The sequence below is a fragment of the Siphateles boraxobius genome, unplaced genomic scaffold (genome assembly GCF_051911475.1).
Source record: "Siphateles boraxobius isolate OS27281-9 unplaced genomic scaffold, OSU_SipBor_1 29, whole genome shotgun sequence".
In the NCBI taxonomy this organism is placed as follows: Eukaryota; Metazoa; Chordata; class Actinopteri; order Cypriniformes; family Leuciscidae; genus Siphateles; species Siphateles boraxobius.
The window spans coordinates 10,426,586-10,530,709 of NW_027508908.1; the positions used below are offsets into that span (position 1 = coordinate 10,426,586).

General features: G+C 38.4%; 9 protein-coding genes across 24 annotated transcripts; 6 read left to right on the forward strand and 3 right to left on the reverse strand.

Moving 5' to 3' along the window:
- Nucleotides 1-1,159: 1,159 nt before the first annotated feature.
- On the forward strand, nt 1,160-3,766 carry LOC143753783 (galactose-specific lectin nattectin-like). Its single transcript, XM_077246501.1, has 5 exons — nt 1,160-1,230; nt 2,691-2,833; nt 2,991-3,131; nt 3,304-3,418; nt 3,595-3,766. Exons 1-5 carry the CDS (start codon nt 1,185-1,187, stop codon nt 3,687-3,689), a joined length of 540 nt encoding a protein of 179 aa, XP_077102616.1. The 5' UTR covers nt 1,160-1,184; the 3' UTR covers nt 3,690-3,766.
- Nucleotides 3,767-3,818: 52 nt separating this feature from the next.
- LOC143753780 (uncharacterized) lies at nt 3,819-12,051 on the reverse strand. Its single transcript, XM_077246498.1, has 6 exons — nt 11,865-12,051; nt 10,636-11,631; nt 9,572-9,648; nt 4,987-5,443; nt 4,763-4,844; nt 3,819-4,652 (listed from the first exon to the last, which is right to left on the reverse strand). The coding sequence occupies exons 1-6, from the start codon at nt 11,883-11,885 to the stop codon at nt 4,594-4,596; spliced, it is 1,692 nt and encodes a 563-aa protein (XP_077102613.1). The 5' UTR covers nt 11,886-12,051; the 3' UTR covers nt 3,819-4,593.
- A 5,580-nt stretch (nt 12,052-17,631) lies between these two features.
- Nucleotides 17,632-18,713, forward strand: tmem187 (transmembrane protein 187). The gene has a single exon (XM_077246499.1). The coding sequence runs from the start codon at nt 17,734-17,736 to the stop codon at nt 18,502-18,504; it is 771 nt and encodes a 256-aa protein (XP_077102614.1). The 5' UTR covers nt 17,632-17,733; the 3' UTR covers nt 18,505-18,713.
- A 181-nt stretch (nt 18,714-18,894) lies between these two features.
- On the reverse strand, nt 18,895-22,773 carry LOC143753784 (galanin receptor 2b). Its single transcript, XM_077246503.1, has 7 exons — nt 22,468-22,773; nt 21,038-21,177; nt 20,725-20,914; nt 19,984-20,122; nt 19,730-19,898; nt 19,575-19,646; nt 18,895-19,451 (listed from the first exon to the last, which is right to left on the reverse strand). Coding segments are annotated over exons 1-7 (924 nt in total). The 5' UTR covers nt 22,469-22,773; the 3' UTR covers nt 18,895-19,238.
- A 326-nt stretch (nt 22,774-23,099) lies between these two features.
- ndufs8a (NADH:ubiquinone oxidoreductase core subunit S8a) lies at nt 23,100-26,965 on the forward strand. The gene is made up of 7 exons (XM_077246500.1): nt 23,100-23,186; nt 23,907-23,963; nt 24,081-24,146; nt 24,361-24,450; nt 24,552-24,724; nt 24,880-25,008; nt 26,126-26,965. The coding sequence occupies exons 2-7, from the start codon at nt 23,921-23,923 to the stop codon at nt 26,255-26,257; spliced, it is 633 nt and encodes a 210-aa protein (XP_077102615.1). The 5' UTR covers nt 23,100-23,186; nt 23,907-23,920; the 3' UTR covers nt 26,258-26,965.
- Nucleotides 26,966-28,529: 1,564 nt separating this feature from the next.
- On the forward strand, nt 28,530-32,551 carry stx3a (syntaxin 3a). Its single transcript, XM_077246522.1, has 11 exons — nt 28,530-28,703; nt 29,315-29,389; nt 29,474-29,573; nt 29,679-29,753; nt 29,844-29,914; nt 30,002-30,110; nt 30,224-30,297; nt 31,504-31,638; nt 31,780-31,890; nt 32,255-32,340; nt 32,413-32,551. Exons 1-10 carry the CDS (start codon nt 28,674-28,676, stop codon nt 32,330-32,332), a joined length of 858 nt encoding a protein of 285 aa, XP_077102637.1. The 5' UTR covers nt 28,530-28,673; the 3' UTR covers nt 32,333-32,340; nt 32,413-32,551.
- A 1,000-nt stretch (nt 32,552-33,551) lies between these two features.
- kdm2aa (lysine (K)-specific demethylase 2Aa) lies at nt 33,552-60,888 on the forward strand. 15 transcript variants are annotated; one of them, XM_077246504.1, is made up of 23 exons: nt 33,565-33,842; nt 43,480-43,618; nt 43,717-43,795; nt 43,983-44,029; nt 44,138-44,316; nt 44,403-44,509; nt 47,190-47,283; nt 48,375-48,528; nt 49,948-50,063; nt 50,414-50,437; nt 50,553-50,679; nt 50,775-51,007; nt 51,833-51,910; nt 52,773-53,024; nt 53,119-53,235; nt 53,438-53,524; nt 53,723-53,881; nt 54,208-54,234; nt 56,476-57,611; nt 57,954-58,117; nt 58,203-58,349; nt 58,448-58,663; nt 59,704-60,888. In XM_077246504.1, the coding sequence occupies exons 1-23, from the start codon at nt 33,792-33,794 to the stop codon at nt 59,883-59,885; spliced, it is 3,915 nt and encodes a 1,304-aa protein (XP_077102619.1). In that variant the 5' UTR covers nt 33,565-33,791; the 3' UTR covers nt 59,886-60,888. The 15 variants fall into 15 exon arrangements, with proteins under 15 accessions (XP_077102628.1, XP_077102624.1, XP_077102633.1 ...); XM_077246505.1 differs by having other exon boundaries at nt 33,648-33,830; XM_077246506.1 differs by lacking the exon at nt 33,565-33,842 and adding an exon at nt 34,864-35,045.
- Nucleotides 60,889-60,891: 3 nt separating this feature from the next.
- Nucleotides 60,892-77,156, reverse strand: tcirg1a (T cell immune regulator 1, ATPase H+ transporting V0 subunit a3a). Of its 2 annotated transcripts, none has more exons than XM_077246521.1 (21): nt 76,942-77,156; nt 75,816-75,938; nt 75,420-75,498; nt 75,126-75,274; nt 74,929-75,024; nt 74,781-74,842; nt 74,396-74,522; nt 74,220-74,302; nt 73,969-74,062; nt 72,593-72,805; nt 72,267-72,417; nt 71,833-71,972; nt 71,032-71,189; nt 69,473-69,563; nt 69,269-69,387; nt 68,919-69,132; nt 68,704-68,811; nt 66,444-66,536; nt 66,142-66,262; nt 65,887-66,058; nt 60,892-62,162 (listed from the first exon to the last, which is right to left on the reverse strand). In XM_077246521.1, exons 2-21 carry the CDS (start codon nt 75,930-75,932, stop codon nt 62,072-62,074), a joined length of 2,478 nt encoding a protein of 825 aa, XP_077102636.1. In that variant the 5' UTR covers nt 75,933-75,938; nt 76,942-77,156; the 3' UTR covers nt 60,892-62,071. The 2 variants fall into 2 exon arrangements, with proteins under 2 accessions (XP_077102636.1, XP_077102635.1); XM_077246520.1 differs by having other exon boundaries at nt 66,444-66,542.
- A 4,909-nt stretch (nt 77,157-82,065) lies between these two features.
- On the forward strand, nt 82,066-85,614 carry LOC143754022 (lectin-like). Its single transcript, XM_077246954.1, has 6 exons — nt 82,066-83,992; nt 84,060-84,138; nt 84,520-84,662; nt 84,816-84,956; nt 85,136-85,250; nt 85,395-85,614. Exons 1-6 carry the CDS (start codon nt 83,990-83,992, stop codon nt 85,487-85,489), a joined length of 576 nt encoding a protein of 191 aa, XP_077103069.1. The 5' UTR covers nt 82,066-83,989; the 3' UTR covers nt 85,490-85,614.
- Nucleotides 85,615-104,124: the final 18,510 nt, after the last annotated feature.

A 104,124-nucleotide genomic window follows, 5' to 3' on the forward strand; every position in this document is an offset into this window, starting at 1 on the left:
TATCTTCAGTCATTGCATTATTTTTTTATCCATTGAAATTTGAATGCACAGGTTGATCTGTTAGGTTTACAGACATTTTAATTTAACCATAAACACAACGCATATCAAAATACAGGTAAGCTGTGAAAAATCAGTATGGAAAACGCCCTATTAACAGCTTTTTAGTTCTGCATCTCTTGATTTCACTAGTTTTAAGTGAATTATTATAATTTAAATAATAGACAATACTATTATCAAGATTAACATTTAGATATAATGGAAGTATGGATGTTACCTTTTGTAGCAATGCACCTGTAAATTGATTAGTAATTCAGGCACTATAGATGTGTGAAACGCTTTCTTGTGTGATGAAGAATAAAAAAAACTGAAGGTATTAAGATTGAAAAGGGGAGGAGTTGTGAAAATGAATGGAATAACATGAGACAACGATTACTGTGAGGACAGAAGACAAAAGTGCAAGGACAGCAATGGTAAGTAATGACCTTAAATTAACAATATATATATATATATATATATATATATATATATATATATATATATATATATATATATATATATACATATATATATATATATATATATATACACACACGATAACATGGTGTAAGATAACCCCCTCCCACCACCTTATTTTTTCTCCTGACCATCATCTCAACATATTTGAAGCATGGCTACGCTATTTTTTTAATTTATCTGAATATCGACATTTGTGAGATTTAGTCAGCCGAAATAGTTTTGAAGTTAATTGATCTAATTTTGTGTCCCTGGAAAAGTTACCTATAACATTTGTATTTTGTTGAATATCAACGGTTTTCTGTCTATTTGTTAATGAGGGATTTGTAGACACAACAATGTTTTTTGGATTTTTGTAGTAAAAGTGATATTATTTATTAAATTTTAATTTTGAAATAAAAATATAAAATGATAGACCCTTGGGGTAAAAAAAAAAAAAAATATATATATATATATATATATATATATATATATATATATATATATATATATACATATATATATATATATATATACATATATATATATATATATATATATATATATATATATATATATATATATATATATATATATATATACATATATCAAAAAAGTTATTATTGTTATGCTCATTTCCCTTATGTTTTTTTTTTTTGCAGTGGAAATCAGGATTTATTCGCATTCTGTTGATGACTCTTCTTTTGGGGGGTGGTAACTTCTCAACGATGGAGAGAGGTAATGTTTAATTCAATAATATATTTTTGTTAAAATGTCCAAATACCTATTACTTAAAACCCATTCCTAATGCAGTTGTTCCAACAAGTGTTCTGCCGGTCCCCCCATAAAAATATTTTCAAACCCTCCACCTTCATGCACCCACGTTAAGACAGTCTCATATGGAATACATTTAGTTAAAAATTATTAACATATGCATGCACAATTATCCATGAACTTTATTATTAATGAAGATTTAAACGAATTTGCAATTTGTACAAATAGAGACATTTTTGTGAATGCAAATGTTTTCTTATCATAATTCATGCATGCAACAAAGACGCGCATTCATTGACGTCATTTCTGAGTTGATCTCATTTGATTCATTTGGATTTTGAGACTTTCTTTTTGCAGTTTTCAAGCATTTCACAACCCACACACAAACAATTATAAATGAATAGGCCTGGGGCTAGTTCCCAATTGAAAGGGAAACACATTTTGGAAGAAGGATTGATGATGGATTGACATTTATTTAAATTGTGTTAATCAAAAAAGGTAGGCTACATAATGTATACATTTTTAACTTTAATTTTATTGTGCTTTATAGGCTACAATAGAAATAGCTTCAAATTAGATTCACAATAATAAACAGACTTAATGATGCAAACATGATCAAATATGAGACCATTTCAAATTCAGCTGTAGTAATTAAGTTTTATAATTCATCTAAATTCAGTTTTGACAATTCAGTTCAGTTAAATAACTGAACGAATACTTTAACAACTCAATGACTGTATTCATTGTGTGCTTTACATTTACTTAGCACTGGCAATACTTTAGCAGTCTTGTCCATGCTTAGTGCACTGCAGAACCAAGCATTCATTTATAATTTTACACAGCTCCTACTCAATTCTGATTCTTAAATCACACAATCTGGTGGTATGTTATTCCATGATTACAACCTCTGCAACTGATAACAGACCGCTCAAGCAGGTATTGTGAGTCATCTTGAGGTAATAAAATATGTTAAATTACTATTTTGTTTTCAATTATTTACCTCTGTGGAAAGATATGCTACATAATAAGCTGGATACTTTTGCAATGGTGTCTTGTGGGGTCAGTGAGGTTTTGCATTAAAATCTGCTGACTGTAGCTATACACTAACCCTCATAGCCTTGCCGCGACCCCCGTTTTAATAACTAACTTTTATCACAGTCAATAATTGACTGTAAGGCAGATATTGTTTAACAAAAACATGTGACCACTACATATTTTTCTGTATGTTGTTTATAAAAAAATGTTATGCTCATTGATATGACCCGTTTTGAGTATCGACAGCATTAGTATATTAACAGATATATAAACAGTGATATATTACAAGTTAACCCATCAAACTGACAAAGAAAAACTTCCAACCTATCATGTTTTTAAAATGCCACAGCCCTCAAAGTAATAGTCATGTGTGTGACACTGTCATTTAGGTTTTGATGTTGACCATAATAATGCCACTTCGTGGTGCAGTATGCCTAAAGCCTGTGATGTGTATGGCTTCACTGATTGGTTCAAAGTGGGCCGCTACTGTGTCAAATACTTCTATAGCCGTGCTAACTTCACTGACGCCGAGGTAGGTTATAGCACTGTTGGTTTAAAAAAAAAGATTATATTATTGCATTACAAAATTATATTGTATTATATTGTATTAATCTCCACATTATTACCTGCCTCGTTAAAAAAAAAAAAAAATGTTTTGTAGTCATTAAATGTTCTTGTTTCATACCCAGTTCAAGTGTAGGTCCAAAGCCCCTGGTGGACATCTGGTGTCAGTGCATAGTAAAGAGGATAATAATTACTTGCTCTGCCTTGTGAAAAAATGTAGCCCAAGAAACCTGCGCTTCTGGCTCGGAGGCTTTGAATTCTTCAAGGTAAAAAGACAGAAGTCTGAAGAAGTTCACAAACGGGGAGAGCAAAGACAAATGATTGAGTTGTTATTTTCTGTTTTTCATTGACATGCATCCACAAGTTTCTTACTACTACCCAAACAAACACCTTCTGACTTCAGTTTTTTTTTTTTTTACTTCCTTCTCACTTTTTCAGTCTGGTAAATTTTTTTGGCTTGATGGTTCCTTCTGGAATTATCAAATTTGGACACGTGGTGAACCCAATCACGTGTACACCAGCACGGAGGAATGCTTGGAGATGAACTGGAAAGGTAATGATGGAAAGACAGAGGAATCCTATAATGGGTTATAGGATAATCACATTAAATTTTAACTTGATGTTTGGCTGTTATTTATTATAGTGATATTGATGCTGTGAGGACAATAGGATGTTTGGTAAAACACAATGATAGACGAAGGTACATTTCACTTTCCCTCACATTTTCAGAGGTTGGCAAGTGGAACGACGACTCTTGTAATGTCAAGAAAAACTACATCTGCGCCTTCAAACGAAGTGACATGCTGAAAGTAGACCAGGAGTAGATGGAGCAGTTTTATCTGAGTATCATCCCATAAAAATTTCTGAATAAAATTATTTTCTCTGCATCAACAAAAAAAACGTAAAAAAATAAATAAATAAAACAATTCTTCCTTACAATTATAATAAAGAACTTTTGCAATCAAAACAAGCACTTGATTTTATTTAGTGTTTGTCTGATTATAATTACTAATACTTGAATACTTAAGTCATCACCTTTAGCCAGGTTTTAAATACTGCAGGATTTCATTAGGTTTCTCACAGAATTCCCATGTTAAACACAAAACTGAATTCAGGAAGTAGTATAAAAGGGAAATGGGTGGAAGGGAAATAAACAATCAAACTAGTTGATTTACAGTTCATGAGCGAAATCGGCAAAACAAGCAAAGCACACACAAAATCTAAAATCACATATTTCACATAATAAATCACATTATAATATTGTTATATAATGTTAGTGTGAAGAAAAAAGGATAGTTATTTAGCAAATAGTAAAATGGGACGTGATCACCATTCTCCACTGTGATATCTTAAATCAGTGCAAACCAAACTCACTGTAATTTCAGTAGTTTTTTAGTAAAACACTTTTTCTAACAATAAATGTCCTTTAACTTCAGTTTTGAGTTTTCCAGTCTTTACAGTCAAGGTGTTCTTTAATCGGCTGAGAAAGTAGAAAATCAGACATGACATTAATACAATGATCATATTACTTGATTAAATAATACAAAATGGTCTTTCTCTATTTGTGCCTTGCTGTGGTTTAATATGATTTCATTGACCTGATTATGGCAGATGATAGAGCAGTCATGGAGTGACTGGTCAGGTGTGATCTAGAATCAGTGGTGAATGATGAGGAAGAGACTTGGAAAGGGGGATGCTGTTAAATGGTAGAGATGCACTGACAGTGGATTAATTCAGGATGACTCCGGGAATCTCGTAGAATTTGGCGTTTGACTTTTCTTCTTTTACTGAGAGAGGGAAAAAAAGCAACAAATCTGTCAAACAAATCAATTCGCACATGTTCATTTCTCTTATTTAGTGCATTCACTTCACCCAACCCTCCAAAGCGTTTTCTCACCTTTTTTGGGTGGTTTTTGGGGTCTCCTATTGCTGAGACGAATTCGACTTTTGAGAGCAGAGTTGTTCAGCAATTCAAATGACTGAGAGAGAAAAAATCGTATTTGTCATTTATTCCACTTTTTATCAAGTTACAGTTAAAACCAAGGTAACATAATTATCAGTCTCTCACATATTAACATAAACTAGTTACTTTAACAACAGAAATACATAAGTTTTCCCCACCTTGACTGCTGAAAAGTCCACCGGTGGAGCATCCGATGACTTTCTTTTCATCAATGGTAAATCATTTTTGGGTATAATATACATGCCCAAACAGTCATAAATGTCACCTGATTTCTTTGTTAGCAGTGCCTTAGGAATGGCAAAAGTATTTGCATCCTGTCTTAAATGCAAGTCACTGTTTACTTTTGCTACATTGTCCTGTTGAGCATCACTAACATCATCTTGACTGTTCTTTATGTCCTCTGATTGGTCCTGCTGTGGTGTCAACAGAGGAATATTGAGCTGAGTATCTTTCTCTGTTTGGAGAACATCACTGGTCACTGGTTGATCACTAGTGTCTTTCTCTGCTGGACTGGTTTTGCTGGGCAGGTACCTGAGCCATTCGTTTCCTGTGAATATCTCCTCCATTAAGTTGATCGGTTCAAGATCGAGTTTGAAGTCCTTTAAGGTAAATGTTCTGCTCAGAAAGACAAGATATATTAGATTGTATTTTTATTAACTAAAGTTAACAAAGATTAATGCAACAAATATACTGTTTATTGCATGTTAGTTAATGCATTAACTATAACATTAACAAATGGGACCTCATTGTAAAGTGTTACCATAGATTCAAACCTTTGTTTACGTTATTTTGATAGTCCACTTTAGACATTCTGCTCATTCATTTGCTCTCCATGTCAATTCTCATTAGTATTTGTAGACTTTTACATAAGGGTTAGGGTTAAGGTTAGTAGAATAAGTTGAGATATACTTGCAAAGTATATAGTCAGTTACAAAATATACAGTCAGCAGATATTAAGCATGCAGTATACTCTAATGACCTCCAGTTGCCATGTAGTTGCAGTGTTTCCCAACCCTTTTCCTGGAGGAACGCCTACAGTACACATTTTGGATCTCCCTTAGGTCTCCCTTATCTGACCCATTTATTTCAGGTCTTGGAGTCTCTTCTAATGAGCTGATGAGTTGAATCAGGCGTGTTTGTTTAGGAAGAGTTTGAAAATGTGTAGTGTTGGGATGCGTCTCAATCAGCGCCCTAGCCTCGTAGTTCATGAATCAGTATCGTGAACATGAATTCGGGCACTGGTAAGGAAAGTAGGGGACCCTGCACTCACGACACATTGGGACACTGATGGCATGACAACGTCTTCATTGTACAACAACACTACTGGTATTTATGAACAACTGCAGAACTGATATCTTTATGAAATTATTTTTTAATGTAAAGTGCAATATTATAAATATTCTGCTTGTTAAGTATAAGTGCTATTATAGCTATTATGGTCATTACCTGTCTAGTGATGTATGTTTATGTTGATGTTTATGCTGAAATATAATAAAATAATGGTTCTTAAAAAAACATCTATCGTGTGTAGTGAGTTGGCTCACCCGTGTGATGTATGTTTTGTGCTTCAGAACTTCCGTTAAGGGAACATAGTGAGCATCGATGCTCCCTGGTTTTCACTGTGCATTTTGGGACTTTTTGAGGGAGCAAACATTTCGGTGCACTGGAAGAAATTTGTGATTGAGACAGACAGCACTTAAAATGGCAGACTCCCTGAACAGTACCTTGACTACAAGGCAGCTGATTGAGATGAACCATTGGTGTGCCTTCAGGAACAGGGTTGGGAAACACTGGTCTAAAGTGAACTACCGAAATAAAGTGTTACCATTTGTTGTTCCCTCAAAGTATGATACAGTGATTTTACCTAACAGTGGACTTAGTGTGCAACTTGAGATATTACCAGAGGCTATGTATTTCCACCATTTATCCTTTAACAGATTTTTTTCCTGTACACTTTAAAAGTTTTTTCATGTTTAGGAGGTTGTGTTTATGTGGACTTAGTCATTCAGCGGTTTTTAAGGGGCAGCCGTAGCAGAGATATAGTACAACATACATGTTTGTGTTTGATTTGTACCATCATCTCACATGAAAGGAATGTCACAGAACTAGAAATGAGTTATAAATAGGTGCACTTGATAATGCTTCAAATAAGGAAGTGCTTTAAAAAGAAAAACAAAGTTTCAATTGAAAAAAAAAAGGAATGTGCACATAACATTTAAACAAGTGGCGTTCTCAACTCTGGCCCTAGAGGTCCACTTTCCTGCAGAGTTTATGCAACATTCACTCCATGTCGTAATTACCGTCTCAAGATGACAACATGCGGTGTTATATTCTGGACTGGGAATTATGAGTTTCTATGGCACCACTATCAATGCCTAAATTAATATGCAGGGGTCACGTGGTATTCGTAGGAGCTCTCGAACTATTCCCATCTTACAAGCAGTAATAATGATGAGCTCTACGAGGATGTGAACGCTTTTTACAAGTTGAAATCATGTAATTTAAGTAATTACGACATGGCGTGAAATCACCTTTAGTTAAACTGTCGTCAAAAACACCTGAACAAACTAATTAAGGTGTAAGGCCGTCTAACTCGATCCAATCGATACCAAGCGGTATTCAAATTAGCGGTGAAGGTCTTTCCGTGTTACTGTCTTTCCTCGCGGCAAAGTATTTTTGGTTAAATGCAATACATTTTCTCATGTATTAACTCGTTATTTCATCTGACTCCATAAATGGAAAAAGGCTTTAATGATATCTGTGCATCATTAAATGTGAGCGAATGTTTTACTATTCTTTTAAACTCTTGAATGAAAATAATGTCAAAGTCAATTAGAATAATCAAATATCACAATTTAATGTGTCAGGTAAATGTATCATTACAATTCCATAATCAATTCCAAGGTAATCAATGCAAAACATCAAATGCTCTAGAACAAAGAGGAAAATACCCGACAAGAAATACGTGAGGCAGAGAGACTCGGCTCTCGACCTCACGGGCTGATCTGAGATACAGAAAGGCCCCAAGCTCTCGCTGCGTTTCATTCTATACCCAGACCTCATTTCAAATCTAAACATCATCCACAGTGGAAGTTTACCTGTAAGTCACCATTTGCTAGCAGTGGAAAATTAGCATTCAGTCAAATGGTCAGAAGGTGTTAACTGAAAGACACACCCTGCAGTGTGGAAGATATTTATAAACTTCCTAAGAACTTTATTACCTTTTGGTTTAATTCTTTGGGAATGAGACATTTGTACCAGTCGCACCGAGACATTTCAAATAATACCAAACATGTATAAAACTCGATGATAATCATTCATATTAAATCATTTCGATTCTTGTGTGAGTTTGGGAGATCTCTGCCAGGATGAAGAATGGGGGAGAGAAATGTAGATTAGGATGAGGGAGGTGAGACCTTCGTCTCAATAGTGCATGAGGGGACTTCAAATGTTAATTTCCTTTGTTTTCTCAGAGAGTGGCCCTCTCTTAAAGTCCTTCCAGTTTTTCCAGTCTTACAAAGGTTTTCAGGATTACTAGAGAGATACAGGCAGGTAAGTTTGATCAAGGTTGGAGCTAAACTCTGCAGGAAGGTGGACCTCGAGGGCCAGAGTTGAGAACCCCTGGTCTATATCACATGTGTCACACTCAGCTCCTGGAGGGCCACTGTCATGCAGAGTTCAGCTCCAAAATACCTGGACGTCTCTGGTAATCCTGAAGTCCTTGATTAACCGGTTCAGGTGTGTTTAATAAGGGTTAGAGCTCAACTCTGCTGGACAGTGGCCCGAACTGAGGTTGAGACCCTTGCACTGAAAAAAGGTGTGTTGGATATACACGATTTAATCATGTACATCGGTCCCATATGAATCATTTAAAGGGTTCACCCAAAAATGAAAATTCTGTCATTAATTACCCTTATGTCGTTCCAAACCCATAGCACTTTCATTCATCTTCGGAACACAAATGAAGATCTTTTTGATGAAATCTGAGAGATTTATGTCCCTCCGTTGACAGCCTATACGCAACTGACACTTTAACGCTTCAAAACGTTCATAAGGAGGTCGTAAAACTAATCCATTTGAATTGAGGGGTTTAGTCCAAATTTTTTTGACTATTACTTCAAATGATGGACAGATTGAATTTAGGCTTTTATTCGCATATGAACATTTATCAACTCACACATCAGATCTGGCAACGGAGGCACGTTTGAACTTCTGCAAGAACCAATGAGGTTCATTTTCGTGTTACGCAGCACATTTGAGCTTCTGCAAAAACCAATGAGGTTAATTCTCGTGTTACGCAGCACATTTGAGCTTCAGCAAGAACCAATGAGGTTTGTTCTCGCATGTCAAGCAGTTTCAGTTGAGCTTCTGTTCATGGTCACTAATCAATATTTATTGAAAGAAAAGTGAAGAAAAGCCTAAATTAAATCTGTTCTTCATATAAAGTTATGTAGTCTCGTCAAAGTGGTTGTTGCGTAGGCGGTAAATAAAGAGTACAGAAATCTCTCAGATTTAATCAAAAAGATCTTCATTTGTGTTCCAAAGATGAACAAAGTCTTACGGGTTTGGAAAGAGTAATTAATAACAGAATTTTCACTTTTGGGTAAACTATCCTTTTAAGATAAAAAAAATGAAGATTCAAATTAAAACTTAAATATCAATAAAAGTGAATTCACAAAATATGAATAATAGTATATAAACAATATAAAAATAACACTGGTAAATATGTTTAGCATATCTCACCTGTTTAAGAAAACATATTTCCCCTTTTTTGGTGGAAGTGGTGGTGGAACCTCAACCTCCATCTCCATGGAATTTAGCTGCATGGTGATTCATTGCAATTTAAGTTTGAAAAAAGAGGACAGGGAAAAGTTAAATAGTTAAAACGCAGCTGACAAAAAAGTTAATTATCAGTTCCAACATTCATTGAAATTAAAGATCTGTCATTCTTTAAAGCTGCAGTCCATAGTTTTTCCTCTTTATCGCCATCTCTGTTCGAAATCTGCAATGGCAGTTATTCGCGGAATTATCAATTTTACGTGGGTTGTGCCCAGCGCGGATGAATAATGTTTTGAGGAGAATGTGTGGCTGTCAGTCACCGCGCGGTTGGATAATGTCATTCAGAATCGCAGATTCTACTTTTTGGAAGTATGACCAACATAAGAATTTTCACCGGAAAACAAGTAACATCCACTTTTGTTCTGACCAACTAAGCAGAAAAAAGCATTGCAGTAAATCGCACTGATTAAATCTAACAATCTCTTATCATATCACATCAAACCGTGCAAATAATACTTTGTTCTCAAATTGTTAATGTTAACAACATCAGCATTGTGTGACTACATTTAATGCCATACAGATATTTATCCTTATTTTCGCATGGGCGCGGGCTCTTTTTTTTGTAGCCACTCCGAAGTTTTACAATAGATGAATCTCCATTGTCACTGGTGATTGTCGTTTGAACCTTTCTGGATCAGATTTTTTTGTGCTGTGAGAAAAGGCTATAAATCTCCACCTTCAACATCCTCAAACGCAACATAGCCTACTAGCTGAGACAACTTCTTTATGTGTACAGATGTGATGTAATGATGCGATCACATGCTTGAATTTCCTGTGGAAATCCACCAGTACCACTGGAATTAAAAACATTATTACAGTCTTACCATTTTGAATCGAGCTATGGGAAGCAGATAGTTTTGAACACTAGCTGGTTATGTACTTGCTCAAAAAATTATTTTTAACCCAAAAAAGTTACAGACTAGAGCTTTAAGATGTGTGAGAATAGAAGTATGATAAAGTAAACATACACATTGTGCTTCTTCCCCACTGTCTTGGATGCTCTTGCTGTCGGCGTGCTCTCGTTTTTCTTTCAACTTTTCCATCAATTTATGAGTAAGATTCTTCATCTTGTTTTTCACTCCTTTCTTTTGCACTGTGACAAGAGAGTTCTCCTGTTCATTCCCCCTGAAACTCACATCTGAATCCTCCCATCCCAAAATCGTAGCAGCTTTGCTGGACCTTTTTATTGTATCTGCAATGTTTTCATATTCCTGGAGGTTTGACATACTTGGAGCTGAGAGGGTTCTCTCCTCCCTACGCTTCTGGGCTACTGGATCTGAAGCGGATCTTGCTGTCCTGCTTGTAACGTTCACAGCAGTTTGATAGGTTAGAACACTGCTTGTGTCCATACCAACTGCTTTAGAGGGACCACCACAAGCCTCATCTAGTTGTTCAAGCTTAAACTCCACCTGTGCAGTGTCACATCTCTCTGAGGACATCGAGAGGAGAGACGTGTATTCAGATGATTGTTGAGACGGATTGTTAAGCAGTGATGCAGCTCCAGCCATGTGCTCCTCCACGCTTGGCTCTTTGTTGTTGTTGTCCCCCAACAATTCACCTTCTTTTGGCCCCTGACTTGATTCTGCTGCCTGTGTTTGTGTGGATAAAGAGATAGGAGGAAAACTCTTTCTCTCACATTCATGAAACTCATCTGGAGGCCCTCTGAACTCTTCAACCCCTTCATTTCCATCTTCTGTTTTAGAACTCCTTGTTGGTTGTTTCTCATCACCATCAGATCTGACTGTGGTATCCAAATCGTTCCTGTCTTCATTTGCTGTACATTCTACAGACTCCAGAGATAGGTAAACCAGACTTCGGGAGGTTGTAACTGGAGATGAATCTGATTTTGTATCTGATGAAGTACTTTTATTTGGACGGTCAACGCGATCTTTTGGACTCATAAGTTTCAGCAGCATAGACTGCAGCAATGGGATGTCATTCATATGTCCATCCCTCACATCACTCTGCATGAAAAAAGAAAATTTATGATTTTATGTGACTATTTACCTTTTGAAGCACTATTTTTTTTAAACTTAGTACTAGTACTATACTTTATAAGATTGTACAATATAGCGACAGAGCATATTTACTCTAATATATTATACAAACCTTATATCATATTTGATCTTTTTGCGCTATTTAAGAACTTAAATGCGTTTTTGCAAATCTTATCTGGTCTTTAACATACTTTTCATACCTTTTCTGTTTGTTCCTCCATAGTCTCTCATTTTCGGTTATCCTTTACATATCCTGCATTGCATAATCATTCTGAAGTGTGTTAAAACTTATTTTCTCTTTTCTTTAAACCAGAATCTATAGCTTTTGCAAAACAGTTGTGCAACCCGTGTGGAGCACCTTGTTTCTGTGCTTCCCTCTTAGTCACTGCCTTCTCTCTGTCTTTGAACTTCCTTTTATAGGCTAGCATTTCTATACCGCCAAAACTTGTTTTCTAAATTTTATCTCACAATCCATTTCTTCCTCTCCCTACCTCCCATCCATTGCAATGTTATTCATGAATGTATTTTTTCATTAAATGTTAGGTTAAATGTTTTTATTTTGATGGTAGATCATTTATATTTCAAAATGTGCAGTTTACAATATTATTAAGACTAAATTGTTACGTTTTTTTTTTATTTTCACTATGCTATAACATATCATTTATATTTCAAAATGTGCAAATGTAACACATTGGGGAAGGAAACCGTAAAATGTTAAGATTAACTTCCCAGAATGTGTCAGAATGTATTTTTTCATAATTAAACATATCTCTAATCTTTACTGGGCTGCATGTAAACAGGAAACATTTGAAGATTTTTTCAAGAAAAATATCCTGACTGGAAATGTTAAATAATCTTTCTGTTTTGGAGGAGGATCTTGCCAGCTAGAAGGAAGCACATTGGTCAGACAAACTTGACAAACAGGAAAGTCTAGTGATCTGAGAAATTCCTTCAAGGACTTTCCACTTTGTATTTAGTATCCACAGTATTCCTACGCCCCATGACGCTTTGCGTGAATTATTGGTGTAACTTCCGTTAAGCTGTAACCAATCAGTGAAAGGCTCGCTCTATGAACGCAATAGGTTAAAAAATGTCACAATGAGATGACATTAATCTACTCACCCTTCACACATCAAACATGGAAACCTCCTCCACGAAGGTGAGCCGTCCTCTTCCCGACACCTCTACTAAAGTACCTCTCGTTTATGAAATCTAAAAACAAAGCAGAGGTATCCAATGCTACAATACTCGCAGCTGTTAACAACCTCTCCGCCATGTTAAGCCGCGTTTCCACCGCAATTACCAGGAACTATTTGTCCCAGGAACGTTTTTCATAGGAACTTTTTTTGCCCCAGACCGGTTGCTTACTGCGTTTACACAGCGGACTAAAGTACCGGGAAGATTAGTCTGGTGACGTTGAACTGCGTGCGACTGCTCTTCCCAGTCTGCGAGTTTGTTTTGAGTTTTGAGTGCGTTTTGCTCTGGTCGTATTTTTTTTGTAAACTCCATATTAATTTCCAGACAACTCTTTACTGCATGAAGCCAGGAAGTGCGATTTTTAAAAATGGCGGCTAAAATAAAATGCTGCGTGGAGTCAACGAATCAAATGTGACGTGAGCTCAACCAATCAGCATGTTCAGCGAACAAGTCCCGCCCCGAAAGTTCAGGAACGCTGAAAAAGTACTACCTCGCCAGCAGGGACTTTCTGGGGGGGAAATTTTTACCCGGAACTTCATTTAGACCCTGGTTCCTGCGGTGTAAACACACCGAGTACCACCCCAAAGTTCCTAGTTCCTAGGCTTTACAAGAACTCAATGTGCAAATGAAAAACAACAGTGTCATGATTGCATAAGTGGCCAAAAGCATGGAATTTAATGCCAAAGAAATAAAAGACTGTTGTAATAATAGTAAATAAAAGGCCAATCCAAAACTCAAACTTTGGAACAGGATATGAAATGGATCGGGACAGAGAACGTCGATTTCAAGAAAGAGTCCTTGAACTAAGGCATTACAAACGGCGCTGGAATTTGAAACTGCGAGGGATGAAAGAGCAAGAAAATGAAAACACAAGAGAGAGGGTGTTACAGATCCTACTCAAAATCGCTCTGCATTGGGCTGACAAGATGGACAGTGGCAAAAGAGAGGAGGCTAAACATTGGCAAGTGATAATGCAGTTCACCATGAGGCACAACCGAGATGAGCTCTGCCGCCTGACCAAGAGATCTGCAGTGTGCAAGGAGCTGAATGTAAATTTCACCGAGCACATCCTACCAGCCGACCGGGAGGTGAGAGCAGCAGTGTGGCCTCAGATTAAGCAGGCCAGAGAAGCAGGTCAGCGGGCCTACTTCAGGGGCCCAACTGGATACATAAATGGGAAAAGAATTGTGGTTCCTTAACCTCACTCTCACATCGATTCACTAACATCTCACTGTCTAACGTGATGAAATTTGTTTAAATTTCTATGAAGGACATCCAAGTTGACTGCTTTTAAGAGGACGTTACCTTATGTTCGCATTCCACAGCAGTTTTCAACGAAGTTGAATGAAGTTTCATTTCATTCAATGCAAGGGGCCTTAGAGACGGCATCAATCTAAAGGCGGTGAAGAACTAACGGCGGTGAAGACCCTTCGGGCGGCCATGGCGGAGAAAACTTTTCAGGCGGCCATGGCTGGGATGGGTAGCCCCCCCATCCCCCCCCCATTTTCTTGGAAGGAATGACCGGCTTTGGGACCGAAGGCTCTGCGTCAGAGGGCTCTTGAGACACAAGGCTCTGGGACACAAGGCTCTGGGACACAAGGCTCTGGGACACAAGGCTCTGGGACACAAGGCTCTGGGACACAAGCCTCTGGGACACAAGGCTCTGGGACACAAGGCTTTTGGCTGGACGGGACCAGCGGTGAAGGCTCTGGGCTGGACGGGGCTGGACGGGAACAGCGGTGAAGGCTCTGGGCTGGATGGGACCCTAGGCGGTCTCTGTGGGACGGGACTCTGGGCGTCCTCGGCGGGACCAGACTCTGGACCCTGGGCGGTTTCGGCGGGATGAGACTCTGGACCCTGGGTGGTCTCGAAGGGACGAGACTCTGGACTCTGAGCGGTCTCGGCGGGACGAGACTCTGGACTCTGAGCGGTCTCTGCGGGACGAGACTCTGGACCCTGGGCGGTTTCGGCGGGACGAGACTCTGGACCCTGGGTGGCTTTGGCGGGCCGAGACTCTGGACCCTGGGCGGTTTCGGCGGGACTGAGACTCTGGACACTGGGCGGTCTCGGCGGGACGAGACTCTGGCTGGGCGGGCTTCTTGACGGCTCGTGCGGCCTTTAGCGGTGGATCTGCCTGGCTGGACATCAGCCCTTGACGCCTATAGAGTGACCTGATAGCAGGCTTGATGGCTGGCTTGACTTGAAGATCTGGTTGGGATACGCATGCCAAGGGATGAAGCTTTCGAGACAGGTGGAGAGTGCCTCTCTCGAGTCCCAGACCGGAAAAATCTGGAAGTTCCCTCAGATCGTGGCTGCCCAGCGCCGTCGCCGCGATCTGTACAATGAATTTTAAACTCATTTTCCGGTCCGTTCTTCTGTCAGGGTACGGGTAGTGGCAGGAAGCACACAGAGATGAGGAATCACAGGAAACGGGAATTTTAATGTTAAGACTCTGGGACACAAGGCTCTGGGACACAAGCCTCTGGGACACAAGGCTCTGGGACACAAGGCTTTTGGCTGGACGGGACCAGCGGTGAAGGCTATGGGCTGGACGGGGCTGGACGGGAACAGCGGTGAAGGCTCTGGGCTGGACGGGACCCTAGGCGGTCTTGGTGGGACGGGACTCTGGGCGGTCTCGGCGGGACGAGACTCTGGACCCTGGGCGGTTTCGGCGGGACGAGACTCTGGACCCTGGGTGGTCTCGAAGGGACGAGACTCTGGACTCTGAGCGGTGTCGGCGGGACGCGACTCTGGACTCTGAGCGGTCTCGGCGGGACGAGACTCTGGACCCTGGGCGGTTTCGGCGGGACGAGACTCTGGACCCTGGGTGGTTTCGGCGGGCCGAGACTCTGGACCCTGGGCGGTTTCGGCGGGACTGAGACTCTGGACACTGGGCGGTCTCGGCGGGACGAGACTCTGGGCGGTCTCGGCGGGACGAGACTCTGGCTGGGCGGGCTTCTTAACGGCTCGTGCGGCCTTTAGCGGTGGATCTGCCTGGCTGGACATCAGCCCTTGACGCCTATAGAGTGACCTGATAGCAGGCTTGATGGCTGGCTTGACTTGAAGATCTGGTTGGGATACGGCGTGCCAAGGGATGAAGCTTTCGAGACAGGTGGAGAGTGCCTCTCTCCAGTCCCAGACCGGAAAAATCTGGAAGTTCCCTCAGATCGTGGCTGCCCAGCGCCGTCGCCGCGATCTGTACAATGAATTTTAAACTCATTTTCCGGTCCGTTCTTCTGTCAGGGTACGGGTAGTGGCAGGAAGCACACAGAGATGAGGTATCACAGGAAACAGGAATTTTAATGTTGTAAACTCAGGAACCACATCACACGTAATACAACGATGAGAACGGACACTGAATCAGGGAGAAGGGTCATTGGAACAAGGGTTATTGGAATGGTAGCTCAATGCCAGTCTGTTAAAATCCGAAACATAGCCAAGAGGTTAAAGACATCATTTATGAAATTACTCAAGACTCCAACCTTCTGTCTTATAGCTCCAAATGGGAATTTTTAAAATTCAGAATAATAATTTTTCAATCTCTTTCAGTAAACAATTGCAACAATCTGCCCTTTTAGAGGAGACCAATTTGACAAGAGAGATAAGTCTCTGTTGTAATAAACCCACGCTTACGGATACGGATACTGACAAAAAAAAATACTTGCACTACAAACCAAATTAGATAATATTTATACTAGAAAAGCAAATGGAGCCTTCATCAGATCCAGAGCAAAATGGATCGAGGAAGGAGAAAGAAACTCTTCTTATCCACAAAAGAAATAACATAGGAACACTGGTCATTAATGAAAATGAATGCTCTGATCTTAAAACTATATCCAATGAAGTTTATTTGCACGGTTTGATGTGATATGATAAGAGATTGTTAGATTTAATCAGTGCGATTTACTGCAATGCTTTTTTCTGCTTAGTTGGTCAGAACAAAAGTGGATGTTACTTGTTTTCCGGTGAAAATTCTTATGTTGGTCATACTTCCAAAAAGTAGAATCTACGATTCTGAATGACAGTATCCAACCGCGCGGTGACTGACAGCCACAAATTTCACCTTTATCACCAAAATCTAAAGACCTTCACTTCAAGGTATTGAATGACATATATCCTTCAAGAGACCTCCTCTCACTTAGATTTAACTTTGATATAACTAACTGTATATTCTGTGATGAGGGCATAGAGACCACAGATAATTTGTTTTTCTTCTTCCCTTACAGTAATACATTCTGGTGTGACATGATCTGCAGTCTCCCTCAAGTTTCACTAGAGATAACATCACATTTGGAATTTTAATGAAGTTCAAAAAATATGAACTGCTTTTAAACACTTTATTTATCTCAGGTAAATTTTTCATCCACAAGTGTAAATGTATAAAAAAACAGCCTCTTTTTTCTGTCTTCAAGAAAGAATTTGCATTGCACTACAAGTCCCTGTTGTTCATGAAGAAGAAAACAGCAAAAACACTTCTTGCCTGATAACTGAAGCCCCTTAACTATTGTTTTATTACTTTTCTCTATCCTTTATGTTATTTATTGTTTTGTTTTTTACTTTATTTATTTTTACTTTCTAAATTTGTGTGTTATTTCACGTGCTCCGTTTCCTGTTAGCACTGATATTGTGGTGAATTCTGACTAAACCAGATATTGTTGTAAATTTTACACCTCAATAAAAAAAAGTAGAATGGTAGTATGCTAATTCAGAGAGTTCCAAGGTCACTGTGGCATCCAATGAAAGCCTACAGTGGTCGTCACGTGATCTAGATTGTGGAAAACAACCACTGTTTTGTTTGTACTTTGTACACAGTATCCCACATGTTTTCTTGCCGTCGCTTTGAAGGGAATCGTAGCCTATTCATTTTCAAAAATGACGATGTCAGCGGTCGCCCACGTTCTCGTGCCCTTCCTGGTTTGCATAGCGCTTGCAAACACTCACATTTTCGACAAAGTTTTGGTGGATGTCACTTATTATCACTATGCGGAAAAGAAAGTAGACAATCTCCCTGCCTTCTTGGCCATGCCATTTAACTGTCTGATAAATTTAGGATACATACTATTGGGAATCTATTGGATCTTGCAACGGATGTCAGACAGTAAAAACAGGAGTGGAGCCGCTTACACCAAAGACGTGTTTGCGCTCATGGCAGTCGCATATGGACCGGTGCAGTGGGTCCGCTTGGCCACTTTGAGGCGCGCGCCCTCTGTTTTGGACCAGTGGTTCACTTTACCTATTTTTGCGTGGGTGCTGGTGTGGTGTAATGTCATTGACCAAGGCTGGTCATCTCGTTACGCTTTAATGGTCGAATCGTGCTCTATCCTCAGCTATGGCCTGGCGCTCTTTCACGACCGAGGGTTTGAGGTAGCTCTGGGTTTTCACGTCTCCTGCGCCGTGTTCAAAGGTGTCCGAGCGCAGATGAGCCACGGAGATACGCAGTCCATGCGCTACCTGTGGTTGGCGGTGCTGTCCTGCGCTGGTTTCGTGGTTCTGAAGCTTCTGGACCATTCTCTTGCAGAGTACTGGGTGTTTCAAAATCTCACGGGACATTTCTGGTCCAAAGTTTGCGACATTCTGCAGTTTCATTTCAGTTTTTGTTTTCTCACTCGCCTTAGTGAGAATGCACAAAAACGCTCTTCATAAATGCTCATACATGTCATTTAATAAGTAGGCCTACGTAGGCCTACTGTGAATACAATACAACCGAATAATAAGACAATGAACATAGTTTGTATTATTTGTCAGTAACATCATGTCACACTGACAGGTTACAGATTGTACAAATGTCTAATGATTTTAATGCGATCAACCAGTTTGTAAATACACACTGATCTGATGATCTTCTTTGAGCAGTTTCATCCTCCTGATTCATTTTAGCAATCCTTTTTTTTAAGGGGGCATATTATTCCTAACATATAAAAACATGAGCAGTGTATATAGTACACTATAGTATAGGCAGTATTTTATTACCAAATCTCTCTCTCTCTCTCTCTCTCTCTCTCTCTCTCTCTCTCTCTCTCTCTCAATTTCTCAATTTTAAGTAACTCTCTCTCTCTTTAAATATATATAAACAGTACGTCTTACTGCTAAAAGTGTATGCAAGTTCCTAAAATCTCTAAGTCTCATTTTCCAGTTTTAAAGTTGAAGACTAAAAATGAATGTAAATGCACAATATACAAATGAACAGCCTAGTATTATTCTTGCCTTAACTTGACTCATTAAAACAACGAGCAAAAACACACAGCAATATTGGTATATCAGCACATGTAGTCAAAGAAAAGTGTGTAATTTGTTACAATTAAAAATCATAATATGATGCATTACAAAGTGATGCAAGATAAAACAAACTTTCTTATCTTTTTGCTTGTAAATAATCTTCATATTTCAAGCCTTGTAATCCCAGTCAGCACTGGCTCTGGAAAAGGTGATGTCCTTTTTTTCCAAAACAGTATGAATATTGCTTCTCGGAAGTCTTTATTTGTGCAGTAGATGACTGGGTTTAAACAACAGTCCAGATACGCCATTACTGATGATAGTGATCTCAGCCATTCAGGAGAAGGGGACAGATCAAGCCTTCCAAGGAGAACCAACTAGGACAACAAGAATGAGCAGATTTTTTATCATGGACAAACGCATTCAAATGCGATCCTTCCTTTGACAGAGGGGCCAATGAAAAACATACAGAACAGAAGATTTTTCCATTCTTTTCTCACCTCAGATGCAGCAAATGGTGCATAGCAGAACAGATACAAGATCACCAGTAGTGGCGTGACAGAGGACAGATCCTGGCTTTACAAACAGATAAAACGCGCAAACTGATATCACATATCCATATGAAAACCTCTGTGTTCACCACTTCCAACTCTACAAACCTGGAACACTCTTTCCCAAAGCCTACATAAGTCAGGATGGAGCAGCAGAGTATGAGGAGGAACGGGATGAAGATGGAGATAGAGAAGGCACAGAGGATGTAAACCAGCATGTCAGAGTAACTGCTCTCCCAGAACACCGCACACAGCATTTCAGCTGGATCATACCTGAACATGGGACGCAGAGTTTGCAGTGAGAAGTTATGTAGATGCATATACAGTATTTGGAGTATCTCTGAGCATCTTTACCCACTTTATCCAGTCATAGACTACTGGCACTGCTCCAAATATAGCTCCAATGCACCATGATGCCACACATGCAACTGCCATGACAATAGACAGTCTTTTACCTTTGGAAGGAATGCCCATAAATCTCTGAACACAGAGAATAGCTGAGGACAAAGAAGAAAAGAATGCTATAATTGTGACATAAAATGTTTTTTTTTTTCAACTTTGAAATTTAAAGTTAAAAGACTTGCTTCAATCATATTAAGAATTGTACCCCTTTTAAATAACTGAATATTTAAATAATAATAAAATATTTTAATATTAATTATAACGAATGAAAAAAATCCCAAGCTAAGGACAAAGAACTGTTATAATTGTGACTAATTTATAGATTATTTAGATTTTTTAAGGCTAAAACGATAAATAAAATATTATTAATTATAATGAAAGAAGAAAAATCTCAAACACCGGTATTGCTTGTAAGAAGTATTAATTAAAACAGCAACTTTTCCGAATATCTGAAGAAGGTCACATTACTTTTGTTAGATAAGTACTTGGTTTCATAAAAGCTATGGTTGTGTGCAAGACTATTTCTTCTTTCTTCATAATATATCCTGTGTTCAACGCACCTATCTCCACCCATTCAGATGTACAAAGGGCTGTTTATATATTGTCCTTGATTACTAATGACAATGAAAGCAGTATTTTGTAAAGATATCCCATAGAGCTATAATTAACTCCATAAATTGTTCAATGTCAGCCATACCTACACTTCCAATGGAAGAGGTGATGAAGGTGAACTTTAGCAGGCTCACCACCTCACACCAAGGTGAAATCTGACCATCACCCAGTACAGCTAAGAGGGAGCCACAGATTATGAAGATCGAGCAGAAGAAATCTGAGAGCGTGAGACTGAAAAGTGGCAGCCAGTAAAGACACTGATAATGGTCTTTACACTGTGAGAAAGCAGAAAATAAAATAAATAAAGGCATGAGATAGGTCATTGTATTTTAAAACATTCTCTAAGGGGGAAAAAAAGCATTAAAAAGAAAAACCATAAAATTATACATTATTCTTACCACTATTTTAACTATCAAAACCAGTCCGTTTCCCAAAACACCCAGTACCATCTCAGTTGTGAGAATGGGAGCGAGAACAGACTTCTCAATTCTGGACCAATAATTCTCCTCTGAATCCGTTATATTATTTGAAGTGTTCACTAAAAGGAATAAGATACATAATTTCACAGATTCTAGGAATCAAGAATTTAGCAATGAAAATTACATACTTATAGCCAGGGCTTGACATTAACTTTTTTGCTCATCAGCGACTGTGGCTATAGCCGTTTTCCAAAGTTATTATATATTCACAATTTTGACATTGATACAATGTGGGGAAACTGAGGGAATTTGGCAGCAGGTATATTAAGCTGCTGTCACTTTAAGACCTGATGGACCCATTATACTGTTACACATGGCATTTTGTTGTTCTTTTGTGAGTATTGACTGTTTAAACGCAATAAGCAGCAAAAACCTCCCTCAATTTATTACTGAGAGGCGCCTTTATGTGCGCACACAAAATCAGTGGGAATTATTAAAATTATGTACAATCCCACGCAGAAATTCAAGCCATGTGGCCTAACACCAGCAATATTCATCCAGAGCAAATTAAAAGAGTGAGTAAAGGGACACGGGTTTGTGTGTCAACTCGTTGTCGGAGAGATGAGAGAGTATCTATTCTGTTGAAAACTAGTATTGGAAGTGTTTCAGATATTTCAGTATAGATATTTATATACCTAACATTTTTGACAACACCACATTGCACTTAGTTTATTATTTCAGATGCCTTTTTAAAAGACTACAATTGAAAAATGTATATTATATATAAAATTCAACCCGCCAAAGAGGCTAAAGGAGTGACTGCTGTCCCACTTTGGCTGAGTGTGGTGTAGGTATGATGCGAAGATGAAGATAAAAGTGAACAGACTTTATTAAACAAAAGAGAACTACACCAAACTAAACATAAGCATTAACGAGAACCGACAAATGAGAACTAAAACACAGGGACACTGAAGGATACAAACTAAATGTTCATGAGGGTGAAACTAAGAATAATCATGACAACTGTGTTACACATCCACCCTCATTTGGCAAGTGTTGTTGTTAAAGTCAAGCCCTGCTTAGAGTCTACATCGACCATAGACTAAATAAAAATAAAAGTTTCAAAAGGAGACTTTCACAGTGATTTTGAGTTTGTCAAAGCAACTTAAAACTTCTTTAAAAAAAATCTTACTGTGAAAAACATTTTATAATCTAAAGAAACTTCCATGATAAATAAGTGTTTGTGCAATAGGTTCCATGGATGTTAAAGGTTCTTTAAAGAACTATCAATGCTAATAAAAAAAAACTTTATTTTTATGTGTATAAAACAGCATATAACGTTTAATTTTTATTTAACTTTCACAGAACATTAGGGTACAGAGAATTTTGTTTAAAGGTGGTTGACTTACTTTGTCACCGAAGCAGAGACCTACAGATAAACCCAACAATTAGCCTAAAAAAAGGAGAGCTTCACAGTCGGCTGTTTTCTGGATGTGTGTGATACGAGAGCACTGAACACCGTGATTACATGAGGACAGACGTCACAGCTTTCTTTAATTAAACTTAACCTGCTTCATTAAGCTTTAGCCATTGAACACGTATTCAGCCGTTTTCACAGTGTCAGCACTAATGGTTGTGTGCAACAGAGCATTATATGAGAAATCGTTTAATCCTTACACAGAAATCTTCATTTTTGGACTTATAAACACCTGCAGAACCCACTCGTGTCTGTCTGAACTCTGAACATATTTTCAAAACTAAGTCATTATCATTGTGCAATGCTGAAACAATGTTGGCCAAATAAAATACAATGTTTGAGTGAAGGATCTGTTAAGACATTTTAATAAAATGTCAAATTATACAATTTCTCAAAAAATATGACAAATCCTGAACTACATTATTGGATACTTTTATGATAGTGGAACAATTAAATTCTGATTATAAAGGCAGTTTTATTTATTATATTATTTTTCATTTTATATTTAATATAATATTTTAATTTTGTATCCTTATTTGTAATTCGGTTCTGTCTTATATTATGTAAGAAAATCTAACTTCCGGCATACTCCGTGTGCATTTCCTCAATCGTCCGCTGTTCTGGTTGAGAAGGCCAAATAGCGACTGTCCGGTGAGTACGAACTGATTTTTAATTTTAACTGTATTTTATGTCTTTTTTTGAGTGAGCACGCAACGCATTTTGTGCAGCCGATATAATGAATTAAATATTAAGAAGTCAAATATTGGTTTAAAGGTTATACGAATAATAGAAGTATAGTCATTGAAAGTCCTTGAGAAATCAGCCAGTGGTTAAGCAACTGACGTTACAAACACTAACGTTACACGGGCAACATTTGCCTTCGAATAAATAACACTGAGTTACATATAATTATGCAAATATTAAATACGTTAATACACATTGATGTCTTAATGAAACTGTGTACCAAATGTGTCGAAAGCTAGTCTGCTTGACATGTTTGAGTTCGTGTCCTAAGCCACTTGCTGCAGTCCTACAGTCTAAAGAGTGCTTCATGCATTAATGTGGACGTGTTACATGCTGTCTAAAGATTAATTGGTGATAATTTATGTATTTTTCTTAAATTAACCACATTTATGTAACTTATCTGCTGCCGCGCGATATGAGCGGAACCAAAGGTTTTGGGTTTTTGTTTACGTTCTGTAAGGGGAAGTAAATCATAGCACACTATTTTGTGTAACTTCCAAATTGTTATATTTAAAAAAATTTAGATGTTTAAAAAATTGTCAGTAGATGTCCACAAGAATGTTTAGTGTTGTAACCTGAGCAAATACACATGACATTCTACCTCATTTTTGTCCCTATTACCCACAGTGCACTTCACTGAGATGTCTGCTGCGTTACGTGTGGTCTACACCGTATCAAGGCCAGGTGGGGTTGTGAAATAGAAGCATACGAATACAGTGGCATTTTTGTATATCTTAATCTGTGGTGATCAAAATAAAGTCTTGGCTCACAGATGTGTGATGTTATGTATTTACTCCTTAGGGTCATTTCTGGCCAGTCAATGTCTCGCACGTCCTCTCAGCCTATCCGCACACAGAGCAGGGATAAGTAAGTATCTCATAGTACAAAAACAGGAGCCACTCTATATGTTCTTAATAATAATAATAATAATAAAAAATCCTATAGCATCATCTTTTAAGGAAATATGTTTCTGCATAAAGTGAAAAAGATAATAGTGGCTTTTTATTTCACAATTTTTTCTCACAGTTGCGAGTTTATATCTCATAATTTGAATTTTATAACTCACATTTTCTATATGCAGAGTATGTCAATAATCAGGAAGATGCCACAGATATGAAGTCCATCACGGACCGTGCAGCACAGACTCTTCTGTGGACAGAGCTGTTCAGAGGTCAGTAACAACATAAGCCTTTTATCTTCCATAAATTCTTCATACAAATGATCCCGATAACTCGAAAAAGTAGAAACCACCTGATATTTGTGTTGATGCAGGTTTGGGAATGACAATGAGCTATCTTTTCCGTGAACCTGCCACAATCAACTACCCATTTGAGAAGGGCCCTCTGTCTCCCCGTTTCCGTGGCGAACATGCTCTGCGCAGGTACCCCTCTGGAGAGGAGCGATGCATTGCATGTAAACTTTGTGAGGCCATTTGCCCAGCCCAGGTACACTCTCTTTCTAACTGCCATATATCATGACACCGTAATGACAAGCAGTAATTGCATGTATGTTTATTTAATTAGCACATGTGAATAGGAAGAGTAATTACAATAAAATAAAAGTAATGCATGCAAGGGGACACCCTAACTCTCTCACTCAGGCTATTACAATTGAGGCAGAACCTCGTGCTGACGGCAGCAGGAGAACAACTCGCTATGACATAGACATGACCAAATGCATCTACTGTGGCTTTTGCCAGGAGGCCTGTCCTGTGGATGCTATTGTAGAGGTGAGCATCTAGCAGCACACATTTCAACTGCTCATCCCGTCACTTAGTAGGTTGTTTAATGGGTTTTCAGACAACATGCCTTAAGGCAGAGGTGTTCGAATTGGTTTTTAGGAGATCTGTCAAAGTTTTTACAAAATGTATTTTTAGAGCTGTCAGAGAGATACTACAGCACAGCTCAATATTAAAAAAGAAAAAGAAAAAACGAATAGGATATACATTACCATTCAAAAGTTTAGGGTCAGTCAGATTTTTGTAATGTGATCTCTTATGTTCACCAACATGTATTTTATTTGATCAAAAATACAGTGAAAACATAATTGTGAACTACTATTACAATTTTAAGTAACTTTATATTTGAATAAAATGTAGTTTATTCCTGTGATGTTACAGCTGAATTTTCAGCATCATTTCTCCAGTCTTCAGTGTCACATGATCCTTCAGAAATCAGTCTAATATGCTAATTTGTTGCTCAAGAAACATTTCTTATTATTATCGAAGATGAAAACAGTTGTGCTGCTTAATATTTTTGTGGAAACAGTGATACTTTTTTTTTTTAGGATTCATTGATGGATAGACAGTTAAAAAAAACAGTATTTATTTTGACACTTTTATTTTCTGTATCTTTACTGATCAATTTAATGAATCCTTGCTTAAAGCTGCAGTCCGTCACTTTGTGTGTGTTCAAAATTTATAAGCGAGTCCATTTTCCAAACTGTGTTTTTTGTCTTATCCTGAATCACTACGGAACACCTAAAATAAACGTTTATATTCTGACTATTTTAGACTGCGGAGTAGCTCAGTGCCTGCGTGACTCGTCATAGACATAAACAGAGAGAAGTTGCTCCGGCTACAATGTTCTTCTGCAAGACGCATGCAGTTCTGCGTCCAGTTATGGATAAAAGCATTAATTTGTTGTAAACAATCTTACTGACCCCAAACTTTTGAACATTAGTATATATGTTATACAATGTGCATTCAATTAAAGTATTGTTATGTTGTACATGTGCAGATATTGCAGAAAATAAGCAGTGTACGTGCTTAGGATGAAGCATGATTTAATTTGCCATGACCAGATTCCCTGAAGCTAATGTTTACCTCTACTCCTCTGTCTTTTCAGGGCCCCAACTTTGAGTTCTCCACAGAGACTCATGAGGAACTGCTTTATAATAAGGAGAAGCTCCTCAACAATGGAGATAAGTGGGAGGCTGAGATCGCTGCCAACATTCAAGCTGACTATCTGTACAGATAAACATGCTTCATGGACTGTCTCATCTCAACACAGTGACAATATAGTCTTCAACATGCTCTCTTACCAATAATCACAGTTTCAGTTGCATAAGGAAGAATTGGTTTTAGACAGTTACAGTTGTGCTGCGTGCACTTTTTCAATGCCCAGGGACTGAATTCTTTTTTGAAGATGCACATACTTTTTCGATTTTTTTCAACTTGGGCATACATATAGATGCTCAGTTCTGATATTAAGGTCACACACAAAAAAATAAATAAAAAAATACAGCAGCCTTGAAGTGGTGCCTCACATTAAAACGTTTCTCTGTACATCTACAGCTGTCATTTTGACTGAACATGTGCCCGTGTGCACAACCTCACACAGAAAACTGAGGTCAGTTGTGTAATAAAAAGTGTCTAATGGCAGGAGAACCAAGTTGTTCTCGAAAACTACAAAGGATGACGCACTACTTTGAGGCCAATGTTATAATTCTCATTTTGCAGCAGTCGATCCATCCACCCCATTTTCTTCCTTCTTCCTTTCATATTTTGACCATCCAGTGGGTTTAAATAAAGAAAGAGTTGTAACAAACAAAAGCACTTCAGCAAGGGTTGAGTTTCTCACATTGCATCCTTACAGGTAAAACATTTTATTTGTCCTTGTGAGAACTGTACAAAGACTAAATAATTGTGTACCGTATATAATAAATGAATGCTCTGTCCAAATCTTTCACAATCTCCTGCCTCTTCTTAGATTGCAATATTTTGGACATGTTCATAAAAATTATGCATATTTAAGATGAAGTTTTCATATATCTTTATTTTGCTTCTTTGAATCTCTTTTTAAGGGATATGAAATATTTTTTGTTTACTTATGAAACCATTTTTAAAAAATGGTTATTTACACGTAGTACCAGTTCTATTTAGAGCCATGTCTTCTTGAATAACCATTTTATAATAAATAGAGTTTAGGGTTCTTTATTTCCGCCTTTTTGTTTACAAATCTGTAACTGTCAAAGTTCATTACTGGTTTTCTGGAGCTCTACCATCCAACTACACATATTGTCAACACACTCTCAACAGGTAAATGATTTCTTTCATTAAATGTCTATAGATTTTAACTTTCAAATTGTAACTTGTTTCCTTCCAATAATGACTTTTTCTTAGTTTAACAGAAAATGTGGCCAGCTCTGTTTAGTTAGTGGAGGGAAATGTCATTAAGTAACATAGATATTGAATTTATCATCCATATTGTTGGATTTTGGGTTTATGCATAAACACATTAAATTAAGCTATCCCAAGACTTTGTCATTTTTTCCCTTTTATTGTGAAGGACTCATACTGTCCATTAGTGCCACTTTTGTCCTTCATGGACATAATTATTTTTACATAAACAAATGAATGGGACACACTGCAATGAAAGACATAGAGGACTGAAGATTCTTTACTGGAACTTGGTCTTCATTACATCTATATTGTGTTTCTAGTTTGTGTTTTACTTTATGTGTTTCTGTCATGGCAACTCTGAGTGTTTGGCATAGTAATGGACAATGTTATGGAATTATATTTCGTATTGGAAGAATAAATCTCCCACGCTGTTATTGCTGCTGCAAAAACATGCACACACAGTGTTGGGGGGTAACGCATTACAAGTAATGTGAATTATGTAAGTAACTAGAGAGTAACGCATTACTTTTACATTTGCAACTAAATATCTGAGTTACTTTTTCAAGTAACACAAGTTACTTTGATTTCCCATTTATTGACTGACAGCTCTTCTGTGCCCATGTTGAGAGAAATAAAACTGTTGTTGTTTGCCCCACTTGTATATTGACTAAATAGTTTTATTTAGTTAATATGTTAAGTTTTTGTTCAATTAAAACAAATATTTTGATTTATTTAACTACATTTTACAACATGAATTAAACAGTTTATGTATATTAATTTGTTTAAAAAAGTATTAATTTATTTCCATTTTTATGTTTGAATTTATAACTCCATTTTATTTTTATTTTTTATTTAATTTTCACTCCTAGTCCTCCAGTCTGCGTGAGATCTGAGTGGCAAGCGCTGTTTGCATCGTTCTGTGTTAATGGAGAAACTGAAGCACCTCAGTAGAGGCAGATTAGCTACCCGGCATACAACTGTTGCTCTAATCCGCTTTGAGAGGATAGACTTAGGACAACTACAAGACAGAAGCTATACTGCCATATTGTTTGTTTTTTTGCAATAAAAAAAATATTTTTGAGTTAAAATAGGATATTTTTGTCTAAATCAATAATCCTTAAAGATTCTATTGGAACTCTTAACTGGGAGTATTCATGCTGTAGGTAACATGTTTACTAGTTGTCCAGTCTGAAAACAGCGTCGCTGGAATCTTTTTGCTTCTATATTGACCATTACAGCTATTTGAAGTCGCATATTACATTGAACTGAAGATGAAGGATCGACTGGAACAACTAAAAGCGGTAAGAGGATTTTTCTTATGAGTTATGATTTCAAACGGCGGTGTGGGGACTGAATCGCTACTGTTTGACCTACCTGGGAGGTCCTGAGCTCAATATTGACTAACTGGGTCTTTGTAGTTATGGTTAATTACGCGTAGATTATCTAGCCAGTAATTGCACTCATGATGATACTAATAGGTTAAAAAGGTAAACAACATATTAACTGCCATAACGATTCATTTAAAACGCGTCTGACATTGATAGTTGAGATTCGCTAGCATCCACATCATCCTGACTTGTCAAAGGTGCCAAATCTGTTTAAGATATCTGTTGTTGATATGTCAAATTTTGTAATGTTCCATTTCTGTTGAAATTTTGAAGATAAGCTGCAATAAATTCAATCTATAAGTTTACTGACAAAAGCAAGTAAAGGTCACTGAGAAAAAAACCTTAAACCAGACTAATGTAGTTTGCTAATCTTAGTCAGCCTCCCATCTGACTTGACCAGCCTGGAAGACCAGCTTAAACCAGTTAAGACTGTCTTAAACTGGTTTAATATATTTTTACACAGAGAAAGCACTGTTTCTGCCAAGTTAATAAATGTTCTGCTTTGTTCCTGTATGTCAAAATAGAGGTCGGACCAAGCTCCTGATGATGTGGAAATTCCAATGGAAAATAAAGAATTTATGGATGAGTTCTTCACTCAGGTATATGTGAATTAACTACATTGTAAGAAAGTGAAAGTGGACATTTGAATGTCACAATTGGGTCATTTCTGTATGTGTTTACAGATTGAGGAAATCCGCAGCAGTATAGACAAGATTGATGAAAATATAGGCGAAATAAAGCGACTGTATTCTGTCATCCTCTCTGCACCTACATCAGACCAGAGTTAGTCTAATCCTTTTTACCTTTATTTTTAATTATTTTTATTTTCTCTGTCGTCTCCCCACCATGTTCAGGTTTTAAATATCTCTCATCTCATTTCTCATCTAGAGACACAGGACGAATTGGAGGCAATTACTAATGAGATAAAGAAACTGGCCAACAATGCTCGCAACAAACTCAAAAGTCAGTTTTCAGCTCTTGCATTGCTTGTTCATGACAATATATCAATCATTGCTACAGCACTCTTGTCTATAAATTTTGATTTTTTGACAGGCATTGAGCAGAACTTGGCATCTAACACCGAGGAGAGGGTTTCAGCAGATATACGGATAAAGAAATCTCAGGTAACCACCACTAGCTCTACCACAAGCCCACAAAGATTTCAACTAGTTAATTTTTTATTCATACAGTGCTTATCTCCTACATTTTAGCATGCCATTCTTGCTAAGAAGTTTGTAGAGGTGATGACCAAATACAATGAAGCCCAAATGGAGTTCAAAGAGAAGAGCAAAGGGCGCATCCAAAGACAGCTGGAGATCAGTGAGTGACAAGCAGATACACAAATCTTCTTTAGGGTTTGATTTAAAAAAAAAAGATCAGTTTTTTCAATGTTATATCCATGTTTAAGGCTAATGTTGGCCTCTGTCTTACAGCTGGCAAAGTCACTACTGATGAGGAACTGGAAGAAATGCTGGAAGGAGGTAACGCTGCAGTATTCACAGCAGGAGTGAGTACTATTCTATATACGTAGAACATAACTTGTCGGTATGTTGTTGAGCTAAAAGATACTTTTCTTACACTGCCATTTAAAACGTTGGGGTCAGTATGATTTTTTTTTTCTTCTAAGAAATTAATACTTTAATTCAGCAAGAATGCATTAAATGGTTGGTATAATGCCCTTTTCACAAGATGTAAAATAAATATCTGATGTCCCCAGAGTGTGTATGTGAAGTTTTAGCTCAAAATACCCCAAAGATATTTGTATATAGCATGTTAAAATTGTCACTTTTTGAGGGTAAGCAAAAACGCACCGTTTTTGTGTCTGTCCCTTTAAATGCAAATGAGCTGCTTCTCATGGCACAGAGGGCGGAGCTTCAGCAGCTTGTGTCCTTTTACCTCACACAGACATGCACTGAAAATATCAAAAACTTTTAGCCTTTTATGTTCAAACCGAAGTCAGACAAAGATGGAGAGAATCAAGAGGAAGTGGTAACATGTAGACAACATTTCTGAATGGTTAGTTGATGAATTTATGTAGCTTATGAGTAGTTATCATTGATTAGCATATTCTGTCTTGATAATCTATAAATCATGTTCCCGGGGGTGGGTTTTATGTAAATTTTAGGGTTTGTGATGTCAATCACCTGGGAGGAAGCTCTAGTTTAAAAAAAGTGATTTCTGTAAAACAAACAGCAACATTACACACTAACTAAAGTTAGAAAAGTGAAATCATAAACAACCACCCCTTTAAATTGATCAAAAGTGGCAGTAAAGACTATTTCAAATAAATGTTGTTCTTTTGAACTTTCATTCATAAAAGAATCCTGAAAAACTATATTACGATTTCCAAAAAAAAATTTAACCAGCACAACTGTTTTCAAAATTTAAAATAATGAGAAATGTTTCTTGAGCACCAAATCAGCATATTAGAATGATTTCTGAAGGATCATGTGACACTGAAGACTGGAGTAATGATGCTGAAAATTCAACTTTGCAATTACAGGAATAAATTACATTTTAAAATATAGAAAACAGTAATTTAAATAGTAATGATATTTCACAATATTATTTTTTTTTTTACTGTATTCTGTTCAAATAAATGCTGCCTTGATGAGCATAAGAGACAAAAAAAAAAAACATAAATCGTACCGATCCTAAACTTTTGAACAGTAGTGTGTGTTTATTATTTAAACAACTTTCTCCTTTTCTATAGATTATGGACTCTGGAATATCAAAACAGGCACTAAGTGAGATTGAGGCGCGACACAAAGATATTATGCGACTGGAGAGCAGCATAAAAGAGTTGCATGACATGTTCGTGGACATTGCAATGCTGGTGGAAAATCAGGTAAATGTGTTTGTCTTTTCTGGAGAATAAAGCAGAGATATAGCCCCATTTCGGAGGCATTATGATTACAGCTGCTGTTTGATTCAGGTTGAACACCAGTCTATTATATATCCCCAGCATTTTATTCTAATCTGTCAACAGGGAAGTATGATTGACAGAATTGAGAGCAACATGGATCAGTCCGTGGGTTTTGTGGAAAGAGCTGTGGCTGACACTAAAAAAGCTGCCAAGTTCCAACAGGAAGCACGCAGGGTGAGCTTGGAAATTATGAGGAGTAAAACAATTGTGTCATATAATAAACAACACTTTCACTTATAGTGTATTTTCAGATATAAAAGATTCTCAAAGATTCGCAGACTACCATTTATATGATTCTCAAATAGTGTTTCATGTTTCTTGCAGCAATTTTTTTATTTTCAGCATGTTTTATTTTTCATCATCCTTTGAGTTTCTTCTGTTTTCCTTCTCTCTAAGTTTCTCCCTCATACCCATCTCTATATGTCTGTTCTCTACACCTTCTAAATCTCTCCTTCCCAATCATCCTTTCCCCTGCTTTCCTCTGCTATTATTATATCATTATCATGCTGTCACTGTCCACTCACTTCCAACTTTGTAGAAGAAGATGATGATCATGCTGTGTTGTACAATTCTTGCGGTCATCGGTGGTTCTCTGGTGTATAGCTGGCTGACATAGACTTCAAGGTAAGCGTTCATAAAGCTAAATTCATAATGTTCTATGTTGGCTATTTGTGAGTGACATCCTGTCTTTTTCAGGGGAAGACGTTGTCTAATCTACCGAGTCCAGAGTCTCTTTCAAGAAACAAAAGAAGCATCTTAGTGCCGGTGAACCATAAGCATCCCTACTGACACATAACATGTTTTCGTGTGCTGGTTTATCTTATTTGGTCTTTTACATTCTTCCTGTCTTATCAGTTGGCCTTGCATTGTTAGAGGCATCATAGTATAATGTGATGTAAAAGCTAGCTGTCAATTTTAGGGCTGTGGTATGAAAAATAGCTTTAAGGGAGTGTACACCCAAAAATGTTGTCATCATTTACTCACCCTCATGTTGTTCCAAACCTGTATGAATATCTTCTTCTGTTGAAAACAAAAGAAGAAGATATTTTGAAGAATGTTGGTAACAAGACAGTTGAATGTAGCCATTGACTTCCATAGTATTTTTCCTACTATGGAAGAAAAACTGTCTAGTTACCAACATTCTTCAAAATATCTTCTTCTTTTGTGTTCAAAGAAATTCATACAGGTTTGGAACAACACAAGGGTGAGTAAATGACAAATTTTTCATTTTTGGGCAAACCATCTCTTTAATTTATTTAATTGTTTTATGTGAATTTATGATAAAGCCTGTGTATGATGATAAAAGATAAATAAGAGGTTACGTTTTGTTTTGTTTTTGAGGCCTCAATTTTTTAACTGACAGGTGAAACATTTTACACTACCAATGTCAAATATTTTGTGCCCACTTAGTCCTTACTGGAAAAAAAACCTTAAACATTTAAATCATGTTTTTAATTTAGTATTTGTCAAAATATTTGTGAGATTTTCAAAGAGAGTGGTTCTGTTGTTACTGACCATTTACTTATTTAATGCAGATGAGTAGCCCTTAGTTTATTTCTTCAGTTTAGTTAATATTTTTCTCTTATAGTAGTATTGAATATTTTGGAGACACTGGAGTTTAATTATACAGTAATCTGTCTTGAGTTATTGTCTAGACTGAGTAGTCGTGATTAAAAATCTGTGTTATTCGTTCTTTTATCAAGGCTTAGAAACAATAAATGATTATTAATGTTTATTTATGCGATAAACTTTTCTGGAGTTGATTGTGACGTAGTGGTTATCGACAGATGTTTAGTCCAATGAGTCGCTAAGCGTTAGATGACTGCTGACCAATCAGCAACTACTTCCTGATCGGTTGGGTAAACGAAAAGTTTTACCATGCGGAGTTACCTGGGTTCGATTACGGATGAAAACTCAATGTGTACAATTATTCAGAGTATTTCAAAACGGTTTTTTGGACTCAAAGGAATGTCGAGGACTTCATTATGACCTTATTTGAAGTTACACTGGGCTAATTCGAAAGAAAATGTAGATTTATTTTCACCAGACGCCACAAGCCAGAGCTATATGCAGTCATGGACTGGACGTCCGCCGGCGATGGGACGCCAAGCCACGTAAGAGCTAAGGTACTTAAAAGCTATTTTTTAACTATCACAATACGCATATGAAATAAAAAAAAATGAAAAATTGTTTGCGGACATTTTGCTAAAACCGAATTAGTGTGTTGATATTTTCTATTTGATTGGTTGGAAACGCGAAGCTTACAGCACATGTAAGCCAATCTTTCTGTGTGCTGTTTTGATCGGCGTGCAACTCCAGCCAATGAGAGCATGGGTCGTCTAGTTTCTTATACTATTATTTGTCTCTTAGTAACGCCTCCCTGTGAAGTGACAGCGGCATTAACCAATGGGAGCCAAATCGATGGCGTCGCATGTGTCTGTGATTGGATGCCAGGTCTGTAGTGGGCGGGGCTTACTTCGTGGTGTTTTTGTGACGATGTGAAAATGGCGGCGAATGATCTATTCTACTACATTAACTTTGTCGTGAATTCACACAGTGGAGCTGTCTGAATAAGGCTTACTTTCACTTAACGTTAGAATATAAAAGTTACTAGACGAGTCTAGTCGGAGTGCACATTTTATTAGTAAACAATACACGAGGACTATTTTGACCGCTGGATTTTCCCCACTGTGAGCCTGAGTTTAAGTCTTGTGGAAATGTGTTTGTATTTTAAACTTGAACCGAGATTAGTGTATGTTACTCGATAAATATACGCTCTTCATTTCTCGCCTCACTCTTCACGGGTGACTGCAACATTAGACATTGTACATATACGCCGTATGTATAAGCAAAACCCCATATCTCTTTGTATTTTATTTTTTTTACCACTCGCGTAATATTTGTAGGCTGGTTAGCTGGTGCTGATGCTCGTTCACTCTCCCCTCAACAGCGCTTAGCTTGACAACCTAGCTTTGATTTTATTATGACCTGCTGTTTTATTCTTTTTGGTGTGAAATATAATACAATAATTTTGTAGCGTGATGGTCCGTTTTTATGTGAAAAAAGCTGCGGACGAGTTTTCAACTATTTGAAAAAAGGGATTATTTTATTTAGGCAGTATCCATGTAAGGTGTCGTTATTTCGATTAGACGGACACTAATAAAGTGTCCATCGAGAACAGTTGAACTTGGGGCGGTTCATTCATTCTAACGGGATAAACTGACAGAAGCGCGTTCGCTGGCTCGCGACTTGCCCGTTCACTGGCGGGCTGCGCGTTCATCTTTTTTCTGACAATGGACGACCCCAAACCGCGTTACAGCAAGCGACTGGTAAGTACAGCACAGTAGACACTTGGAAAATAAAATGTTTTGCTCTGGATGGTAGTCTACAATGGAGTTTCTGAATTGGGAGCAGTTCGCTGATAAATTCCATTGCTGTTGAAATGTTTGCAGCAGTGTTCACTAGTGCTGTCATTTGAGTGGGAAAAAGAACCTGCAAGGTGTGACAGAAGAAGACTTTTAATTCTATGTTCTCCCTTCTCCGTATCCATGTAATGCGTCAAGATGTTTGAAATTGGACAGCAGATGTCATAAAGTCATTTAAAGATTTCTTAAAAGCTTTGACAAGTTTGCACTTTCATGTAAAGGATAAATACAGTTACAGTTAGATGTTGAATTCTAGGCTTGCTTCTGACAGAAGATCCACGTGACCAGCAATTATGCAAGCAACCACTGACCATTACAGGTGCATGATCTGAAAACATTTCCATTTTCACATAACAAAATCTGTAAAATTATCAGAATAATCTGAGTAAATTCACAAAGCCTACTTGAAATATATTATGGTGATTAAAAATACCTATTTTACTAATTGATAATTTACTGATTGAGATTTACTAATTGACACGGCTATTTCGTTGAAGATCTTGCAGATATCTAAATTTACTTTACCTCATCAAAAAGTTAAATATATTTATTTCTATAGACTATATTCTCATGCATTAAAGTCCTTATGGAGTTTACTTGCGATGAAACCTGCCAGTTATGAATGCCAGCAGCTTGTAGTGCATCGTCACGATTGTGTAAAACTTGATTTTTTTTCTCTTCTACACCACAACATTCAATAAATATTTTATTAATTCTATGTTCTTATAGGTTGTTTTTTTTACCCATCTTATTTTTGATTATAGTGTATTATTTCTCTTGATCCAACCTGTCATGTCGCTTTAGCTCCATTCACTTTAATATTCATTTATGTTTTGGATTACCCCAACAATACCTCAGTTGTAAAGATTCTGAATGTTAGTTGTTGACACAATGGCTGTGTCCAAATCACATACTCTCTTGTAGGTAGGGCTGGGTATCGTAACAAAATTTTCGATACCGATACTGACTTCGATACCGGTTCCTGATCGATACTTGTTTCGATACCCATTTTATGAAACCAGTTTTAACAATATAACATTACCTAAAAAAAAAAAACTTTTATTTTTTCAGTCAGTTTGTTGACTTTTTTACACATATTTTGAGTATGTAAAAAAGCACCAATGCTAAAGTTTTCTGTTTCCTAATCATTTTAAAACATGTATTCTTTACTTCAATTAGCTCATTTTTCTTAACGCAGTGTTTAACAATGAAACTGAATGAAAATGAATTGAAATGCATTACACTCATTCACCTCTGATAACAGATCACTCTAAATTGTAATTTAGACACATGCATTTTCTGTAAAGCTAATTTGAAACGATATGTATTGTGAAGAATGCTATAATAAATGTGAATTGAATTAAATATAGGCTACTGGGTGGCGAGATATACAGGTCCTTCTAAAAAAATTTGCATATTGTGATAAAGTTCATTATTTTCCATAATGTAATGATAAAAATTAAACTTTCATATATTTTAGATTCATTGCACACCAACTGAAATATTTCAGGTCTTTTATTGTTTTAATACTGATGATTTTGGCATACAGCTCATGAAAACCCAAAATTCCTAGCTCAAAAAAATTAGCATATTTCATCCGACCAATAAAATAAGTGTTTTTAATACAAAAAAGTCAACCTTCAAATAATTATGTTCAGTTATGCACTCAATACTTGGTCGGGAATCCTTTTGCAGAAATGACTGCTTCAATGCGGCGTGGCATGTCACAGATCGCTTGAATAATAGCTTGCCTCCAGCGCATGTAAGGCAGTTATAGCATTGTGAAATGCAGAATTTACTTGCACTAACGTAACTGGTAGTCCAGGCTGTTGTATGTTTTCTTCCATTGTATGACATCCAATCAGAGAGCCGAGCGTGAGGCTCTGCGTCATCGTTTCTAAAGTCCTCTGTTTTGACCCGTCTACACTAAAACGCCCTCCGGAGATTCAAAACGCATGACGGGGTCGGCAGTGTTTCTAAACTTCTCCGTTTTAGGTCTTCGTTTTTGCCGTTTTAGTGTGGACGGGAGGTGCAAACTAGAGGCTGACATTTTTTCTGGAATCCCACGGGTCACGGGATTCCAGCGGATTCCTGCAGGATGGGAGTCATCTTTGCTATTAATCACGGGATTTGGACGGTACAGGATAAATGGTTAACGGGAGCAGACGGGTGTGGGAATCAACCAATAGCAAAGACGACAAAAAAAGAAAAAAGTAAATGCACCATTTTGTAGTTTCCTTTTAATACGCCTACAATGTAACGCAATTAAAAAATAACTACACAACCCAACCGTCCCAGAAGCCATCAGTGCTTTTTGTCACGACTTACCGCCGGAATTCAAAGAGCAGTGATGGAGGGAGCTAACAGCCGCGGAAAAGTCGATGTGGCAAAAAATGATATACAGCTCAAAGTCAGGAGTAATGGAACTCATTATGCAAAGCATAATTGATGAAAATTGTTAACATGTAATTAAAAAAAAAGATAAATGTAAACTATAAATGTATTGTTTACTCAACAAGAAATGAGTAAAATGCAGCTTTATGTGCTGTTTGGGTTTATTAAATTATTGTAGACATGGTGTGAACTATGTACTGTTTTTCTTTTATTTGCTGTCTTCCATTTTCTGGAGAAAATCTAGAAACAGGGGCTCAGCAGCTGGTCTAAAACAGGATGGAGAGCAGATTAAATCAAATTCTATGTATTAACTAAACACTACTTGAAGAAAAAAATATATGGGAGCGGTACAGGAGCGGGAGTAAGTTTAAACAGGAGTGGGATGGGAGTGGGAGTCAATTTACCAGGAGCGGGATGGGATGGGATTATTTTTTAAACTTTGGTCTGGGAGTGGGAAGGGACAAGATTTCTTTCTATTGGAGTGGGACGGGACAGGAGTGAAAATCCACTCCCGTGTCATCCTCTAGTGCAAACGTAGCAAAAGGTCTGCGTTTCTAAACTAAAACGTAGTAGTGTGGATGGGGCCTGATACGGCAGTAGGCTATTGACACTATTTACATTTGACCAGAGCACATGCAGCTTTCGCCCGTAAAGGTAATTGGCGTGAAGTTTCCACGCAGTTTAGCCAATTACAACACACCGGCCCAACTAACCAATCTGAGCCCATAGCCTGTTTCTGAGGGAGTGGTTTCATAGAATCATCTCCTCGTTCAAATGACAGAGGAGAAAGCGGCTTACAATAAAGGTGAAATTTATGAAAAATAAGGCTTTTTAAAAAAAATTATAAAGTTATATTGCACCCTATAAACACAATCATGCAAAGAAAAAAAGCGGTAACCCACCCCTTTAAATAGTAAAAATATGCTTTTTTACTATTTTGTCTTGCTTTTCAGAGAAAAAAATCAAATTGCAAAAATACAATTTATTTAACACTGATTTTTTTTTTTACATTCCAGCAGATATTATTTAAACAAAGCACAATATAACTTAAAATAAAAAAAATAGTAAAATAAAAAATACATTTTTATTTGGCCATCTTTGAAGCCCCCCTTTTTGAATAGCCTATGTTAGGCCTATAACTGACTGCTGAAAGAATGTAACTAAAAAAGTGCATTGAAAAGTGCCCCAAAAAAAATTTGACCCACAACAAATGAATAACTGTCCTAGACCTAAGCCTACTTTTGCGGTTTACATACACTTTATCGTGGGCGTTGACAGGTTTGCATGAATTGCCTCAGATCATTTGGGTTTCAATGTAGCGCGCGCTCTCCGTGGCCTTTAGCAGATAATGAGTTGCCATGAGAACGATTGACATCTCTCTCTTTTCATACAGATTACATAAACAGAGAATATGTGTTTTCCTTCTGAATTAGATCATTTAAAAGTAGACAATTAAATGATTATAAAGATATATTGCCTTTGCCTTTGTGACTAGTATTGGCTGAGTTTTGTTTAAGTTTAGAGACGTGCTCTAGAAAAAAAGTTATCGGAGACGGAGAGGCAGAAAGCACACCCTGTTAATTTTCTTTATTTTACAAAAGCACAGTTTTGTTTCGATTGTAAGTGGACACAAGTAGACATTTAACCGTTTTATTCAGATTTCTTAAGTCTGCATTTAAGTGACCTTAAATGACGAAGTATTTAAGTCTATTTTGCTGCTATGTGAAAAAAATCCACCAAAACGTGGCGGCGCGTTTGTCTACTACAGAGGGTTAAAAGACGCTTTAGTGCTGCAAGTAAGGGTACAACGTCTGCCACAGACGCATCAGATGAGCTTCTCCTTTGTTATCTGCTCAAAGGGGGCATGTTGGCTGCATTTATAAAGCGCGCGCCTCTCACTCTATGCTGGTTACTATTTGATCGCATCATCAAAAACGTCATTGTTCGGTCAAATTTATTCGGTCTTTTTCCGATCACCTACTGTGATTCTCATGTGACCTACCAACGCTTCACTGCCATTCACAAATCCTCTCCCGTGGCCTCGTGGGATAGTAAAGTCTTCATTGTATACATGCACACTTCAGATTCTAGCCGAAAGAAGTAGGTCATCTAGGTATTTTTCGCCTACTCTTTTGAGTACTGTGAATTCGGACATACTTATTTTGTCACATACTGTTTTTTGCCTACAATATAGTGGGGAAGGATGAGATTTTGGATGCAGCCAGACACTTGTGCATGCAGAAAATTATTAATGTGCAGTTGGTGCTATTGTTTAAGGTTGGTTTTTAGAGAATTTGTAGCACATAAATTAAAAGATCTCAATCAATGCGTAAGTATGTATTTCTATAAGATTAAAATGGTCTGGAATCATATTGGTGATTTGGTTGTTACATTTGTCCACGATAGTTTTCTGAAGAGCAGGATGGGGAAGTGAGCAGGATTTGAGAGATTGTTGTGTGCAGACTGTTTTTATAGAGAATGGTGAAGTGGAGGATGAATGATTAGATTGGTTTAGCAGACCATGTGATCAGACATGCGGAAACGGGGGGAGGAGTGGGGGGGGGAGTGGGCGGGGGTACTGCAGAGGCGAAAGGATGACAGAGGAGAACAGACAGCAGATTTTCTCATTTTGAAAGAAGGGAAAAAATGCAGGGATGGAGAACGGACAGGATATCCTTACGCTTGTTGACGGGGGGATGTTGTTGATGAGACGGAGAGGCAGGAAAAGGAAAAGCCAGCAGGAAGATGTGTCACTGAAGGTGCGAGGTGTGTAGTGTCTCATTGCCCTCCACAAGGGCTTCCTCCTAGCGCACTGCGGTCTAGGGCTTCGCTTGGAGAGAGGGTGATCGAAAGCTGCATGTTGAAGGGCATAGAAAAGGTTTTAATCCTGCCATCAGTTGGAAATTCTTTTTCTTTTATACTCCACTTCCTCTTGATTTCATCTCCCTCCAGTGTGGGGACACGTTGCTGTACAGGTTGTACTGTTTCACCGTGAATTCATATTTACTGCTTTCGTCACTGACAGTTTCTAGATCTTATTTGTGAATGGAAGAGATTGAAAGATGCAATGATACAGCATGAGAGAGTGACAGATTGGCAGGGTTTGCCCTCAGGCCCAGAAAACTGGGAAGACTGCAGCATCATTGACAAGGGATGGGCACAAGTGCCTATGTACTCGGAAATTACAGCATTGATTGATCTTGATAACAATTGCATCTTTAAAAATGTCTGTCCTTAATAATTTAATCGTTTACAATTGCATTTTAAAGAAGAATCACACCATCTGATTGGTTAGAATAGGAACACTGTGTACATGGCGACATTGTTTGTGACAGCCATTTTCAAAAGCAACTAGACAGGACATAATTGATGTATTGGAACAGAACACAGGTCCTGAGGCACGGTTTTAAAAGTTGAACTGTTATTAACTTGATACAGTGCCTTAAAGTACAGTTATGAGACCAAAAATTGGCTGGTGTGTTTGGACTTTTGTGTGCTAATATAAAGGGTTTTGATTGCATGTTCATAGAGGTGCTGTGCACATGGTTCAATCAGGATATGTGAATGGTTTGGAGAAAATTTCCTAAGATATTGCACAGTCATGCCCAATTAATTTCATTGATTTTTTTCCCCCCTCTTTTTTTCCTTTGTCGTTGAGAGGGTGTGATGACAGGGCTTTAGGAAGCGTGTGATTGGCTAGTGGTTCCACATCACCATAGAGACATTGAGGGCAGAGGCAAGGGCGAGCAGATGAGGGTCTTATTGTTTTGTTCATTGTGTGCCTCCTGTATGTGTTACTTACCTACTCTTGGTGAGCAGTCGTGCATCACAGCATCATTAAAACTGCAAACTAATATTCAAAAGTTTTGGGTTATTAAGATTTAAAAAAAAGAAATTAATATCATATATATAATATTAATATTATAAATATAATAATATTATAGTAAGGATGCATTAAATGTATCCAAAATGAACGTAAAGGATTCTATTTAGAATAGATATAAATATTTATGTTAGGTGTGTGCAAAATTGACAAATATAATATCTCTCTTTTCTGGGATTTTGTCAATCACGATAATCAGATGATATTTTGCTGCGTGTGTTTATTGTGCTGGTACTTTGGCAGGTTTAGGACTGCCGTGGACAGCTGACTCCTAAAGTTTTTGTTATTCTTCATATTCTGTGCGGTGGTTAGTTTGCATCAGTGACAAGAAAAATTTAATTTCTAAGAAATCTTCTTTTTGAATGTAACCTATGCATTTATTATGTCAAATTATTTACATTTAATCAATAAATTCAGTTAGAACAATAAGATACATAGGGCTATTACCAATCAAAGGAAATTCGTATCAACTAAATCCGTCTTTGAAATGCAGAGGAAACAGAAGCTGCATCTGAACTGGCTGTTTAATGCAGCTCAGGTGTGACATAAATAATGTTTTCATGTTTTAAAAATAAAATGTTGATATATGAAGTGATTTTAAAAACGAAAAGATACTTTAAAAGGTACATAACATACAATTTTTTGCCAATCTCATGTTAATCTTTAGTACCTATAGAGTAGTATTGCATCTTTTATATCTCAGTCTTTAGTTCTATAGTTTTAGTTTTCAGATTTATGAAAGACCGATACAGCTGTACCGATTCACTCCGAAAACAGTCAAGCTCCTGGAAGGCTTACCGTGGGCGGAGCTAAAGAGTCACAAGCACGGAGTGGTTTTAGAATAAACAAATGGACACTTGTGGTGGTCAGCTAAACAAATGTATTTAAACACACACAATACATCATAGCCTTATTACTGGATAACTTTTGATTCACTACACGTTTGTGTTTAAATTATATGCACTTGCACACCAATTGCCAACAAAACTCAGACATTTGCTGCAGCTTTACTTACCGCCTGCGGTTCTTTTATCACTGGAACCCCTCCATCTTTTAGTTTCAATTGATCTGTAAAGCCAGTGTCGAACTGGGCCGAAAACATTTGTCACCAAAATGCCTTGAACAAACAAACACACTTGCACAACTCTGTTGATACCCCGGAAAAACAGTTACCAAATCAGCTCATTAGAATGATTTCTGAAGGATCGTGTGAGACTGATTCACTATTTTACTATTTTTTGGGATCAAGTAAATGCAGTCTTGGATGGCATTAACATCAAAAACAAAACTGCACCAAATCACTGACATTTATTTGTGCTGCAGTGCCATTTTTGAAAACATCATATCTTATTTTAAATACAATCCTAAATGCAACTTCCTTCACTGTGAAGGATACATTTTTGAACAGAGCTTGTTAAAAAAAATTCCTGAACTGTACTGCAACTCACCTGTACTCTAAAGCCGGGGACACACTAACAAACTGCTGAAACATCCTAAGACTGTACTGAACACACTTACAGATTGTTTCCAACGCCTAGTGCAGATTTCAAACACCAACTGAACGCAACTGTCTCTGACTCAGCGCGTTTGGGCACGATCAGTCGTAAATATCAAATTACATTCATAATCGGCCTTACAGTTGTTAAGTGTGTCTCCGGCTTAATGATGTAAACATGGTATATTATATAGAGAAGAGAATGTGGCCAAACTGGCCGTTAGATGTTTTCTGCTGAAACCACACCAGCAGATCTGCTCCAAGAGTCTCAACTGTGAATCCTTGTGTATCATCATTATTTATGATATTGTATTAATAGTTGCTGCTGTGTGTGGGCTAGTGCTCATGATGGAAGTGAGTTATTTAGTGTAGTATATGTATGTGTGAGATTGTGGGCAAGTGCATCTCTCAGCCCAGTGTAGGCTTGTGCTCAAATAGCCCAACAATTTGATGCTGTGTTGATTTATACAATATTTCAACTGTTGGAGGGAAATGATTAATGTATGCAGAGAAATAGTGTTGTACTGGCAACGGTTTTTATATTGTTTTATTCTCTTGTCTTACAGCGGTCTGGCACGCGGCGGCGTTACCAAGACGATGGCATTTCCGACGACGAGATCGATGGAAAGAGGACTTTCGATCTGGAGGAGAAGCTGCACAGCAGCCGCTTCAGCTCTGACCGAGTCAAACGCATGGAGGGCAAAGGTGATAAAGAGTTGTAGTTCTTACTGAACTCATCAAAGATATACATATGTGTGGAGTGTGTAATTTAACTTTGCCTGGTTTTTATTTTTATTTTTTAGACCTCTCATATGAGTACGTGCAGAGATGTGGGCTTAGGGACCCCATCATCTTTGAGAGACCTGATGGACTTGGCATCAAGTAAGAGATTGTCCTTTTTTAATGTAATTTTTCATGTAATTTGCTTTACTCTCTTATTGAAAAACCTCCCTTTTGAGTTTCAGATATGACTGTTTGTTTTTACTGTTGCTGTTTTGTGTCTTTTTCCTTCTCATATTTCTGGATCTTTATTTGAATCTAATCTACATTTGCTGTGTTTCCTTTTTAGAATGCCGGATTCAGATTTCAGTGTGAATGATGTGAAGTTGTTTGTAGGTAAGTGTTTTTGTGGTGGAAATGCTGAATTTGGTCATAGGGTGAATGAATCAGTGGTGCTGCTTTGGGATGCTTCAGCCTCTCCTCCCTGCTCATCTTTGTTTACAGGAAGTCGGCGGATGATTGACGTGATGGATGTGTCTACTCAAAAGGGCACAGAGATGTCAATGGCCCAATGGAGGCGCTACTATGAGACTCCTCCCTCTCAGAGAGAGAAGCTTTATAATGTTATCAGCCTTGAATTTAGCCACACTAAACTAGAGAGCCTTGTCAAAAGACCTGCCACGGTAGGCACCTTAATGCTTAGATGTGCCAAAAATACAAATATTTAGACTAGTTTTTGATAGCCAATTTTTTTTCCATTTTGTCACAGGTGGACATGATTGACTGGGTGGACAACATGTGGCCAAGGCACTTAAAAGAAAGGCAAAGAGATGCCACAAACTCTATCATGGAGATGCAATACCCCAAAGTGCAGAAGTGAGCATTTCTTTGATCTTGCAATATAGTTTGTATTTATTCATGCTTGATCTCATTTCACATCTTGTGAAGGCTTTAAAACAAAAAGGGTCTGTTCACCTGAGTTACGTTTGTGTCTTTTTTATTTATGCAATCAAACATGATGTTTGCGAGCAAAAACAATTATACGTAATTAAAATAACAAAAAATTAACTCTTTACAGTGTAAGTAAATCTTTGTTTTTCTTTGTGCAGATTTCATCATGAATGCACAAATTTGCATCCTGTTCTGCTGCCATTGTTTTCGCGTCTAAAAACTTTGCTTGCGAGTTGAAAAGTTTTGCATTGAAGTGAAGCTGAATTCCAGTGGGTGGTATCTAAGCACCAGAATGAAAGATCTGTTTCTATTGATTTCTCACGTTTAGTGCAATAATTTGGCCACACCCACTACTGGGTCCGCTGTGATTATGTCAGCAGTCTGGCATCACAGAGAATTTTTTCCAAAATTCATCATGTAATATAATTGCACCTGGTAAAAGGTGCATTGTTAAAATTAGCAGCAATCTGCACAACAAAACCCACTTTAAAACATCTAAGAGGTTTTTAGAGCGTTGCAATAACGTCCGATTGTGATCTGAAGTGGAGTTAGAATTAGGGCTGGGACGGTATGGATTTTTTCTAACCGCGGTTGAAAAGCATGAAATTTCCGGCGGTATAGCGGTAAACCGCTTTAAATACCCCCCGCAAATATAGCAGACACATAATCAAGAGGAGGCGGCGGTGCGATCTCTTGCATTGCACGTGAACTGGAGCTCGACTCACAAATGAACCGAACCTCAGCATATAGACTACTTGCCTCACAGACATGAGAAATAGATATAGGCTATATAATAGGCGATACTAGGGACTTTAGCCTTTAAATATCTTTGCTGCATTGGATCGTCTCCTTTCTAGAACAGCCAAGAGCTTTCTAGCCTCGTGGCAGCAGCAGCGTCTTGCATCGCCCGTAGACCTTAAAACAATCAGCGGATGGCGGGCGGATGCGGATTTGAAAATTGGTCAAAAAACGTTGGTACGGATGATGAGTTTTGTGATGCGGTTGCGGATGAAATAATAGGCCATCCGCGCATCTCTAATACGAATGGAATGTTATTATGTGTCATGGAACATTGCGCTCCCCAACTCGCGAAAGGTCGGATTTGCTCCATCTTTTGATAATTTTTGTTTAGAAAACCTTGAATCCATGTAAGACACAATGTCATTATACATAATCCATGTCATTAGAATCAATGAATCCATGTCATTAGACACAACGTGCACACCTGTGCAGGCCAATGTTCTTTGTATTGCGGTAATGCGGTAACCGTCCCAGCCCTAGTTAGAATGAAATGAGCAGAAATATATTACAGCTTTTTGTACTGGCTATTAAACCAAAGACCATAACACTGGACCGTCAGCATTTCTCATATAAGCATTATTTATTCTTATAAAAATACCCCCCAAAAAATACAAACAAGGCATTTTTGTAATCGTCTATTCATTAGCTTCATGTTTTATCTTTACAAACGTCTCTCTCTGGTATTTATGTATAGAGACAGAATTTAGAGGTTTACAGGATTTTTTGTCATACAGGGTTACGCTATGACCACGTAATATGAGTGGAAGATCAGTAGTGAATCCTCTGTCTGGGAGTCATTTGACCCGGAACAGATTCAGAGCGAGTGAGCGCTCATCAGATCTAGTAATTTAGTGGAAAATTAATAGAAATGAAATTTCTTTTTAAATAAATATTAAGGAAACATAGGAAAGAATCAATGTTTTTTTCTGAATGTGCACACTTTTGGACTAAATAACAAAATTAAATTAAATGGAGCAGATGCAATTGAATATATAGGTCTTATTTCCTTTGAAATAACAATAACCAGTGGTTTGGTTTTGCATGTTTGATGTGCACTCCAGACAGAGAATAAAATTACTGTCACTGTAACTTTTTTTCTTTTCTTCATAAATCGAGATCAATCTGAAATCTAAAGTAAACAGGTCAAGAATAAAAAAAGACAATCATAGTAATAGCCTGCAGTGAATGTCAACGACAACAATCCCGGCAGCTAGAGATCTTTTAAAGTTAACTGGCTGTCTAGCTACATGCACTTCAGATTGTTCTTACATAGTTTATGGTATTAGACAATGAATTGTTGTTCTCCATGACACAACAACACAAAAAACATAGAAGGGTAATTCTATGTCAGATTCACAGTGGGACCCGTTAGTGGGTGTGGCACCAAAATATTGCACCAAGTGTGAGAGACTGGTGCTTAGATACTGCCCGATGGAATGATTGAAAATGTAAAACTTTTGGCAAAGCTATTAGACTCACAATGAATGACAGCAGAACAGATAGCAAATTTGTCCGTGTGATGATAAACAGATTTACTCGCACCGCAAAAAGTTAAGAAGCCTTTTTGTTTGTAATCTATTTTTTAATTGCAATATAGTAATTTTTTCTTTCAAAACCATTTTGTTTTGTTGCATAAAAAAGACACAAAGGTTAATTCTATATTCACCAGGTTCCAATAAGTTGTTCCATTTTCTATCCTAATTATCCTCACGTCCCATTTCTCACACAGCTCTCTTTGTTCATTATTATATTTTAACAAAACAGTCCTCTTCCCCTATTTCAAATTTGCCTGTTCTGTGTGCAGGTACTGCCTAATGAGTGTGCAGGGCTGTTACACAGATTTCCACATAGACTTTGGAGGCACATCTGTGTGGTACCACATACTGCGGGGCTGCAAGGTCAGACAACTGTGCACATACACTACTGTTTAAAAGTTTGGGGTCAGTAAGATTTTTCAAATATTTTTGGAAATAATTAATTATACTCATTAAGGCTGCATTTATTTGATCAAAGTTTGCTGCATTTATTTGAAATAGAACATTTTATAACAGTGTGAAAGTCTTTTCTGTCGGTTTGCTCAAATGTATGCATCCTTGCTGAATAAAATATTTAATGGTAAAATCTTACAATAAGGTTCTGTTTACTAAATTTTTTAACATTAACTAACATTGAAAAACACTTTCACCTAAATGTCAATTACAACTTTTTCTATTTATTAAAATCAAGTTGTATCTGTTTTATATCATGTAAATGAATTGGTCCTGAACTAAAAAAATGTAAAACTAGGAACTTGTGTTCTGCAAGTGAACAGCGCCTTGTGGTGCCATCCCAAAGAGGCAAAAAATCACTTTCACAGACCTTTACCTTGACTGTTCCAAGCTGGTGGAATGACCTGTCTATGTCAACCCAAGCCGCCATCTTCAAGAATCTACTGAAGACGCATCTCTTTCGCCAACATTTGACTCAAAAATATTAACTATTCTATTATATAAAAAAATCCTTGCTACGTGTGCTGCACTGGTCTAGCTTGGACTGGTCACGATATTTGCTTATTGTTGCCCTAATGTTGATTTGACTGCTTCTATTGCTCTCTTCATTTGTAAGTTGCTTTGGGTAAAAGCATCTGCCAAATGATTCAGTGTAAATGTAACTTGAACCAACAATAAACAGATATATTTGATTAACTAACCTTAACAAAGATGAATAAATAACTGTTTCAAATTATTGGTCATTAATGGATTAACTAATGGGAACATATTGTAAAGTTATTGAATTATTATTATTATTATTTTTTATTTTTTATAAATCTCACTGACCCCAATGGTAGTGTACATGTGAAAATCATTGGGTTACGAGTTTAGTGTAGACTCTTCAGCTCATTGATAATGCCAAATGAACTGTTGCACTTTATATCTGATAATCAGTTTGCTGTCAAAATGGGCAAAAAATTTTTGGCCCAGATGAGCCTGATTACCTGTGTTTGCTACAGGTGTTTTGGCTAATCCCCCCAACGCCACAAAACCTGGAGCTTTATGAGAACTGGGTGTTGTCAGGGAAACAAGGCGACATCTTCCTTGGTGACAAGGCCACTGATTGTCAGAGGATTGAGCTCAAGCAGGGCTACACGTTCATTATTCCATCGGGTAAGCATGCACGCACACACACACGTTCATTTACGTGAAAAGAAAACTAGACTATTGCTTTATTGAACAACATTTAAAATACCTTATGTAATATAAACATAATTCACATATGTCCATTTTATATTATAGCAATGCCTGCAGAGAGTGACATTGGCCTTGTGATTGTTGTTACACCTTACAGCCTTGTTTAATATTGGCCAAACAACATTATACCAAATGTCTATTTAATCTCTAATATTTGGCAACTTTACAAAGAAATGCTACATCCGCTGTATTTTCTTAAACAAGAACATGTGGACATCAAAACATCAACTTATTTGATCATTAACTTGCTTATTTACTTATTTCATTACCCATTAATTTGCTTATTTAATTATTTTGATTTATAAATGAAAATGTATAATTGTTTATTAATAAATTAGGACATTTCCCAGTTGTGAGATAAAAGCATAGTCTAATCATTCGTGTTTCTGACTCTTGAGTATTCCATTTATTATGTCTGCTGTGATGTTAAATAAAGCATTAAACACTGAAGAGTATAAAGCCCATCACATATGCCCTCTTCAATAAGCCCAAAGATCACAGGTTAATATGTTTAGATCCCGGGAGAAATCGGGATAAGGGGTTGAAACTTAGCTAAGTCGATTATGCTTAAGCAGTTTATGACTTTACTCCGATAAAGGAAAACGGGTTTATGCGTTTACAAGACCACATGCATTGTCGGGTTAAGAACGAGCATGTGAACGAGCTCACTTATTCCCTGAAGTTGAAAGCAAGAACTGGCCGAGCTTTCGGCAATAACGGCGCATTCTCTCAGAGACGAGATGATTCTACCTCAGCAAAAGCTGATAACGGTAGCCTATATCAACATCTTAATTTAAGATAAACATCAATATTTCTTGTTGAACAACTTTTTTTTAAAGTCTTTGTTTGAAGCTGCTTTTGATTTCCACAAATGACTGATTTGTGCTGTGTTTGGACCTAAAGACTGTTATTAGTCCTATATAATTTTAGTGATATTATTATTATTAATTTGTAATTGTATGGAAATCCAAACAAACTGCACATTCAGAGCCTGAGTTCATATAAAGCAGCTATTACTGTGAACAGAGCCGCTCTGATCCACTGGACGAAACGTGTAACCTGCACGCACGTAGACAGCCTTAGTGATTTCACAATGGCACTATGCTATATTATGATTTTTAAATGGTGTCGAGCAGCTTTAGAAAAGTCTAATTATGCGGTTCATGGATTCTCATCCGTGGAATGCGCTACTTCCGGTATTTTGCTGGTTAATCAACCTGGGTAAACTGCAATCAAAGATTTTTTTTTTTTTTTTAAATCGAGTACTTGAATTTAATCAAGGAATCATGACAGCCCTAGTTTAAGTTTTCTTCAATTACTTTTGTTTTGTATCAGGTTGGATTCATGCAGTGTACACACCGGTGGACGCACTTGTATTTGGTGGGAATTTTCTTCATAGTTTTAACATCCCCATGCAACTGCACATCTCCAGCATTGAGGACAGGACAAGGGTGAGCCCAACATTTCACTGCAGTGGTTGCCATTTTTCCGTTCTTTTATGATCTCAAAAAGAACACGTCTGGGTCATATTTGATCTTAAATTTAAAATGTTAATAAGAAAATACATTATGCATTAGAAAAATGAAGCTGCATTTTTGCATTATTTTGCTTTATTTTATCTTGATAACAGTAATCACTAATTTCCTCAATTATCATTTTAAAAAGGGAAAATGCATAATTTTTCTTCAAATAAATTTATATATTTCAATACTACAAATAATCATGGCAGTATTTCTTGTACTGAAATTTTTTTTTTTTTTTTTCTGATTTTAATAAAAACAAAACCTTTGTGTCCGGACAGGATGATTTTCCTTACTGCTTTACGGTAATGAGAATGTGATGTTTTTCCTCATAATTATTGGAAATTTGGTAGGATAATATGTAAAATTGTTGTGAAAATAATGTAACTGAAAATTGTAATGGTCTCTGGTTGTCCTCAGGTGCCTGCTAAGTTCCGGTATCCATTCTATTATGAGATGGGCTGGTACGTGTTGGAGCGTTATCTGTACAGCATGACCAACACATCACACCTCATCCCTGAGTTCCAGAAATACTCTTTGGGCATCGGTCAGTACATTATCAACATATTCACATCCACATAGGATGGCTTGTAATGAGCACAGGTAAATTAAACACTCTTTCTCTCTGATACTAATATACAGGTTTGAAGCAGGAAAGCTCAGGCTGTGAGGTACTAAATGGCCACGCTAAAGAGGAAAGAGATGACAACAGTGCTCCCTCTCCACCTAGTGCCCCAGGGGTGAAGCTTCACTTGACTCCCTTTGAGCTGGAGGGGTTGTGGAACCTGATAGGGAAGTTGGAGTCACTGCCCTCACATAAGAAGTGTGTGCCTTCAGGAATACACAATGCTGCTGCCCTGCTACACGACATACGGGTCAGAACTCACAGTTTATTATGCTTATGTTTTTTTGGAAATGATTATACTAATGCACTTGCTGCCAGTGTTATTTGTGAAGCTGTATCACAAGATATTTTATAAATCTGACTTGAGAGATACAGGATGTTATTGAAATTAGTTAATATTAGGTTTTGTTGCTATAAGCTGCATTCACACTGCCACTTTGTCACTGCATGTTGCCAGTGGCTGGCGGTTAGGTCTCCAGTGGGCGTTCCCACTACTGGTTAGTAAAATGTATGAATGACAGTTATGGATGTTATTCCATGTTTAGTTTTGATTCCTTTTCTACAACATTTTGGAGGCAAAGGACTAAAAATAAATTAGTGGCTATTTATCTTTGGGAAAAGCATAAGCGCCAGTCTATCCGAGTTCACGAAGCCAAGCAATTCATATCAACGTATGTACACAGAGACATATAAATTATAGGAAAGTTGCTGACCGCTAAATAACTTTCCATAACTAATGTTAAATAATGGAACCTTAATGTAAAGCGTGATTGAAAAATATAAAATCAGAACATATTCAAACAATATCTAGGGCATGCTGTAGTCCAGATTAAAATATAAAAATGTTTAAGTTTGAAAATCTTTTAAGTCTAAGTATTTGGTGTTGTGATAAACACCATAGAGAATACAAAAATCTGAATTGCTTTCTGAAACATTTAAATACTGTTCAGTAGCCCACCTGCTTTGTTTACGGGGCAGTGTGAACACAGCTTAAGGAGTCATTTTGAAATATGATGGTTGAAATATTTTGAAATATAATGGTTAATGATGAAAAAAAAAATTATCTCACTTTCAGGCATTATTGAAAGAACATGGCAATGACATCCCTAAACTCTCTTACACGGGAAAACCCATTGTCAGATGGCCGAAGAGGGTAAGATCACAGAATTAGTTTCTTTCAGTATTTTTAATTGACTTTACAGAAAACCCTTTAAGTGAATCATGCAACTTAAAGGTGCTCTAAGCGATCTCGGGTGATGTCACTTCTTGTTGACGTTCGAAGTATTGTCAAACAAAACGGAGGCTAGCTAAGCTAGCTAGCTCCTCCTCATCCACACACTAACCCCCCAAATCCTTCTTGTGATTTATTGGCTGGAACAGTTTGTTTCGTGGTGCGGGTTAGCCCAGTTTGTTCTTGTTGCCGTTTGTGGAGCTTGGTGTGTCTGCAGAGGCCGCATTTTTTACAGTGTGTTTAGGGGACAGGCAGCTATCGGATAGTGAGGAGATGTTTGCTGTATGTGACAAAAAACATTCTTGCCTAAAAAATGTGTGACATCGCTTAGAGCACCTTTAAAGAGTTTTTCTTTTCATCCAGTTTTTGTTATTTGGTTTATTTTATGCCATGAAGTGGAATAAGGAATTTCTTATTGTATTATCTGTTTTAATCATTTATTTTGTCTTGATTATAACTTATGATATATGCTGGGACAAAATCATAGTCCTGACAGTGATTTATCATTACCATATGAAATTAATTGCTCAACACAAAGTTATTTGTCCCTTTTGATTTTGGTGCGCGTCTAATATGACCAGAACATTTTCTTTGTTGCTCGGACAATTGTGGCTACCTAAATAGTAAATAGGTTGATTTAACTGCTGTCATTTTTTTATGTATAATAATATTTAAAACAAAACCTTAAAATATGCAGTTTCACTTTTTTTATTCTGTTTGAATACTCTATTCTAAACCCACCACTCTGCAGTGCTTACCTCTCATTTCTTTTGTCTTTCCCAAGCCCCCCTGGTACCAGCCCCCTCCTCCCCCTCCACCTGTCATTCGTCCCAAGCTCTCAACCACACCCGTTATTTCCCGGCCAGTGAAACCAGCCTCCAATATGTCGGTCCTGCGTCGGCGCCGTGTGCGCTGTAAACGCTGTGAGGCCTGTCTACGCACAGAATGTGGAGACTGCAACTTCTGCAGAGACATGAAGAAATTTGGTGGCCCTGGCAAACTCAAACAGACCTGTGTACTGCGCCAGTGTCTCGCTGTGAGTGTACACATTGAGCATGGTAAATGTAGTCTCCCTTTGTTTGCTTATATTTATTTATTTCACTTTCTCTCTGTGTGTGTTCTCTCAATAGCCTGGTCTGCCACTCTCTGCTGTATGTGAGATCTGTGAGGAAGGCAACCAGGAGACTAGTGAAGAGCTCATGGAGTGCTCCAACTGTGCTCAGATAGCTCATCCTAGCTGTTTGAAGGTACATACATTATTACCACAGCAATTCAATTCACTTCTTAAAATTATTTATTCATATTTATTTATCTGGTGAGCATAGTGACTGGAGGCTTTGTGGGATGGTTCAGCTCTTGTTGATATAAGTACAATGCCCATCTATAGTTTTCCCTCTGTATTGTAATAAGTTTTACTATTGAAAAATCTGTTTTCTTCCGTCTCTATAGACATCTGGTGAGGGAGTGGTGAACAAAGACCTACCGAGCTGCTGGGAGTGCCCCAAATGTGTTTTTGGCAAAGAAACAGATTCTGAGGTAAAATTTTCTCACACCCAGATGTAATGTTTTTTTTAAAAGAGGGTTTGAGTGTTTGTTCTAATGCTACTAGCTTATGCAGGCCTGCATACATGCACAATCAGTCTCACCATGTAGAAAAATGCATGCGACGAGCTTACTGTGTTGTACACACTCCGATGTGCGTGTGTAACAGTAACGCCTGTTTTCCTGTGCCAGTCGTCAGGCAGCGGTGATGACATCACGGCACAGGATGGGTCAGGGGGGCGTGGGGGCGAGGGCGGGGCATGGCAAGGGGTCGGGCGGCCCCCCTCTTCTCTCTCTCACGGGTCGCTCCAGAAACGGGCAACAGCCCCTGAGCAGCGGCTCAGGAAGAGGGTGAGAGGCTCCGCCTTACTCACGCCACTGCTGCCGCATGCACAGCCGCTCAAATCTGTATTCTCTTCACTGCTCTCTCTACCTCTTGCAGTCAAATCCCTCTAATTTGTTCCACCTTTTTTGTGTCTTCTATCGCTCTTTCTTTGGCCCACCCAGCCCTGTTCATCATCATCGTGCCCAATCACTGCTTTGACTTGCTGAGGGTTTCAGAATTAGCTTTGTGTTTGCAGCTTGTGTGATTCCATTCAGTGATCCTGATGCGTTTATCACTGTTCTTTCTTTTCAAATTCATATTTACCACAGTATGTTGTTGTTCTGTTTTGCAGCTAAAATTGGAGGGTGGTAAAACACATGTAAGTTATATTTGTTTTTTGGAAGATTGTTTATCAGTGCTTGAATGATTTTCTAAACTTCTAATGAAAGTAACATTAAAAACACAAAATGTTAAACTTAGTGAAATTTAGTAACATTTAAATTATTTTATACTGACATGTTGCTTATATGACAAGTTAGCAAACTTTTGTTGTGATAAATATAAATTTTTTTTTTTTTAAGTATTGGCTAGTTTTTAGGCCCAATTTCTGGATGGTGGTTCAGTAGGTGCCTAGCATTGGAAAAATATTTTATCATACATTTTTATATGAAATGGTCCCATAAGCTACCTTCCCACCCTCATTATCGTATGATTGTCTCATTCCCCCATCGGGCATACTTTGTGAGTTGTACAACGTGAGACAGGAAACTGGTGATGGCGCAGTGGATAAGACACATGCCTTTGGTGTGAGAGACCCGGGTTCGAATCCACTGTGCGACACCAATGTGTCTCTGAGCAAGACACTTAACCCCTAGTTGCTCCAGAGGCGTGCGACCTCTGAAATATAGCAATTGTAAGTCGCTTTGGATAAAAGCGTCAGCTAAATGTATAAATGTAAATGTAAACGCAAGCTTATGCAAATGTCACTGTGTTCCACAGTTTGGTGAAGTCAGACCTACAAATTTGTGAAAACGGGATTAAAAGAAAATTGATAATTCACAGCATGACATCTCTGAATTAAAAAATGTGAACTTTAAAGTAGGGCTGCAACTAACGATTATTTTGATAATCGATTAATCGGACGATTATTTTTTCGATTAATCGATTAATCGGATAGAAATTAAATTAGATTTTTTTTTTATTATAACTAAATAAAACCGTAAATCAGGGTATTTATGTGTAAAAGTGTACTTTAAAAAGTGCAAAAGCCACACATTGAGTTTTACTAATATCAATATTTGCATTGTTTTTAATGATAATTGCTGATGGCAAGTTGACAAACATGATTATTGTTAAAAAAAATGATATCCAACATATTATGTTTTAACACAATTTTTGTTAAAACAAATTTACACAGACATGTTGTTCAGATGTGAATATCTGAACTAAAAACAAACTAAAAACATCTAAAATATATAAAATTCATTTAATTCTTATTTAAAATTAATTATATATAAGGAATATAAGGATAAAGAATATAATATATATTATATATAATATATAAAAGAATAATATAAGGATAAATTGATTAAATAAATATAGAAAGACTGAAAACAATTGTGTGAATGTAGAGCCGCAGTAGATCGCGTTTGAAAAACAATTAAAACTTAGTAGACAAATGCTATAAAAAGAGAACAGAATGGAGGTAACGTTACCCAGCAAGCTAACAGGCTTGAGTAAAGGACAGGAGAAATTATGCATTAGTGCACAAGCATTCGCTGAAAACCACTGAGTACAGTGACTAAAAAACAATATTTTACTGCTGCTGTTATTAACTGCCTTTGTATTTAATGCTTCACTTTGTAAACACTGTTTTAATTTAACCTATTTCTGCGGTAGCGCTATTTTAATCCATCACTTACGTTGCGAGCGAACTGATTGCACAACCTGATGCTCGAGACAAAATACAGACATCCCGGAAGTCCCGGGAGTCTCCCGCATATTGATTGCGGCCCTATGATTGCGGCTCCCTGATGCCCGCGAATTAGTTCAAACTCCCGCGCATGCGAGACAGAAGAGACTGCTCCAAACCGTGTAGCGCGCGCGCTCGGCAGAGCGCCTGAGGGAGAGAGACCTTGCGTGTGTGTGCGTACCAGTAAACGCTCCCCGTGACGTAAGCAGACCAACTAATCGATAATGACATTCGTTGACAACGATTTTCATAATCGATTATAATCGATTTTATCGATTAGTTGTTGCAGCCCTACTTTAAAGCTGCACATTTGCAGTAAAGGGTAATTTTTAGATGTATTATATTTTTAGAAAAGACGCTGAGTGTGATATATTACAACCGCTGCATTGTCATCCGAAATTTTGTGTGCTCGAAGTCTAGTGTGACCGTGACATTAGTTTTGATTAGAATTCATTACATTTGGTGATCATTGAAATAAAAAGAATTCATATATGAAGATGATTAGGACTCCAAACAGCTCCTGCACTCTCTCCATTGGAAATGAATGACTTTATGTCTGTCGTTTATTGGAGATTGTGAAAAGGTGGATTTATGGTTTTAAAAAAAAATAATTATTTTGTCTCTTACATGGTCTTTCCTGTCTTTCAGAAACGCAAGTCTTCATCTCTTGATCCTCGCGTGGCTAAGATCTACCGGCGACATGGAATGGAACATGATGATGATTCAGGCAGCGATGACGATGGAGACAGTGGCAAGATGTCGTCAGTCCGTGGTGGGGTCTCTTCATCCCGCCGAGGTTATGGAGCTGGTAGGCGAGGTGTTTGGAGAGGCTCCTCACATCGAGGGAGTCGAGGGGGAGGCAGCTTGACAAGTTCGCTAAAAATGAGGCGAGGACTTGGGTCAAGAGGGGAGAGAGGTGGTCGGGTTAGGTTACGAGGAGGATCCCAGATGAGGCGACGACGCTATGAAACGGAGGACGAAGATGATGACGACGATGATGATGAGGATGAGGATGATGATGAGGATGAGGATGAGGATGACAGTGATGAAGAGAGGCATCTTGGCCGGTCAGATAAGGAGCATCGTTCAAGGAGACGGAGACAAAGAGGTGCTGACTACGATGATGATGACGAGGATGATGATGAGGAAGACAGTGATGAACAGGACTTTGATGGAGAGGATGATGAGATGGAAGACTTGGATGATGGAGAGGAAGATGATGAGGATGGAGAGAACCAATCAGACTCTGATCCTGATCCACCTGTCTTACTTGTCTCAGACTTGAACGATGATCTGCTGAACGATTCCTACCTGACTGTGACCCTCCAGCGTCCTCCAAAGGCCAAACGTGACCCGGGCTCCATTGTACCCAAATTAGAGGCAGCTATGTCTCCCCGCACACCTAGCGGTCCTGGCTTTATCCAGCGCAAAACGCTACCCAGGACCCGATTCAGGAACAGTACCTCGACCCCTGCCGGGAATGGCCTCTCTCAGTCCAAAAGCGCCCACACTTCCAGCCGCCACACGAGGCGGAACTCCAACCAAGATGGCCGAGACAGAGAAACACCGTCACCTTCCTCTATGTCTTCTCGTTCTTCTGTTTCTCCACCACCACCTCCTCCAGCCGTCACCACATCTTCTCCTTCTTTCCTCTCTCATCCCTCATTCCGTGATGTTGGAAATGAGCGTGGCTGTGAAAAAGACATTTGGGTATCAGTGTTCCGCTACTTGGGTCGGACAGACTTGGCTGTGTGTATGAGAGTCTGCAAGGCTTGGTACAAGTGGTAAGTGTAGTACACAGTTTTCTTTTCAATGTAGTGTTTGTTTGTTTTGTTTTTTCAGACAAAAGGCCTGTTCTCTTTAGGGCTAAATGAGCTAAAATATTTAGCCCACTGAACATTTGCGCCAAAGAAAGTGTTTATAAATTGCTGTGTGCTACATCAAGCTAAATTAATTCATTTTAATGTATGTTGGAATATAGCTGTGCATTCAAAACAAAAACAGGGTTGATTATTAAAAAGTGCATGCTCATATTTCTTCAAATAAAAGTAATCTATGGTTATCTTGATCACTGTGTGGATTTTGGACTGATCAGTTGTTGTGGATCCTCTCCTCTCCTGCTGCAGGTGTTGTGATAAGCGCTTATGGACACGAATAGATCTGAGTCGCTGTCGGGCACTTACCCCCCAGGCTCTGTCAGCTGTCATTAAACGACAACCTGTGACACTTGACCTCTCCTGGACACCTGTATCAAAGAAACAGATTGCCTGGCTCCTTCATCACCTCCCAAGTACAGTTTACTTTTACAATCTGCTTAAAAATAAAAAGTGCACCACCATAAAGACTAAAATAATTTCTCTCTCTGTTTCTCATAGGTTTAAAAGATTTAATAATGTCAGGTTGTTCTTCATTATGCGTGTCAGCGTTAAGTTCGCAGAGCTGTCCGGGTTTGCGAACACTTGACTTGTGTTGGGCTGTGGGAGTCAAAGATTCACAGATAAAAGACCTTATTGTGCTGCCAGGTGAGGCACTCATAATTATTATTATTACTGGGACTGTGTACAGCGTGAGTTGAAGTGAATCATTCACCCTTTCACCTTTACTTTCTCCTGTCACACAGGCAGTGAAAGTCGCAGTCGATTGAGAGGTTTGCTCACTCTGCGCTTGTCTGGTCTGGATATGAGTGACTCCACCCTTAAGATGATCGTCAGACATATGCCTTCAATACGCCGGTTAGATTTGTCCCACTGCCAGGGGCTCACAGACCAGTCCATCAACCTGCTCACCGCTACTGGCTGCAACACTCGCAACACACTCAGACAGCTCAATCTTTCAGGTACCCCTGATCTTCTGATATTTCATTCCACATTTTTGTGTAGGTTTTCCTTGTGATGCCAAAACAACACAACTGATTACTTGCAACTGGTGGTGCAAAAACAAAGTCTTATAATGTCTTAAATTCCGTTTCAGATCAAATTAGGGTAAAAAAGTTGTACATTTTTAAATTTAATCATTGTCAGCGCTACACATTTCAACATAAAAAAGCACTGGACTGTTGCAAGTTGCAATCAATGAATGTGTGCATTATGCCAAGCAATTGTTTATGATCTGCTGTTGATGAATTGACAATGTTTACTATGTTGTAATATGTTATTGTAAGCATTCATATTTGATCTACCTCATCTTTTAACTGGTTAACAAACAAAACTGCATGCATCTTGCAGAAGAACATTGTAGCTGAAGCTCATCTAAATTTTGTACATTCGGAACAAAAAATGTTACGTACTATACCTTTGTCACATTATGCATATTACTTTATTTCCTGGATATTTTTGGTTTCATAATAAACTCTATCTGGGATTTGAATCAATGTAAACTTTTTTTTTTAGATTCTCTGTGTGCTGCCCAGTCACAGGAAGGAAAGACAAAAAAAAGTTTTAATACATTCAGTATATAGATTTTAATAGTATCGGCACAATGTTCCCTTTATTGCCATTCTACAAATTATGGCATCAGAAAAAATCCAATATCGATTGACCTCTAATTTGTATGTTTTGCTGTATTTGCACAGAAACCAATTTCAATTCAAATGGTTGTTGACTAAAACTTATTTATTTTTATTTTTGTAATGCAGCTACCCTGTTATACATTTAAATGTTAATTTTTTTATTTTTTTATGGGTTTGTTCCATATGGATATATACAATTTATGTCTTAATTTAATCTGTCTTAGATTTTTTTTTAAAGAGACCCTGCAAACAGTAATTACACAGAAATGACACATGCTCAAGTTTACTTGAGAAAATTTTTTTTTACTCAAGTCTTGATCAGTCTGGTACTCACTGATTGGTGGTTTTACTTTTCTCTGTCTCTCTAGGTTGTAATAAGTTGACAGATGCGTGTCTGTCCTATATGAAGCGATTATCGGCTCTGGCTCTGTTGGACCTGCGAGGCTGTAGGAACGTGACTCGGCACGGCTGTGAAAACTTCATCTCTGACCTGTCCTACTGCACCTTATTCTGTCTGACAGAGGACAAACTCATTCAGAGAATATCGTAACGTGCACACAAACACACACACACATATACACACACACACACACACACACACAGTCTCCGCACAGCTCTGCTTACTGAGCTCACGAGTGCTCCATCCCACTCAATACAGGCTGATCTAGCCTGAACAAGAGGATGAGGCTGAAGACAAGAGACGGGTGGAAGGATATGGCCGCTGTTTTACAAGAAGAGTAAAAACAGACTGACGGAAGAGGTCGTTTTCAGTGAGGATTTTATTCCCACAACCCATAAGACCGATCCAGGCACATCCAGTGTGTGGCTCTTTCTTCTTCTCTGGGCATTCAGCCTTATCCAAAGCAACTTCTTCAGAAGATGTTACTGATATGCTTGAAACTGAACTTCATTATCCAGTCTAAGTGGGATTTGGTGAACGAGGAATTGAAGGTTTGATCAGAGAATTCTGTCCTGGTGTGACCACTGATGTTTTGACATGGATCTGTTGGTGTCCATGATAAGCTACGAGGAGGAAGAAAATGACATTTTGATAGTTCTCATCCACCACAACTTGTTGATCAAAGAATGTAGTGGCAGCACAGGATGAATCTGAATCATAAAGACTTCAGCATTTTGATCCAGATCGTTCACTCATGCTTTCTTAGTGACTATGTCTGAATGCAATTTTTGGTAGTTCAACCTCTCTGAAGGTTTTGCTGCCTGGATGTTTGTTGACACTTAACCCACCACACTAAGTTTTTACTCACTCGTACCAAACTAAAATCACTCTTTATTTGTTTTCTTTCATCTGATGGTTTGTTCTGCTTGCTATAATCTCAAATGGCCAATTCACCTGCATTCTCCTGTCCTGGGAAGGGTTGCTCACAGTTTAGGCTAAAATGTTCATTTACCCTTGGAAAGCTATAATTTAAGTGCAACTTGTAGCAACACAATAGCAATTATTTTCTGGGACTTTTTTTTTTTTAAATTGATGTTCGTTTAGTTCATTTTTTTTCATGAAAAAGATGGAAAAATAAAACGTGGAAAGCAAACAAGGTGTTTGATTTTTGTTTATACTGCCTTTCATCAGAATGCATAATGGTTACATCATTAATGTATCAAGCTTAGACCTGCGTAAAGTTTATCATGCAGCATAAAAGCCACAATAATTAAAATATGACATTTCTTTGAATATGGAGTATTGGTCAACTGATAATGGCCAGAGTGGTCACAGAGTGTCTGATCTACAATGGGGTCCAAAAGTCTGAAACCATGTTGAAAATCTTGTATTTTATTCCTGGTAATATAGGGTTTTGAAAAATGTAAAGTTCATTTATGATATATAATGTGTTGTCATTTATAGGTCACAAATCAAAAAAGTAAATTTGTCACATTGACCGTGAGACCTCCTTAATACAAAATTGTGTATGCTTCAAATGTATGCAAATTTGTACAAAGGAAAGACAATGAAATAATTTTCACTGGTCGTCTTAGACTTTTGGATTCTTATGTACAAATAAGATGTGCACAAAATGGTACATTTACATGTTTGACTTTTATCCAATAAATTGCATTCAATGTATAAAATTGTATCTCACAATATCAGATGATATATGGCTAATATATTCTTTTTTAGCTCTTGGGTATTTAATCTTTCTTTTCTCAGTGAGCGTACAGATTTTAAATATTTCCCTCAATAGGATCCTCCTAATGTGTTAATGCTGACTGCTCAGCACCTTCACAGGCAAGAGTGCATCTGTTTTACTTTATTCTGGAGTTTTCTTTTGCATTTAGACAAGAAAAAAGTTGATGTTAAGGGGTTGTGAATAACCACGATCTTGAGAAATGTGAACATAGTAATTCCTTAGTTACAAAAACCTTTACTAGTATTGTGCATTTTGTAATTCATACATCAGGTGCTCATCATTAAGACCTCTTCAATGCTTACAACAAACCTTGAGACAAAAGTTTGCAAAAGGATTTCACCCAAGAATGAAGATTTTGGAGCATGTCTGTCGCTGACATGCTGTCATTGAATTAAAAACTGTCCAGTGAACATTCTTCCAAACTTCCAATTTTGTTTTCCACAAAACAAAGGCATACAGATTTGGAACAACATGAGGGTGAGTAGATGACAGAATTTTCCTTTTAGTGAGTTAAAATCACCTTTTATTACTTGTGCGATAATACATTCAGTTCCAAAATGAAGTATAAAACCATTTTTACAGGGAATATTTACATTTCCTTTAGATGCTGAATTGCGGCAAAGGAGAAAGGGTTGAACATGTATCCAGATCCACTGTAGAATTTGTTCTGAAACTCCACCCTGCATCAAACGAGAAATTAAATTAAAAATTTTACTCCTAATGAATGTAATTCTTTTCTCTCCTTCAACCGCACACACACCTCCAAAAATTCACACAAGCGGTTATTTTTTTTTTGTAATTAGCTTCATTTGAAATATAATTTTCATATTCGCATGGCAGAAACCAGAGTATATCATTTGAAATGTTTAAATCAAGACAACACAAGGATGCAGTTTCAGCTTGGAGTTTATTGCCTCTTTCGAATATGATGCGAGTAAAAATCGAAATATGTATAATGCATATATTTAGCAAAATAATCCCATAGTTAGTTTTTCTAGCTAATTAACATGCTGGGGCTTTCGTTATGGTACTGTTGATTCAACTATTAAATGGAGGTCGGGTTGGGTTGCTATTAACCAGTAAGGTTCATTTAATTAGAGAGACTATAGACCCTGCGTCCTTGTCGAACACTGTCACATCCTATACCACAAACAACACTACACCTATGGCGAGCCGTTTTAACATTTAATTCTTAATACCGATTAGTTTCTAACATGCTCCTAGTACTTAATGGAATAGATAATAATATCTAAAAAATAAGTACTATTCTTCACTGAAACTCAACAACTAATGGCTTTCTGGGAAATTAAGTGTTTATCTTGCACCACAGCCTGATTTGAGGACTGCACTGCCCTCTATCATAAAGCCCTGCAGAGAGTAGTGAGATCGGCCCAAAGCATCATCGGAACCAAACTCCCTTCTCTTCACGAACTTTACACTTCGAGGAAAATCCTCAAGGACCAAAGCCCTCCAAGCCACATACTATTTGAACTGCTTCTCTCACGGAAACAGGACCATAGTAAACTAATTGACTAGTCTGTGCAACCCCTAGTTTAGTGATCTCGACCTTTTTGACTCCAAGGCCCGTCTTTGTCGAAGACAATATTCGAAAGCCCTCCCATATAAGCTGATACGTACCTCTGGTACTTTTGTTGTGATTCAAATAAATGAAATCAAAATATAATGTCAGTTTAATGCTGTTTTTTTATAGCATTTTAATGAAGATGTTAATAAACTAAATTAAATAATTGACCTATGGCTAAGCCACGCCCCCAAACGTGATGAGCCAATCACAGTGCGCATAGCTCCCAATACACTCGGACATTCTCTGCTTCCACGTCCATTGAAATGCATTGCAGTTAGTCAGTTTTCATTCGTTTTTATGTTTTTTCTTGTCATTTCAAGTTTAAAATGGTCAAACGGTGTGCATGGAGTACATGCAACTCCGACACTAGGAGTCCCGAGAGGCTGGGTGACGGTGTGTATTTTTTACCCTTTCCCAAGCCACATCTCAACTGAGATAAGTTTCTGGATTAAGTTATGGTAGACCACAACATCAACTAAACTTGGATAAACATTCATATTGTCTTCGTTTCCTGTTTACAAATCTTGGCTTTGGGGTCCATATGACCCCAACAATTGATAGAGTAATTGTACAAAAAATATACATTTTTAATCATACAAATAACATATCATTTTTTGTTTACTTCTCATCTATTCATTAATGCTGTGTTTTGGGGGATATGAAGTACTTTTTTACCTATTTACTGCAGAATTCCTCCACTACACCATTAGCATATGTATGAAATATAATTTTTTTATGAAAAAAACACATTAATGATGATCAAATTTAAATGGGAATTGTTTCTGGATATTGATATAGGTGTTAGATGCATAATTCTGCCATCTGCTGGTTAGCTGTTTTTTGTAGATAATATATTTTTAGCCTGGAATTGTAATTACCATATGCATCCAGCAGTGGCCCCATAGAGATCCATTCATTTTTCTGGATGTGACTTCCTGTTCTTATAACAGCTTTTGTTATGCATATATATATTTAAACGTTTAAAATACATTAAATCAGTATTTTGTCAAAGTTTAGAATTATTTTTGTTGTTGTTTGAGGTCTTTTGAAGTATCTTGTTATTGCAATAATGCTATATAAATTTGCAGTAATGCCAAATAAATTTGCAATAATGCCACATAAGTTACCACTAAAACAAAATACTTGATTGCACTTACATATTATTTCAATAATCAAAATGTACAAAATTATTAACTTTAGAATAAGAAATTAATTTTTAAAAAGTAAATAAAAACAAAAAACAAACAGCTATAGGCAGATATGAACAGGAGTGAAGAGTAAACACACCTGTGTGTCTGTGTGTGTTTGTGTGTGCGCACGTGCATGTGTGTGTGTGTGTGTAATCATGCTCATTCCACATTGTTTTTTTCTCTAATGCCTGGCCTTCATTTATGTGTGAACATTTTTAGATTCATGCTGGAATTATTGGTTTTATTTCCCAATTTCTATAAAAATGCTCTCTTTTGCTGTAACACCTGTTTGTTTGTTTGTGTGTTTCTCTGTGTGTATGTGATCTGTGTGTAATCATGTTCTTTCCATATTGTATTTGTGCTCTCATAGCATACCCTCATTTGTGTGTGAAAGTTTTAGATTTATGCAGAAATTATTGATTTTATTTCCCAATTTCTATAAAAATGCGCTCTATTGCAGTCACACCTCTCTCCATCTGTGTGTGTATTTGTGTCTGTGTGTGTGTGGGCGCACATGTGTGTGTGATAATGTTCATTCCACATTGTATTAGTGATCTAGTACCAGGCCTTCATTTATGTGTGAGAATTTTCAGATTTATGCAGGAATTATTGATTTTATTTGCCAATTTCAATAAAAATGCTTTCTATTGGAGTGACACCTGTGTGTGTGTGTGTTTGTGTGCGCGTGCACGTGTGTGTGCAAGTGATCATGTTCGTTCCACATTGCATTTGTGCTCTAGTACCAGGACTTCATTGCGGTATGGAAAGTTTCAGATTTATTCTGGATTTATTAATTTTTTTCCCATTCATTTCAATGTGGGGTCAAATTGACCCCGAAGACAAGAAGTGTAAAAATTTTATTTTACATGCCTATAGAACAACCGAATCAAGCCCAGTTTTTTTGTGTGTGTATAGATAGATAATGTAGGAAAATTAACAAAATCTTATTCCGCTGAGATGAAGGGAACCATTTTTTTTTACTAAGGAAAAGTCGATTGGGGTCATATAGATCCCAATACCAACTAGAGGGTTTTAAACAAGGATGTCTACATCTGTTCTAAGGTAACGTTAGGTCAACAACGTATTTGCACGTTATTTTTAACATCTCTAACGTAACATTAGAAAACGTTAACGTTAGCTTCTAGCTACGTTGCACATCATGTCACTTAGCTTCATTAACGTATCTGTGAATAACCGAGATAACAAATGTTAGCAGTGTTGTTCTGAATGATTCATTTAAATACTGTAGCACCAAACTAACGGAGAGGTAACTTACTCCTGGTAAAGATGGTAAAAAGGCTTGTCCTGGAAACGTATGCAACTTAGACCTGTACATATTTAATTTGATCATGAACCATTAATTACCATTACATATTAAAGCACACCATTTTAGACAACTTTCTACCAAACAACTGAGGAACTTAGTGTTTTTTTTAGCAAAGCATGTAGCCTTTTCACTCCTCTTCAGCATAACTAAATATAGCGTCTGTCACCGAATGTTGACTGTTTGTCCGAGTGAGTGGAGGGGGCGTGGCTTAGCCATAGGTCAATTGTAAGACCAAAGTGGGTCCCAACCCCCTGGTTGAGAAGCACTACAATATTAAGTTTATTTGAGTGTGATTTTCTCACCAGTGCAGACGCAGGGCGTGCAGGAATGCTGACAGCCCCTCCATGACGAGCAAGATAGAGACAGTGAGCATGGCGAAGATGGAGAAAATGATTGACAGCACCACTGATCCCACATAGCCTTGCCACGAGAGTGAAATTCTCATCACCATCACCCAGAGAACCTCCGACAGCTCTAACACGCACAAAAACAGAACTAACTGAGCACAACAATTTCACCTATAAGTGAACATGTAATGCTTGTGAGAATTTGCATACGTGCATGCGCGAGGCTGAGAGCCCAAAGTCGAAGGTACGACGCAGTGTTGGAAATGCAGCCCAGGCAATACTCTATGGTGTGGATGGCCTGGTGCATAAAAAGCTCTGTCCAATCAAACTCCTGTAAAGTAATAAAAAAAAACAACAAGCATACAGTATTTCAGTAGGTCTGCTATAAAGCAATGGAACATGAATGCTTTCGACTCTGAATCTACTGGAACGTTACTCTCACCTCTCTCTTTGACACTTCTAATGTTTATCTTAATTTGAGGATTGGTGTTATGATCTTTTCTTTTTCTAACCTGTTCCCCTGTTTCTGAACTTGCTCCTCCCTCTAGATCTCCCAGTTGGGCGTTTATAGAGCTGGTGTCTGTGACTTGGGGGTGCTGCTCCTCCTGTAACTAAAACATGGTCAAGACCTTTCATCAGACACAGTATGGGAGAAACTGCAAGAACACTCACATTTCTGCTAAAAGAGCCACATGCCTTGTTGGTAAGTACATCACCTGGGGCCTCATTTATAACCATTGCATACGCACAAAACAGGCCCTGAAAGATGCGTACGCCACTTCCGACGCATAAGTTATGATTTACAAAAACAAACTTGACGGGAAAATTTGTGCACTTGCACGCAAACTCTGACCCATGCGTACAAACATTTTGGAGATGGAGCAGTTTGGCGACACTGATGGTGAGCTGGAGTTAAATGTCTTTTTGGTCACTTTTAGACAGGAAATCTAGAGAAAATTATACACATACAGAAAGATAATACAAATATAATTTTACTCACCAAGCCTATCACATGAAGCAAACATCCATCCCTTCTTAAATGTCCGCGCCGGCGAGCGCGTTGGGCCTTTTAGTGAAACTGACGCATATATAGCCGTAATTCTTCATTATACCGGTAAGTCCTAATCATAAATATAGTGCATGTTCACAATAACAGTTTAAATAAATAAAAGAATGATTTAAACTATGTTTTACTTCTGATATAAACATTTAGATTAAATATGCCATTCTGATTAATGGAGTTAGACACTTAAATTACATGAAATCATTACTGAGAAGTTACAACATTTTTTATATTCAATAAATATAAATATTTGTTGTGGATGCAATGCTTTCGAACACTTTTCCTCTGGCATGCTGTGTTTTAATGTTTTAACTACAGAGATAATTGCTTATCATGATAATAGCAGATTGAGATTGAGAAAATAGTTTTGTGCAAATAATGCACAACAAGGTCTACCTGTTTCCATTAAAAATATAAATCAATTAAAAATACTCTTTGGCCAGTGGAAAAGATTAAGAAAAACTTTCTCTGAAATGTATTTTACACTATTTGATTTATTTATTCAAAAACAAGGCAAGGATAGGCTACTAAATTATTTTTTATTAATGTAACTAATGTGACGGCACATCCGTATTTTATATTTTCCAAATCTCTTGTACCGTTAAACATGTTATCACGTGGATTAATAATCATATGCAAATGATATGCAGATGAGGATATGCATAGTAAAACTAGCCGTTGTAAGCTCCATATATGTTTTTTTCGGGGAGGAGACGCATGAGCACACAATCTTCCGCTAACTGGGATTTATAAAGTGAATTCAGCGCAGGTTCTGGCGTACGCACGGTTTTATTAGTCTGAATATTTGTTTGTGTACGCCATTTTTGGCTTTCGGACGCACGTACACTTTTAGTAAGGATTCTACGCACAGTTTTATAAATGAGGCCCCTGGTCCTTTTTTACTCCAGAATATGCTCATGCATCAGCTAGATCAGCTTTTTTTACACTTCCGTTTAAAAGTTAAGAATTGGTAAAAGATTTTTTTTTTAAGAAGTCTCTTATGCTCACCCAGACAGCATTGGATTAAAAAACAAAATACAGTAAAATATTATTACAATTTAAGATAAAAGTTTTCTATAAATATATTTTAAATTGTAATGTATTCCTGTGATGGAAAAGCTACTACTCCAGTCTTCAGTGTCACATGATCCTTCAGACATCATTCTAATATGATACAATTAATGGAAAGCATAATCTCACAAATATTTTTTGCACCCTGTTTCAGTTTGTTTGAATTTGCCTTGATTACAGTTTTTGCAGCGTCTGCAACCCCATGCAACTAAAAATGCTTTACCACAACACCACATGACCAAAGTCATATGGTTATTTTCTTTTGTAGTGGACATTTTGAAAACAACATTGTAAAACCCTTTTACATTTTTTCAGTATTCTATCTACAATAACCAATTGCCAGAGAGTATATTAAATGGACCGTCAACTCTATTACATTGTATGGTACATTATTATAGTTTGCTATATATAATTTCAATTCAAATGTATATTCAAATTTGAGGTTAACCTGATCAAGAAAAGAACGTGATTGGTCAGACAAAGCCTGGCATTAAAATTAAGAGTCAAAATGGTGAAGTTGTCAACAAAGTTACCTGTCAACTAATTTACTCTGTAAAGCCAAAGAATTAAATTCTTTAAAATATTTTTTTTTTCTTAAATCAAAGACACCAGAACAGCCTAATTTCACCCCTGCTTACCGTTCTCCAGTTATTCCTGTACTTGAAGTACAGGTAAAGCGGTTTTCCAAGTAACAGCACCGGAACTGCTAGCAGCGCCAAACACAACAATACTCTCTGCACTGTCACCTTAAGAGAGGGACAGGATAATATGTATGTATTTGTCACAGCAGTAAAACTGTAGTACGATATAAATCATGTTACAAGAATCAGTAAATACTAAATGAATCTCTCACCTGTCCTGGATAAAGTGGTGGGTTGTCTGGGTTCTCACCAAACACGAACATGTCAATGAAGTGGATCAGGATGCTGGGAGCGCGGTCTGAATCCTGAGGTCCAAACGCAATCCATTTAAACACCACCATGAAGACGAGGTACCCAAAAAGACACAGCATGAACACTAGCTCTGGAATCAACACCAGAAACATGCTGCTCACATCCCTTGTGTACCTGAGGAGAAAGTGTAACATTAAAAGGATAAGAAAACCTAAAGGAATACCTTTTTTTAATCCACATAAAACCAGAACAGATCAGAAATATAAAGCAAGTAATGTTAGACCAAAATGAATCCTACTTTATGACTCACATGTAGTTGAAGAAGGATAAGCAGATTCCAAAAGTCATATGGATGACCCCGATGATGACGGACATCTTCATCTTATAGGAGTTGAGGAAGGTGAGGTGGTTACTGGCAAGGCTCCAGATCTAAGAACCAGGGAATGAGATACAGTCAAACCCAAACCTCACAGTAAGCTAGACACAAGCGGGATTTGATTAAAGGCCTGATTACCGGGTCAATGCCGAATGGATATGGTCCCTGGAATACTCCAGTGACGTTTGGATCCAAAGTGAGGTACTGGTTGCTCCTCAGAGTTTCATCACTGAATCCAGCCCAGAAGAAAGAAGACAAAAGTGAGTGTAAAATGAGAGCACGGGCAAGCTGAAATGATGGATAATTGATCAGGTTCACAGAGTTCACTAATTATGAAATTATTATTTGCCTGGCATAATAAATTGTTACATTGAATTTTGTTCTGACTTGCTCTGAAATGATTTTCCCAAGTAGATTAAACAGATTCGTATGTTACCGCAAATCTGCATCAGACTAGTGACGGATTCCAGTTTTGAGTGGAGCATCGGGCACACCAACTGCAATTTTAAAATTCCGACTAATATTTGGCACTAATTCAAGTGTATTGTTTTGTATAGACTAAAAAGGAATTTCCGTTTAGGACAGCAAACTGCTGATCGACCAACCTAAATAGGGTGAGTCTTACCTCTGTCTAAAGAACACGTTATTTAATTAAAGTGTATACAACCAAGGGGGCTATACACAAATATATTTGATTGTGTAAGCAGGAATGCGCCCGCCTAAGGTATTAGCCAATTAACTTTTAGTGACCCGAAGCTAGCGAGTTTGTGATCGTGAGACCCACGTTATAAACGGTCGGCGTGAGGACCTCGAAGGGACATAGTTTCCTAATCTGAACGGGTAAAATATAAAGTAAAGACTTAAAAAGAACAATCAAATGTATTGCTAAACTATTACATAAATGACCAATAACAAATTGGCATTTCAACCTAAATTCGAGGTTGTGATAAAATGGAGTCAGATAAAAGCTTAATTGGAATCAAATTACTTTGCCACACGGAAAAGACAGTAACACGCAGTAACCTTCACCAACTTATCGGAAACTGTCGTTGGACCGATCGGGCAGGCCTTACAGTGCTATCAACTGTTCTGTTGTTGGTTGCACAGATGAGCACAGAACACTATCTAGAGTCCCAGCCTCAGATGAGACAAGAGAGCAGTGGATTCTTTTTATTTTCGACGGAAATCCCCCAGAAAAAAGATGAATCAATGTAACTCCACAACAACTACATAAATGTATCTACTACCCTTTCAGAAATGTCCATGTGCGTCTAAAAGTTGCAACCTCTTCCTGAGTCTCTCCGTAAGGCTGCACTTCAATACTGGCTATTTCTGAGATTTTGGATGAGTGAGATTCACGTGTTTTGTTATTGTATCTGAAGCTCATGTAAAGGAACTCTTCTGAATGGAGCTGGGGAGCAGCAGCTCATTTGCATTTAAAGGGACACACAAAAATGTCACAGATGGTCTTATGGGTTTGGAACGACATTAGTGCGAGTAAATAATGAATTAGGAAACTAACTAACAAGGAACTAACCCATTATAGTCTTTCTCTACAACAAAAAAAAAAACTAATGAACATGTCCACCATTATTGACCAGGAAAGATACCCTTGTCCTTAGAGCACAGTTAAGTCTTTTAGTTCAAATCTACCTTATATTTAACGTTTGCCTTGGATGTAATGTGTGTGTGTGTACCTCCAGTTATAGTGCTGAATCATGGGTCTGAGGTGCCAGCCAGAGGAAAGTGGACTGAGTCCCTTACTGAAGCACTCATTATAAACAGCACCAGTGTAGATGGAGAACAACCCCATCAGAAGGATCAGATACCTCCCACCAAACATCATACGCCAAATCTAAAAGAGACGCACAGAAAAAACTGACAAACTAGTTCTGTACAAACCTAAAGTGCATTACAGAAAAATAAGGCAGACAGATGCACTACTGTTTAAATTTTGGGGTCAATAAGAATTCTTTTATTTTATTTAAAAGACTTTTGTACAGCAAATATGCATTAAAATGATTAAAAGTGACAGTAAAGACATTTATAATGTTTAATTTAATTTAATGCTCCTCTTTTGAACTTCCTATTAATAATTTAAAAAAAAATCTTGAAAAAACCTATTATGATTTCCACCAAAAAAAATTCGGCAACACAACTGTAATAATGATAACAAGAGAAGTTTCTTGAGCACCAAATCTACACACTAGAGTGATTTGTAAACATTATCTTAAATTGTAATAATATTTCAGAATATTACTGTTTCTACCTGTATTTTTGATCAAATAAATGCAGCCTTGGTGAGCACAAGATTACTAACTTTTGAACAGTAGTGTAAAATCTCAAAGCTGAAGAAAGGTAAGTTGTGTTGATACTTGTATTGAACCTAGTTATTTTAAAATAAAGAGACTCCTATAGTATGTTCTATTTAAATGCCTTTTTCAGTCTTGATGGCAGCTGTAAAGATTATAATGAGTACTGTATAAAATGAAAGAAACCTCATTAGTGCTATTTCTCATCTTAGGGTCTCTCTCCTCCAGAACCATCCACAGAGCAGCCATTGTCATGAGTAAACCATGACCAACATCTCCAAACATCACCGCAAACAGGAAGGGAAAAGTAATGATGGTGTACACAGCTGAGAAGGGAACACACACACACACACACACACACTCGGTTTAAGGGTGGTTTAAGGTGTAAGGGAAAGGTCAACAGTGTAATTACAAATGTAATTACATAAATTAATTACAACTGTAATCACATGCAGGTATTTTAAAAATATAAGTACAATGTAAAAACATGTATGTACACAATAGATCCATTATCTAAAATTATTAATTTCAATGTAAGTACATAGTACTTAAAGCCACTTGAAAGTGGGACCAATGCGACTTTAGGTAACAATGTCTATGTGGCGGTGTGCGTGTGTTACCTGGATTAACCTCTCTGTAACTGGCCACACCATAAGCATCCACAATGTTCTGGAAGCTGGACGTGAATGCGTTGGTGTTAAAGAGTGTTGGAGGAGATGTGGGTGCAGGTAAACGATTGTAGAAGGAGTCTACACTGCTACCGCTTTTTCTCTAAGAAATAAAAAAGACAATAATACGCTATTGTGAGACCTTCGGTCCACTATTATATTACTTAGTCATCTAAAAAAGTAACTGTGTGCACCACAATACTTCTTTAATACCTAAAAATCAACATTTGACGTCTGTGTGATGTATTTCGTATGAAACCATTTACTAAATTTCTCACCGTTCCTTCTATCAGAGCGCTCTGGAGCAGAAGCAGTTTGGCCACGGGGCACCAGGCTTCTGCGATGAGACACTTGTCCGTGACTGACGGGCTGCAGAGGTTAAGGACCGTCTGCACAGCTTTACACTTCTGCACTCGTACCTTCCACTGTGGCATCTGACACACGCAGCGAGACAGCAGCTGCTGCATATACTGCTCCGTCTGAGACAGCACCTGCAGACAGACAAAGGGGAAGTTAGAGAGTGGACCTGAAACTATTTTAATAACATTTTATTGTTATTTCGGTCACACTTTAGATTAGGGTCCATTTCTCACTATTAACTAACTATTAACTACATCTTTTGCCTCAATAAACTCCTGTATAATGCTTATTTAAAGTTGGTATGGTAGTTGTTAAGTTTAGGTATTAAGTAGGATTAAGGGATGTAGAATATGGTTAAGAAGAATAAGACATTAATATGTGCTTTATAACACTTAATAAAGAGCAAATATCCTAGTAATATGCATGCTGATAAGCAACTAGTTAATAGTTAGAATTGGACCATAAACTAAAGTGTTACCATTATTTCTTTACTTTTTTTAATGAACATGATGTACATGATTCATCAGTTTTATTTAATGTTTTATTAAAGTTTTTTTATGTTTGTGTAAGAAATCCCGTATAAGGCTGTATTTATTTGATAAAAAAACTGTAATATTGTGAAATAATATTAAAATTATTGAAAATTGTTTTCTATTTTAATACATTTTTAAATGCTATTTATTCCTGTGATGCAAAGCTAAATTTTCAGCAGCCATTACTCAACTCTTTAGTGTCACATGATCTTTCAGAAATCATTCATATATGCTGATTTGCTGCTCAAGAAAGATTTCTTATTATCAGCAATGTTGGACACAGCTGTGCTGCTTAATATTTTTATGGAAACCATGATAAATTTTTTCAGAATTCTTAATCGAAAGTACAAAAGAACAGCATTTATTTAGTATATTCTTTTTTTGTAATAATGTAAGTCTTAACTGTTACTTTGGATCAATTAAATGCATCCTTGCTGAATAAAAGTATCAATTTCTTTCCTTTTTTTAAAATCTTACTCACCCCAAACATTTAAATGGTAGTGTATAATATTTTTTTCTAGTTGAATATCCTGTTTCACTTGGAAATACATCAGATTATGAAAGATAAGTTAACTTATAATGTTCAATGTTTTTTTTTTTAAAGTATGCTTGTACTTTAAAATTAGTACCACTTGATATTTTGTTATCTAATGAAATGAAGTTCATACATTTTAAGTATGATCTATCTAAATACTTTACACTGTATGCTCTTATTTCAAAGAGAATGTAATTATACAAAATAAAAGGAACATTTGAGTCACCGTTTTGATATCTACTATCCTGCTTTCCAGCCCCTGAAGTATTACGTCTCTCTCCTCCAAGCCCTCTGGATACACAAAGGTGTGAGTGTGGAAACTATGAATAGAGAGATCCAGAATAGATATTACTCGTGTATAAATGGAAAAGATGGAGGAAATAAAGATCTTATTTCTTACTGAAATAAGAATAATGGGATATCATGAAAGTGTTCTATAGTAAGCTATTATTAAATTTATATAAGCTATGAATGTACCAATCACAGATCTTCTTTACTTTCTGTCCAATCTGCTCTCCCCAAAAAGAGATCACAAAGACAGTCCACTGAACCATCTCTCCCTGTGAGCAGGAAAAACATATCATGTTTATGGCCAATTGACATTTTCATCAAAAATGAGTTATCTGATTCATTTTAATGTAACACTCTCTTACAGTGGCTGGCACTTCCAGCCTCTCCTCCATCTCCCAGAAGTCTACAATGATATAACCACGACAGGCCCGCCATAGCAGCCGCTCAAACGATGGAACCTTCCATGGATGAACCACGCCAGCGACAAAGCTTTGCAGGAAAGATGTGAATAACTTTATCAGTGTCTTGTTACATATGTGAAAATAATATTACAACTTGTTGTCAAAAGATGCATTCACATTTACGTTGATCTTTGACATTTTGCAGGCAAATTCTAATCATTTAAATTGGAATCCATGCGATCGGGAGTTTCACGCAAGACTGAAAGATTTCCCTGTGCAGATTCCGTTCTTGTTTTACCGAGCAACAGTAAACGTGACTGCACCTTTAGATGGATATTGTCCTCACCTCAAGCGCATATCTTGTCTGCTGTCCAATAGCGCTGTGGTCTCAAGAGTTGGAGGTGGAACCTTTAAAGACATTATGAGAAGGTTTGGTGAATATCTGAGAGAGATCTCTTGGAGGTAAGCATGCAAAAAGCTGGATTTTTTTTCACCTGTGAGGTTGGTAGTAAAATGCTCTGCTTCAGGACCCCTCTGTACTGGCTGAGCTGGATCAGCTGGTTGCGTAGACTATCCCTATTCCTTGACACCTAAATGCAAACTGGGTCAAGATCACCACTTGCACTAAATATTTATCAAGGAACACAAGATATGCATGATTTCTAAGCCTATTTCTCTTTCCTCCTCTCACCTCTTTGAGTTCTCTGGCAAGTCTCTCGCTCTCCTCCTCAATGGAGAGCAGCTCTCTTGGCTGTGGGGCTGATGGGATTGGCGTGGCCGTGGGTAGAAGCCCTTTCAGAGGAGGACAGAGAGAACGATTGATCTCTTGCTCCAGATATTCTAAGGAATAAGGGAAGGGAAAACGTGTTGATAATGAGCACAATCAGGCTACAATGATTATGCTACAACTCTTTGATATATAATGAGAGTGCCTTAAAATAAAAAAATGACTGAAATAACTAATACTTGCTGTAGGGCTACATACTGAATGTTTTCTCCAGCTCCTCGCATCTTCTCACTTCTGAAACAAACTTCCTCTGAAAGGCATTCGCATTTGGGTTCAACTGAGAAAATTGGGTTTAAGAGAGACAGAACAAGAGGAATAAAGAGTTCATTGTAATATTGTGCTATTACAAAGTTGAAAACATTTGTACTGCTGAATGTTTTTGTTGAAACCTTGACCTTTTTTTCAGGATTCTTTGATGAAAATAAAGTTCAAAAGAAGAACAGCATTTATTTAAAATAGAAATCTTTTGTAACAATGTATTTTTTTTTTACTTTTGATCAATTTAATGCATCCCAGCTGATTAAAAGTATTAATTAAAAATATATCTTACTGACCTCAAACTTCTGAATGCTATAATCTATCCTTTAAACTCACATCTCTGAATTCGACTAAGCCCAACTCCCCAAGTTCACTGACGCAGTTGTAAGCCGAGCCTGCCTGGAGGAAAAGCTGGACCAGACACATCTCTTCACTTCGGAAGAGGCTTCCCATGGTAGCCTGAAATAATGCATACAAATCTCAACAATAAACAATACAATGTTAACAGTACAAAAATGTAAGTAATTGAGAGATGTGCATTTCCATATCTAGCACATTTAAGAACAAATTATAAGTGTGCTTTTACAGTGTGAAATGAAAATAAAGGCCATTATTGGGCATAGCGGCTACTTATTTAATAGTATAGCTTGTGCTTTTTCTAATTTTGATTTTTAAAAAAGGATTGTACACTGAAGGTTTGCATGTGACAGTAGTTAGATGTAATCTAATTGAGATTTCATAGGGGATTCACCCGTACCCATGTGATGAATAAGCTCATGAGAGGGAAACAGAACCACAATTAGAGTCATCTGAAACTCATCTGAGATAAGGCCCCTGTGATCAGTACTTTATTATTATATATTTTAAGAGAAATAGCAGAATGAAATGGATCTTATTTTTAGAACCAGGATGCTATTAAAAAACGAGTCTTTTGATTGTTTCAGCAATTAACATATAGAATTATACTAAATGCCATGAAAATATGAATACTCATAAAGATTAGCATTGAATGATTATTTATTTAAACAGTTAACGTTACTCGTGCTTTATAAACTAGTTACACAACGGTGTTGCAGCGAAGGCATTTCCTCGGTTTTACTGAAAAGAGACGCCTTCGTTGTTTTCCAGGACAGTGTAAACAGTGGAATAAGACGTTGCAGTGACCATTTTACACATTTAATCAAAATATGGTGTGGCTTTGTGAGAATTATTCGAGTCTGTCGAAAAGCACTTGGCGTCATGCAGTCTGGTGGCAGTGTCCCGTTACTGCAGCATATGGCGTAACAACATAAACAAAACCCGCCGACAGAAATGGGACATCATAGTGAACGGAACAAACGCGATTCATTTGCCTTTGAATATGTTTAAATAAAAGGCAGTATTTACACTTAATGGTTTCAACGAGGAGCTCTGTTTTACACATTAGTTCAATTCAAATGCGCATTATAACTGCTGATCTTACCGTATGGGAGACAAGGATCGATAAATCCAAGGCGATCGATGTTGGAGATATGAATTATCCACAATTCGATCTCATGGTCGGTTGTTTAGTGAGGCTCTGCGATGTAAACGGGGGATCTTTAGCTCGTGGCCGCTCATTACTCCAGCTCTAGTCATTGCCATGTGATTCAGCCAATGAATTAGAACTGCTACAGTAACAGCACACAAGCCAAGAGCACATGCACGCAACATTTTACCTCTTAAAACCCAATGAAAAGTTAAATAATGATGGAAATAAGGACGTTTAGATGAGGGTTAGATAGAGAAAGTAACAAATAAATAATCTCTTAATAAACATGTGTTTCTGCATGAGATACTGGGATGCACAACCGTATGTTTGAAATTAATAGATTTGAAAAAAATATGTCAATGCAATAATGTAATAAGCAATCCTCATATTTTACAAGTTCAATAAAATTAAATGTCATAAAAATAATATTTGAATTGGCAAATGTATAGACCAGCCTGGAAAAATCAAAATAATCCATGATACAATTTCAATTTACTTTATTGCATTTCTATCATTATTCACCAAGGTACTCCACAGAATGAAGCCATTGGTGACATAACATAAAGTCAAAAAACAAAATTATTGAGAGTAGTTTTAGGATTTCATTATTTTACTCAAGTGGATAATGGACACTTTCTGCAGCTTGGATGGTTTATTGAAATACGGTTAGTCATTCCTGGAACTAAAAATGGTTAATAAAATAATTAATAATAGGGCCCCAGTGTATTTTAACTCATATTTCTCTCGGGTTAATGTAAGACATGGACATTATTCTAGACAAAGTAATATGGATGTAAATCTATGTATAATATAGTTACAGGTGCGCAGGAGTGGAATAAGGTGCCATTGGACAGCAAGGTTTTAATGGATAATGTTGGTTATAGTATAAGAGTGAAGAGATAGATAGGATGGCTTAATAGATATTTTATACATATATATATATATATATATATATATATATATATATATATATATATATATATATATATTTATTCTTTTTTAATATATATATATATATGTGTGTATATATATATATATATATATGAATGTGTGTGTGTGTGTGTGTGTGTGTGTGTGTCGTGATAGTATGGTTTTTCATGAAAATGTCTCGTTAAAAGAAAATCAAGGACCACAATGGAAATAAGTTAATGTGTTATGCTTGAAAAAGAAGTTGTTACAATGTTGTATTGCACCTTTTTATGTCAAATAAACTCACACCTTTTATTTTTATTTAAAATATAAAATTTATTATATATATAAAATAAATTATCAACCTTGACGAAGGTCCGTAAATGAAAGTGTTTCTTGAAACATCACCTGGTGCTTTTTGGACATCATCAGGTTTTTGTTTGAGTTTATGTTCTTTTTGAGTAAGAGCGTATTTTTGAGAGCACTGTCATCACAGTATGACGCACCTGTAATACCCACATAGGCCAAAGTACTCTTACTTTAGCAGGCTTTTCAAGGCCCGACTAAGACATTTCTGAATGTTTTTTTTTACCATCTTGTAGAGTATTCAAGTAAACAACATGATCCACGAATTTAACTCTCTGTTTTAACTTTAGCTTTGCTTTTCATGAATACATTATCATACATTTAGGCATCTAAAAATGGGCATAAACAAGACTCAAGAGTGGATAGTGAACTAGCGAGATATATCCAGCTGCAGACCCGCAGCACCACCAGTTTCAGAACCCCAGTGCCAGAACCCCAGCGCCAGAACCGGAAGTGAGGGAGGGGCGGAATTATTTACAATGACACAAGCATGGTTATTTTTGCAAGTATTTAAAAATATTAAAAAATTGTTGCACCTTTTAAATAATATTTAGGGTATGTTTTTATTACACAGTGAGTCACTGCTCGTTGTATGAACTATAACTGGTATGTGACAAATAAATAGCAAGACAGTGCTCGTGTTGTTTGAAGACGTGAGAGTGCGCGCGCGCGGCCGGGGCTCTCTCACTCTCTGCTCGTTAAGCGCCCTGTCATGCGCAGCAGTCATTCTATTCCGCCAAAAAGCGGACGATCTGACGGGTTTTAGAAGATTTAATACAACCTGAAACTAAAAAACAGACCCGACCTCTATTTGAGACCGGACTTATATTTACCCAGACCTGCAGCCACACCAGGCGTGAAAAGAGACAATCGTCTATTTGGGACTCGGCTATTATTTGAAGTACGGTACATTTTTATGGTTTCTTTTAAAACAATGCCGGATTTTCTCTCTCTTTTTAGATTTTTGACATTATTTTACATAAAGAAAAATGCATGCTGCACATGTTCTTGTGAAATAAAGTATATTTTATATAAAATGACCACAAGTTTCAAGCATTATTTTCACGATCAGGAAGTAACTCTCATAATACAATAAAACGGATAACTATATAGAATTATATTACACAAAATCAATGTTTTAAATGCTTATTGTACTATACCTTAATGTATCATTATAATAGGTATAAAGTATGACATTTCGTGTGTAATAATGACGTTTCGTGTCTAAGCAAATTACGCTCCAAAACGTTAGGTGGCGTTACTCGGTTTAGAACGTAAGCTCCGCCCCTCACTTCCGGTCCTGGCGCTGGTGTTAGAACGTAAGGTCCGCCCCTTACTTCCGGTTCTGGCGCTGGGGTTCTGAAACTGGTGGTGCTGCGGGTCTGCAGCTGGATACTATTGGAACTAGCAGGTAATAGTGAATGAGAAATTAGATGCGGCATAATGCAGCATAATGAGTCCCCAACAAGGAACCCAATATATCCCAATGTATGTAGCCAATATATATTATATATAGGTAAGGCAAAGGGAAAAACCCTCTGGTGTGTCAGATCCAGCCTTGACAACACTCTCTACACATTGCTCTTTCTCATCCACATCCTCCTTGTTCGCCACCTCTAACACATACTCTTCCCCCTCTCCCTCTTGTTTCCATCCATTGTTGGTATCAACATTCCGTGTAACATTTTGGCACTTTGTAATGACTTGTATTATGTACAATTGATCATTAGAAACAAGTGTGAACAATTTTGAGTCGTGTGTAAACGATGACAACTGTGTTGTAGTTGTGTTTAACTTTTGCCACTTGTGTTTAGCATTTTGAAACTAAGTGCATCACAGTGCAAAATGTGTTTAGTAAGTGAGAATGTGTGAGTTTTGCAAAAAGAGTCCATGAGATTTGCAAATTACGAGTGATTTATTCGACAAATTGGTTTAGGCTATTAAGAATTTTGGTGTTTAAACACAATAGGGTTTTGGCAATTCAGAAAAACTGTATGCATTGTGAAAAAATTTAGCCCAAACAACCTGTGCTTCTGGCTCTGAAGCTTTCAATTTATTAAGGTAAAACAGACTGAAGTGTGAAGAGGTTCCTTCTGATTATCAGATTTGGGCAACTGGTGAACCCAACCACATCTTTAATAATGAGGAATGTGTGGAGATGAACTGGAAATGTAAGGACAGAGGGAACTTGCGAAAAAAAAACTAATGGTTTAGGATTATTACACTGAGTTTTAACTAAATGTTTAACCTATGAGTTAGTAAACAAGCTCTCGGCTCTTCCTGGAAGTCAAGTCAAGTCAAGTCACCATCATTTATATGGTGCTTTTAACAATATGGACTGTTTCAAAGCAACTTTACAGTGATAATAGCAAATTAAAGTAACAGAGATTGTTTTGGCTTTACAGCAGCTCTAGAATAAAGTTATTGACCGCCAAAGTTGTTGTCCGTTTTGATTGATTCACTTCCGTCGCAACGATCATTAGTTATTAATTTAGGGGCCGCTAAGACGACACCATTCTAACAGAAAACCTTTAATGCGATCCGGCCGCTCATTTGCATAAAACAGTGCCTGGTGGCTCTGAGAATTTTTTATCGCTTCCGCGTAGCCACCCGAATCGGAATTATCCCGACAACGTTTTATCAGTACAGAGGTAAAGGGAAGGGAAGGGAAGGGAAGGGATGGGAAGGAGGCCTTCACTGCGTTGTTGTCGTGTCCATGCACAGGTGCTTCATCAGATCCGGATACGGCCTGGATCCGGCGGACTGCGGTAAACCTTGGGATAAACAGAGAGACTAATATTAGCATAGACGCCATCCTTCTTATGATGTACCGAGTACATCAGGATTTATGGGAAATGTTCTCGGTTCCGGCTGATCTAAACTATGCAGCCTAACATTGCATTATAGAAGTCTATAATGTGTTATGTGTATGCTAAGACAAAGAGATGTGTTTTTAGTCTAGATTTGAACTGACAGACTGTGTCTGCTTCCCGGACAATGTTAGGAAGATTGTTCCAAAGTTTTGGTGCTAAATAGGAAAAGGATCTACCGCCAGCAGTCGTTTTAGATATTCTAGGTATTATCAACTGGCCAGAATTTTGAGATCGCAATAGACGTGAAGGAGTATAATGGGTTATGAGCTCGCTCAAGTACTGGGAGCTAAACCATTTAGTGCTTTGTAAGTATCTTAAAATTTATACGATGTTTAATAGGGAGCCAATGCAGTGTTGACAGAACCAGGCTAATATGGTCATACTTCCTGGTTCTGGTAAGAACTCTAGCGGCTGCGTTTTGGGCCAGCTGTAGTTTATTTATTAAGCGTGCAGGGGAACCACCCAGTAAAGCATTACAATAATCTAGCCTTGATGTCATGAACGCATGAACCAATTGTTCTGGATTTTTCATTGAGAGCATATGACGTAATTTAGATATATTTTTAAGATAAGAAAAAGCAGTTTTACAGATACTAGACACGTGACTTTCAAATTAAAGATTGGTATCAAACAGCACACCCATGTTCCCAACCGACGACAAGGACTTGACAGAGCAGCCATCACGTGTTAGACAGTATTCTAGGTTATTACGTGAGGAAGTTTTTGTCCAATAATTAGAATCTCTATTTTTTCAGAATTAAGTAGTAGGAAATTACTAGTCATCCAATTTTTTATATCAGCTATGCATTCCGTTAATTTGGTGAATTGGTAAGTTTCGTCAGGGCGTGAAGAAATATAGAGCTGAGTATCATCAGCATAACAGTGAAAACTAATACCCTGCCTCCTAATAATATCTCCTAAGGATAGCATGTACAGAGTGAACAGCAACGGTCCTAATACTGAGACTTGTGGTACACCATACTGAACTTTTGACCGATAAGACATCTCTTCATTTACTGCTACAAACTGATAACGGTCAGATAAGTATGATTTAAACCATGCTAGTGCAATTCCACTAATGCCAACATAATTTTCGAGTCTATTTAAAAGAATGTTGTGGTCTCAAATGCAGCACTAAGATCGAGTAGCACTAATAGAGAGATACAACCACGATTGGATGATAAGAGCAAATCATTTGTGACTCTAATCTCAAGGGAGTATCTTAGGTCAATACTTTCAAGTAGGAGGATATGAGATGGTTAATTCAGACAGAATCTCTTCAGAAAAAAAGGACAACTTTAAGTGTTAACAATCAGTTAACATGTATTTAATTTAATTTGATTTATGTTTATAACATGTAGAAGTTACAAAAATCCCTTAATTTCACTGTTCAAATATATAAACAATTCTTTAAATTCAGACTTTAAATGATAATAAATTTTGCAATTAAAATGACCACTTGATTTTTTTTGCCTGATTAATGAAATGAGAAGAATGAAGTAGAATCTTTCAGAATCAAGCAGCACTTTATCATGAGGCAACATTTGTTTCTAGAGGTTTTAATGTGCAATAAAGAGTGTTGAATAAATGAGAACAAGATTTGAAAAATGGAGCGGTAGTGAAAATAAAAGCGATACAAAGTGAAAAATGTAAATGCATCATGTTAAAGGTGAAGCTGGAAAAAAATTGAAAGTTTGAAAAAAAGAGTCTTGAGTCAGAGTATGTCTAATGCAGTGAATTTGATGGCAACACCCAAATGTTACATTAAAGTTTAAGTAATTACAAATAATGCATGTCTCTACAGGAGATCTTGCAAGTTTATCATGCAACTTGATGAATTACATTTTTATGATCAGATTAAGTGACAAAGCCATTCTGAGTGTGAGTTGCAGCAACTTTGGCTGGCAGTGTCAAGTGGAGACAGAGATCACAACTTTTGTCAGTAACCACAAGATCTCACATTTTTATTGTCTAGTGTGGTAAACTAGAAGTCTTTCAGATGCTTGTCGTTAACCAGATGCGTCTCTCCATCAACAAATGTACTGTCTATAAAAAGAGTTCACTTGGCGAGCAAGCACAATGCCGATATGGGTTATAAATGAAATAGGAGAAGGGTCATGGAAATTAACAGAATAAGTTGCAGAATAAGTATCTTTTTTTTTTACCATTAGTGCAAAAACCATTAGTCCAATTAATTAAATTAAAAACCATTAAAACCACAAGTGCATTACGACCCAGATTGCAATCAAAGGAGTGCAGAGGGAATGATTTAGCAAGACTTTATTAAGTCTTATAATAACACGTAATCGTGTTTAGTCCATTGAGACAATCCTCCAACTATCTTCTCATTCATTGCATTATGTTTATCCACTGAACTTTGAATTGATATGTTGATCTCTGCACACTGTAAGAAAAAAAATAGTAGAAAAATGTAAAAGGAACTGGTAATTATCCATTACGGACATTTCTTTGAATCCTAAAACACAACACGATGCGTAATTCAAAATACAGGTACAAATACCCCTGTGAAAATTATTATGGAAAATTCCCTCATTAACACAGAATTGTGCTTTTTTATTTTTACAGACTTCTGTATCTCTTGATTGTGCTAGTTTTAAATTAATGATTATATTTTCGGCTATGTTACTTTAGTAGCAATGCACCTGTAAATTGATTAGTAATTCAGGCACTTTAGATGTGTAAAAACACTTTCCTGTGTGATGAAGAATAAAAAAACTGAAGATGTTAAAATTGAGAGAAGGGGAGGAGTTGTGAAAATGAGTGGAATGGAATAAAATGAGGTGAAACAGTTACTGTGAGGACATATAGAAGACAAAAGTGCAAGAACTGCAATGGTAAGTCATTTTCTTGAATGAACACTTTTGTATCTATTATATATTATTTATATGGGCTTTTTTGCAGTGGAAATCAGGATCTATAAGATTTGTTCTGTTGATGACTCTTCTCTTTGAGAGTGGCAGCTTCTTAACAATGGAGAGAGGTAATGTTTAATTCAACAATATTTATGTTGAAATTTCCAAATTCTACACCTTAATGTTTTATATAGAAATCAACCAAATTGAATCTTTTTTTCTAAGAGTGTGATTACGTACGCCCCATTCCTTAATGTACCCCAATAACAATAAACTATAAGGCAGTTATTGTTAACACAAAACATGTGACCACAATATATATTGTGTATATTGTTCATAGAGATATGACCTGTTTTGAGCAAACATGGACAGCATTAGTATAGGAAAAGATATTAACAGACTTATATATAGTTCAAGTTACACTTCAAACAGACAAGGAAAACTATCCACCTATATTTTTAAAGTGCCTTATAGCTTAAAATAGTCATGTGTGTGACTCTGTCATTTAGGTTTTGATGTTGACCATACTAATGCCACTTTGTGGTGCAGTATGCCTAAAGCCTGTGATGAGCATGGCTTCACTGATTGGTTCAAAGTGGGCCGCTACTGTGTCAAATACTTCAAAAACCCTGTTAACTTCACTGAAGCCGAGGTAGGTGGTAGCACAAAAAAATACACTGTTGCATTGTTACACTAAAGATATTTAGTCACATTATTGTCTCCACCAACAACAATAAAAAGAAAAAAAAAAGAAAAGAAAAAAAGAATGTTTTGTAGTCATTAAATGTTCTTGTTTCATACCCAGTTCAAGTGTAGGTCCAAAGCCCCTGGTGCACATCTGGTGTCAGTGCATAAAGAAAAGCATAATAATTACTTGCTCTGCCTTGTGAAAAAATTGAACCCAAGAAACCTGCGCTTCTGGCTCGGAGGCTTTGAATTCTTCAAGGTAAAAAGACAGAAGTCTGAAGAAGTTCACAAACGGGGAGAGCAAAGACAAATGATTGAGTTGTTATTTTCTGTTTTTCATTGACATGCATCCACTAGTTTCTCACTACCCAAACAAAGACATTCTGACTTTCTTTCTTTGGTTTTTCTTTTTTTTTTACTTCTTTCTCACTTTTTCAGTCTGGTCATTTTTTTTGGATTGATGGTTCCTACTGGAATTATCAAATTTGGACACGTGGTGAACCCAACCACATGTACACCAGCACGGAGGAATGCGTGGAGATGAACTGGAAAGGTAAGGATGGAAAGAAACTAGTTTAAAAAAAAAAACCAAATGAGTTATAGGATAATCACATTAAATTCAAACTTGATGTTTGGCTAAATTATTCATTATAGTGATATTAATGAAGGTACATTTCACTTTCCCTCACATTTTCAGAGGTTGGCAAGTGGAACGACGACTCTTGTAATGTCAAGAAAAACTACATCTGCGCCTTCAAACGAAGTGACATGCTGAAAGTAGACCAGGAGTAGATGGAGCAGTTTTATCATCCCATAAAACTTTCTGAATAAAATTATTTTCTCTGCATCAAAAAAAAAAAAAAAAAAAAAAAAAAAAAGAATTCTTCCTTAATAATAAAGAACTTTTGCAATCAAAATGATCAGTTGATTTTATTTATTTATTGTTTGTCTGATATATAATTTTGGTAATATACATTAAAGGAAAAGATTACTTTAAATTCACTATAATTAATCTAACTATAGTTTATATGCTTGTGTTGGGAAATAAAAGTGGTTTATATCTAATTTATTCAGTGGTGGAAAGAGTAATGAAAAAAAAAAACTCAAGTAAAAGTAGCATTACATTCCAAAAAATGTAGTGTGAGTAGAGTAAAAAGTACTTGTCAAAAAAACTACTTGAGTAAGAGTAAAAAGGTAGCTTATTTAAAAGTACTCATGAGTAGTGAGTACTGAGCTGCGGATTCTACCCCTTACAATAAACACTGTGCACTATAATTTATAAATTTAAAAAAATTGTACATACTGTAATTCACATTATATTTTATTCTTTGTTAGAAAGATTGAAGAATATCTATCATCCATCTTTTTAAAATGCATCAAATAGAGAGATTAAAAAATACCCAATTTCTCTCCAAAACGGTATCAATGTTAGTGTTTTGATAAATGAGAATCACTAATATTATCAGATTACCTCACCTAATGCACTGAAAAAGGCTAAAATAGTGAGCTAACACTAATTACACACTTTAATTCCATGATATTAAATATGTTACAATTTAAATGTAAATGCACATTGTTCTAGAAGGGTGGCATCATCCCTTACATTTTACACGGCTACATTTGCTCACATTGTAATGCTGATAATATAATTTGTAAGGAAAATTGTGCATTAAATAGGGAAGTTATATCCAGGAAACTTTTACAAAAGAAACAAACAAACAAACACACACACACACACACACACACAAATGCATGTCTCTTTGTAGTCTGAAGCTGTTTTATCAGCAGCATCCACACACACACACACAAAAAAAGTTCAACATGAAAAATGTTTTTGCGCAAGTGCACTTGCCAAATGAAGACGGATTGTAATGCATCAATCTAAAAACGTTGTTTATTAACGAGCTGTAGTCACGCACTGACAGAAATACAGTTCAAGTTAACGCCATGGTTCATAGAGCGCACTGATTCTGAACCTGGCGAAATGGCGAGCGCGAGACGCGGCAGTGCACAGATCGTGACGCGCGTCTCTCTATAATGTGATTGTGAAGTAAATGGGAGCGGGAATTCACCGCATCATGAGCTCGTCACGCAATACCCCCAGCCTCAGACCAAATGTTAGGCCCTGTAGACAGGCCAGCCGATATAAATATCATATTAAGCAGAAATGTGAAATGTACCTTATTAGAGGATTGATATCTGGATTGATGCGTGAAGAATGCACTTCCACAGCAGTCACGAGTAACAGCAGGAATAGGCGGTTAAAGTTGTCTATGCTTAATTTGATTTGATGACAGTCACGAGACCGCTTACTCAATCCAATCACGTTGATGGATAAAAATAAAATACATTTAAAACAAGCATGTAACGAGTAACGACCACAAACAGAAGGAAAATAGCGGAGAAAAAGTACCGATACATCACTTAAATTGTACTCAAGTAAAAGTAAAATTACAAAAAATTTAAACTACTCAAAAAAGTACAATTTCTGAAAAAAACTTAATTACAGTAACGTGAGTATTTGTAATTCGTTACTTCACACCCCTGAATTTATTGTAAATAGATAACTGATCGAGGAAAACTTGAATAGGACTTAGTTCAAAGTCATCACCTTTAGTCAAGTTTTAAATAAGTGGGGTTTTATTAGATATAATTCTAATGAATTCACAGTCTGTCCCCCTTTGGTGAAAATCAAGTTTTTAATGTTGTTTATAGGCTATGTCTATGTGCTATTTTTAATCTGCTTTAAGACAAACCATGTACAAATTCATAAGTCAACACCGTTGCTGAGTATTTTCTCCTTGACTGCAGTGAACCAAAGACAATCTCAAATACGCGTTTTGAAATCGCTGCACGTCAACGTGTGATTATCAACAAATGGCTCTCTGAGCTGTTGTGAGTGAGTGGGTGCGGGGCTACTTTGCATATTCATAAAAGATAGAACCGCATAGCCTATACTAAATGAGGCAAGGGTGTAGAGTTGCATTCAAGCTATTTTAAGGCATAAAAAAATTAAAGGAAAAAACTTTTAAATATATAATTTTGGTGATCAAAGATGAGTTTAAAGGGATACAATTGTTGATGGGGGACTTCAAGTAGCCAGATACAGTTTCGTTTTCATTCACTCAAAATGGAGTTCATTCGGGCAGACTCTGACTGCGTTCTGTAAAAATATAGAAAGACATATAAATCAAATCAATGAAGCACTGCTAACACTTCACTGTATTTACTGCATCAGATTCACCCCTCACATGTGACCAACTCTAAAAAAGTAAATGGTCAGAGAGAGTACAGGACAGTTGACTATACTCATTCAAATTCCAGATGTTCAAATTCTGTCAGGATGGAAGTGAGCACACTCTTCACACTGCAGGAGTGTGAAGGTGGATATTATGGCCTGATTTACTAACATAATAGTATACAATATAATTTATATATATTTACACACACACACACACACACACACACACATATATATATATATATAGTATACAATATAATGTATAATATTGTCAGAGGTGTCAATTCCAGGGGTCAGAAAATAAAAGTCCTGCCATATGTTTATTCCACCCATTTACTGATTTAAGCGATTGCACTAATTTCAGGTCTATCTCCTGGCTGAAAAACTGAGCTAATCGGCAAATCCAGGTGATTAGAACAAAATACTGAGGAGGAATTTTACTTTCTGAACCTGGACTTGACACCTCTGAATATTGTATTGTGTGTGTATATATATATATATATATATATATATATATATATATATATATATATATATATAATGATGGACAATATCTGTCCTTTCAATCAGTCTTTTAATTTAGTGCTAAAAGGCCAAAACCTGGAAACGACGGCACAAAATATATTTGTAATAGGTCTACTCACTTTAGATTTTTTTAAAAAGCTTTAACTTGTATTTAAAAAGGTGTCACGGAACAGGTAAGGAAAAAAGTGTGAGGACTCAAGTGCAGGAGAAATTATATTTATTTACAAAAGAACACATAAACACAAAACAAAACCCACGAGGGGGAAAACATAACTAATACATATAAAACAAAAACAGAACATGAAACTTACAGGAGGATCACAGGGAACAGGAAACATTAGACAACGATCCGACAAAGACTGCAAACAATAGGAGACTTAAGAAGGGAACAAATCAAGAGGGGACAGGTGGAAGAACTCAAACAATAATCAGGTAACGAGGGGGAGGGATCAGACAAGGACAAGAGCACATGGCCCACAATAACAAAACACCCATGTGCAACACAAGACAGGACAGGCATGTGACATTACCCCCTCCCTACGGAGCGGCTACCAGACGCTCCATAAGACCAGGGCGGGACGGGAGGGACGGGAGGGACAGACCAGGGCGGGACGGGAGGGACAGACCAGGGCGGGACGGGAGGGACAGAACGCTTAGTCCTGGGAGGCCAGGGCGAAGCAGACAGTCCATCGGGCGGCCAGGGCGAAGCAGACAGTCCATCGGGCGGCCAGGGCGAATCAGACAGTCCATCGGGCGGCCAGGGTGCAGCAGACAGTCCATCGGGCGGCCAGGACGCAGCAGACAGTCCATCGGGCGGCCAGGGCGAAGCAGACAGTCCATCGGGCGGCCAGGGCGAAGCAGACGACCCATCGGGCGGCCAGGGCGAAGCAGACGACCCATCGGGCGGCCAGGGCGAAGCAGACGACCCATCGGGCGGCCAGGGCGAAGCAGACGACCCATCGGGCGGCCAGGGCGAAGCAGACGACCCATCGGGCGGCCAGGGCGAAGCAGACGACCCATCGGGCGGCCAGGGCGGTGAAGACCCCCCATCGGGCGGCCAGGGCGGTGAAGACGACCCATCGGGCGGCCAGGGCGAAGCAGACGACCCATCGGGCGGCCAGGGCGGTGTAGACCCCCCATCGGGCGGCCAGGGCGGTGAAGACCCCCCATCGGGCGGCCAGGGCGGTGAAGACCCCCCATCGGGCGGCCAGGGCGGTGAAGACCCCCCCATCGGGCGGCCAGGGCGGTGAAGACCCCCCCATCGGGCGGCCACGACGGTGGCTCAGGCTCAGGAACAGCAGAGACCGGCTCAGGAACAGCAGAGACCGGCTCAGGAACAGCAGAGACCGGCTCAGGAACAGCAGACACCGGCTCAGGTACAGCAGACACCGGCTCAGGTACAGCAGACACCGGCTCAGGTACAGCAGACACCGGCTCAGGTACAGCAGACACCGGCTCAGGTGCAGCAGACACCGGCTCAGGTACAGCAGACACCGGCTCAGGAACAGCAGACACCGGCTCAGGAACAGCAGACACCGGCTCAGGAACAGCAGACACCGGCTCAGGAACAGCAGACACCGGCTCAGGAACAGCAGACACCGGCTCAGGAACAGCAGACACCGGCTCAGGAACAGCAGACACCGGCTCAGGAACAGCAGACACCGGCTCAGGAACAGCAGACACCGGCTCAGGAACAACAGACACCGGCTCAGGAACAGACACAAGAACTGTAACAGTCACAAGAACAAACACAAACACAGAAACAAACACTGGCTCTGGCGCTGGAACCGGCGCTGGCTCTGGAACAGACATTGGCTCCAGCTCTGGAACAGGCCTTGGCTCTGCCTCCGGCTCAGGAACAACTGACACCGGCTCAGGAACAGACACAAGAACTGTAACAGTCACAAGAACAAACACAAACACAGAAACAAACACTGGCTCTGGCGCAGGAACAGGCGCTGGCTCTGGAACAGACATTCGCTCCAGCTCTGGAACGGGCCTTGGCTCTGTAACAGGCACTGGCTCTGCCTCCGGCTCTGGAACAGCAGACACTGGCTCCGGCTCTGGAACAGACACTGGCTCTGCCTCCGGCTCTGGAACGGGCACTGGCTCGGTCTCCGGCTCTGGAACGGGCACTGGCTCTGCCTCTGGCTCTGGAACAGGCATTGGCTCTGCCTCGGCTCCGGAACAGGCATTGGCTCTGCCTCCGGCTCCAGAACAGGCATTGGCTCTGCCTCCGGCTCTGGAACCGCAGACACTGGCTCCGGCTCTGAAACAGGAGACACTGGCTCCGGCTCTGGAACAGCAGACACGGGCATGTCCAGGATCCGAGCCAGACGCTCCAGATAGTCCGTAAGTGCCTTGGCGGCCACACAAATGGGCATTTCCGGATCTGTCTCTGACTGGGCAGACTGGACGTGCTCAGTCTCTGACTGGGCAGACTGGACGTGCTCAGTCTCTGACTGGGCAGACTGGACGTGCTCAGTCTCTGGCTGGGCAGACGTGACGTGAACAGTCTCTGGCTGGGCAGACGTGACGTGAACAGTCTCTGGCTGGGCAGACGTGACGTGAACAGTCTCTCGCTGGGCAGACGTGACGTGAACAGTCTCTCGCTGGGCAGACGTGACGTGAACAGTCTCTCGCTGGGCAGACGTGACGTGAACAGTCTCTCGCTGGGCAGACGTGACGTGAACAGTCTCTCGCTGGGCAGACGTGACGTGAACAGTCTCTCGCTGGGCAGACGTGACGTGAACAGTCTCTCGCTGGGCAGACGTGACGTGAACAGTCTCTCGCTGGGCAAACGGAGCGTGAACAGTCCCTGGCATGGCCCCTCTTCTCCGCTGAGTCCTCATTTGGTCGGATCGATATGTCACGGAACAGGTAAGGAAAAAAGTGTGAGGACTCAAGTGCAGGAGAAATTATATTTATTTACAAAAGAACACATAAACACAAAACAAAACCCACGAGGGGGAAAACATAACTAATACATATAAAACAAAAACAGAACATGAAACTTACAGGAGGATCACAGGGAACAGGAAACATTAGACAACGATCCGACAAAGACTGCAAACAAGAGGAGACTTAAGAAGGGAACAAATCAAGAGGGGACAGGTGGAAGAACTCAAACAATAATCAGGTAACGAGGGGGAGGGATCAGACAAGGACAAGAGCACATGGCCCACAATAACAAAACACCCATGTTCAACACAAGACAGGACAGGCATGTGACAAAAGGCAGTTGCTAACAAGTGGCTAAATAGGAATTTTTTTTCACATGTTTTTATTTTCTCAATTAAATGATTGTACTATATTTTAGATTGATCTTTTTTTTATTTAATATTTAGTATTTTTAGGGGATTTTTACATTCATGCAGTAGTTATAATCTATTTATTCACTTTTTGAGCATAGCTAAACATTTAATTTCCAATTATATACTGGAAATAAATCTTGAATGCTTTGTGGCACAGACTTAAGATTACTGGCAAATAAAAGTGAACTTGATAAAAAGTTGAACGATTATTATGAAAAAAGCACAAAAATACTTTTAATTTTTCTCGAAAAATTTGCTTTCAGTAAGAATTTGTTTAGCTTTTAGCCTAGCTTTTTCTACTTGTGGCGCTAATTTAGGCTTCACATTTCATAAAAGTTGTGTTCATTTGTGAAGATCGTGATGTACAAAATGTGTAAAATTCAAACTTCTGTTGGTACCAGAGCTTATTTTCTCCAATAGTTCAAAAACCAATGTACAATTCCTATTGAAGCAAGGGTGATGCTAAACTTCTGGGTTAACCTACAAAAATATGTAATCTCTGCAGGACTCTATATCAGCCTCGTCACAAAGTCTGCATTATATTGTGACACGTTTTTTAAACAAATTGCTGAAAATGAATGGGAGACCATGTAAAACTTTGTGACTTTTAACTCATTTCCTAGTTTATGCATTTATCTTCCAGCGACATTGCTGGTGTGTATATTCACGTAAACAGCCAAGCAAAATCCATAGACACACACTGGCAGGACACCAACCATCAGTCTATGAATAGAGGCTCTGCTGACAGCTTTTGGGTACCAGACAAAACAAATACTTTCTGGTGGTATCTGGGAATGAGACTGGATCTAATATTCCAGATGTGGAAACTTGATCTACCATTTTTCTACCATACAGACTCCAGGTCAATAACGTGAGAAATTAAAAACACTCTCTGTAGGCGTCTGTCCTTCACCAAAGTGCAACAAGCAGTGTAAGTGTGATCTTTGAGAGTTTGTCATCTCCATGTAAATACGATACCGTGAGGATGCTGGACGCTGTGAGGACGCTGTGAGGATGCTTACGCGTCTTAAATTAACTCGACGACTGGCTGGTGCTGGCTCAGTCGAGAATCGAGCTATTAGCTCACAGGGATTTGATTCTCGGCCACCTAAAATGCCTGGGTTTCACAATCAATGTTTCAAAAAGCAAACTAACCCCCAGCCAGAGCGTGATCTTGCTGGGCACAGTTTTAGACTCGAGAGCTATGACAGCGCGACTCACACCAGAGCGCGCACTATCAATGCGAACACTTGCAGGCACTTTCAGAGCGCACGCCACTGAAGAAATTTCAGTTTCTCATGGCAGCAGCATCGCCAGTACTCCGCATGGGATTACTGCGCATGCGCCCGCTGCAGCATTGGCTGAAACGCTGTGTGCCTACTCACGCACGGTAGTCAGGCAGCTTGTGCGTCATGGTGAATCACGGTTGTTTAAGAACCCTGATTCCCTGGCGGGCTCAGAACTGGTACCACGAGGGGGTGACAATGGGAACAATTTCCAGGAGGAAAGTGGTTCTTACAGATGCGTCCAATCTGGGTTGGGGAGCGCTGCACGAGGGCATGCCTGCATCCGGCCTCTGGTCGAGCACGGAGCAGAGCTTACATATCAACGGTCTGGAGATGAAAGCAGTTGGGTTGGCCCTGAATGCATTTCTGTCGAACCTCAGAGGTCACCACGTCTTAGTCCGGACAGACAATATGTCAGTGGTGGCCTACATAAATCGCCAGGGGGGCATCAGGTCAGGAAACCTGCATGCGATGGCGAGAGACCTCTTATGGGCACAAACCAACCTGAGCTCTCTGAGAGCAGCACATATCCCGGGCGTCCAGAATGTGGGCGCAGATATGCTTTCACGGGGCAACACTTCCCTCGGCGAGTGGTCCCTGAACCCACAGACGGTCATTCTGATATGGAAGGTGTTTTGCAAGGCCGAAATCGACCTTTTCGCCTCGAGAATCAACAACCACTGCAAATGGTTCTTCTCAAAGAACAGGGACGCGCTGGCCCATGTCTGGCCCAACCGTCCCCTTTATGCCACTCCTCCCGTCTCGATGATTCCACAAGTCATCAAACGGGTCAGAGAGAGCGGGTGCCCAGTCCTTCTGGTGGCCCCTCTCTGGAAAACCAGACCGTGGTTCCCTGAACTGGTTCAGTTATCCGACACAATCCCATGGCCTGTCCCAGGAAAGACCTCCTCACACAGGCGAACGGGATATTGTGGCAGCCGAGACCCGATTTATTGGCCCTCCATGTTTGGCCCCTCAACTGGTACCCAGGGACCTTCCTGAGAAGGTTTTAAGCACTATATGGTCAATGGTCAGGTTTTTCCAGCCGGTGCTCGAAAAATCAGGCTGTCCCAGAGTCATGTGAGATATCTGTGGTTCTCTCATTCTAACAGGAGCTGCTGAACGCGGGTCGCTCCCCATCCACGCTCAAAGTGTATGTGGCAGCCATAGCAGCACATCATGTTTTAACGGCTGGCCAGTCACTGGGAAGAAACGACCTGGTCGTAAGATTCCTGAAAGGTGCTAGGAGAATGAACCCCTCCAGACCTTCGTCTGTGCCGCCTTGGGACCTCTCCATGGTCCTGGGGGCTCTGAAAGGTCCGCCTTTCGAACCGCTCCAATCGGTTGATCTAAAACCCCTCTCGCTGAAGACCGCTCTCCTTATGGCGGTGGCATCCATCAAGCGAGTGGGAGATCTGCAGGCGCTCTCTGTGAGCCCTGCATGTTTTGAGTTGGGTCCAGATGACTCCAGAGTCATCCTCAAGCCCAGACATGGTTACGTTCCTAAATTGCTCTCAACACCGTTCAGAGCACAGGTGGCGACATTATCAGCCCTCCCTCCTTCTGCAGAGGATGGAGAGGTTAATCTTCTCTGCCCTGTCAGAGCGCTGTGAATCTATCTGGAGCGTTCTTCGTCTTTTAGACAATCAGAACAGCTTTTTGTCTGCTTTGGTGGTAGATCTAAAGGGGATCCAGTCACTAAGCAAAGACTGTGTAGATGGATAGTGGATGCTATTTCTATGGCTTATACCACAGCAGGTCAAGTTTGCCCTATAAGGCATCAAGGCCCATTCGACCAGAGGTATGGCCTCGTCATGGGCTTGGTCATCTGGCATTCCCATTAGTGACATTTGTGATGCGGCCGGCTGGTCCTCGCCTTCCACATTTATGAGTTTCTATAATATGGAAGTGCCTTCCCTGCAGGCGAAGGTGCTAACGGTATGATTAAGACTCGTCGGTGGCCGGTCTTGTCATATATTACTGTGCACAATCACATTCACATATATATATAAAACCCGCTGTGGGCCGGTTGTATTTCATGCATAAACCCGCTGTTGCTGGTTATATTGACATATATATATATATGTATATAAAACCCGCTTTTGGCCGGTTATATTCCATACATATATAAAACCCGCTTTGGCCGGTTATAATTTCAGATATAAACCCACTTGACTGGTTATATGTTCATATACTAATAACCCCGACAGTGTCTGGGTTCATTGGTGTAGTATGTTGGGTTATTTGTAACTGATGTGTACTATTTTAGACCAGCGGTGTCTGGTCTATTTATAAATAATTATGCGGTTATGGCAACGCCTACTTTGACCCGCCATCAAACACTGTTGTAGCAGATAAATAAAAAAACAAAAAAAGCTTGACGCTCACTTTCCGAAAGATTCCATTGTCCACAGGAAAGATTTCAAAACTGAGATAATATGTATTACATAAAAGTACGTTTATACAAAATCAAAAAATCTACATATCAAGTAAATAAAGGATTGAATCGATCTGAGTAACATGGAGTCAGGCCGTGAGGTCAAAGACTGTCACTTCCGGTTCTGGCCACGCCCTCAGGTGAAGTCACAGGTCCTTTATTCCCAGAGGCCTAACATCTCCTGCTTCAACACCTAGGTTGTGCAGACTCAAATAACATTGGGTGAAATAGTTAATTATTTAACACAAAAAATAATCCTTATTGTAGCTCCTACATATCCGGCCCCTAAATGTTTCAAACTTAACATTAAACATTTACATTATATTTACAAAATGAGCTATTAATAATCCAAGTAATCTAATGACAAAAAGAAAAGAAATACATATACTTTCCATTCATCTGATCTCTATCGATCTTCTTTTTCGTTCAATAGCAAGCACAGCTTTGTGATAGGTCGCTCCATAATGCTGGTCTTTGTCTGCAATTTGACTGACTGGACCATCCCTTCTGAATCAGGTTTCGTTTCTAGTATTCTTGCAAGCGGCCATGATGATCGTGGAGAGGTAGGGTCAACCACCACCACAATATCTCCAACTTTGAGATTAGTTCTTGCTTTACACCACTTCTGTCTCTCTTGCATTAGTGTTAAATACTCCTGTGTCCATCTCCTCCAGAACAAATCTGCCAAGTATTGCACTTGTTTCCACCGGCGCCTGGTGTATGAGTCAGATTTGGAAAACTCACCTGGAGGTAGAACAGTTTGTGAGTTATGCAAGAGAATGTGGTTAGGTGTAAGAGCCTCCAGGTCAAAAGGGTCAGAGGATGCAGTGGTGATTGGGCGGTTGTTAAGGATAGCCTCAACTTCACAAAACAATGTCTGGAGACCTTCATCTTCTACAAATTGTTGGTGTAAAAGGGAATTTAAGATACATCTTGCAGACCTGATTTGTCTCTCCCACACGCCACCGTGGTGAGACGCTCCTGGTGGGTTGAAACTCCAGTTGATTCCCCTTTTGAGCATGGCACTTTGAATCTTACTGCTGTTCAGATTGGTAAAAGCTTTTTTGAGCTCTCTGCATGCACCTACGAGATTGGTACCATTGTCAGACCAGATATGTTTTACCTGGCCCTTCCTACATATGAATCTTCTTAAAGCATGGATACAGGAGTCAGTGTCCAGGGAGCTGGCCATTTCAAGATGAATGGCTCTGCACGACATGTAAAAAGTATGCCATATCTTTTGACAAAATTTCTTCCTCTTTTTGTTTCTATTGGGCCAAAATAGTCCATTCCCACATTTGTGAACCGTGGAAGATCTGGTTGAGTTCTTTCTTTTGGCAAATTAGCCATCTTTTGTTCCTCAGTTTTGCCTTTCAAGCGTCTGCATGTCACACAATTAGAAATTATTTTTCTTGCTGCTGTGTTGCCACTGATGATCCAATACTTATTACGCAACTGGGCAAGAATATAATTTCTTCCACAGTGCCCATACCTTTCGTGAACGTGGCGTAGTAACAATTTGGAGGTGTGGGAGTGTTTCGGAAGAATAATAGGATGCTTCATGCTTTCTGACATTGTCGCCCTTGACAGTCGTCCTCCTACTCTCAATAATCCATCTTTTATCACTGGGTCTAGTTTGTAGATGGTACTCTTCTTTTGAACATTGTCTGGAGTAATATTTAGCTTTTCAAATTCATTTGAGAAAGCATGCCTTTGAGTGTAGGATACAATTTATTTTTCTGCTCTTCCATAGACAAGAACTGACCACTAAGTGTTGATCTGAAGATATGCAGCTGGGAAGACAGTTTTTGATGTCTAGAACGAGTACTGACATTGGTGGAAAGTTCCTTCCTTTTAGCAGCAATTGCTAACAGGCTGTCTCCAAGCTTTTGGTACCAAGCAACAGCTTTAAGCAGTCTGGACCAATCTGAGAAGTAAGAAAGAAGCTTTTGGGTAGGATTCTGTCCATTTTGAGTGACAATGTTACACACAATGGTAAAACTTTTGACCTCTGGGTCGTCTTGTCTAAGGGACACTTGTTTATACCCTTCAGTTGGCCAACTGTGATCTGGTTGCCAGAGGAATTCAGGGCCACATATCCATCTTTTATTTTCCAGAAACATTGGTATACTCAGCCCCCTGGATGCGTCATCTGCCGGATTTACCTTAGTGGACACATACCTCCATTGTTGGGTGCTGGTATTTTCTCTAACGTATGATACTCTGTTGGCAACATAAGTGTGGGATCTTACACTGTCATTGGCTATGTATTTTAACACTGCCTGACTATCTGTCCAAAACAATTTTTCAATGGCAGCTGCAGTTTTGACCGGAGCATCTTGTCTATTTTCACAGACAAAACCGCAGCTCCCAACTCAAGTCGTGGTATAGTCAACTGCTTTAAAGGGGAAACTCTTGCCTTTCCAATCATGAAAGATACATGAATGTTACCTTGCTCATTGGTCATTCTAATGTAGCTTACAGTTTCGTATCCAGGTTCGCTGGTATCTGCAAAATGATGTAACTGAAAGGACTGTGGCTTACTAAATCCATTGGGTTTCTTACAGCGTGGCACGCTGAAGGCTGCCAACTTGGGGAGGTCATGAATCCAACATAGCCATTGTCTTAATTGAGACGTGGATATCGGCTTATCCCATCCATAGCCTTCTTTGCACAATTGTTGCCAAAATTTGTTTGACTGGAAGAGTGAGAGGTGCCAAAGTCCAAGAGGATCAAAGACAGAGCTCACCATGGAGAGAATACCTCTACGGGTGTGGAGTTTTTCATTGAGTGTGATGGTAAATCTAAAGGTGTCATCTTCCACGTTCCACTGAAGTCCCAAAGCATGGTCAACTGGTAGCTTGTTTTTATCTAAATCTAAAGACCTAATCTTCTTCCCTCTTTGCTCCTCCTCAATGGCAGACAAGACAGCTCTACTATTACTCACCCATTTGGTGAGTTGAAAACCTCCCAAGCTGCACAAATCCACCAAGTCTGATCTCAGTTGTACTGCTTCCTGTGCCGTGGGCAGAGACACTAGGCAATCATCAACCTAAAAATTATGCATTACTGTGTTGGTTACTTGAGGTCTAAAACAACTGTTGTCTTCTGCTGTTCTCCGCAAGGCAAAGCTAGCACAGCTTCGAGAAGAGACTGCTCAAAAAAGGTGCACCAACATGCGATGATCTATAGGATTTTGCTCAATGTCCCCTTCTGGCCACCACAAGAAGCGTAGAAATTTCACAACTGGTTTTGAGACTCTTACCTGGTGAAACAGATTTTATGTCCGCCATCATTGCAATGGGTTCTTGACAAAACCAAAGCAGGACTCCAACCATTGAATTGGTAAGATCAGGCCCTTGCAACAATTCCGTGTTCAGGGACACACCTTGATATGTTGCACTACAATCAAACACAACTATAAGTGTATTCTTTTTTGGGGGGTAGACTGCATGATGTGGAATATACCAGGTTGTTCCTTCCATTTGATCTACCTCTTCCTGTGGGACCACCTCAGCATTTCCTGTATCTATCATGTCAGTGAGAAAGGATGTGTAATCTTTATGGAATGAATCATTTCTCCAAAATTTCCTTTTCAGACTCAGAAGACGTTGCATAGCCATGTGACAGTTGTTGGGCATTAGCACATCATCTTTCCTAAATGGTAAGTTGAGTGTGTAGTGTCCATTTTAAGAAAACTTTTGTCATCAAATGACATTTTACGTTTTTCGTCTGAGGCTTTTTCATTGAAGTCATGATTGTACTGACTAATCAGAAGCTTTTCTAAATTTGCTACAGAGATTCTATTTATGGCAGCAGATGGACAGTCACAGCTTGTGCTGGCTTTCCCTCCTCTTAAGGGTCCGTTGACTACCCATCCAACCAAAGTCTTGACTGCATAAGGGCCCTCATCTTGGCTATTTACAATCTCCCATGGCTCTATGACCTTTCGGGCATTGGTTCCTATAAGTAGCTCAATGTTGCCATCAATCTCTGGGATATCAACCTTTTGCAGGTATGGCCATCTAGCAAGATCTTTTTTAGTGGGTATGTTTTCCATGGTGACTGGCATCCCCTTTTGTGTGAATACATCAGGCAATTGTATGAAATTGTTTTTATCCAATACAGAGATCTCTAATCCTGTGATTACATAAGTCGGCATGGACTTCTCATGGCTCATTGTCTTCAACAGGATATTAGTTTTTTTACCTTTGACATTCAACTGAGACATCAGACGTTCAGTACAAAAGGTAGAGGAACTTCCAGGGTCAATGAAAGCATAGACTGGGATGATCTTGTCACCCTTCGCAGCTTTGGCTCTTACTGGAACCACTGAAAGGACATTATCCTGTATACCGGCCCCAATATGCCCACCGGATGGACGCATAACAGCAGAGTTCAAGGTTTCTTTTGTGTCAATTTTCTTTTCATGCTTTACCTTTTGCTCTGTTTGCTCAATGTGAAGGACACTTGGGTGCTGTTTAGAACATGATGTACAGGTGAGCCTCTTCCTACAGTATTTGCTGATAAGACCTTGATGTAGGCAACCAAAACAGATTCCTTTTCCTTTGAGGAAGTCTATCTTTTCCCTGTGTTTCTTTTTCTTGAATAGCTTATACTGCTCCAACGTGTGATCGCTACTGCTACACAGATGACATAATACTTGCGAATGGTTGTCATTAGAGGACTGCTGAGTGGAATGGAAAGCAGGAGCAGAAACACTAGTTGCAAAGGTACTTCCACCAGACTTCGGCTTGACTTTAGCGGGAAACTTGTCTTTAGTTCTGGTTAGGGGTTTATCTTGAATATCCCTGAAAACTGGGTCTGAAGCCACTCTCACTTGCTTTTCAACAAATAGGACAAGATCTTTAAATTGAGGTCTACTGTTCTGGTTTTCTTGAAATTCCCACACATTTGATCGCCATCTTTCCCTCAGTTTGTAAGGAAGTTTCAAAACCAAGACTTTCATGTTGGATGACAAGTTTATTTCATGCGAGTAACTCATGTCCTCCATTGCATTACAACAGCTCCTCAATAATATTGCAAGGCTTGCAGGAATTTAGAATCCTCAGGTCTAATCGCAGGCCATTCTAATGCTTTCTTCATATAGGCCGAACACATACTGAATTCATCTCCGAAGTTTTTCTGAAGCAAATCTCTTGCTCTTTCATAACCTCTATCTGGGGTCATATGAAGACAACTCCTTACCAGATCTCTGGGAAAGCCACTGGTATATTGATTGAGAAAGTACAGCCGGTCAGCATTGCTATCTGTTTTTAGCTCAATGCCATACTCAAAAGCTCTTATGAATGGTCTGTACTTCAAAATATCACCATCGAAGATTTGGATATCTCTCTGAGGAAGACTTGAAAGCTGATGCTGCTTCACTAGAAGGGATGCTATGTCATTTTGGCGTTGAAGGATGTTTACCAAGCTGCTCAAATGTAAACCAGAACTCGCATCAGACTCTGAAGACTGCTCTGAAGACTGGTCAGATGCCGTGGCTGTGGCTAAGTTTGACTGTGCAAGGAGGTTAACTGGACCAGGTGCTTGAACCTCCTTGGCCTTCTTACTGACTGCATTGTGGCCATTTGAACGCTGTGGGATAGGACTGGGCTGAAAATCCTTGGGGCGAACACTTGGGGTTTGCACAACAGAAAGGGCTTTAGAGGCCTTATCCAAAGAAAGGAATTCACACTCTGAAGCATAACTTTTTGATGACATCTCAGCATGATAGGCATTCCTTTCAATTTGGCCTTCCCTTGGCATGTTCACGTCATGAGGATTAGCTGTTAAGTCTAATGCTGCTGAGGCTCTGTGATATTTACCAGCGGACATCAAAACTGCAAGTTTGGCTGATGAGGCATCTAGCTGTGCTTTCAGCTCCAAAACTTCATGTTTTTTCTTTAATGTTTGCCTCTTTTTATTAAGTGCTTCTTCTCTATCCTCTAAGTCGTGTTTTTCTCTAAGTTCAGCCACCTTTACTAAAATTGTAGCTTTTTCTGCTTCCACCTGTAGACTTGCAGATGCAACTGAAAATGCTCTTGATCTGGATTCACGACTGGAAATTTTAGATATGCTGTCTTTAGGGGCAACTTCAATCTCCTGATGTTCCACAGCTTTAGATACTCCAGACAGCCATTCAAAAACAGAAGAGAGAAACATTTTAATGTCTGCTATTTTAGGTTTAAACCATTCTGCTTCATATTGCCTTGCTTCCTCTTCTGACAACGACTCCTGATAGGTTTCATGTATATAGAGATTTAAAATCATCCAATAGACACACAAATTTATTCAAATTTGCCTTCACTTCTTGCACACACGAAATATCTTCCATAAGTTCAAGCACTATGTTTTTTCTTTTCCGTTAAGTGGGCAAGCTTTCCTTTTCTAGCATTTCGTAGCTTAGTCGCATGACCACTAATCTATACCTTCATAACAGTGCTTGATAGGTCATCCTTGACTTTCTCTTCATCAAACTCATACTTGCCATTTTTTTGCTAATTCAGCACACGGAATCAATATTCATGGACTTGCTATGTTCTCTTCGGCAGACTGATATAAAATCATCCAATAATCCACTTTTGCTGTAGTAGACTTCCAACGATTTGCAATCAAATCACTTATCACTCCATAAGCAGATTTCCATAACATCTGAAATGCTGTTCTGTTTCCTCTTCTAACATTTCAAAGACTTGATTCAAGAAATGCATAAAGTCGTACATACCATGCGGTCCAAACAAGCAGTCCATGTCATGTGTTCATTGATATCCATGCACTTCACTTCTTCAGCTACAAGCACATTTTTGAGATCTTAAGCTTGTAGAAAGGAAGAAGTTTTTGACTTTAGTAGCAGATAAATAGTCCACTTTGGTGGCTGAACAAAAAAAGCTTGACGCTCACTTTCCGAAAGATTCCATTGTCCACATAGATTTCCAAACTGAAATAAATTTTTTTACATAAAAGTACGTTTATACAAAATCAAAAAATCAAAATCTCAAGTAAATAAAGGATTGAATCGATCTGTGTAACATGGAGTCAGGCCGTGAGGTCAAAGACCGTCACTGAGTTGCACTGTTGTCGCTGAGGCCTTGAAGAGTTTATGCTGTCGACATATCATGAAGACGCTATTTTCAGCGCTGCGAATCCAATTTGCTGCACTTCCAAAGGATGCGGACTTGCGACGCATCGTTTACTGTTTGTATCACTATACAAGTGCTGAGGAAGACTCCAGAGCTCAAAAAAGGGGTTATACTTTATTTTAAGGTGTCTTTGTTACACTGTAATTATACATTTAAGTATTGAGTAATATTAACATGTACTTACTATAGGGTTAGGATTAGGGTTTGGGGTTACTTGCATGTAATTATGCTTCATTAGTTACTACTATAGTAACTACATGTAACATATGTAACAATGGCACTGTGAAATAACGTGTTACTAAAAAAGGTGATGGGTGTTTTGTCTCCCCAACATGTGCTGTAAGCAGTAGACCAATCACAAAAGACTGGGGAGTCTGACCAATCAGAGTAGGGTGCTGGTAAGGTGTGGTTTTGAGAGACTGAATCTTTGAACAAACCGTTTTCGGACTCTTTGAGAAATTAGGTGATGTGCAACGTATATTATGAGAAAATTAAAGTGTTTTTTTTATTATCTTGGATGCATTTAAACATAGGAGACCTCCAACAACTTAAATCACTGGGAATTTGTGAAATCCAAATTGTTTAAAATCAATAAGCAAAGCATGAAATATCATTATTGGGAAAAATATAAATTCTGGCTCTTTACATCTGAACTAATTTCAGACGGTACAGAGATAATGCAGATTTTTAATGGTAAACAAACAGTTTGAAACTCGAAATTCTGATTTGATGTTTTGTAAATGTGTTCATGTATGGGTAAGAGGTTTTATAAAATATGCATAATGTACTCAACCCAGTTCCATTCAGAAATGTATGACTCGTTCTAAAGACAAGGATTATAGGATGTTTCATTGCACTGTCAAATTATGGGGGTGTATGAATTGAAAAGCTGGAAGAGAGGGCAAGTTAACATTTGAATTTCTCTCTTGTGCACCAGTCGAGACGCACCTAAGCAATCCTAATCTACACCTTTATCCCTTGAACCAACATTTCCCGTTCGCTCTTTCAGTCATGCTGAGATCACCTGAAATTCACCCAAGGATCTATATAGTTTAATGTGAATAATTATCATTCAGTATCAAACATGGTTGATATCATTTGAAATGTCTCAGTGCGACTGGTACAAAGGTCTCATTCTCAAAAAAGTAAACCAAAAGGTAATAAGGTACTTAAAAGTTTAGAGATAACTTCGCAAACAGAGGAGGGGTTTTCCAGGCAGGCCTTCGATCTTCTTTGGGCGGATCGAGCCGGGCTTACAGGGGTTACACTTTTCTAACTTTAGCTAGTGTGTAATGTTGCTGTTTGAGCATTAACAACATCTGCAAAGTTACAGCGCTCAAAGTTCAAAGCAAAGGGAGATATTTGCCTTTAAAAAATTCAATTTCTAAGGATTACAGCAAACGACCGATTTTGGACTACACGACATTCCTCCGGGTTTGCTGACGTCAGCAAATCCCATTATTTACATAAACCCCTCCTCCG

Excerpts from the sequence above, each read along its gene's own strand:
- ndufs8a (XM_077246500.1), top strand. The coding sequence starts at position 23,921 with ATGTCTGCTGCGTTACGTGTGGTCTACACCGTATCAAGGCCAG. Across the intron at positions 24,147-24,360 it reads CGCACACAGAGCAGGGATAA|AGTATGTCAATAATCAGGAA; the intron begins GTAAGTATCTCA and ends TTCTATATGCAG. Across the intron at positions 24,451-24,551 it reads GTGGACAGAGCTGTTCAGAG|GTTTGGGAATGACAATGAGC; the intron begins GTCAGTAACAAC and ends GTGTTGATGCAG.
- tmem187 (XM_077246499.1), top strand. The coding sequence starts at position 17,734 with ATGACGATGTCAGCGGTCGCCCACGTTCTCGTGCCCTTCCTGGTTTGC.
- LOC143753783 (XM_077246501.1), top strand. The coding sequence starts at position 1,185 with ATGACTCTTCTTTTGGGGGGTGGTAACTTCTCAACGATGGAGAGAG. Across the intron at positions 3,132-3,303 it reads GAGGCTTTGAATTCTTCAAG|TCTGGTAAATTTTTTTGGCT; the intron begins GTAAAAAGACAG and ends TCACTTTTTCAG. Across the intron at positions 3,419-3,594 it reads CTTGGAGATGAACTGGAAAG|AGGTTGGCAAGTGGAACGAC; the intron begins GTAATGATGGAA and ends TCACATTTTCAG.
- LOC143753780 (XM_077246498.1), bottom strand. The coding sequence starts at position 11,885 with ATGGAGGAACAAACAGAAAAG. Across the intron at positions 11,632-11,864 it reads TGGAGGAACAAACAGAAAAG|AGTGATGTGAGGGATGGACA; the intron begins GTATGAAAAGTA and ends TTTTTCATGCAG. Across the intron at positions 4,845-4,986 it reads TGGACTTTTCAGCAGTCAAG|TCATTTGAATTGCTGAACAA; the intron begins GTGGGGAAAACT and ends TTTCTCTCTCAG.
- LOC143753784 (XM_077246503.1), bottom strand. Across the intron at positions 20,123-20,724 it reads CTCTTCCATTGGAAGTGTAG|CTATTCTCTGTGTTCAGAGA; the intron begins GTATGGCTGACA and ends CTTTGTCCTCAG. Across the intron at positions 19,899-19,983 it reads GTAGTCTATGACTGGATAAA|GTATGATCCAGCTGAAATGC; the intron begins GTGGGTAAAGAT and ends TCCCATGTTCAG.
- LOC143754022 (XM_077246954.1), top strand. Across the intron at positions 84,139-84,519 it reads CTTCTTAACAATGGAGAGAG|GTTTTGATGTTGACCATACT; the intron begins GTAATGTTTAAT and ends TCTGTCATTTAG. Across the intron at positions 84,957-85,135 it reads GAGGCTTTGAATTCTTCAAG|TCTGGTCATTTTTTTTGGAT; the intron begins GTAAAAAGACAG and ends TCACTTTTTCAG.
- tcirg1a (XM_077246520.1), bottom strand. The coding sequence starts at position 75,932 with ATGGGAAGCCTCTTCCGAAGTGAAGAGATGTGTCTGGTCCAGCTTTTC. Across the intron at positions 69,564-71,031 it reads ATTCAGCACTATAACTGGAG|TGATGAAACTCTGAGGAGCA; the intron begins GTACACACACAC and ends GGCTGGATTCAG. Across the intron at positions 62,163-65,886 it reads CACGCCCTGCGTCTGCACTG|GGTGGAGTTTCAGAACAAAT; the intron begins GTGAGAAAATCA and ends CGTTTGATGCAG.
- kdm2aa (XM_077246519.1), top strand. The coding sequence starts at position 40,190 with ATGGAGAACGGACAGGATATCCTTACGCTTGTTGACGGGGGGATGTTG. Across the intron at positions 57,612-57,953 it reads TGCAAGGCTTGGTACAAGTG|GTGTTGTGATAAGCGCTTAT; the intron begins GTAAGTGTAGTA and ends CTCCTGCTGCAG. Across the intron at positions 58,664-59,703 it reads CAGACAGCTCAATCTTTCAG|GTTGTAATAAGTTGACAGAT; the intron begins GTACCCCTGATC and ends CTGTCTCTCTAG.
- stx3a (XM_077246522.1), top strand. The coding sequence starts at position 28,674 with ATGAAGGATCGACTGGAACAACTAAAAGCG. Across the intron at positions 30,298-31,503 it reads CTGCAGTATTCACAGCAGGA|ATTATGGACTCTGGAATATC; the intron begins GTGAGTACTATT and ends CCTTTTCTATAG. Across the intron at positions 31,891-32,254 it reads TCCAACAGGAAGCACGCAGG|AAGAAGATGATGATCATGCT; the intron begins GTGAGCTTGGAA and ends CCAACTTTGTAG.